This window comes from Struthio camelus, chromosome 1, assembly GCF_040807025.1.
Source record: "Struthio camelus isolate bStrCam1 chromosome 1, bStrCam1.hap1, whole genome shotgun sequence".
NCBI lineage: Eukaryota > Metazoa > Chordata > Aves > Struthioniformes > Struthionidae > Struthio > Struthio camelus.
Window position 1 is genome coordinate 153851178 of NC_090942.1, and position 144179 is coordinate 153995356.

Genomic DNA, 144179 nt, shown 5'->3' on the forward strand with positions numbered 1-144179 from the left:
GTAAAGAAGAGGTAAGAAGGTATTGCAAGGAAGTCTCCGTCTGGTGAGGGTAGTCTTCTTTAAAGGCAGCTAATCCTTAGACCCAAAGCTACACGCAGTTGCTACTACTGTGGGATTTTTCATTTAGCTGTGACTGTGTCATTAATTGATATGAAGTACAAATCATTTTCCACTGCACTACGAAATCAACATAACCACCAAAAATCAAGTCACTATCTTACTGGATTTCAGCTCTGAGTGCGAAATTCAGCTCATAGCTGAATCACCGCTACAGCTGGGAAGAAAAAGTTCTCCCATCCCACTAGGACAGCACATTCCAGTATATCTCCCAGCTACATCAAGATGAGATAATGACATCTAGAAGCTTTCAAAAAAAAGGGGGAAGCAATACTGTGACGGTTAAGGTGTTGCCCCAGCTGTGTAGGAGCTCTCATTTCATGCCAGCCAGCCTCCTGCATCACAGGTTGTCACACGTTGTTGCCTCAGCCAGTAGGGTCTAGAGTACTTTCCTCCTTTGGATAGCTCTCTGTTTTTAGAAATAGGTAAAACAGAGGGAAGAGGGACTTGCATCTGAGCGCCTTGCACCCCTGGTAGCTGTTGTCCCAGTATTTATTTAATTATCTCCAAAAAGGGCTATAAAGAGAGACTTACAGCTAGATCCATGAAGGCCTAGGCATAGCACTGCACATGATTTTTAAGCACTAAATTGCAGAAGGTACTCCAGACACTAGAGTCTGACATCTTTTAAACATTTTGTAGGGAAAGGTAGAAACCTCAGAGCAGGAGCCAAAATGGCTGGACAGGGAAAGGCTCAAGAAGAAGGACTGCTCTCCTGTGTATATCTGAAGTGAAACCTCATTTTAGCAATTCAGCCCCTTGGCCAGCTTAGGACTTCCAAAGTGGCATCCTATCCCAAGGGGGAAGCTAACAAACAATCAAAGAAATTACTAGACCCAGTTCTTGTTGTCTGCACGCTATTAGTCGCGGTAGTGATGCTGACAAGTAAAGCTTTATGTAACGGCCTAGTGGGTTAGGTGGTGGTGTCATGCGCAAGGACATCCCAGGTGAGCTCTGTCTTCAGTTCGAGGAGAGCCAGGCTTGTCACTGCCACCTCACAGGGACATTCTCTAGCCCCAGTGCTCTGGATATGGGTGCTACATTTCTGGTGGAGGCATGCCACACTTTAAGAAACAATTCAGGGTTTATTGATGTGGAGAAAACAAGAGAGGTACCTTTTTTTCTTGTTTCCTTTTTTTGATATGTAGGTTGAGCAGTTACTTGGGAGAAAGTCATCCTACAAGCCAAGGCATGTTTCCTAATATTGCTTATATATGTCAGGCAGATTAATGTTTATATAGACTATGTTAATGGCTCTGATCCTTCTCGGTTTGCGTGCCTCTGCATCAATGACTTCTGCATGCTTTTCAAGCAGTCCTGTGAGATGGTCGTTTCCCAAAATTATCTCCAGTATGCACTCCTGCAACAGTTCTTCAAAAAAGCAAAGGTTGGGACTGACAACTCCATGGGATGGGAAGCAATCTCCCTTTTCTCTGGTTAAATGTTACCACATAAAAAGCACAGCAAAGAAACCCATTACTCAATATCGTACCTACTTGAGGCTCCTGAAGGTGTGATTAATTAGGTGTGATTAATTAAACTGCAAGTCATGACCTCCTTTTTTTCTTGTCACGTTACGTATAAACAAGGGGACACTCAGTGAAGTTAAATGTCATAGGATAGTAAATACAGAGGCAATAAAAATAAATGGGTTGTGCTGGATGTGGTCAGCCTATGGGATTTGCTGCTACAGGTGACGATCTGAAAAACAGGGCTCCTTGTTTGGGAAGAGTAGTTGTTAATGCTACTACCAGAATTAATGGGACTAAACCTGTATTACTAGGAATTCTGTGTATACTGGGAATAAAGGATAGAGTCTTGCTCAGCTATAAAGTAGGAGCAAATGGTCCACATGCTGAGAAGTCAGGAAGGACTGTTGTTCTCTATGGACAGCAGCACGATACTGTTAGCTTGATCTATTACTTGCTGTTCTGTGGTTTGGCTGTTTGTTTATTTGTCTGGCTTTCTTCTACCTCTGGAAAATACTGTACTGGCTCTCTCTGCTGACTGCATGACCAGGCTAGGGCAGCAGGTGTAGTGTTCTTTCTCTCTGACCTTTATACTAAAATTGATTAACAATAATTCTTTGCAGAAAAGATTGAAAATAAGATGTGGACATTCATATCTAATGAACTTCAGTTACCAAAGTGAAAACTAGCTACCTTTGGCAATGTAACTGAGCCCCTTCTTAGCAAAATCCGAGTAACCAGCCCTTGAAATGATAAAGTGATGCTCTGATGCCACAGATCAGAGGCTGAAGAACCTCCTGTTGCTCTAATTTTTTTTTTTTTATCTGTCACATTATCACTTTCTTTGGACCTTCTCTCTCTGGCTGTAGCAGGACGCTCTGGCTAGTATTTATGCAGTCAGAAATGGTGTAAGGTAGAGTTAGAGCCTGCACAGTCCTATCAACAACTCAGAATTATTATGTTTGCATATTTCAGTCTTTGTAAAGAAAGGAGTCCATTCATAATCTAATTGTTTTCGTTTATTATCAAGTTTGCCATTTTACAGAATAGTTCCTTGGAAAGTATCTACATTATTTTGTTCTCACTTCCTAATAAAAGCTCTTATTTAAAAGAACCTTTCTTTTCAGTTATGAAAATACTTTCAGGATCCCATTAAGCCCAAAAAAGATTAAGAGTTATTTTTGCTTTTTATTTGTGACAATACAGATCAAACGTACCTATGAGGGAGTAATTACTATGTTCATATTTTTCATAGAGAACAAGCTTGTTAACTATGCATGTGAGGAGATGAAGCGAGCAAAAACAGAGGTGTGAAGAGCTTTGCTGCCACTATTTTCTGCGACGCTGTATTAGCCCGATCTGCTCCCAATTTAGGATCGAAGAGTGAATAGGTAGGTAAGACAGACACCATTATTCTACAGACAAGGGGCCATTCAAATAAAATAAAGAAATAGAAAAAAATAGGTATGCAAATACATTCTTTGAAAATAAGCTTCATTTGTACTTCTTTTAAATTCAGATCTTTACATAGGAACATTATTGCAGACAGGTCCAAACAGTAAAGTCCTTGATCTTATCAACTACTGCTTCAGTCTTTCCATTTTCCCATTGAAGTTACTCATGTGAAAGAAACCTCTCCATTGTAAGGGTTGAAGGTTCACCTTCTGTCCTTAATTTTTATACTTAAACTGGATTTGGGTATTTGAATGTTCAAGTAAATTGCAGCATCTTTCAGAGTTGTACGCTTTGAATTTATAAGCCCTTTTGTTGATTGCAGAGTTAATAGATACCATCACTTTTGTTTAACCATGGAAGTGCTGATTTTAAATTACTTGAAGTTGTAATTATTGTGATAATAACTCTGTGCTGCCTCCATAACATTTCACATGGAGAAGTTACATCAGTGTAAAGCACTTGGGATAGCTGGCAAAAATGAATAGCTCTCTCTCCATGTGTTTGTGGTATATTGGAAATGGAGACGCCAGGACCTGTTACAGAGGGGACCATCCACTGTTACTGCTTCCCTTCATAGACGTCCAGTGGCCTTCTTTATAGGCATAAGCGCCAACCTGCTTGGTGGTGTAGAGCACTGGTGTCTCAGAGAACATATGGGGAACGTCTGGAAAACCTACTGTATTGTCATTCCTTCATTTACCCAGGGCAAATGAACGTACCTTGAAGCAGAAGTCAGCAAAACGTCTTGCCTTTCTTCCTGCATGGCCCCGCCCACCGAATATAGACAAGAATTTGAATAATCAGTCTGCCTGACATCGAGACATTTTTTTTTCAGCATTAAGTACTGGCATTGAATGCCAGAAGGTGGCCAAAAGAGGGAGTTTTGAAAAGAGCTGGATAAAAACAGAAGACGAATTTACACTTCACAAAAGTTTCTGTTAAAAGAAAAGACACAGAAAGAGACTAAAAAAGGCAAAAGGGAAAGTGAACATAGAAGATGAAAAAAGGCAAAAATCAAACATTAAATATTTTCTTTGACTGAGGCAAGAGGCGGAGATTATATCTGACCAAAAACCCAAATCCTCAAGCTGCAGGTCAGGACTAAGGCCCTCTTGACTTCATTTTCATTTCTGTGTTCTCCATTGAAGGGAGCCAGCCAGTTACTCCCTGTGTATAAAATAATGCATTAAAGTCATTGATAGACTAAGCAGATGATTTGGTTTTATTGCCTCAATACTAATATTTTACTGTAAATATATAAATAGGATATTCACTTATACAAATTCCCAATGTATTTTGTAATAAAACAAGTAATTTTCACGAAAGAATGTTGAACAGTCCTAACCTAACACCATTCAGATAATGAGCTCTATTCAATACTGACACAAATCCCATCCATTAAAAGACAGTCAGTGGTATTACATTTACTTTTACAATTTGAAGGATAACGGCAGAAATACAAGAGATGGAGCAATAAGGACCATGTGGTCCCTCCTCTTCAAGGGTCTCATCCAGAGCCTATTAAGTTAATGTACATACTCCCTTTGATTTTAATAAGCTTAGCATAAGTCAGAAATTACTGAAAATGAATAGCAGAAAAAAAAAAATCACCCTGTTTGTGTTTGGTGGGTTACATCTATATCAAATTTGCAAAAAAGGAAAATAGTAGAAAAAATTAAAATGGATCCAAATACTATCTTTATTTCAGAATTCAAGCCTTTCCTGTTTCCCGCTCCAACATATGTACATGATATCGCTGACATCAAAAGACTTTTTTAAGTCCCTTACTGGAAACATTCCTCTTCCCATCATGGAATACTTCATCCTCCTTTCTTCTTGTAGCTGTTCCTTATAGAGAGCTGTTCCTTATCTTAGGCCAAGCTGCTAAGAATATCAGAGAATATACTCTGGAGTCTACCACCACCTGAGACACCAAAGAAGAATTAAGGATTGCTTGTGTGGGAACTGCTGGGTGGGAAGCAGTAATGGGTCAGAGGAGTGTCTAGCCGAAGCAGAGAGCTTAGGTATGCCTCAGAGACCAGAAGCAATGCCAAATGTTATTTTTACAAGTAAAAATTTCTAAACCATCCTATATTTTTCATCTCTGATTAAAGCAGAGAGATTTTATCCTTACAGTAGAAGTAGAGTAATTCACAGATGAAATCAAGTATGCAAAAGAGCTATAAGATTAGATCCTAATTCCTCTAGTTCCAATTCTAGCAGAAGGTGTGAGAACCCAAGAGGTTGAGAAGCCTTACACCAAGCAACAGTGATAGCTTTCCTCGAGAAACAGATAGTCTAACAGATTCCTTCCTTTCTCTTAGAATCTTACCTTATAAATGCACATTTACAAATTCATGTTAATGTTTGGCGGGATCAGTGCAGGTGAATGATTAATGAGGGTTAGCAGATGGTTAGCTATACAACAATTTACCACTAAGGTAGCCAGCTTTCTCTTCAGAGTAGTGGATTTATTTTCCAGATACTGGTGGATTTCCATTTCACCAAAGGAGAACTGAGGAAAAAAAAAGATGAAGTGATTTACTCAGACAAGTGGAGGCCTGGTGGGACCACATCCCCTGCCCCAATTAGAGGCTGCCCCTTTCCTGCCTGTGATGTGGGAAGAAACATAAACACTCTCAGACACCTGCAAAAGCCTTTCACCTGTTTTTTGTCCTACATGACACAGCCCAGAGGAGGATGTGAGAGTTCCCCACTGGCCCGCAGGGAGCATGATGTAGCTGATGCAATTCCAGGCTCCAGCACACCTGCAAGGCCTCATCGACCTGCCGTTCAGTGCTCTGAAAACTCAGGAATCTATTATCAGTGTGAGCAGGTGCTTATTGATCAGATTACCTACATCTACTTCTTGTGTGTACCTAATTGTAACGGCGCACACATACACACACACACACATACATATAGAGATATATTTTTATATCTATATATGTATATACAGGCATTCACATATGTGTTGTAAGGATGTGTGTATATTAAAGGCTTTACATTTCTTTTGTTTTACAAAACTGCACACAAACAAAAAGAACGGACCTTCTCTGTGAAACGTGAGCTCAGAAACACTCACAAGTGGCCAAGAGCTGCTAAATAATTAATCAATAGAGCAGTGTGGCAGTTTGAAATGTAAATGTGATGGATGAAGGTGTGATGCTTGTCATCAAGCAGAAAATGATGTGACTGGAATGGATAACCCGCAGTACCTGCTGACTGGCAAAAGCTTGGACACAAAGATAAAGTAAAGCCATCAGAAAGCAGCCCCGTCAACCCCTAATTCTTGCCTTTGACCCAGAATTCACTTTCATGTCCCTGTCCCAGAAGAGCTGTTTAAAAAAAAATGATGAAGAGAGATCTTGGGGAGGGAAAGGGGAGAGGAAAAAAACCCATCTGAAGAAATGCTACCTGACAAGGCTGCAGGCTACATTCTTGAGAACACCTTTCTTTTCTTTGTGTTCTCCTTCTTCTGTTAAATAAAAATGCAGCTCCTCTTTTTTCTCTCCTTTCTTCCAAAACTCTCCAGAGCCGTTCCTGCAAGTGGTTCTGTGACTCGGAAGCTGACAACAGCTGCATGCAAAGGAACAAAGAAGGAGAGTGACAATTCAGAGTGCAAGCAGGTGAAAAAGACACCTTTTACTTATCAAACTAGGCTGTAAAAAAATGCTCCTTTTACTCAGCAAGCTAGAAATAGAGGTGATCTAACGAGGCAGTGATCCAAATTCTTTATTTGTGCTGAGATGTAATGCTAACTGAATTTTTAGGTTGACTAGTAGTCTATGACCCCTTCATTCAAGTAAGGAAGCTTTTCTCTGATTTGGAAAGAGGAAAATCCATATAATTACTGTATATATGTGACAGGAAAATGCACGCCATGATGGCAAAGGGTGACAGAAAATGTCCATCAAAAAATTTGTTTTCAGGGTCTTCTTGCATTAGTCATTACATTCTCTCTGTGTGGAAACACAATGGGACTCAACTCGATTCCCTGAATTTGAGAGAAGTGAGCTTTTGTAAAAAAAAAAAAAATTAAGAAAGGTATTTTTAATCCTTTTTTTTTTTTTTTGTCAAAATGCAAGCCTGCAAGTACAATTTAAAAGTTTGATGGCTCTTTTCCCCTGGAAGTGAGACTCCTATTTCTCACCAAGTACCATGTAGCAGGTTCTCTTTTTTGCCTCTTTTGTTATCAAAAACCTATTCTTTTCAGAAGTGAAAAATACGATGGTTTAACGTTAGATTCTAAATTCCTCCGAAGCATACATTAGTAGATAACACCTACTAAAAGTGAAAGCTAAATATAGATATGTAATCATGCACTGGCGCACAAAATTGGTGTTTTCTCATTATTTAGATATAAAATATATATACAAATATTATGTTAAAATCTTCTGGTTTTTTGTTTGTTTGGGTTTTTTATAAAATTGCTATACACGTGTTTACCTCTGTAGTGGCATAAGGAAGCAGCACATCTCCAGAAGGCCAACTGGACAATGTTCTAATTCTCCCTCAACTGAATATTTTCACTGTTTTTTTTATCTTTATATTACTATTATACAAGAGGCTATGAGAAAACATAGAAGTATTTATACAAAAATAAATGTGCCAAACTAAATTTTAAAAGTCAAGAATTAGAGGTTTTGTTAATAGAACTCTAGTTGGCTCAGCTCCATAATAAATGATCAGTTTTTAGTTTGGGACAGGTTACTGGTGTCATTCCATTCAACTGAAACCCTTACTGTAACTTGGCTACGTGGGTAACCTTAAAACAGGGAGCCAACTCTCTAAGTATATAGTGAATAACCACACTACAGGAATATTTCCCATTTAGAATGACAAAACTGTGGGTTACAGGTAATTCAGCTTAAAGTTCCTTTCTGGGGCAAGAAGTTGTTATTTGTTCTTTCATTTTAGGTTATTCTATCAGATCTGTACATTGGAAGCTTTCTTCTAACTTATGCTGCAGCCAAGCAGTGCAATTTTTTTTATATCTTTACCTAGATGGCGTGCATATTCATAAAATTTTTTGGTCCTTTTGCACAGTTTCAGGAATGCAATCTCAGTGTAAACCCTGGAATTTGGAGTGATCTGGTAAATTAGTTTGTGGAACGGAAGAGTGATCATACACCATTTATCTTCTGTATTTCTGGTAAGAGATCTTCATAGACTTGGCCACTGTAAAAAGGAATTTGGCCTATTAGTTCACACAGGGTGGTGCTGACTGTAAACAACTGTTGTATGGTATTAATGTAGCAATATTTATTGCTTCTAGGACTTCCAGTCCCCCATTAGCTGCTGTAGGAGTGGAAAAGCCCCTGTGTTGTCACTAAGCTCACTCAAGACCATTTATGTACATTCAGCCTATGCCTCAGCAATACAAGGAGTTGAGATATGGAAATGTCAAGTCAGGATGCAAGTGTGCAACAGTCATCTCTGCCCTGTGGGAAGGAGACCCATCCGTTCAGGCCAAAGAGTGCTGTGATGCGCTCTGTCCTGTGTTCACTCTGGTTTGCTAGATCTGCGGGACGGTGAGGTCTACTGGCCTCACCGTGGGATCAGTGTTTCACTATGCTAGGTATTGTACAGGTATATTGGCAACTGGCCACTAGTTTCTTATATCATAGAAATATAGAGCCACAGACATAACTGTTTGCTTTTTCCCTCTAAATTTTCCAGGTACATAGAGCAGAGAAACATAAAAAATACAGGAAGATCTAAGAACCTGTATCTTAACTCCAACACTGACGAGGACCAGCCGGCTGCAGAAAAGGAGGAGAGGGCAATTCTGTAGTGGAGTGCCCCAGATTACTCTCCTGTCCTCCAGAAATTTGCAGCTCAGAGACTTCCCAAGCTACAAAAATTCGCCTACTTTGCTGTAGTGATGGTGGATAAAATATGCAGAGATGACTCTCCCGTACCAGCAGGCTTTGTTTCACCCCAACTGTTATGCCAAGCTAGTTGTATATCATCATGAAGAATAACTGCATTTCCCTAGAGTTGATTTCCTATGGCACATTTTACTTAGATACTTTCTCAACACCCTCGCAAATATGCCATAGATCTAAAGCACAATCTCCTTTTCAAAATGAATGGGTCTGATTACAGGCGTATTCATTTTGTAAAAGGTACAAAAGGATACAAATGTGCCTTTCCATCTCATATAATGTCAAAGTAAGACCCTCTTGCCCTTTTATTTCAATCCCCGCAATTTGAAAATAAAAAAAATGACTTGATTATATGTTTTTTACCATTAAGTGTATAATTGCTTTTGTGTTTTGACATTTAATTCCTCTTACCAAAATACATGGTAGGAATTAAAAGTCAAATCTTTTATGTATTTGATGTACAGATCCTTCCACGTATTTCAATGAGAAAAATAGAACAGTGAAACCTTAAAGCAGGTACAGTGAAGCTGTATGAAAATGAAGTCACTTTTTATACTGAAAATCTGACCGTGGCCCCAGTTTTATCCTCCCTTATCTAGGCCAAAGCCTTTTTGAACTCACGAGAAAATCTGGACGAGTCAAAACTGAGCAAGACCTGCAAGACTCGACCTTTAAGCTAGAACTGGGATTATACTGTGCCCAGGACAGGGGCAGATTTTGAGATTACTGTTCAGCCTGTCAATGATTTTTGAAAGCCAGAAGATAGGAGGGCATTCGAGTCTAGGAACTCGAATGTGCTCACCTGGGCATGGAATAGCAGTAGTAAGGAGGTCAGGGACCAGTCAGTGCAGGAGGGGGTGATCCTGGCTGGACGAGGGTGCACAGGAAGGCCCTTGCACTCTGTGAGCTAGTAGAAGATGTGGGCGCATACAAGGGGAGTCAGAGATTGCGTTTGCGTGTTTCATGGTTTTTGTCTCTCCTTCATCTCAGCTTTTCCTATAAAGTTCTTCCTGTTTTATGCTCCGCCCCTCGAAAGTGTAGTCCTAGAGAAAGAAACCAGTACCCATGGTGTTCGCTTCCTTTTTCCTGTCCTTCTTGTACATGTCCTTTTCTTTCTGCTACAGGAGCTTCTCTCCTTCACTATACTGCATTCTTCCTTCTCTTTCTCATACTCTTCCTAGTCTTCCTTTTCTGGTTGTCTACCTCCCTTTCACTACCTGTGCCCTTTAACTGAGTTCTCTCTGACTTCTTTTGTCCCTTAAAAGCAACTCAAATTCTTCATCTGTAGTGTGATTTCCATTCATATTCGTCCATAACCTACATTCTGAGATTTCTTCTGTTCACACCTTCTTCCACTGGTCACTCCACTATGACTTCTTCCTGTCCGGCTGAGGCCTTTAGGCCTTGACCCTACAGCCACTGCTGAGATTATACTGTGCCCTGAGAATCAGATTTATGCAACTTCCCCCTGTCTCCAAATGCTTTCTAGAACTGGAAACAGAGACTAGCCTGCAACTTAGGTGGGTTGAGCTGGGCATGGATGGTTTGAGCAAGGAATGGTAATGGTAAATGAGAACTCAGCTATGTTCTTCCCCACATATTCTGTTATGCCTTCACTATACCTGTTCACAAAAACTGCTGCTCTAGGAGAATACATTTATGGAGAAATACCCATGCCAGGTTTCTACTTTGCCCAAAGTCAGAGACAGTACATTTTCTTTCCTTCATCTCAGGGACAGTGTCTTCAGCAAAGATACAGCACAATACCCAACGTAGCCAAAAAGAGAAATAAAGAGTGCAGGAATCAGGCACAACAGGAAGAAGCAAGGCAGAGAGATGGCTGAGAGTATATCCACACTAGTCATGGGGTCTCTGTATCTCACGGAGCAACTTAGCTTTCTGCAATGAAAGCAGCTCAGATTGCACAGGTGCCTAGTACACGGCTGCTAGAAGTTGTCTCCCTTTGACCCTTGCCTATTTGCACTTTGCAAGGAAACAGTCTGGGCCTGTCCAGTTCAGCCGTGGCTTTCAGGGACGGTCTCCTTCCCCAGCACTTCCCTTCTACCTCACTGCAGGGGTTGTGCACATGCAGTGCACTGATAGGGTTGTGCACATGCAGTGCTTTGCAGGCACATGGTAAGATAATGTTTGCACATGCACATGCACTTTCACAGTTTTTCCCACCATTCTCTGCCTGTGCAAAATCTGCAAATTAAAAATTAAGAGGGAACATAAAGCCCATGATATTAAAGCACATAATAGGCCCCAGCTCTTGCCATCAGGAGAGGTGGGAGGCAGAACTTGCAAGAAAGTGGTGATAATGACATTTGTGCTAAGTGAGCAACTGTGAGTAAAAACAGTAGTAGACTTGTACCTGTGTAGTCCAGTCATTAAAGAAGTCTCTCAATTAAAGGATAAGATCAGGGATCCAGGATATTGGGAATTTGTTCTTGTTGGTAGCTGTTTCACCCAGAAGGTGGGTGCCATTTGACAATCTGTATCTTTGCTCAAGGACTCTATTCTCTGTTTCAGAGTAGTAATCAACTCAAGGAGACATTTCAAGGTTAAAAACTTTTTTTTTCCTTAATTATTATGCAATTTTGAAATGAGGAGATGCAAGAGAGGTACAAATTATTGCTTTCCTCCAGCTCAGGGTGACCAAAGTCTTCAATGGGTCACCTTGGATGTTATAGTTCTTCAGAATACACTTTCCACACAGATAAGAATATTAATTAATGCTACTCATATGGGTTTTTGTGTTCTCACAGATTACGTAACGGCTTTGGGGTCATTCATGCTGCCCTTTTAATTTTTTTTTTTATGGCAGTAATGTCAAACAACTACAGAATTTACTGCTGCTTAGCTTGAAAGGGAGTTGTTATTCAGAATGTAGAACTTGGAGGAAAGTTTTAGTTCAGCTGGAAGCTTTATGGGGCAGATTTCATCCGTGGTGCAGAAGTAAATGTCAGCTCCCTTGAGATTTTGAAACTTGATGTGTGTTCAGCCCCAGAAATCAGGTGATGAACCAGAACTTCAGGCTCCCGGAAACCAAACTCTTTGTGATTCTGAAAGGTTGGGTTGGTTTGTTGTTCTTTTTTTTTTCATTTTTTGCCTTTTTCTTTAATTTTGATATATGATGTTTTGTTCTGCAGTGAGTTTTAACGCATGTCGCTGTGGAACAATTTCAATTGTTGAAAACAACAACAAAAAGCAATATTTCAATATTTCTCAAGAAAAGGCTTCAAAGGTTTCAGATCTTCTTAAAATGTTTCTGCTTTATTTTGACGTGGCATAAAAGTTTTGTATGCATTCTCGCATCCGCTATTGTGACAGCTGTATTTAATGAGTGCAAAATGATCAGAAAAACATCCTTTACTGTGGGTTGCCATTGCCAGCACATGACAGGAGAGAGGCAGTATTGTAATAAGAGAAGCGATGAAGTAGCGTACTACTGCTGATGAGGTATTTCTAACTTCAATGTCTGGGTATGCCTTTTGAAAATAATGCATTGGTCACATTACCTGACAGGTTCATCAGGTTTTGTTTCCCAGTACATTTTGAAATAAAATTTTGCATCCTTAGCATCAGGTCATGAAGGTTGGTTGTGACATAGTATTTGTGGATAACGCGCTCAGTTTCCCTGAGGTGAAGAAGAAAAGATCCTTGTCTACAAATGCAGGCCTTCCTACAAAACTAATGCTAAGCATGAAAAGCAGATCCATAGATATGCTAGAAATGAAACCTCACACACTAGATTTGCTTTCTATTGTATATGCATATTTAATATCAGAGTATTTTAATGAAAATTGGAGACACTATATAAATAAATCTAAATGGATTTGAAAGGCAGGATATTTCTTTTTTCAAAGCTTTGTCATTCCTAACTTCCTCTGGTGACTGCTAGCTTATCATGTCTTTGTACAGGAGATCTAAGTATTTCATTCTCTCTTGTGTCTCCATATGGTACCATTTCCCAGATAGTCTTCCTTTGGTCACAAGATGACAGTGAGAATGGATTGTCAGACTGGACCACTATGACAATTTACTCTGGGGGAGAAAATCCTGTGGGTGCTTAGAAGCTTTGCAGTACGTTATATTTGATTAACTTATCCTTCTACTGACAAATAATTAGGTCAGCAATTAATTTTAAAATGCAAATGTGCTACTGGCCTTCATGTTTTAAGAAATTCCCTTTGTCTTCAGTTTTCACTTGTACTAAAGTCTTAATGGATTTAGCTGGGTGAAGAAACAAAATTATGTTTTCTAATGCTTTATTTACTAGGTTGAGTTGGACTTTTTTAGCAAATATTGACTGCAAATGTTTGTTCAGGAATGATCATGTGTGATGGAATTTAACAGAATGAGAAAGCAGCAGAGCAGTCCAGAACCATTCGTTTTGAAATATTTTTTTTTTCACACTTCCACTGCAAATTATTTATATCTTCTTGGATTAGAAACAGAAAGGCATACCAGAGGGTGAGGAGCAGATCGTGGTAGCAAAGTCATTAGTACTTGCCTAAGTAGTGTAGGAAACCAGGGTATATCAGAAAGAAAAACACGCTTAATATTACTACAACTGTGGCTCAGAGAAACCTATCTAGCAGGCTATCTCAGGGACTTTATTATTAAACAAACACAGATTAAAGGCTCAGCCCTTCCCAAGAGAAGCTCATAGGAGTTTTCTGTTGACTTTAAGGGAGTGAGACCTCTAAGTCTGTTTTCTATGATTAAAATCATGCATTTTTTTACAAAATATTCAAAATATGCAGTCGTAAATAAACCCAGCCAGCTAGCCTGATATAAACTCTGAATGAACTTATGTAGGTGAAGAACTTAAATTAGAATTTTCTAATGATTTATTTATTTGATTGACTCAAATCAAAAAGCAGACCATCTACTCTAGAATTGGATGAGGTTTTTTTCTTATAAATTTTTATTGACCCTAAAATGAAGTTTTACACTGATCATAACCATCTACATTTTAATGCTGAACTATGCAAACAGATTTGGCTGAAATAATGACAAAGCAAATAGAAACTCAAAGTATTTCATTTCTGCTTTTTAATTTTTTTGTGCGAGAAGATATTTTTACATCCCTTTAGCCTAAATTATAAATGCTAACAATTATATGAAAAAAAACCCCAAAAAATGAAACTAAAAATCGTATTTTTAGGGGGTTTTCATTTTGGAAAGAAAAACAACTGGAGAGTTGCACGGGGGTCAAAGTAATCTGTCTCACCTACGCAGACAAAGCTCAGTTTCCAATCATCCCTGAAGGATTAAGGCCAGGATGCTCTTGCCATCTTAAAGCAGAGTCTAAAGAATTTTCTAGTTTCATGAGTAAGAGAAAGAGAGCAACACAAGACACAAGTTTTATTTTGAACAAGGGAGGACCTCCTTCTTTCTCCCCAGAGCTGCAGAAGAGAAAATCACAAATGTAACTGCTTTCTAAGTAGGTGGTGCTGCCAGGAGCTCTGCACACAGGAGTATTTCTCATTATATTCAGGAAATGAGCATACTGCTCAGGTGAGTGCTGGTATGGGCCCTCTTAAATCCTCATCTGGTCTGGAGCACTGTGTCTCAAGGAAGATATGGCTGACTTGGAGACTGTGTGAAGAAGAGGAAAAGGAATGATCAGAGGTCTTGCAAACATAACCTGCAAGAAAAGCTGAACTGGGGTGTTTTCATCTAAAGAAGAAGAGAATGAAAGTAGACATGAACAAAGACTTCCAATTTGAAAAAGCCTTCTGCAAAGAGGAAGGGAAGAGTTTGTATTCCAGGGCTACAGTGAATGACAGAAGGTAGCAGGTCGACATTGCAATGAGGGAAATTCCGGGTAGACATTAGAAGAATCTTTCTGATGGTCAAGACATATAAGCTATGGAAGAGATTATGTGTGGAGGGCTTGGAGTCCCCCTCACTGGAGGCCTCTGAGAACAGGTTAAACAAACTAGGATCCAGAATGACATAAGTACAGTCTCTGGCCAAAAGCAATCCCATAGCAGGTCTTGTATTGATCTTTTGTTGACTCACTTTCCTGATGATATAAAATACAATTCTAAGTTAATCTGAGGTAAAAAACATACTATGAGTATGCATGTGTGCAGCCGTTGTTAGGGACAAGAGCAATTGCAGATGTAGTTCATTTGCAGAAGCAGGACAACCTGACAATTGTAAGAGAGTGGTCTGCGTTTCCAAAGGTAAGCCCATTAAAATTGAAAAAAAAAAGTGATTAATAAAAGCTTTTAGTGACCAGTAAGCTGGCACTAAATACTGTACATGAAAGGAAGTCAACATGTCTAAACTTAACCAGGAAAGCTGAGGGTTATTCAGCAGCTCTTGGGATCAGAGTCACGATAACTGTGACCAAGCAGAGCCAAAGCACAAGAGGTACAAAGCAAAGAAAACTCAGATTCTGACCCAGTACTGATGTAATGCCAACTTGATAAAGATACACAAAAAACAGTGGGAATAATGCAGGTTTAAGTGGGAATGATTATTTCTTCCAGGTAGTAGCTGTTTGTTACATGAAAAAGTAAATAAAATTCATATTAATAGAGCACTTCACTTTTAAATTAAAAAAAAAAAAAGAACTAATAAATTTTGCATAGGTCATATTGTTTTTCTTTAAAATATAAATCTTTCAGATCTGAATGATCTCTGGGGGAGTCTACAAAAGTGTTAAAGTACATACTAAGCTACAAGGAATTTTAAAATATTGTCACACTCTAAAATTAGGACATTTCAAGATATTTTATTAATGTATTTGTATCTATTTGCACTGAAACAACAGCACTAAATATTCTAGCTGCTTTATAAAACTCTTCTGCTAGTTTCACTTCCCTTGGCTGCTTGTGTGCTATAGTTCTCTCTTCGTCTAAAACAGGGAGCGATGCATCCAGCCTCACACGCTCTGTCTTTCTCTCTCTCGTTCTCTGTCATCCTCAGGAACCAAGAGATTTTCCTTATCCTATAAAGTGGTGACTGGGGGTTGCCTTGTGGGATCAGAAGGGCATTTCCCTCAGGAGTGCAAGGCAGTGGAGTAGGCCTGGTGAATATTTGTTCTTCCTGTCATCCATTTTGAAGGGCATAATCCCAAGGAAATCAGTGGGAGTTTTAATAAGGATGTTGGAGACCAGACATGCCTACGTATGTAAAGGTGATTAAAAAATGATTCTGCTAAAACGCTCCTGGAAATCTGGGAGTTTTATCTGAAGGAGAAACTGAAATAAAATGTTTTTCAGAAAAATTCGATCACTGATCTTAGCCTTTCCTTATGGCTGAAATGGCATTCAACAGATGACTGCAAATGCTTGTGTTCAACTCCAGGTAAGCCCATTTTGCTAAATCCTCCCCAGTGCTGTCATTTGGGTCTCAACTGTTATTCTGAAGTTGGCCGAGCTCTTTCCTTATGTACTTTCAACTCCAGTTAGCTTCAGTAAGTGCTAATCCTGTGTAAATAAAGACAGCGGTAGGACAACTGTCTTTTAAACAACTGGAATTTACAAAACTCTCCAAATGAAAATGATTGGATGAACTTTACAGAAATGTAAATTTTTTAACTTTGTGCTCAGATGAAGGTTTCTTCTGCTCTTTCACTCAGTTTAGCAAGGTAAAAGGCCTCCATTTTGTATAGCATAGCAAAAAGGCAGACTGTTCAGTGTCATCTCCAAGCAGGCACCTCATCCACCCCTGTGCAGCAGCCTCACAATCTTTATTTGGTGTCTCCCAATCGGTCAGGCCCTGAGCATACGGCATCCCTTTGTTTCAGGATCTAAATTTCCGAAACAAGGAAGCACACACAGACTCCAAAAGACTCGCATCTTTCAGAACACGCCCTTAGCAGCATGAGGAGGAGAAGGATAGCCGATCACTCTTGAAAAGGCCCTTCAGCACTCCAAAAACCCCACTATGAGGGTCATAACCACTTGTTGGTATCAGCATCACTTTTAGAGCTACCACCGAAGATGCCGAAGAACAACAGAGAGAAGAAAGATGCCTTAAGTCAGATGGGACGTATTGCATTGTTGAGGAATAGTATAACCACACACAAAAACCGAAGCCAGTGCAGAAACAAGAATGACGTGGAAGCAGAGGGGAATTCATTACCTGGAATTCATGCACATTAGTCTGGGCAAGGTGGAGTGGGGAGCAGTTTCCCCCCTCCCTCAGAAAACAAATATTGTACCGTCTTCATCCTCATGCCAAGCAAATAGGAAACCTTGGGAGCGATTACCTTCGTGCTGCTCTCTCCTTTACTGCCTGAGCCAGCCACCCATGACCACTCAGCCAGTTAAAGAATCCCAACTGGCAAAAGGAAAAAAAAAAACCAACAAACCCCACACTCCCCAGCTGCAGGCATCGTGGAAAAGTGCCTCAGGCCCCACACGTGTGACTTCACAGCAAAACCTAGAGCCAGCCCTGAGGGGTCTAGCACAGAGAGCAAAGTAATGTGGCTGTGATTACGATGTGTGTAAATTATAACCCCTCTTGTTTTAAGAAGGGAGGTTATCTAGCGAGCCTGTTCGGCACTTCTTTTAACTGTAATGTATTGAATAAAGATCGTCTGCAGACGATGCTGTATTTCTCTATCTAGTCTGTGTCACTTAAAGCTTTTTATGCTAGACCAGTTTTTAAAACTTCAATTTAAACCAAGATGAAAGGTCCTTAAACAGTAAATAGCATATTATATCAAAAACAAATAGATTAAAAAGTGAACATCCATAGCCAGTATATTTCTTTCCAGAAGAGTTTCGCTTTCTGCGCTAGCTAAAAGTGTAAGACTGGCAGATCTGGGCCAGAGGTTTGTAATGGGCCTTTTACTTTTTTTCTTCCCTCTCCAGTGATAAATAATCAGTTTTAGAGAATTGATAAAAAGAGACAAGAATGAAAAGTGAGTATGACACATTTATGAGACGGATTTTTCATCTGTTTCTTAAATATAGCACCTTTATTTCAGATCATATTTAAAAAAAAAGACGAGAGAACCACCCAATTTATGTTGTGCTGCTGTAGTGAATACGTATGAATATATGGAGCATAGCCCGGGAGAGCAAAAAAATTCACCAAAAATTTCCTGACAAGTTGAGAAAGTTATGTTATCATTCAAGAGTCATTTATTTAAAAGAGAAAAATAAAAAACAGGCCACATGACTAGAGGCAGCAGAGGATGAAAACACATTGTTTCCAGACAAACCCCCATCAAAGACATATGACTGCAGATTCTGAAGTCAGAACATCTTCATATTTTAAATTTCCACGAGCACTTTCTAGAAAAGCTGGAGTTTTGCTAGATGATTGGCTACGTGCTTTCCACTACTGATTGATAACGAGAAGTTGCATTAGCAGTATTTTTACCCCATCGTTCCGCTAAAGCAAATGGAGTTGAGGATTTGTTACTTGATCTAACGGCAATAGCTTTCCAATAGACATGCACAGAATCATTGATTAGTTTGTCCTCTCCTTGTTTGCATTGGAACACTGTTCAATTTACACCAATTAAAGAATGCTTGGTTTGTGTATTGAAGAATAATTAAGGGATGGAATCCCCTATAGGCTACTAAAAATGACGTCTGACTGGAATGGTGATTACAGCATGAAGGCAGCATTAGTATTTAAATAGTTTGACTGCTATATAAAATCATTACAGCATCTCACCATGAAAAAGAACGTTAGTTAATTTTGCCTATAACAAAATTATTTGTATATATTTGTCTGGTCACTTTAAGCAAATTTGACAAGGCTAATCTTAAAGCAAGTGTTCTGCGTTTGGCAGAAGGAGCAGATAGAGCACTATTTAAAGTAATCATCATGCTAGAAATATATAAATGCTTCCACCCAAATACAAACATGCACAAATGAATAGCTGAGCTTTGTCAGAGACATTCAAATCAAGTTTAAACATAAAAATCAGTTGTGGAAATGGAAAATCCAAGGGTAACTAGCATGTTAATTATAAAACAATCAAAGCCTCACAAACTGTAATGGTCACCACCGTGGTTCTCCAGCTTTTAACATCTTTTCCAGTACTGCCTGGAACGAGGCATCACGGGAAACTAATGGGCAAATAGTTCTCCCCTATGAAACAGCCCAAAAAAATAAAAAAACTAAAAAGTCAGTAGCCTATCACATTCATGCAGTACTTCCTTAGACGAGCTTTTTCTGTGGATTATAAGGTGGGAGAGAGATTCTTTTTTTGAAAAAAATATTTGATGGGAGAAAGCTTTTCCTCCTTTATTTAGCTTACCCCAGTGCGTATTAAATTCTATCTCCTAACATTAGATTATAGTATCTATAGTACTGATCTATCCAAAACATGACGGTAGCATTACTGTAACATAAACTGCTTGAGGCCATTCCTGTAACATATTTACCTTTCCATAGCCTACTTAAATACGGTGTGCTTGTTTTACTAAACTTGTGCTTGTTTTACTAAACTTAGATGCTGTAGTATATTTTATACGATCATCCGCCTGCTTCAAGACCTCACATTGCAGCTACTATCCTTCCTATGAGAATTTATGCAGTTCCGCTTGAAGGTTGTCAACACTCTCTTTAATTCATTAAAGGGTTCTCTGTGAAGGAACATAAGACTTTTCCATTTAAGCCTCTAAGAGGAATGAGAGTTATTAGCATGTCTACATTGTGCAGTGCACGACTGGGTTGCTAGCTATGATGCCCAAGCTAGCTCCAAAGGAGGTGATACATCTACACAGCGCAACATAGCCTTATTTGTGTAGCCCAGCATCCAGGTGCCTCTACAGTGCCTCTTAGCAGATGAGACTGGCCTGTGCACCATATTGCTCTCAGGACTGTTTCTGGTTCGGCAGGGAGCTAACAGATATATTCGCTGCCTCATATTCCACCATATGGCTGCACCCTGTAGTTAGGCTTGGGACAGGACACTTCACTGGAAAATGCAACCAGGGCCTTTCCTTGCATTTGGTTTCAACATTTAAAAAGTCTTCTGTTCTGGCTTTTGTTTTCATTTTGCACAAATAGTCCCTGATTCTGTACCGGACCGCCTGTTGGGATCTCCCACTATAATCTGCCTGACTAGACCTTGGCCTTTCAGGAGTTAGACTAACTCTTCCTTTCAATGAATAATCTTCTTTTGCAGCAAGGCAGATATAAGGGTGTATTCTCCCCTCCACCCACAAGAAGAATGTCCATTAATTTCAATAGGAACTCTCCATGCAGAAAAGGGAGAACTGTGCCCTGGGGAACATTCATGGAAGATTAATGGTGAGGAGAGAAAAGTGATACAGTACAGGCAGAACAAAATCAGAACCCACCACACAAATAAAACCAGACAAGGGTTCATTTTTTAAAAGTCAGTCAGAACGGCAGGAAGGCTTTGAAAAAATCAGGGCTGTTTCAGTGCACTTTTGCATACATTGGCTTTCAGGAGACATGAATAGAAACCTAACAGTAACTCTTTTTTCATACCTCCTTTCACAGGTCTCACTGGCAAAGAAGGATTTAGCACTTAATTCCTGTACTTTTATGTGGCAAATTAGGAATTTGCACCTTAAAAGGAAATTGCTTTTCAAACTCCCATAAATTTGGGATTTTATTTTTTTTAATGGTGGAAAACATTCCCTACCTTCATCCCAACACATAATAAATAGCACTCTCCATTAGTTCTCCTCAGAAAGGTGTAGGGAAGTAGATCTGGCCAAAGAGAGGTGTTTATCATTCCTTCTGAGGAGAGGCTAAGAGCCTGTAGCGTGTCCTTAACCGTTTCATATCCTTAGCCCTTTTCAGTTCAAACTCGCACATTGCTCTCTTAATCCAACCCAAGTGCCTGCTGAGCAAAATATTTTACTTGAGGCTTGGGTCATCTCGTGAAGATGGACCCACCAGCACTGAAAAGCCCAGATCAAAATTGCAACATAAAAAGAGTGGGACTGTGTTTTATTTTTCATGTTAATATAAACTAAAAGACCCTACACTATTTTTGACCTCCTTTCAGATAATGACTGGTTGGTGTGTGACTGCAATGAGATAGTTGAAAGATGGGGAAGGGGACTGACACTGTGAGAGTGTGCAGAGGACCACAGTAGCAGATGCTCCAGGAGGAAGGACTGAAGGTATGGCTGCTTCTGCTGTATGAAGTACTAGTATATAGGTGCTTCCCTGGCAGGTTTGATGGCAAGGTGGTAACCCATTGAAGTGGGACAAAGGACATGATTACCGCACACCTAAAATGCTTTTCTTAGCCAAGACAAGGCAAGACGGAGAGAAAACCCTTCCAGAAAAGAAGCATACCGTCCCATAACATGACAATGCCCTAGCAACCATAACTGTCAGCAAAACACCCCCTCATTCAGGCTGTCGACACCCCAGGGAAGATAAGCTTACAAAAAGGTTAGTACACATCCTAACATGATTTATTTTTGAGTTATTTTTGGCCCGATTTCTTCCTCTCTGTACTTCTTAGTGTAGCAAAAGGCCAGAGGCAGGTGTCTGGATGGCACCGTTTTTCTTTTAATTTATTTAATCTATGAAGCAACATGAAAAACAATGAGCAGGGAGCATGCTCTGGATTTGCCTATGTATAGTGACTCCAACACTAACATGTGAATTTAGTAAAGTGAGACTCTGTGGAGTGGAGATAAATTACAACAGCAATTGAAGTTGAATGTGATATAGAAATCCAACCAACAGAAGAGTGTCTGGAAACAATTATTCAGAAAGCTGCTGACCTTATATTTCTTTAAAGAGTTAAACATTTGGATTGGTTAACTGGCAGCCGCAATGGCATATGCTCTAATCTTTGATCCATAGCTGAATTTGCAACTCTTTGTATGAGAAGCAGATCACATAGATTTGCATATTTTTAAGGATCTATAGGGAGAAAAGGAAGAACAAAAATAGGCCTTCCAAGAATCCACATTGAGATCACACAAAGTGTCATGGGTGCCCCCAAGTATATGAATGTTCAGAGCCACTTGCAAGACTCACAGATTTTATAAATGGCCCTGAACTGTGACATTCACATCTGAAGTTTAATCAGAATTCCTCCTGGAACAGACAATTGCAAATCAAGAGTTTTCTTCATAATATCTTGCATACCTTTACAAAGATATGAATATCTGTCATTAAAATCTCACTTTCACATCCAAATTTTTGCCAGAACATTCCTAAAATCTGAAAGGGTTCATAGCTAATAGATAAATTTAAAAAATGTTTTGTAACTAAACGATAAAGTGTTATCCACATTCAAATGCACAAGCAAGTAATAAATTTCTGCTAAGCTCTTGGCATGATTCTAGCCTTGGCCAAATTTTCCAGTCTCTATGAAAATTCTACAGACACAAGACAACTATGAGTTGCCCCACTGGTGAACTGTGAATGCAGGCTGAATTCTAACCACAATTAAGTTTGTCCATGTTCAAGGTTCATTTTTTACATATATCTATATTCAACACTCTCTCTACCCACTTAAAGGTGTCTAATAATCACTCATTTTGGATCAGCTATAGTGCCTATGTCAAGGGAGATTTCCTCTACTTGATAGTATTCTCCAGAAAAGTAGCTCCTACTGATGGAACTTAGTATCATATTTTGTACTGTGAATTGAAGAGGTATTCATCCCTGCCAATGTTATCAACCGGGGGACATTATAGCAAAATATTTACTCAATTTGAAAGGAACCTCCATCATTTTACAGTAAGCTTTCTGTCCTAATTCGCCTGCACAACACTTTTTGATATCCATAAAGATCATAATAGTGCTTATTTGGCTTTGCCTTAGGGATACCGCCTATACATCTCAAATGAAAGTATTATTGCATGGATTACTGCTTGGGACTATGCACAGATATGTGCAAAAAAAGACAGTACAAAGAAGGCAGTCTCCAAAAAACGTTCAGTCTAGCTTTTCTTTAGGTCCATGCGCTAGTCAAATGAGAGCATGGAGGAGCGTTAGATAAGGTAAAACTAAAAGCTTGATTGACACAGGAGGCAGTGTTTCCAGGTACCATGTGCCTTGCACTGTGGGCTGGCAACATTTTGTAAAGTCCTGGCAAAAGTCTCATGAAGAGGAGAGGAAGGTGAATCATATTCCTGCATAAAGCATAGTGAGAAGATGAGGTGGTGCAATGGTATTCAGAAAGCTTCTTTGGAAAACGATCAGACAATTGACAGATGAACCAGAACCCAAGGCAGAAACAGTGGCTTCAGCATCTTAAAGAGGGAAGGGAGCAATAGAAAAGAGAATAGTACACAGCCTTAGGCAGAAAATTAGCTAGTGCTGCAGAGTTTTTAAGAAGGGACCAACCTGAGTCGTTACAGAGTGCGCATTCCACAGTATAAGCAAACCCCAAAAAATAAAAAGCCAAGGCTAAGCTTGCTGCATTTCGCAGGTTGCCAACAGCAGTAGTGATAAATGCTGCTCCTCTGTCGTCAGCCAGCCCATGCAGCTATGCCTTTTGAAACTCTGGGAGCACAGTGAAAATAAAGGGTCAAGACTTGCCTTGCTTAATGATTAGGAACCTTATCTTTCTTTTATTGACATGAACAAATGCTTTTCCTTCAGTGTCTTGTATACCTTGAGTGTTCCTTCCTAAAGACCTCTGAAAGATTTTCTGACCTCTCAGAAACTTCCTTCTTAGGGGGTTGTGTAGCCTGCTTGTTTTATGTGAAGGCAGGATATAAAAATGGAGAAGCGGATTGCCTTAAGTGCTGTGGAGTATGATTGCAATTGCTTCACTTAGTTATTGCTCACCATATTTTACAAATGCCATATCTATGTATTATATTTGTTCTGGTCATTGAAATCATACTTTCAAACTGATCTGAAAATGTATTGAGATATATTTTATCAATGTAATATTATAACTGTACAAAATTGGTAATATCAGTTAGATGAAATATCTTAAAAGCTGCCTCTCTACAGTCCATTCTCTGTATCTTAACTTCGTGCTGCAGTACAAGGCCATTTGCTGAAATTTTGCTCATGCACTGTTACGTGAGATCCTGGTATATCACTACAAATTGGCAAAATATTGAAATACAAAATGAGAACACCTTCAGGTGATGAAATGAGCCCAAGAAAATCGCATTTCTCTTTACATCACGTAAAGCAGAAAATTTGAAAACTGTTTCAGTGCAAAGAGATTAGGAATGAAAAGATATTTGGAGAAGCTTTGTCATTATCGTGGACTATAGGAAAAGACAAAAAAATTATTTAGAAGCAAAATAATACTAAATTGACTTAAATTAAAGGGGAACCATGAACTAAGTCATTGACAGTGGGATAATGTCACCATAGCTGTTCGGCATAAGGTAATCGCCTATACTGCTGCTGTAAGCAGGAGAAAGAGAGAGAAACTGCACCAGTAAAAGGGAGCTATTTTACTATGGCCACCCAAAATAGTTGAACTGAGTGACATCTGGAGGTGCCACCTGCGGAAGAGAGGGGAGGAAACAGTACCTGAAACTAGATAGGTAACTCTAAGACAGCTAAAGCGGAGGGTAATGAATCCAACGCTGAATGTGAATTCCCAGACTTCAGGAGATGAAGGACCCGATTAATTTCTAGGACTTTTTCAATGACTTCAACATATTTCCGAGGGATGAGTATGCCTGTTGGTATCCTGCTATGGATTTCAGGGACTGGACTTTGATTTGAAACTCTGAAATTGTGGATCTTGAGAAATATTAAGCTTCAACATAGGAAGTTTAGGAAGGTTAGGTTCTTTCATCTGCTCCAAAAAGCCAGTGATAAAGCAGAGCTGTTCTGTGTAACATTTTTCTTCTCCTTCACTTGAAACAAGAAAGTAAGTGAAGTAAGGATACCCCTATCCTTTTTGAAAGCTCGGACAACCCTGATCACGGGACAAATACATTCCTCTTTTGTCAAATCAAGTCGTGGAACCAGTAACAGACACAGTTTCCATATCTGTGGCTTGGGCAATTATAGTTAATGTCTGTCCCATAACCATCCCATATCAAAGGGCAAAGTTGTTTGTCACATATCTCAAATCAGGTACATACATCTTCACTGACTGTAATATAAATTAAACTAGTAACTAACGGTCTGATTTTATAAGCAGACTGAGTAATGGTCAACAAAGGTCAATGAAATAAGTTTTATGTCATAAAGCTCAGTAGTATTTGCAAACACATGCTTTCTGGTTGATGTTATAAAGCTGACCTCTTCTGAAACGTCTGGATTGATACAGCATGTGCTGTCCAGAAAATAAAACAGGGCACAGAGAATATTTGCCCTGTTTCCTGTGTTCTAGTTCTGTACTTTGTGATCGTTAAATATTGGGTTGGTTGTATGGCAGCCTGTATCTTTCTTAAAAAAGAAGAGGCAAGAGAAAAAGTAGAAGTAAAGAACTACAAAAGAAGGAGAGAAAAAGAGAAAGAGAAAGGATTCCTGCATCACTCTGGCTTTCCTTAGTCAAAGGCCCAGGACCAAATGGCTAGTCACTTTGCTGAGGGTCAGGCCATAGACTGGGATATGGGTCACACTCCTCCTGTTTTCACTCAGCTTGCCCCACGCTGCTGTATCCCAGTGGCTTCTTGCCCTAGAGCTACTGAGGAGGGCCAGCTGCTCACATGAAAGTCTTCCTATGGACAATGCCAGTTTATGTCAGTGAGCATTTAGCCCATCTCCTTTTCAATCTGTGACAGATGTACTGGTGGAATAATATTGGGCTTAATAAGCCAGATACCTAAGATCTGATGAGAGTGGCTGCAGCAATATGCGGAAATATCCTTCACTGGAGCAGTAACAGAGCACAAGCTGAGAACCAAGCCTCTCCTGTAGGTAAATATAAAGCTTACACTGGGTTATGCACCAAAACGCCCTACAAATCCCCACAAATCTGTACAAAGTGGATCGGGAGAAGAGTGCAACAAGCTAACAGAGGAGTTAAATGAATCTCTTGCATCATGTCTGCTATTGGGAGTGATGGAGAAATTCCTGTGCCAAAGGCACTTTGCAAAGAAAATCAGAGTGTGGCCTTTATACAGATTGAAGTCTCTAAGGAGGAAGTTGTAGAGTAACTTGAGAAACTCAAGTGCAGTAAATCACCGCAACCGGATGGTGTTCATCTGGGAGTTCTGAGGGGAAATAAAGTGAGAAAAAGCCAAGATACTGACAAGGGGATGCCTTCTTCCCTTAAAAAATGCAGCAGCAAAAGAAGGCTGGAAAGCCCTATTATGTTGCCTGTCTTCAAAAGGAGATGAGGAAAATCCTGGGAATTGCAGGGCTTTGATGTTTACCACAGTTTTAGGGAACCTAAGAATCAAGTTTTGAATAGCAGTTAAAGAGAGAGATTGTTGGACAAGAACGCCCCATGAGGGTGCAATCTCTCAAACTAGTGAGGCTGTTACAAGGGGAAAATGTACCTCTGTCTGATTGGAATAGTTTGCAAAGCCAGTGGAGCAGCCTTCGGAGGGAAAGTAGGATAAGATGAAGTTGTCAGAGGAAGGTGACCATGTGTAAGCGATTCAAACATTCGAAAGATTTTTCAGAGGTCATTTATAAGCAATTGTCATAGAGGACGTTAAGATATAAAACTGAGAAAAATATCCTAAACATGATATGTTCCTGGAACGAATTAAAAAATAAGTTCAGAGGAAGTAAATATGCTAAGCATTTCTCTGTCTAATGGGGGGAAAGGCGAGGACCCACTGGTGGGTACTAGGACTAGTGTCGTAACAAGTAAATGAGTCTGAACGCCAAATCCTAACGCATTCAAATTAGCATATCCAGACTCTACTCCAGATCTGGATCTAAGTTACACATGTGGTTCTCGTCTTAAAAGAGGATAAACCCATTTAAACTCCTTGAGCTGTGAGTTTTGCATACTCCACATCCAAAGCGTACAGCTCCAGCCTACTTGAAAGTTACGCATGAAATACACGAGACGGAGGAGGTGCATGTGTGCACCTACATGCAAAGGAAGCAATGAAATGTAAACTCAAAACAATTTAAAAAGTAGTTCATGGCATAAAGTGCTCTAATGTAGAGATTACATTATGTAAGTATTTGCTCTTGACATTGGCTTGCTGCAGCTGGTTCAAAGGGCGGAGGATTATGAGCAATAGGACAGTGCGAAACTTGCTGACTTGGGAGGCCACTTTCTATAAAACATTTGGATTTGCAACGTTTCATACCATTTCAGTTTCTCTCTCTTTTTTTCAGTTCTTCCAGGCCCATTGCACTGAAAACAAAGCTACTTCTATTTTAACTCACTCATCTCTTTTGAATTTCTTAGATTTTGATAGCTTTCAAAGGAAGTCAGAGGTAGGAATTAGACAAAATACAGAAAGTGGGACATTTCTAACCGGCTTATGTGCTTTTAGTGTTTAAAAAGAAAGCTTTTTTTTAAAGTAAACTGTAGGAGGGCTTGTAAAAATAGATATTTACATTTACATACTGGGACAGATTCTCAGCTGTCGTGAAATAACATTGCTCCATCATCCTGAACAGAGCTAAACCAACCACTGCAGCAGAGACCCTGGCTCTTATGCGTGTACATATATGTTCAAAATATGTTTACTATTCTAGGCTTTTCTGAACGTAGAGAAGTTTATTCTTCTTCCAGGTGCTTTTGTTTGTACACTGAGTTTTAGGAGTTAAAGCTCCTCTATATTTACGTGAGTTAGTCTTCAGGAAGGCAAGGCAAGGAGAAAGCGTGAAGTGCAAGAAGGAGAAAGATACATGCACAAAGGAGCCAGCGTGAACAAACAGTTTTGGAGAAGATGAAGAAGGTGGGGGAGAGAAATAGCAAAAAGAACAATGTCCCACGCAGCCATACAATGATCTAAGGGTACTCGTCCTTGATAGCAACTGAAACCAAGCAATATCTGCATCCACAGCAACAGAGAGTTAAATTGTGACTGAGCAGAGACTGTGACTTTCAGAAAGCACTTCAGATGTTTTCTGCTAGATAGCACAAACAGCTGGAGACTTGCTATTGATAGCAAGGTGGAGAGAAAGCACTTCTGTACTCAGCTGCACTGTTGCTGGAGTCAGGTAACACAGGACACAGAGTACATGTCACATCAGCTAGTGCTAATAGGTGCCAACAGACACCTTCACTCCCTCCCACTCAGTCTGTCTCTGGGTGAAAGTCACGTGAAAATATATGTGGAACAACTGCATAGTAGTACGTGCTCTTGCCCACACTGTAGGATGCTGGTACTGATTCAGACAGTACTGGACTCCAGACACATAATGTACACCAACTAGCCATAATAAATAATAATTACCACAGTAGGGGGCAGCAGCCAGCTGTGGAGGAGAAGTAAGGCCAGCTGCTGGAAGAGATGTAGGCACTGGCTGAGCATGCAGGCTGGGCGCTGAGAAGGGCCAGAGGGACATGGCTGGGAGCCAGTGGCAGCTCACTGCCAAGAAGAGGGAGATAAAAACACAAAAGAGGTTCACCAGCGGGAGCTGCTCCTGGCCACCCTTCAGCAATGGGTAGCCGCCCTGATCCAGGAGGGAAGGCAAACAAGGAGCCGCGCCAGCAGCCCACACTGCTCCCAAGTACCACACTGGAGCTCATACACCCCGCAGCAGTAAGCAAAGGGAGCCCACTGCCACGGAGCAGCCCTGCACACACCCATGCCTTGCGCAGGAGCAACACCTCCTTCTGAAATGTGCACAGACTCATCCTGTTCCCCTTCAGGATGTCCCCAGAGGCACCTTCAGCTGAAGCAGGGTCAATACTTTGGAGAGGGAGTGCAGCTCCTCGGGAGACTGATAGGCACTGAGTGAAGGCTTTTCTACAGCACTCTTATATCCAGGTTTCCTTTATTTCGCTGGGAGACCCGTCCTGACAGTTCTGAAGATCACCAAGTAATTGCATTTTAGCTGTCTAAATTTCTTTAAAAGTCTGGTCCTTAGTGCTTGGAGTCCCCAGATGAAATGTTAAATAGTAAACTGGTAAACTGCAGTTAAACATGCTGCGTGCACTGAATAGTCTGGTGTTACAACTAAAACTTATCATAATTTAAAAATAATTTTCTACCTACCCTGAAAAGTCATTTCTAAGGCCATATAATTTCACTGGCCTCATTTTCATAAAGTTGTCTGTGGCATGCTCCCCACACACTGGCTTGTCAGCAAAGCCAGTAACATCCCAGTGTTGCCTCCTCTCCTTGCCCCATAAGTAATACATACTTACTTCATCGGCACGATATAAAGTTAATTAACTCATGTTTTGTGTAGTAATTACAACGATGTGGTACACCTCACTTGAATTTAGTTTGGTGAAATTTAGCTTTACCTATATTAATGTGTTATCTTCAAACTTGCTTGCCAATTATTTTTCACTTAGTTCAAATGATAAACATTGTTTGAATTTCCTTCCAAAGGAGGAGCCTGCTTATTTTCAGATTCTGTACATATCCACTGAGAAAAGTCACATTGGACAACTAAAGGTTTTTTTCTTTCCTTGCTGTGTCCCTATCTGGCTGAACATAGGGTTTATGAAGTGAATGATGTGTAAGGGAAGTCACTTTCCCTCCACTTTTCAGTGGTGAGGCTCTGTATTTTGTCCTAGTAGAAGCAAAAAGCCAGTTGGCAGATCTCATTTTATGTAGTCCACAGAAGAGCAGAGAATTTCACAGAGGACGATCTCAAACAAATAGGGCATGGTATCTAGGAGAAACGTCCATTTTCTTGCAGATAATAGCCAAGCATGTTCCATGAGTGAGCTCAAACCCAAATCCACGGCTGCTGCCCCTTACTGTGACAATTATTATCTATTACAGCTAGTTGGTGTACATTATGTGTCAGGAGTTCATTGCCATATAGGCAAAGGAGAGCCTATGTGTTGAAACTACATACAGTTCAAATATGAAGAAGCAGATTCTTTCCAAATAACTTTTATCTGAACATCCGACCTTGAGAACCAGCGTCAACTACGTGCTGGCAAACACCAGGATCTGGAAAGAAGTTAAGGTGTTTGCATAGCTCTATTTTGAACTAGCCGTCACTAAGAAAGTCTGCTGGTACTGGTCATAGCATATCGCCTGCCACTGCTGAACCTAGTGGTAATAAGCTGATGGAGCGTATTGAGCTGTACTGCTTTTCGCACGTCTTTGTGGCTCAAATTTTTCCCTGACATAGATATCACAGGTAAGCTTTGAATCTATTTATGCTGTGTCATAATTGATTTCCTTTAATTTGTGTAAATGTCTCTCTATACGTGTTTGTATATATGCATATGCATACATTTATGCACATGTGTACAGTTGGCCGTAACTATTAAATGCAAATATGTATATTGTCACAGCTTATTGCTAAGTTCATCACAGATTCTTGAGAGTACTTGGTTTTATTATACAATAAATCAACCATAGAAAGTTAATACCTTCTTTAGAATGAATAAGGAACACAGGAGTCATCATACCATGTATATTTAATGGTTTGATGGCATCTCTGTGCCCACATGTAAACAAGGAAACATATATTGCATTGGCAGTATAATTATTCCAGCAAGGAACCTCCATCCTATGCTCCTACAAATATGAGGTTCAACAACACGAGATACAAGCATTATGTCATCAGCTGCATATGAATTTCACAGCTTATCTTTCTGATCTTAGGTTACAGAAGTAAACTCCAACAAAAATGCATACCATTGCAAATTTACTGGAACCTTTTTAATTATAACATTAGTCACAATGTCTTAAAGAGGTAGATTGGCCCTTTATTTCTGTATGTATGCATACACTCATGCATATATGTGTGTGTGTGTATGTATGTACGTATATATACATACACACACATATACATATACAGACAAGCACACATAAATACATGCTCATATGCTCATGTATGTGTGTACTATTATATAAACCGTTTTAAGAGATGTCATTATTTTAAAAGGTTGATTCTGAGTACATTAAACTCAAAAACAATGTTCTGTACAGTTGACCAATTTAAAGAAGCCCCTGCTGGTGCACAGAAGAACAAGCTAGCTGATATCATTAAACATCATCAGATGAGGCTGCAGGTAGCTGAAATGTTCCTTAATGAAAATTTAAAGAGAGCAGATTAAAATGATATTCCTCCAACCCAACAGAACACAAAGGTAAAGACATTCAATTACAACCAAGATCTCATTTAGCACTAAGGAAGTGTTGTTTGTTGATCAGAATTTATTGCCTGAAGTGAACAGCTAGGCTTGTGATATGTACATAATTATTTTCTACAATGTACTCTACTAGCATTTAGATACAGTTGCTAGACAAGTCAATGTCTTTAATAATATTAGACAGTGATGCCCATGATCAAGAGTTAGAAAATCTAAACAACAGCAAAAAATCTTTTTAATCTGTGCTATTCTATCTCCTAATATTGTGAAAAGAAATTCATAATGATAGGCATTTATTTTTAAACCATTTGTGTTAACTGTTTTAAAAGGCTACCGTTGACCAACAGAGTAAGTAATACCAAGGAAGTGGTTTGAACAGGATACTCCACTTGTGCATCTATCCAGAATGCTGATGGCTTTCCCATGGGTGCATCAGGAGTGTTTATTAGTAAGAAGAAATTGAAGGTGCTCATGTCTCTGCCAGATCTGTCATTAGTTCAGAGGAAAGCATCACATCTTTGAAATCTCATAACCAAAAAAAGATGCTGACAGGCAGCAGTGTGACAAGAGAAGAGGAAGGATAACCAGGAGACCAAAAGAGCTGATTTATCAGAAAAGATTAAATGAGCTAAACATGTATAGGTTGGTTTAATGATAACTAAAGGAAACATCACAGTAGCATAAAGATACTGAAGGGAAACAACACCAAGGAAGGAAAAGAATTGTAAAGGAGGTTTGCAAAGGGATATAACTAGGTGAAACATGGTGATGTTAAGAAAGGAAAAAAACTTCTGACAACGAGATCCTTTAGGCAGCAAAATCCCTCCCTAGGGACATGGCATCACTTAGGACATTTAATCTAGACACAAAAAACAGCCAAAAATATGCCGTAGGAAATAATCTCACAGCGTCAGGGAGCTGTACTGAATGACCTAAAAGGTACATTGCTAATTTGTGTGCATCTGTTATCTCTGATTTTCCTTGCTTGTATGGCCAACTCATTGTTACACGTGTGTATTTGGTTTTTCTGGGCCCAATCCAACTCATGCTGTAGTCAGCAGAAGTTTGCAACAGGAGCAATAAGACCTCAGTGTCTTTGTCCATATCTTTGCTGTTCTAAAAAGAAAAAAAAAAACCATTCAGCAAGAACTATGAATGTATATTATAAAACAATTAAACCAGATCAGCCTCTTAGCATTGCCTGACTATTTAAACCTGTGTTTATCCTTAGAGATATTCAGGAAAACATGCATTTGCTTTCATATAGCTGAGCTAAAATGTTTGCTAAGAAAGAAACTAGCAGTTCATCTAAAAATAGCTTCTTATGAAAAACTGCTTTGGTCATGGAAGACAATTTTCTGTAATAAACCAAAAAAGATATTGCATAGAAATAGCAGAGCTCTTTTTACTGCTAGAGCAGTAATGCAACTGATGAAAGGAGCTAACAATGAACCCTGAACTCAAATCTGTAGTTTTTGAATGTTATTTTTATCCAGTACTTGAGTGTACACAACCATATGATGCTTCAATTCCAGCTCACTTGCAGGTAGAGAATAACCATTTTGTGGCAACTCAGCGTTACTTGGCCTCCTGAGAGGCATTAACTTCTGCGTAAGTGGGGCGAAACGTTCAGGGGCCAGGGCTGCGCTCTGGTGCTGTCCACGTATCTAGCAGCTGGTATTGTAAATCTTTAGGGCAGTATTTCTTGAAAATACTAAATAGACATTTTGGTAGCTATCACTGAGCCTGTGGCTATACCCCTTCAGGCTGTGGTCTTATCTGCTGTCACAAAATAAGTAGAGTCAGGCAGGGCCAGCACTTGGATTGGTAACTCTAAGGAAAGCCAGAAGCTGCAGAAAGCATCTTTGGCAATAGAATAGATGTAACTTTTTTCCTTGAGCCTTTTCTAATACCCTGATGAAGACGTAATGCCCAGCTGTGACATGAGAGCAAGATCAAGAGCCACATTTTCAAAAAGGTCTTCCCTTGACCTAGTGAGGGTATATGGTACAGTGAACAGAAGACCTCAGAGCGCAGGACTCATGTGCCACTTGCACACATGCGTGACATTGGGAGAACAGCATGAAAATGCATCGCTCCAGCATGTTTCATCACAGAAGGGGTACAGAAGAATGGCATTTTTGACATCTTTAGGGATGATGGCAGCTCCAAACTCAGTATTTAGCTGTGTTTATAATACAACAAGGTACGAAAGTCAAACTTTTGAGGCAAGATCTTGTACACCAACTTGCAGCCTCATGCTTTTTTAACGAAAATATAGAAGGGCTGATAATGAAATCCTTGCCCAATGGTCTACATTGCCAAGAATTTTAAATTGCAAGTTAACCAATTTCTCCTCTAAAGTTCAGACAATAAATAAAATTCTATGTGAAAAATGGAGTCTTTTATTCCTTTGTCAAAATCTGATCAGAGTAAACTACAGATGTTAAAAGGCACTGTAGTTCAAAGAATTAAAAAGAATCTTATGGGGTTTGTACGAAGAAAAGAATTTTAGAGAATAATATGGAAAATATTATAATGCCATTATATAAATCAGTGGCACATCCTCACTTTGAATACTGTCTTCAAATTTGGTCACCTCATCTCTGAAAAAAAGAAAGTAGATATAGAACAGGTCTAGAGAATGGCAATAAAAATGATAAAAGTCAAAAGGATGGGGAATTTCTTGAGAAGAGATAAAGAACACAAGCACCAGCCTCTCTCTCAGGCGAGATTCACCCTCATTGGATCGCAAATCATACCTGAACCCTTTCCATAACCTTGGAACAACCTCTTTTGCTTCAGCTAATCTAGAAGATCCACTTGCCCCCTAGCAGTCCTTGTGATTCTGCTGAAAGCCTTTGGGCCATTGCATGAAGCAGAAGTTGCAGATGCTTTCTTTGGTTCCTCCTACCTTAGAGGACTTTCAGACCATGAGACACTCAGGCACTGGAAGCCAAAATGGCCTATGGACAGTGCGCAGGACCCAGAGCTACAAATGAACGTACCTGTTTTCTTTCACAAACTATATCCCAAACTCATTTTCTGGTCCCAGTCGTAGTAACTTATTTTTTCAGTACCTTTCCTTCCCTCAGTCTTCAGATTAATATTTCAGAAATGCATAGGTGATTCATGCAGGGTATGAATCCCCTGACTTATCTGACATTCTTTCCAGTTAGATCACTCAGCTCTTTTGAAAATGTGTCATCTGTCTATTCAAACAGTCTCAGCCCCGAAGGACTTGCATTGTCTCCCTTGGTTCAAGCAGTGGAGTCCCCCAGGCTTTGTCAGAGCTCTACTTAAGCATGACTGTAATATAAATAACATTCCATCCTCATGATCTTTAAACCTAATTAGCAGCAAAGGAAAAAGGCCCCTTTCCTATCCTGCAAGGTGAAACAAAGAGGTATCAAATTTCAAATGGTTAAGAGGTATTACTTTTCCATACAATGTACAGTTTATTAATGGGACTTGGTGTTACAAAGATAGCACTGAGATAAACAGCATATTTGTAAATGATGAGGCATTTTCAGGCATTAAAGCAAATTGTCACAAAAAGTTCAGATTGAGTGAAGTTCAGTGGCATATATTATGCAGAAGATCAGATTAGATGATGATAATGGTTGCTCCTAGCCTTAGAAAAAAATCTGTGAGAGTTTTATCAGCTGGAATTATGTAATAATTGTAATCATTCCAATAGTTCTTGACATGTGCTAGTCATTAAATGGGGTCAGGATGGCCTCATCCTCCATGCTGCACTGTTCTACAGTCAGGAGTGATGGTTTCCTTTGACATCAGCTGGTATTGGCCTCTGCCCAAAGTCAAGACAACTTACTGGGTTGACCAACACCAGCGATGATTAAGGCATGTTCAGGATGAAGCCCCATTATTCTTGGAGCAAATACAGAGCAGCACTGAACATTGCATACGGGAGGTGAGGGGCTGTCTGACCTACTGAGGAATAACCAGTTTGAGGACAGGTATTGTCCCCTACACTTGGCCTTCAGAGGACCCTGAACAGAGCAGGAAGCTTGTCAAACCTATGGCTCTTCACGACTCTTCCTAGATCTGGGCGAATCCTCATTCCTGGGTCCCTGCACAGGAATCATGGAGGCAGCAGTCTTGTTCCTTACAGCCTCGTTTGCCCCACAGCCCTGTCTGTAGGTCAGGAAAAAGGGAGCAAGATTAATAAGGTCTTGGTCAAACGAGTTTGGAGGAGGGAGATGAAGCCAAAGGCTCTATAGTTTCATACAGTTGCTCTGTGGCAACTAGGTTTACCTTTTAATTAATGTCATAGCACACCCTGAAGCCCCAGCCCCCCATCACCCACACCAGCATCCCTTCAGAGTGTCCCCTGTCCCTGTCAAAACCCACACCCACATCACCCACCCATGGGAACCTGTGAAGATGTAAGCTTCATCCTCATCTGCACATGCCTGAATTGCAAGCTGAACCCCAAAACAGGGCAATGTTCCCCAGGGCTCTCAGGGACAGGTGTAGTTTATGATGCCCCTATTGATCTTTCTACTTCAGATTTCTCAGATGGGAGAAGTGTCCTGGAGATCTTCCATTCATCTCTGTGAAAAATGCCAGCTTATTCTAGTGGTATACGATGGATATCTGGATCATCTCTAAAAGGTCAAAGAGATGGGGAGATGTCACACTAACAAAGTATTGTGAGAATAAAGACCTTTTTTTTCCGTGATTGTACTTACCTGCAACTTCAACTATCTTATAGGGCCTGTAAGAAATGAGGGAGGATGTCTTCTGGGGGATAGCTGTGCTGGAGCCATTTCGGTTAGGGGAAATGATTCAGCCTTGTGGGTTGAAAAAGTTATCTAGCAAAGAAAGAAAGAAAAGAAAGAGAGCAAAATAGATGCTTACATTAGTGTTTTACACTAGCAGTGCATACATTCTTATAAAGACATAGTATATACATAAAGTAAGCACAAAATGCATAGGCATTTGTGATTTCGTTATATTTATAACAGCAACTTAGATTTAATTTTTTTTTTTCTTTTTGGGGCAGAAAGCACAGTGGAACAAACGTCTATTATTCATAAAAATGATTGTCCTGTTCACTTGTATACCTCTGCAATTTATTCTATAACAGCTTTTTACTTCAAAGAAATCACTAGCTAATGACATCTCAAACTTAAAAAAATCCACTTACTCACAACCCTATCCCTGAGGGAATTCCCGTGTGTTATCAAAAATTTTTCCAAAGATCATTAACAGATATTACAAGCCAATTGAAACTGAGTATTTTCTTTGCAAATTACTTTTAACTTTAGAGCTATTGAAAAAAGACATTGAGTGATTTAATTTACTTAATCTATCTACAGATTGCAGCTATGTGCATATTCTGTGATTGCATTTCCAACAAAAAGCATATATAACTATACCTAATAGAGATATTTTTCTAAATTATTGTACCAGATCAGTAAGATCTCTGAAGATATTAATGTTTACTTTTTCATTTAGAAAATTGCACTCAAGAAAGAAATGAGCATCCTTATTCTGTTGCTATCTTAGAAATAATAACACACCATAATGCTTATTTTCCTTGATATTTTAATTAAAACTCCAGTAATCATCACATCTGTATATTCTTTGAGGACATATTTTACTGATTTTTCTGAAAAATCAGTGTCTTTTCACTAGGCTGTGAAACCAATATTTTAGAAAAACCTTACATAGCAATGAGTATGCTGAACAAAATCTTCTGTCTTGTACCAATCCAAAATTGCTAAATGTGGAGAAAGATAATTCAGCAGAGGAAGGCAGGAGAAGGTATCTTATTCTCCACCTTGTTGCCTTAAACTCCTCCCAGTGAACCTTATATGTATCAGCATCACTTTTACAGGAAGTACGGAAAATATTTTCCCCCGTGAATATTTAGCTTGTAGCTTTCTGGCTAGAGTTCCTGCTCTCTTTATAGATAAGCAAAAGGAAAATTGTTAAAGGTCTTGAGATCTTTATTAGTAAAAATTGGGATGATGAAGTTAGGGGACATGCAGCTTGGGATCCTGAGCTTGTAGGTCTACATCCCACCCAAGGTCTCAGTCATCTCCTTTTGTGGATCTGAGCCTAAAGATGGCTATTCAGAGAAAGAACCAGATTTGTCATAGCAACTAGGTGTCTAAACATCTTTTCATATCTGACTTAAGATGGTGGAAAATGTGTATAGAAAGGGTGTATGTTTGCGGGTACTAGTTACTACTTCACGTTTCTCAGATATCCACCTTTCCACTGGCTAGGTCAGAGGCCTGGGACCAGCCTAATGACTCCTGTACCACCCTTACTATTTAAGCCTCACCCTCCTGCTAGTCTCCTTTCTTTGGCTGTAGCAAGTCTCACAGTGAGCAGAAATTTTTTCTTACTGTCCCAAAAAGCGTGAGTTCTGCTAACTTGTGCCAATTTTGAGAAAGTGTCAGAAGCTGGTAAGGGCTGAAGGAATTACTCACTGATCCAACTGAGGTCCAGCTTTATGCTGGGGACTTTGGGTACCCATACTAGTAGGGAGAACAGAAATCTTTACAGACTAAGGTCCCACCAGTTAGCTTGACAGTTCATTCCTTTCCACCATCCTGTGGTGGCAGGTGGGAAAAATAAAGAAGACAGAGTGGCTGCTCCAGCTCAGAATCACGGAGAAAGGAGCATCTGCATGGGTCATTAGCTTGGATTTAACCTGTACTGTACCCAAATAAATGCAAAGAGAGGACGGTACACTGTTCCCCTTCTGTTAAAAATGCAGATTTGACTCCTTCCTGCTCTCCATTTACCCACATGTCCTGCTCAAAACGCTTCTTCAGTCACAGTTCAAACTCCCCATTTACAGCTATAATAGCAGTGCAGGTGCTGGTAGCTGCTACTGAGAAAACCTATTGCCTTTTAGAGTCACTTCTTCTTAGAGGCATCTTCCCCATCCTTTTGTCACATGCATGCAACTCACGTTACAGTGTTAGTTCAGACAGCACACATGTAACACTGGAAAAAACAGAGTCTCAACACATTTACCGGAGGCTTTCGCTTAGCACTAGCAGCCCAATCTCTCATACATACCAGGCTCAAGGATGAGTCAGTTTAGCACTAGTGCTTCCTCCCCCTTTTCCCTTGCTTCCTTCCCCACCAGATTTTAAATAGATGTGTTTGTGTTGCTTGTGCTTTAATAAAACTGAGAGCCCTGAGCCTCAACGTATCCTTCTATGCTGGGCAATAAAGCACAGCACGGCTCGTGCATGGCAGGAGCTGTGCCACAAGTATGCTTCAAACTTGACCTGGAATTTCCACCTGTCGGAGGTGGGAGCGGAGCCATCAGCTGGCAGACTGGCACAGCTCCACTAACTTCGGCAGCACAACACTCATTTACACCAGCTGAGAGACTCCATTGTCACTCAACCCAGGGCATCTCCGCGGAGTCTGATAACACATCTGCTAATTAATGCCAGTCGTGATCATTGGTCAGATCCTCAACTGGGATAAATTGACACAGCTCCATTTAAGTCCGTCACAATTAGTGGCAGCTTAGAGCTGACCTGGTGGTTTTCTTTATAATGTGGATATGCATCTTGTTGAAAGCGAATAAAACTCACCAACTAATTGCATATAAACTACCAAACAATCAGAAAATGAAATGATTGTCAGTAACTCCCAGCCTGGGCCAAATTACAATGATGACAAAGAAGTGATAGCCTCAGACCTGTTAATAGCCCTCTGAGCTATCCATTCCCTTTACAGTAATAATAATTACTAATAATAGACGTGATTCTAGACACAGTCACCTTTTTCTAAGGCAGACCTAATAAGCCTGTCTTTTAAAAAAGAGACTATTGGGAAACTCAAATGTGACTCTATTAACTTGTAAGCATAGTGTTTTATATTTTAACAATGGAATTGATTCAGTTTGTTCCCAGGTTCCGTTTTTTTAAGCCTTATAGGAAACATCAGTAAGTGAAAAGGAACAATCTTAAGAATGTCCTCAGGATTCTTTTCGGCAATTTGTCAAAATTTCATTTCGATCAATACTTCCACTCTGTTAGGTTATATCACCAGTCCTCTCAACCTTAGTAATCAGAGCTAGATAGATAGTTGTAGATATTAAATCTTAACTAGAAGCAAGTAAGGCACTCCCAGAAACAAAGCAAAAGTTTGATAGGTTGTGTCAAAAGGAACTGCTGCTATTATTATAATTTATTATTTGTTAAGCACTGACAATGTGCTCAGTTCTGCTGATTAAGTTCTTCTGAGCAAGTTCTACTCATTAGCTTCTAAGGACAACACACTGTACTACAAAGGAGATATTTGACAGCTATCAAGACTCTCACTTTCAAGGCTCACTTAGCAAAACAATTACATGCCAGTTATGCAGGTTTTATGAAAAAAAGAGAGAAAACGCATAAACTGAGTAAATATCATGACTTTTGTGTTCACTAATTTTCCTTCGCTAGATCTCTCACTTCAGCGCTGCCTGACAGCCTCAAAGTTACACTGAGATTTGAGTAAGATCTAAAGCCTAGTTCTTGTTTATATTCTGTTTTAAGTATCACACTGTTTTAAAGTCAAGCACACAGGCTGTATTGTTTGGATATGTCTTTGAATTTGGGACTCATTGCCTTTGGAGGGCAGAGATGGCTAAACAGGGCCTGCTCAAGAGAAACAAAACTCAAGCAACTTCTGCCTCACCCACACATTTCATTCACACCAGAAAGCAGTTCAGACAGCATTAGCCAGCGTTATCCTCGTGGGTGGTGACTTGACCTCAGAAAGACCTTTACAGGTGCAGAGCCAAAAGGCAGCATCTTTCCTGTCCCTATAGCCTAGGTTCTTCCTAGGCTGCCAGGGCTGCCCTCTGTAGTAAATCAGTTGCTAAGGTCTCTCCACTGTATGTTATAAGCTTATTTTTACAGGGCATCTAGGGGTTGGGACATTGGTTTTGTGCTGGTCTAGAGCCACTATGGCAATGATATTCAGCCAGGAGGCTGGGTAAACTCTGTGGCTGTTTTACATCAATTTTAGTATGTAAAGGAGTCACAAAGAGTTTCTTCACCTTTACTCTCCTAAGGTCATTTGCTTACAGTCTGCCTGCAGGGTGGAAGTTTCTCAAAAGCAGGCATTTGAGGGCAAAATTGTGCGTATGCGGATGTGTGTAAGTGGCAAGGGACTACTTTGAGAACTGCTGGCCATACACTGAAGCATGGGAGGAGAGACTTTGTCCCTGACCCTGGCCAGACAACACCTAGGCTTCTTAACTGCCGGGCTGCCAGAGCTCCAGCTGTGTAGATGTTCTTAGAAGAAAAACTCTCTTTTGTCTGCAGCTATCCTCTAGTTTGCACACTTCCCTAAATCCCGCCAGCACGCTTTTCTCATAACCAACAGAGGGAAGTGAGTTCTTATATAAATCCTTTGTGTAAAGATGAAACTGTGTGCATGTAGAACTACATTTTAGGAGAAATTCTACCTGAAAATAGTCTTTCCAAGTTATCCCAGCAGCATGTCTGAGTTGCCTTTTAAACTGCATCCAAGGCCACCCTCAAGGGCAGAATTAGGCCTCACAGACAGCAGCCTGATGTCTCAGCATACAAGGGGAGAGCATGCGCAGCCTGGAGCAGGAGCAGGGTCAGCGAGGAGGCAGCAGCAAGGGGCAGTAATCTGAGTTGCTCCTTGCAGACAATGTCGGCCGTTGTACTGGTAGAAACTTGTGGGGCAATGCGGGAGCCATGCTGGGGCATGTGAAAAAGGTATTCCTCTACCTAGCTGACGTGGACCTCTCGAGCATCCAGCCCGCCACACAGGTGTGGAATGAGTCTGAATTTTCAGTCAAACACCGTAAGCTAATATGAATTTATTAACAGAGTAAGGGGCAGGAGTTTTGGTTCAGCAAACGCAGGAGTTTTGGTTCAGCAAACGTAGCCTTTCTTTCATAAAGAGTGGAACTCTTGCAATGGAGCAAAGGGAATCAACAAAATGATCCATTGATTATAGTGATATTGAGAAATTATTTTAAAAATATGACTAAAGAAGAAAGTCCTCAAATGGCAATAGAAGAGCAGTTTTTGGATCAAGTTCAAAGTGGCTTGGTGTTTTATAATTTAACAATATAATTACCAGCCAGAAAAATATCCAGGTAATAGGCATAATGAAGTTCCCACCTGTGATACCAAGGAATAGCAGGACTCACTATAACTCACTATGTCTTTGGAAAAGCCTTCCTCTTTCCCTCTTTCTCTCCTTCCCTTCTTCTTTCTCTCTTCTTGTACTCCAGATTTGCTTGAATACTATAAAGCAACAGTTTTATAGCCAGCTTTAATTTTCCCAGAAGGCATAGCTCTTAAAAAGCACAGACTCTTTCACTCTGCACCATAAAAATGGATTCATGTTTAAATGTAATCACCTGAAAGATAGATGAACCAATTCCATTAAAATAAAAACATTCTGTCTTTGCCCATCCTCCAGCAAAGTTTCAGCTAAAGCTAGAATGAAACCCTAATCTAACCTTTAATAAAGTTGAGAAAAATCAACTTCCTTTTATTCCTCTATTCATCTTCTGTCACTGTGATTTTTCTGAATTTCAGTCAAGCCCATGCCCAAGAGCTACACGGCCAAAAAGGGCTGGATTTGCAGTATTACTGGCCCAAATGGAAGCAGGAAATACTAAACATCTTGCGCCTGTACTCATCATGTTTATAGCCCAGCTTTTTCCAGCAAAAGCAGTAAGGATGGTATGGACAAGGTTCAGATGTCCATCCAAGCATATGGGAGTATATCTAGACTAATCCTCCCTTTGAGCTTCATCCAGCACTAAATCACAGCCACACTGTAAAGAGCAATAATGCAATATGCTTGTGGAAAACACGTTGCTCCTCTCTGTTAGGGTGGTGAAAAGTAAACATAACTCATCTTTCTCCTAAAAAAACTCCTGAAGGAATATAACAATATAAAGCATTGCAGAGACTGGAAGTACCAAAAGTCAGGTACCAGCTAAACTTGGCTGCTCCCTGGCAGTATGTCCCCATAAGGTAAATGTACAGGGCAGTCACTGCTGTGGTAGCACCACAGCATAGAGTGCCGTGAAAGAGTAACGTGGCAACTGGTAGCTGCGTGATCAATGTTGGATGGGCTATACAACTCACCTGAGAGGCTGTATTTGAATGGGTAACCCATGCCGTGCTCACAGCACTGCTGCTAGGGGGCTACCAATGCCACCCTATAGCTGCTCTTTGTCCGTGTCATGCTGCAGCCGCTGCTCAGAGATGGTCCCTGAAAGCATCGCTGGGCAAGTCCAGGAGAAGAAGGGGTGCGTGGCCTTATTTTCCCAGCAAGAACACAGGGCACTCTGTTTCAGGGAGGAAAAGGGCTTTGCTTAGCTCATCTGAGTACAAGAGGGCCCTATTGCCGGCGCGAGTCCTGAAGGGTGTGCCATCTGCACTTGTTTGTGTGCACAGGCAGAACGGGCAGTGCAGTGACACCCCGTTCCCGTCCGAGGTGTTGCTGTGCGAGAGGCTGGTATCACAGACCCTGTGGGAAACACTAAAGGCTTTTCAGGCTCGTCCCCATCTCGTGCAAATGGGTTGTGCCCAGTCGCCATCTCTGGCCTCACCTATTGACAGCAAAAGAAAAGAGCTGTCGCTGTAAGACTAGATGTGCGCTAAGTGCTTGAGATGCTCTAGTAGTAGTAACAAGTGTTGACAGTAGCTGTAGTCCTTTATCACTTTTTTCCCTATGCCTGAAGCAAAAAAGAGTTTTTTCTAACAAGTGGAAGCTTGCTCCACAGCCTCCAAACAATGGACTGTGGACTTCAGATATGGGACAGAAAGAAATAGCCTCAGCAGAGCTTGCTGTGGGAGTGCTAATAGGTTAAGGAGATTAGAAAGGGTTGCCAGCTGACAAAATTAGTAAGTAGTTAGGGGTACAAGTTAGGAGAGGGTTTGGCTCACTAAGTGGAGACAGGAAAAATAAAATAGAGCTCACACGTGCATGCACACACACACATGCAGAGCCAACATACAACTTAGGCAAATAGCCTACTGTTTCCACTTATAAAAATCTTCAAATTGGATTTTTCTTGATTGCATTTATTGCCTTTTCCTGATTTAATCAGATTTATCTCATTTCTTTAAAGAATGAAATGAATATATGACTCCATGGAAAGCCCTCTAAAACACCCAGTTCTTAAAAATTATGAACCAGGACCTCAGCTTGTGTAAAATAGCATAGTTATGTTGACTTCTAGAAAGCAGAGCATCTTTGTACCAGCTTAAGATCTGCCCCCATATGCCATTTCTTTAGAACAACTTGTCTTCTCTTTTTTTTTCACAATATGCATCTGGTTTAAGGTGACTTTTCCTTTCCCAGCATATGGAGCTGAATGATTATGACGATTTACATTTATTTTAAATAACAGCCTATTAAATGGAAAAATAAATGCTAATATGTTGATATGGTTTACTTCTGAATGAATTATTGATATGAATGAGTAGCTGCAGCTATCATAATCACTGTTTATTAAATAAATGCTTTTTGAATTAGAGACCCTTGATTAAGAAATCACACTTTTGTCTGAAAATTATTTCCCTGCCACTATCATAAGAAATACCTTACATTATTCTAAACAAAAAGGATTGGTGAAATGATTCTATTTTTTATCTTTTCCTTTGCTCTGTGAACTTGGCAGCGCTTTGTGCATATTCCCTTTCACTGCTTCTCTCCTCTAATCAGTTAAAAGTGAGGCTCTTTCCCCTCTGTTGTTTGTATGGATCTGTCACATAGCACCTAGAGACACAAAAAACATTTTAAATAGAAAAATGTGAAACACAAAAACTAAAGGACAGAGGATCAGATACCTGAAACTCTTCTCAACATTTTCTTTCAAGCTGAGCACGCCTCATATTAATAGTGTCTCTTTAACATAAATAATGATCTAATGAAATAAATATGAAATTGAAAGAATCATAAAAAGAATTTTACATTTAAGAATGCCATCTGTGTAACACTTAGCCTAACAATGAAATCATTTCAGCGCCAAAACAGCTCACTCTGCTTCCAGCATAAGTTACAGAACAGTATAACAGGTTTTGTAGAATGGCATAAAATCTGACTTCAGTTGAAGAATGAACACCTGGGTTCAAATTTGGTTTAGTTCACAAAAGCAATGAATATCACACGTGAGTTTTGAACTGGTCCCTGTTAATTTGTCCCTCTCAAGTCATCCCAAATTTTTCATGCTGCTGCCAATTTTTATCAAAAGAAAATTTAGATATCACAGCAAAAGGTTTTTTTCAGGTCACTGTGAGAGTATGTTGCAACAATTATTAAACTAATTCTTTGCTTTTTCACTACTTAAAACTTGTGGGATTCAATATCAGTTTTGTTAGATTAAGGAACATAAGATTCAGTCTTGAAAAATGAGATGTAATTTAATTGTACCTGTAGCATCAAAAGTTCTACCTATAAAACATCATGACTTAATTCCAGACTTAATGTCAGCCTCAGGATGAGTATCTTAATTCATAGGATTATATGGGCATGCAGTGAGAATATCTGCGTTGCAGGACACCGATGCTGTTTCATGAACTAAATTTGCAAAAACTGAGAAGCCAAGATCATCTTATATAAGTCAGCACAGCTTAGCCATACTGAACACAATAGAGATTGTTTGTTTATACCAGCTGAAGAGAAGGGAACATATTTGTTTTGAGTGAGCTATGTTATAATACATATTGTTTTATATGCCTAGGCCTCATTACACATTGCTAGTCTTCAATATGGATCAGATCCTAAAGCTGCTCTACACACTGAAATAAATGTGAGCTCCACCTACAGAGACTTAGGCCGCATGTCTGTCAATGTCATCTCGAAAAATAAATGTTTAAAAAAGACAAACAACAAAAGCATCTTAGAGACTGTGGAAGATGCTCACGTGTGGTAGATGTCATCCAAGGGGATGCTTAGGAACTACTCGGAGAGACAGAAATCCATATAACAAGACTGGAGAACAGAATGGGTCTGAAAGAAAATAAGAAATAATTAGAAATCACTGAAAAATATAACTTGCACCAGTCAGCTTTGCATTTTAGAAGTCATTCTAAAATAACTGAGTTCTGCTCAAAGGAAATTCTTCCTACACATCAACAATGAGTCTACATTAAAGTCTTCCTGGGCAAAGGTGACTGCAGCCCATATTTTGCTAAAAGATATAATCGTGAGAACATTCACCAAGGAAGAGTTAAAGCCCTGTTTAATAAACAACCTAGAGTGCTGTACGCTATATTCATATAAGGGAGATAGGAGCCAACTGAGAGAGACATTCGAATGCAATCAAAGAGGATCTGAGCCTAACTGAGTGCTCACATGACAGTTGGGATCATTTCGGATCCCTTCCAATGAAGATAAAATAGCATCAAAAGCAAGAAGGCTTTTTTTTCTTTCTTTTAAGGATGAAAACACAACATCATTAGTCAAATTTACTCTGAACTTCCGCCTCCTCACGTTGATTTGTACTCAGGTTGAGTAAACATATCTTTCCATCAAGGTAAATAAATGTAAAAGCCTATCAGTAACTTAATTGCTTAACGAATGATGCAGTGTGGGGTGTAACACTGTTTTTGACTATACTGTTGAAGTTAACGACCTCTCAAAAACACCTATTATACATCTTGGCAGCAAAAAAAAATATTACTATTCCTGCTTTAAAATTTGCTTATAAAATTTCAACCATTCCCCAATCGTTTTTTCCTAGTTTTGAGCAATGAGAAGGGAAATCTCCTAGGGTAATTTTCTAGATGTATCAATATAAAATGGAGTTTATCGGTTTGAGACGCTCTCTTTTGCAGGTCTGTATGCCACTGAGAAATAAAATTTGAGAAAAGAAAGGAGTCGACAGTAAGGTCAGGAGTTGCGCAGGGTACGGAAAATATCTTCGAATAAAGACGGCCACAGTAGCCAATGGCAAAAATTGCACTGGAGCGAGGAGGTTCAGCCCGCAGATGTCAGGCAGGAGTCAATTTCCGCTGCGCAGCGCACACCTAGCCACACCTGGGAACGTGCACTTACTGTCCTCACATGCCTCATGACTTGAGTGGAGAGGACTCACGAGAGAAAGCAGTTGTGCTGGTTAAAATAAAGTAGTTTAATGGAGGTGTAGGCAAAATCCGCTCTCCGGTGAGCAGATAGCAAGAGAGCAATGCCTCACACCTAAGATTGAAACCTGGCTCACGGTGGACAGGCAGACTGTGTGAAGGCCCAGCTGTCTGGCTGACATGAGCAATCAGAAAAGCCACCAGGCAACTGTGAGAGTCCAGGCAACTGAAGCAAAGCAAAATATGAAAAGGCAATGGGTGGGCCCAGCTTTACAGTCTATCAATTGGATAATCACCCTCTTCCAAAGTCATATTCTGTCCTGACCAGTAGATATCCCAGTACATAATCACTACCTGGATGGAGGGACAGGCTTACAAACAGGAATTAATAATAGTAGCTATGAAGAACACTAATAATTTTGGATACACCATTCTGTACTGAACTCCTCAGAGGAAATACCTCAAAGGGTTTTTTTGGGTTAATTATATAGGTCCATATCATCTTTACTCAGCCCATTGCAAAACAAACGTGTGTTCAAAATTGTCCAGAGTTTAGCCAAAATCTCATCCTGCTTTGGTCAGCTAGCCGTGGCAAGAGTGCCACATAGTTAGCTTCAGCTGCTTTCTACAAAATCCTGAAGCTTTCAGAAATGTTCGTTTCTGTTGGCGTCACTCAACAGCTCATTGTTAGGATTTGTCCTCATTGGCATGCATGAACTAAGACTGATGTATCAGGCGATATGGAGTGACAGCCTTCAGCCCAGAAAGTGGATACCTGCTTCACTTAGAGTCCAGGGACTCACACTTGACTCAAAGGATATATGCAAAAATTATCTTTCCTCTTTCATTTGCCTATGTTAAGTACGAGCGTGTTCATCCAAATTAGCAATCAGGCAAGCCACGCATGCAAAAATCTGCATTTGTACAAACTATGCATTTTTTTGGTTACATTCTGATAAAATGCTTGATAAAAGGTGAAAACTCTTTAACAAATCTGTCCCTAGAGAAAAGTAACATTTTTTTATTCCATTTACTGTCAAATGACTTAAAGAAAGTATAGCTGAAAACAGTCCTATATGTTGATTTGTTGCTTTAAATAATGTCACTAACATCCAGATATCAATGTGATGGTGCAAAAAAAAAAGTTCACACTGAGCCTAGATTCAATTACAGACCCAGAAACTGGAATTAAGTCTGATGCTAATGCTTAGTTCATGTTTGTGTGACTGAGAAAGAGAGTATCTGGTTTACTTTGAATTTTCTGTTTAGTGTGGTTAAAACATTGTTTTCAAATCTATCTTAAGTAATATAGCACTGGCAGAAAGAGATTTTTTTTCCTCAACATTTTGTGTGATGTAAAGTAAGCTGCTCAGTGTCTTTTTCCTTGATTCCTAGGTAGTTCTCACAATTCTCATGGAAGAATAGGAGAAACAAATTATGATTGCTTACAATTAGAAACTAAAGTTTCTTCTTTAATTGAAAATTTAAGCTTTTATCCCTCAATACTCATAATCATCTTTTGATCGAATAGATTGAAACAGGTGCATAACAGCAATCAATATACGTGTCCTATCCAGGTCTATACCTTACTCTATATTATCTCATTTGGGTGTTACACATGGTATAGCATGTTCATGTTTAATATGCAAAAATATCATATCATATCAGGGGAACTTAAACCAGCACACATTTGACTACTAATTTCACATAGGGGCTGGGAGTAACTTTTCTCCTAATATGGTGATGGCATAGGCATTATTTAAATGATTCCTGAGCCTTGTAAATATACACCAGATGTATCTTTTGTAAATGTTACATTTTTCAACATCTCAGCATTTGTGAATAGTTGAAAGCTATGCCAGCCATGCTTTAATGGGGCACAAAAGTGTGTTGCATTCAGAGAAATGGCACACCACTGCAACAGTCAAAATTACAAGGGCTGTCAAAAGCCCCTTTTTCATGTTGTTGCTTCACATCAGGTAATACACCGCTCTGCATCGCAAGCTCACACATGTGATTTTCAGCTGATGTTTCCACGCGTGTGTGTACATGGGGATGTGGAGTTGGATGCAGGTTTCCCCTACCGGGGGAAAGAGGAGCCGGAGGGATGCGGAGCGCAGGCTCCCGCCAAGGGGCTTCACCAACGGGCGACAGGAGCAATGCATCTGCCTTCCTGGGGCCAGGCATAAGCAAAGCGCACCTTTCCCACTACTATTCCCGTCATATGACGCTACAATATGTTTGCCTGTGCCTCTGGCTCCTGCTGCTTGGTCGCCCCTTGTGACAGTAGCATCAGGCTGGAGATAGCTCAGCTATCAATAAGCGACCCCTCCTGGAGTGTGTAGGGTGAATTAATTGTTTTAAGAAATAACCGCTTCATGGTCTTTTCTGGATATGATGGGTCGTGGGAAAAGTTGTTCCATACTTCCTACCTCCCTTCACTTGAGCCTCCCATTCCCTTCTGCCTGGTAGAAATGTCAGTCTCCCTGTTAGCATCAGTCAGTAAAAAGGAAGCATCAGAAAAGAAATCATTGCAACATAATGCACTTTTCTCCTCGGTGGGCTTTGCATCCCAGCTGTGCCACAAATATGAGGGAAGGTCTCCAAAGTATTGCATGTTTACTATTATATGAACGGTAGAGTGTTTTTTTTCTCTATGAATTTCATGCTAGAGTTACGCCTTTCAGTCCAGCAAATCAGCTCGAAATCAGAGCTAGGTGACACAGGACAAAAAATTTAGAGGGACGGGACTAGATGTAATGCCCCACTACAAGTATTATTTCCAAGTTTACAGGCTTGCAAATTAAAATGTCCCTGGATCTCCGCCATGAAAAGAATCATTCAAAATCAGGGGAAGAGGTCTGGGCATCTGTTAGAAGCATCTAATATATACCAAATGTGTATGCTGAGCTTTTTAGATATATGCATCACTGAAATGTAGCCTACAAATAATGTAAAAGCAGAAATATTTTAATTGTATTTTTCCATTTGATATTCAAATGAAAAAAGTATATCTTATTAAACACAACACTTGGCTTTGCTATTTTAATAAAAAATAAGTTGTTGAGGAAAAGAAAAGCAAAACTACTGATTCCTTTCCTTATGATGATCAAATGAGCCTTTCATGTTTGTATCTTATACTTCACTTTTTAGCATTTTGAGGCAAATAGCAGATATCAAAACTTAGTAAATAATCAAAGACTTATTCAGTTTTTCCAAACTGTCATGCTGCTTATCTTGTAATAACTGATCTCTTAGGTAGCATAAGCTATTTAATTGCTACTGAAGATTATTTGAATGAAAAAAGAGACGACATTCTCCCTTACCCCTCAAAAAGACAAAACTATATTCTTCAAAAAGACACATGACGACAGATAGATTCTGATCTCTTATATACATGCACAAGAGCAGTAGCTAATTTTACAAGATTTGATAGGAACTGCATAGCTGAGATTACACCCTGTCCTACTGACTGCACATTCCACAAGGAAAATGGCTTAATTTGGAAATAAATTTTATTGCTGATAAGTCTAGCCTCTGTGGTCTTTGAGTATTAGAATAACCAAATTTATCAAATTATTTTAAAAAGCAGCTAGGTAGGCACAGCCACTATATTTTAAAGGGACTTTTTACAGTGTTGGCAAAGTGTGTATTCATATATCCCCCCTGACATGATAGACTGTAATGGCTTCGGTCTGTCATGTCAACCATCTGCATATTAAACAGTCCCTAAGTACACATTGACACAGCAGACCCTAATAGCTCTGAAGCCGTAACAATCTATTGAGTCAATAATATGCATGTTAAAGAGCATCTCATATACTTCCATCAATATCTTTTATCTTTTATTTAATTTGTTTCTTCTTTTTATATGTATATTCAGAGCTAAGGTTTTAAGAACCTTTATCCTTAACATGCTGCCACAGATGTGAAGCGTGCAGCACAGAGAGGCATACACAGTAGCAAAATCCTTCCCTAATATCTGGGGCAGATCTTATAACTATGGCAGTAATATTTTTACACAGGCAACACACCTTCTTCCTCCTCTTCCAGATAAGGTAAAAATATCCCCTCCATTCTGCTGGACCTGATCCGATGTCCATGAAAACCATAGGAAATACTACTGATGATTTCACAGGCTTTGGATGAAGCCCCGTGTGATGCTACTCATTCCTATTACACATTTCCTTCTAATTAAATGAAATAGGTCACAAGGGGAAAATGAAACAAAAGATAAATGTATTTACTTACAGTAATATCAATCCCAAAAAAGACAATCAGAAACAAGAGAAAAGATAATACAAAATATACCATCTCTTCATTAACTTGAAATTACATCTGGTGCTATAGTCTTAAATCATGCCTGTGTGATCTGGAGATATTTTATACTATGAAACAAGGAAACTCTTACTTAAACATAAGAAAATGGTGACGTAGTTTCCTTTTTCTGAACAACTACAGAGAAAAATCTTAATTTGCTGTTCCTCAACTTTACGTCATAGTAACACGTACGTTCTTCTCACGCTCTAATCACAGAGCTTTCCTGCCTTTCTGTGCTTTCAGTAATCATCCCATTTTGGCTCACGCTTTTAAAAGATGAGCCTAAAGTGCAGTTTATGTTTCAAAAAGACAGAACCAGGAGCAGTAAGCCACTTGACCCTATCAGCTGATCTTGCCAGCCTGAATTTCCCTCATCTTTCCACTAATTTGACCTTGATGTGTCTTTGAAGCAGATATGGATTTACCCCAGTACATCTTTGATTAACTTCCACACCAATGGGATCAGAAATGTGTTATTCTTTCTGTTCCTTTCCAAAAGCGCACAGCCCAGTCCCTCTCTGCCTTGCCCCATTTCGGGTCCCTGTGCACATCAGACCAGATCACATTCAGCTTCGTCACAGTGTTCCCTAACCGTAGCCTGCCCTGCTGTTCATGGACACGCCAAGAGCTGTTGCCATCCACCTTTTGCAAATACCTCAGCAACTTTCTTGTGGTAACCAAGGCAGGAAGAAACCCTTCAACAGAGCAGCAGGAAGTTGATCAGGCTCTGCATGTGCCCTGGGGTCTGCTCCACCGCAGGGCTGCTCCTCAGAGCCCCTGAGTAACACGACCACTTGATCCTACGTGCCACTGTGTGGGTCAGAACAGGACTGTCTGAATTAGGGGAGCACAATGCTTGCACAGCCACAGTGTGCAGTACTGAAGCTTACCCGCTGAAGAGCTAACAAGTAGAACTAGTTTTGGGCAGAAGATATTTTTTCTAAGTGCATAAAGTTATCGCAAATATCAAAGCAAATGAACAAAAACTGAAGGATAGGTGCCATAAAAAAGATAAAAGCAAAAGTCATTGAAAGCCCTGCTGTCTACATTCCCAGTGTTTTCTTTAGCTGAGGGAGTCAGGTGGTTTGTAGAAGGGCTTGTTCCTGAGGAAAATGGTTCATTTCCAGCTCCTTTGCATGATGATGCAAGTCATCACTGAAGCACAGGCCAAAGTGCATTCCTCTGGCTGCAGCTGGCAGCATTATAGGCACAGCCATGCCCGTTTCAGGAAAAAGTATCCTCCCTGGATTTACTGCAAGAGCGCTCCCTTGCTATTCAAACTAGTCAGCCATGGTACCTGCAGGATAAACGTGCCGAAAAGGGTTTAAGTCTCCTGGCAGCCCAACAGCCAGGACCAGTCCATCCCTGGGGAAAGTAAAAATGTCACACATCAAGGATATAGCTGGTGTGAATCACGTATAAGGTATCTACCTGCTCATTTGGCTATTTGCGCTGAGCTAGCCATGTAGGCTTCCCTTTACTTACCAGAGCTAACAGGCAACAGAAAAGACAGGAGAAGGAGGGCTGCAAGCCATACAGCCAGAGAGAGAGTCCTTTAATCCAAATCCTCTGCGCTGAGGATGACTGGATCAGGTAGCGCTCACTCAGGCCTCTAAGCACTGCCAGGAATTGCTCCACTGATTTATGAGGAAAGGCCACCCAGTGCTACCCGACATTAGAGCAGTTGAGATCTATCATGAGGCGAGAGAAGGTGCATCAGCCTCAGTCAGCAAGTGAGCTTGGTATGTGGAGGCAATGAGGAGAGGGTGACTGAAAGAAGCGTAGTGCTGTACGCGGGGTGCTCCGTGTCCCCTTAACAACCTCCTTGTGCGAGCTGCAAGCACACAAAGAGTGAAGATTTCCCATGCCTGGAAGGCAACGGAGACAGGTGGGGTCTTGGAGCATCCCTTTCTCTTTAGATGGTTTTGCTTCCTCCTCCCTCACCCTTCCTGTGCAAGGCAGTACTACATTGGGTTGCGCCTAAGCCCACCTAAAACTGGACTGATCCAGGACCACCAAAATCAATGGAAAGATTCCAGGTAACTTCAGTGAAGAAGGCTCGGTATCCTCAGGCAAATGTGGGAGAGAGAAATTTGGGAAGGGCTATGATTTCGCTGTCTGTGTGCATAGGATGTCTCCTTTCCCACATGGAGGAACGTTGGCCACCCTTCCCACTTTTTTGATTCTCAGTGTTCAACACTGCACCTGGAGTTATCTCCCATTTACCAGTGAGCTGATTTAAGTGTCTGACTCAGTCACATATGTTTGGCTCACTTATCCAGAGTAAGATTTGGCCTACTAGCTGTGAAAACAGCTTATATCACATGTGCTGCAAAGCCTAGCCAGAACAGGCTGAATAAAGGATGAAGTTTAATCATGGAAATGTTGACCTACAAATAGAGAACAAAATGTTAAACCACATGGTATAGGGTGCTGCACGCCCCAAATATCAAGGAGAGGAAAGAAGAATTGAACACATTTGGAAAGTAAAGCTTACTGTTTGGGGTTTTTTCTTTTTCTTTCTACAGATTCTGAGAGCCAGACCCACACTGTTCCCGCTCACGATGACACCCTGGCATCTGAAGAACAACATGACACCCACCACAAAATGCTGCTGTTGGCTGGCTCTGTCTTAAGCGGCGAGGTTTCGTGAGGGAGGTGAGGCTGCCAGAGGAACGCAAGTGGGGGTGTCACAGCGAGTGGGGCTGGGCGATCAGCCGTGGCTCTGGTCTACGGGACCTGTAGAAAACCCAAGAGAGGTAAACATGACAGCTATGAGTGCCCCTTTCATCCTGCTTCCTTGAAAACAATCTGTGGGCTACCTCTAATAGCTGGGGGGGGGGGGTGGTTCTTTGTAATTATTTTCACACTACCTTTCATCTGGAATTTTCTCACCTTTGTGGGTTTCACACAAAGAAGGGTAGTTTTTTTGGCAGAGAATCTATTTCCATTTTTAATCACAGCCATCACACAAACGGTTCATCTCACAGGATGTGAAAACTTTCTCATAGGCTTTTTTTAACATGTTTTGGTGGGTTGAAAAAGACAAAGAATTTCTAAATGAATAGTTGTCTTGCTTTCAGTAACTTACATGCTTTGTCCTTAGGTACACTGCATTTTAGGCGAGTGTAGTTAACAGCAGCCCGCCAGACCTTAGTGACTGACAACTGTTTCTTTACAGGGTTTCTATGTGCCAAGGAGCTGGACAGTAATATCCATTTGGTATTCATGGAAAGTACTTGCAGAACAATAACGACAATAATTGCTTCTGATTCTTGTGTTTACAACACTGCCAAAGTATCATTAGAGCCTTATTTATAGATAATAATGCTTATTAATCACACATATTTGAATTTTGGAATGTATTAGATTAATATTCTTTTGTAACTTGGTTCTGTACTAATGCTATGAAAAGCACTTTCTGAATGCAGCTCACTGGGAGCGCTTGCCTTAGAAAAGTAAAATCACCCAAACCATCTGCAGGTGAGGGACAAAGGGCGTACCTCTTCCTTAGCAGGCAAACACGGGAACAGTAAACTCAATTCCCCAAAGCAGCTCCTTTGCACTAAAACCAGGGACAGACTCCTGAGAAAATACTGTGAAAGGTGTGACTGTAATATCATTCTTTAGCTAGCTTTTCGATGGCCTATCAAATGGTATGCTTTTTACTGCTTTAAAAAGAAACCACTTTGGGGAGTGAGAAAGAGGTCCATCTACCATCTCACTCTACCCTCTGGGCAAGTTTTGCCTGGACCTTAGGACTCACGAACGTTTAAGTGGTTGGGTAATGAGAAATATAGTGCAAAAATCACTGCTAATTTTGGTTATTAAATAATTCCAGCTTTTCAATAGCAACGTCTGCTGCGATTCAATAACATGATAGAACGAAAATGGATTTTTAAAAATGACAGTTACAACAAGCAAAAATGTCACCCAAATCTAAATATCAACTGCCATATATTCATATTCTCCTTTGTCTCTGTGTAGCCCATTACAATGCTGAAAAAACACCAAAGCAACTGCAGTACCAAACTCTCCAATTTTTGGTGTGTGGCCAGCTCCATAAATTTGCATTTAAACAAATAAAATCCAGAACACTGTAGTATGGTTTTTTTTTTCCGAGATGGTTCTTCAAGCAAATTTAAAGAGGCTCTGTCAGTTTAGAGAACACATTTCTGTCTCCTTTTTTTTCTTTTTGCCCACTGCTGATGTAACGTGACTACTACAAACACTATAAATTAGAGATACTTTTTGGGGGGATTTTATTCTGTGTATTTTATTTCGTGCTTTTGATAGCACTTTCTGTGTAGTCAGTATAACCTGTTCTTCAGTGTCACAGTCCCCCGTTGTCTCTAGGGATCTTTTACAGAGCCACAGTGGCAGAAAAAGAAATAATTAAAATGTAGAAGCCTTAAATTGTGAAGAGCACTTGTGGCTTGCTGCAACTCCCCCAAACTGCACGTAGCTCATATATTTTAACTGATTGAACCTAAAAGTGGTAGCGCCCCTTTAAAAAGCGTCTCACCTATTAATACTCTAGCTTGGTTTTCTGATTGTATCTATAAAATGTGAGTATTGAGGTTTTTTAGGTGTTTCAAACCTATCAAGACCAGCTGGTGCAGAGCACAGCCCAATCACTTCTTGGTGAAGCACAAGTTTTTTTAAAAAACACTAGAAAGCTGGTCAGAGATGAGATCAAACAGCAAAGTTCAGGCTACGATTCGGAAAGGAGCCCTACCCTTGCCAGGTTCGGCCAGCAAAGAGCTTTTCCCGGGAGCACAACAAAGAAGGGCACTGCTCGCACCCAGGGGCACGAGCGTCCGCCGGGGAAGTCACTCAGTGTTTGCCCTGATTTAATGGAAGGAGGATCGGCCTCATTGTTTAACCCACAATTTGTAGACAAAGAAATTATAATCCAGGATAAGAGTGCCGGGTGTTTGCAGACAAGGCTTTGGATTGGGCCCGTTTCCCATTTTCTGCTCAACAACACCCAGCCAAAATTGATCAAAAAATTGATCATGCTGTCCTGACGGGGCTCTGACCGATAATTAGTCGTTTGTTTAGGTTCTCCTGATTCTAGTGTACCAAATGAGATTCCATAAAGTTAGTTACACGCTACATGATTCATCACCGTAGAGGAGTATATGACATATTCTCTTCCTTGCTGTTAGCTATTGGCTGTTGCTCAGAAACTTTAGACTATTTTTTTTAGCTTTCAGTGTATCACAATCTAGAAAACTTTCCCTCTAACAGGCCTTTAAAATTTGTGTCTTATTATTTCCTAATTTTAGGAAATAATATGTGGAAATGTTTAGCACTAAGATCCTGATGTGGGAAAGTCAAAATATTAGCATTTGAAATCATAATTCACCCTATGCAGATTCCACTCTTCTTATTTTCGTAATTGAGTAATGAACAATAATTTCTAATATTGATGTCTTTTTTGGGGTGGTTGCAGTTTAATCATTTCTCCTAACTCTCCGAAGGAAAAGGCAAAACAAACGGCTATCACATGGGAAAAGGTAGGTTTGTGGTTTATATCCGTAGCACTGATGCTAAAGCTATATAAAGATAAAAACAGAAATTTCCAGTGATAGCATTTTATCAGTTTTTTCTGTTACAGACACTGTAACTCAGGTTTCTATATCCCATCTGACTTTCTAAAGAAAAGTGGCTACTTTTTTGAAAATATTGAGTTTTCACAGTTCTCACTGAAGTCAAAGGCAACTGTTAATGCTCAATGCCTTTGAAAAATAGGTCCTTTCCCTGCAGTATATATCCCCTTCCTGTGCATATATAGAGATTCGTGAACTGCCAGTTTGACAATGCTATCCTTCTGCACAAAATACGCAGCTGAACGTACAAACACTGCTCACGTATCTCAGCAAGTTTAGCCTACGAGCAAGAATATACAAGATTGGTTCTCAAGTAAATCCCAAGCAAAAAAACAGTAAAATCACCTTCCTGAAGTTAAGATAGGTTACTTTTTGGAGTTTGTAGATATGGGAAATGAAAACTAAGATGGAAAAGTTTTGTTCCTTAACAGTATCTGTGGTCTCGAAACATTAAAAGTGAACATTCAGCTGAAAAAGACCTAAACATGGAGAGAGAGAGACAGAGAGAGAGAATTCAAAAGCATTTTTTTGTTGTATCATTTTATTTGCTATATTTCTCAATAGAACAATATTATTCTGTTTGTATTTAGTATTGGTTTTATTGTCAAACAGTAATTCTTTCTGCTATCAAATTGCATGATTATTGTGTATTTATCCCTCCAGATACGTAACGTGAACATTTCTCTTCCTTATTTTTATATCATTTATAGCTATTAAAATTTTGAATTTGTAGTTTCACATCATCTTCATAGAGCTGCAAGACACAAGCAGGAATAAAAATAAAAACATACCTTCTCATCAAGTATTCTACTAACCAAAAGGAGAAAAATTAATCTTTGTATATTTCTAAATAGCCCTGTAGGAGTCATACACTTTTACTATGTGCTATATATTATATGGTTTCTTCCTCTGTTATGACACATCTGATTACCTTAAAAAAAAAACTTTCAAAAATGTTAAGGCACAAACCTTTGTATGGAGTACTTTTAGTATGCTTTTTATTCTGACAAGATTAATAATTATCCTATAAGCATGACATAGTGTTTTAAAATGTTGTTTCCGGAATGAGTTAGCATCGTGCATATGGGTATACATGTGGAAAGAAGGTTATTTCACGGCAGAGAAACTTATATTTAAACAAATAAAGGTAAAATGGCAAAACTGTTTAAAAAGGCAAAGTTTTTTTATTCCCCCATCACAGCTATTTTGAAATTAAAATATCAATAGCAAGTTTCAGAGCGGGACTGGACATTTATACAGAAAACAAGAGCCACTAAAATTAATCGGAAGTGATTTGGGAAAATGTATCTAGTGCATGCCTCAGGACTTTGGGCAAAAGTGGTCAGAAAGAGCTCTGCTGTGCAGAAGACAGCGAGCGTGTTACCCCTCGGTCACCCGCTTTTGCCTTCTTGTGCGGTATCTGCGACGAGCTACTGGTAGGAACCAGACTAGAGACCACACAGACTTTTGGTCTGCTTCTACAAGACAAATCCTAAGCACTTATAGTCCCAGTGAGAACTTTCGTACTTCCCAGAAGGTGTCATTTCCCTTTTAACTAAGCTCGTACACCTCCAGTGCTTTCCACTAGTGCACTTTTTATACCTAACTGTTGAAAAAACCCGGCCATACCTATCCTTCCTTCAAGTAAGATTACACTGGCCTGGTTCACTGAAGCCAGAGACAGTGTTGCCAGATTAAAGTGAGCAGGATATATCCTTTAGGCCACTTAGGCATAAGTGCAAGGACAGTATGGCTCTCGGACTTTATTCCAGAAGAATTCACTTTGATGTCAAAAAAAGCCAAAAATAGTCCTTCACTTTATATTAGGTTCCCATGGAGTTGCACCAGAGAGAAGACTGAGGGCCACATCCTGCTCGTTTCAGTCAGATAAAACTCCAGGTGGCTTCAACGAGCAGGACAAGCGGGGTTTGACCCAACTGAAGGAAGAAATGGTTTGGCTTCCTGAAGCTGAGATACTTGTGCTCATTTGCACTGTAGCAGTGAAATGCTGGAGCCAATAGACCTTACAGTAAGGAAAGCACTGAGGGTTACACCTTCTTCTCACTAAAACCAATGGCAAAACAATTGGTGAGAGCACAATTTGCCCCTGAGCTGATGTGCAGAATTCAATCCTGCCACTCTTTCCACTAACTTTTCTTGCAAGAGCAATTGTTAAATAACACAGTGCTAAAGGCCATAGGGCTCACTTCTTACAACACCAAGCTGAATTGTTTAAACTCCCATTTTAAATCTAAAACATTATTGCATTACTCGACTTCTTACTTCTTACAAATGTCCCATTGTGGTATGGTTTCACTATGTATAAAAGCATAGGCAAATATTATTGACCATATCAGTTCATTGCATCTTATTAATCAGCTACTTAAAAACGCTTTCCTTTCAGTGCAGTAAAAAATAAAACACGTTCTCTTTTTGTCCTTTCTCAAACTAAATTAATGTGCCATAATGATTGTATTTCATGTGCAAAATAACAATATGCTTATATACCTGACTTTACCTCTTTAGTGAATTGCTTCATTTGTAAAATGTTGCATATAAAATTAGAATCTAAAATGAATTGCTTGGTTTTTTTTTCTTGGTATGAAGCATTGCTTAAGTTCACAGCAATTTTAAATATGATACATTTAAAATATTAATTTTCCCCATATATTATTCACCGACTTTCAGGTTTCATCTCAAGTTAGTGGCACTTTATATTTCAAAGGAAGAACTGTTTCTTCTTTTTAGTACTAATGTTCTTTTAATTCACTTTGTAATATCACTCCAGTTCAGACAAACGAAATTGCACTAAATTGCTTATGCCAAGAATCATGCTAAAGTTGTTGACATTATATAAAATTCCATTTTCCATTACTATTTTATGTTTCCAGCTCAGCATCATATTTTTTAGGTATAATTCATAGCCCTGTGTAGTTAGTTTTAGAAGGCTAAACATATGCACAAATATTTTTGTGCTGAGATGGGGGTGTATGTGGGTATTTACCATAAAGTCTATAACTTATGTGAGTCTTACAAAAAATTAAATGCAAACTCACAGTGAACTACCTTTATAGATTTTTCTTTATGAATATTTTTATTGTGTGTAGTTTTCTCTTCCAATATGTTTCATCACACACACATATACATATACATGCACATACACACACACATACAGCTGTGAAAAATATATTTATGTGCATGTAGATATACTTGCAATGTCCCATAAACATATAACACATACAGTACAATGTGTGTAATTCATGTACTCATTTTTATATATAAATAAAATTAATTATATATATATATAAGTAAAATATGTAAAGGTATGCCTTAAAGGAGCTTTGATGGCCTGAATGTCTTCTACACTTTCAAAGAACTGGATGCTGGATACAAAACAGAATCTTTTTACATGACCACGTATCTTTTATATTCTTTACATAAAGTCCACATGGCTACATAACTACTTCCAGAGATAGCGACTGAAATTATACCTGGACAGGCTGAAAATTTTTAATGAATAAAACAGCATATAATCCTATGAACTGCCTTTTGGGGGGCAAAATAATTACAGGGTGCTGGAGTAAATGTAGCAAACAGCAGTAAAATCACCTGTAAATAAACATATAAAGCTATAAATACACCTCAGTATTTGTGTAGTCAACTGTCTCTGACTGTCATCAAAATCAAGTACTCAGGAGTTAGCAATCCAACTCCAAGGAAGGCAGTTTAATGCACTTATATTAATATAAGATCTGTACCTTAAACTTTATGTTTGCAGCATTGCTAATGATGTAGTCTCCTTTTTAAATGCTTAATATTTATTCCCTTTGCAATTTAGAAATTAAGATTTTCTTCTTAAAATCAGATCCAACTCTTCAAAAAAATGCAAAATAGCTGATGCAAAACCCTGTCATTTGTGGACACAATGAAATTACACGGAGAGGAGCGAATAACGGGAGAGTGTCCTGATCATAAGCAGAAGAGAATGCCCTGTTCCTATACATTCTTCAAATGCCAGGATTTTGAAATCTGAATTAGACCTCAAATGCAAATTAACCTCCGGCGTAGGAAGGAAAAAAAAAAAATCACAGAGACCTACCAAGTCAAATGCTCCTTTTTCTGCCTATCTCGTCCACAATGTTAAAATAGGCTAAACAAAACAAGTGCACATCAAGATAGAGCCAATTAAGGGAAAGAAAGCGGAGAGGGGAGGGTGGGGAGGAAGCCACCTTGCTGAACACATGGGGAGTGGGAGCGCATTATCCCACGATGATACATACCTGCCTTGTGAGTGTGTTCAAAGGAAGACAACTGGGGTAACATGTAACCAGCTTTGATTTTTGTGATCCGGTGGCACCCGGGATGCGGGGCGGGGGAGAAGGGCCTGGCCAAGCGAGGGGGGATAAAAGGAGTGTGCGTGTGTGGGGGGGGGGGGGTGACATGTCAAACGGGGGTGCCAAACGGAATGCAAATTAATTTTTTTTTTTTTTAGGTGAAGGGTGGGGGAAAGGAAAAGCGGCATCGTCAGCCGAGGGGTAAAGAGGTGCGCGGCCGTGCGCGCTGCACACGCGGCGGGGATGGAAGCGGGGGGGAGCCCTGTCGGGGGGGGGGGGCACCGCTGCGCTGGGCGCGGAGCGGGGCGCGGAGCCGGGCGGCTGCCGCGCTGCGTCGGCGGCGGGCAGGGGCGGGCGGGGCGCGGGGGCTGCCTGCGTGGGGGTGTGTGTGTGTGTGTGTGCGTGGGTGCGTGCGTGGGTGCGGGGCCGCCCCCTCTCCCCCTCATTGCCTCCCTCGCCCCCCCCTCCCGCACCACCGCTGCCCCCAGCCCGGCCCGCACTGGCCGCCCTCTCCCCCACCTCCTTGCCCCCCTCCCCGGGCTGCCTCACCGCTCCCGGCGGCTCCCCGCTCGCAAATGGAGACCGGCAACTCGCACCAGGGCTCGCCAGCATCCCACGGTCCTGAGGAAGGAGTTTGGGGCGGCGGGGGGGGGGGGGGCGGGGGAGCGCCGGAGCCGGGGAAGGGGGGGGGGGTTGTTTAAGAGTGACGGTGAGGCGAGGAGGAGGAGGAGGAAGGAGGAAGGCTGGGAAGAAGGAGGTGGGGGGAGATGGAGCTCCTGAAATGGAGCCAGCCCAAACGGGAGAGGATGCTGGAGTAGGGGCTGCGTCATTTCGGGGCTCAGCCCCCCCCCCACACACACACTTCCCATCTGCAGGCGGGTGCAGCTCCCTGCCAGGCAGGGCAGCCTCCCCGCGGCCGGGGCCGCCCCACGCAAGCCCACGGGGACGGGGAAGGGCAGGAAAGCCCCACGCGAGGCGAAAGGATCAGGCACTTCGGGTCTGCATAGCAGTGCCGGGCGCAGGGCACGCGTGGGCGGCCGCCCACGGTCCTCCGTCCCCAGCGCGGCCGCAGGGCAGGACCGGCCGCGCGTGGGAGCCCCGGCGGGACAGGCTCCCACGACGGGGGGGTGCGAAGGGGTGCGGCGGCCGGGCAGGCTCCCCGGACGGCGAGGGAGGGCAGGGTAGGAGGAATGATCGGCATTTATCACTGCAGGGGAAACTCGCAGCCTTTCAAAGAGTCTCAGCTGGTTGAGTGCGAATGCCTTCTGCCCCTTTCACATTTTGAAGCGCATTGGTCTTTTAGGGGGAGGGGACGCAATTTTTTTTTTCTTAGTGCTGGACAGTAGGTCTCTTTGAGCCTACTGTAATGTCCTACAGCTGCAATTATAAACAAACTTTCCTTCTGCAGAGAGGAAGTAGCTGAGACTGAGACTCTGAAGTTAGCAAGTTGCCAGCGGCCACCCCAGGCCTTCGCTGACCCCAGGCGAGGCCTGGTGCGGAGGGGCTGTGGATACAGCACGCTGCACTTCCAAGGCAGAATAACCAGCCTGGGAAACTTTTCCCTTCTTTCACCTTCGCCCCTTGATCCCAGGCAGCTTTCCTCTGAAACTCATCCCCTCCAAGGCTCTCTAAACTCAGCTTCAAGCTTTCACGTCCATGTATTTTTCGTATTTCCCCACGACCCGCATGGTGTTAGCATTAAAAAGCAAAGTTGATCTTAGAGGGAATCCCAGGCGCTGTCGCAGTGGCTCATGGTGCGCACCAGTAAAAAAGAGAGAAAACAAAGTCTCCCAGCAAGGTTACAGCACCAGTACTGGCACATAACCATGCACATGTGCCCTCTCCCCACCTTGTGCAGCACCCGCCACAGCACAGGTGGGATATCCCAAGTCCTTATAATATCAGCCATAGTCATTATTGTCATGTGTATACAGCTTTTAGCTTATCCTGTGACTCAGTACATTTATAAATACACACGCACACACATATATTCAATAGCAGTGGGCCTGTTAAACTGGACAGTGATTTCTCTACCACAGAAACATGTATACATGCATAGAGTGATGATACCTAGAGGTGTTTGGGGATGGAGATGCATAATATCGTATAAATTTGAAGTTTTTATCAGGCAGAGCAGATTACTTTAAGCGTTCAATTTCTCAGCGATCCAATTTTATTAGGATTTACTATCATTTGTGCTGAGCGTCCCTGGGGAAATAATGCTTTGATTAATGTAATCCTGGGCTGGGATCCGCCACATGCCCCTCTCCCAGGAGAAGGGCCCTATTTGACAAACAAAAACAGAGCAGCAACTATTGCAATCTGCACTCACCTTTAGAAAGCGCAGACACATACACACATACACGCATATGCACGCACACAAAATATAACCACCTCCTCCCCCTACCCCCAAAGACAAAAGCAGCATCTCAAAACAATGTGCACTCTTATTCATTTGCACACAATGCCTCTGATTCAGTGTGGGCCGCACAGTCCAGCCCTCATCTGCACAGAGCCAGCCCAAAAAGGATACTGCTCTGTTCCCCACTGAGAAGCTGAAGCATCCCTGGGAAGCTCAATGCCTCTCTGTATTTCAGGCTCTCCTTGGTCTCCCAACATTTCTACCTCTTTGTTTCCCACTGCAGGCCTTGCTGCAAACTGATTTCAAGTCTACTCAGTCAATCCACCAAAGCCAGGGGCCCGAGAAGCTTTGTTACTGCGAGAGGCTCGGTGGCCCATACCTGAAAGTATCTACCTCTCAACGCAGGGCCCTGGTAAGTGAATCACAACCAGGCACTCCGCTCAGTCCAGAAAGGGAAAAGGGAGTGGGGAACCCAGGAAACAGCCTGAAACATGAAGTGTTGTACATGAATTTTTAAATGAAAGGAAAAAAGGAAAGAAACTATTCCTCTGCCTTTGGGCGTAGATTTTTTTTTTTTTTTGATCAGCTTTGTTCCACTCCCACCCCACTTTCTGGTTGTGTCAAAGGCTGGCAGGAACAATAGCGTTTAAACAGGTCTGGAGGAATAAACATACCGAGATTAGAGACCAACACGCTTTCCCTTTCTTTACACCACTAGGTGAACTGCCCGGTATATTCCCCTCCCTCCTCCTCCTCTTCCTCTCCTCTCCCCCCAAAACGAAACCCATCAGCAGCAGCTGAAATGGTAGTTTATTGTTTTATTTTCTCCCCTGCCACGGCAAAGCAGGTCCCATTGCCCCTGAGGAGGACATCCAGTGACAAAGGAAGGTCCTGACTGCGCTTTGGCCACTTTATTCGAAGTCTGGATTAATAAATCCAGGAGATGGAGGAGGGGAGGGAGCTCCCGCCCGGAGATGAGGAGGGATGCGATTCGCACCGGGGTTTTCAATAAGATGCTACTCTCTCGCTCGTGTTTACCCAGTGACCCCAGTACGGTGACTCAGCGATTACAGTGCATTGGGTGTCTGCATGGGGGGGGGAGCTTTTCCCCCCCTTCCTCCTTTTTTTTTTCCTGATGAAAAACGATGCAATTACATTTCTGCATGCTGATCTGAGAGTTCAAATAACACGTCTTAAACGCGTTATCAGGCGCTTGTTAAAGGAGGAAAGGGGGAGGAAAGAGAAGAGGGGGAAAAATCTAGATGTACGTGTGTGTGTGTGTGTGCCTGCCTGCCTGCCTGTGTGTGTGTACATGCATATATATGTATATACATATGTACTTGTATATGGATGCATACATATTTGAATGAAAGCCTGCTAGATCGACTGTTGTTCGGCCTGAATCCATGCACCGAGACAGATGAGGGATGAGGCTCCGTTTAAAACAACAACAACCACACGGAAGGAAGAAGAAGAGGCGCAAACCACTCCGGGGAAAAGTTCCCTAGACGCCGTCTCCCCATTTTCCGAGCGCAACCTGACTTTCCCATCCGGCCTTGATCCGGTTTCCCCGCTTCCCCCCCACCACCCCCACCTCCTTCCCCGGCATAAATTCGCATTTTACATCTGCGTTGCCAGCAGTGGCCCCGCCGCCGGGCACACCGCCTGGGCGGGTGCGCGCCGGGGCCCTGGGGCGCGGCGGCGGCTCGCTCCGCGCCCGCGGAAGCGGCGCGGGGCTGCCCGGGGCGGCGGGAGCGCGGCGCGCTCCCCGCGCGGCTCCGGCCGCCGCCTCGGTCGTCCTCCTTCCCGCCCCCCCCCACCCCCCCACCCCGCTCCGACTCCGGCGGGCAGCAGGACGTTTCTGAAGAAGTCGGATCGCGGGGCTGGATTTAGAGAGGGGAGGAGGGAATAAACGCGAGGACACGATGAATAATATTAACTTTTGACTGTAAGAGTCATGATAGAGTTGAGGGAAGCTGCGGGGGAATATGTCATTTAATCCCAGGGCTACTGAAGTCCCTTTTTATCAAACACCGGGATGCGGGAATTATACTGCTGTAAAAGCGGCTGAGTGCTTAAAAGTATCCAGCATCAGGAAAATAGAGAGGTTGGAGGAACCGGTGTAAAATGAACACACGTGCAAACTAACCACACGACCATGAAAACCCCAAGCGGAATAAATAAATATAAATGTATGTGCGTTTAAAAAATGCACAGTAAAACTATAGCTGCTGCATTGGCGAGGGGAGAACAGACAGCGTGTGCATGTTTGTGTGCAATGCCAAAAAGAGCAGCCTTAAGGTTGACCTACTGCAATCTGCACTGAGCTCCTCAGACAATAGACAAGTTCAAATGTCAAAAAATCTAATAATAAAAAAACAGAGCTGCCAAACTGCACGAACTGTTTTCTGGTGTACCACAATTATTCACCCTCTTATCCACTAAGAGACTGCCAGTCCTTATGTGCGTAAAAGAAAATCTATGTAATGCATATGGATCTTTCTTTTTTTTTTTTGGCACATGTGAAACGCTATTGAGATGGCAAGCACGCAAATCAGAATGATATCATGTCTAATAAAAGCGGGGCTAAGGTTTTCACAGTCTTTTTAAAAGACTCTAACTTGTAAATCCCCTTTTTATGTTGCTACATGCACATTATTCTTATAAATAAAAATCTACATGTTCAAGGAGCTGGACTGTAACTAAATATCCCTATGATTTTAACGTTGGTGGGAGCATTAGGTTTCTATCATATGTAATGTGTCTACGTTGAGCTCAAGTCAACAGATAGATTGTTCCATTCATTTGGCAACTTTCATTACAGTACGTGTGAGGTGAACCCTAAGCACAACACGTTGGGTAATATCGGAATTATGCACCTGGGAAAGAAAATACCTCTATTTTAAACCTATCTTGGTTTGCATGTACAGTTCTGTATTATTGTTCTAATGTATTACAGAACCCGAAATGCTTTGTTATGCTCAAAGCAATAAATAAGGTTGAGAGCGAAGCCTTCATAGTAAAAGGTATGGATAAATGATCAGCGTGCCTATCATGTTTATCGTTATTATTGTAAGCCTTTAAAAGCAATATGTATATTTTCCTATTTTCTCCAGATTGGTTAGTGCAATAATCCTAGCGCAGCTATCAACATGGTCATAAGAACTATGAACTACAGTATGGGTAAGCTTGAAAAACATAGAGCAAATCACGTTAGCCAAGAATGCTACTACATATCTGGAACCCAGTCAACTTAACATTTTCAGCTGACTGCTATGTTATGCAGGAATATGTTTTACATATAGCATACTGTATACGGAATATGTCTTTATGTTTAGCATTTTAATCTGTAAACGCTAATTAGGCAGTTGGTCTCCACGGTTATATTAGTAGATACCTAATCATTTCCCACTATACGTAAATGAATACTAAATACAGTAAACATCCACTTTATTTTCCCTACCTCTGTGACAATATCGTTTTTACATCCATTTCACAAAGGCGTCCATTCTGACAAAGTAGACGTTTATTAGGAGGGAGAAAAAAATGTTCTGTGTAGCACTGTTACGATTATCGTGCCACTTCAGGCATAAATCTGATAGTCATATACGAATGGTATTTTTTCAAAGGCAGCAAGGAAAGTAAGTTCTTGCCGAATTAACTTGTTGCTTGTTTTAGCGTTAGCTTTTCTATTTCCTTTTGTTCCCCCCGAAGTCTACTGCATACAGCTAACGCAGGTATAAGACAGAGGAGCCAGACGACTAACTGTTATTTTGTTTAAAATATAATGCAAGTTACATTTGGAGGACGGGGAGTGGAGGAGAAGGCAGAGGAAATCTGGGGGCAAATACACTGTTTCACAAAACCGGGATACTGAAGATTACTTTAAGCGAAAAAAAGGCACGCTCGGATGTGAGGGCAATGTTTGCTAAACTACGGCAAATCTACACTAAGTGACCACGTTCCTGATGAGAATTGCACTCTGGAAATGTGTTTTACTAGTCTGGAATATTGCTATTGCTTATTTCGCCAAATGCAGTAGGTGGAAAGTTTTGTTCATGTAAATATCTCAATCATTTTCTCGCACGATCAACACACACTGAGCTTTAACTCCGTTTTCAAATAAAGACGCACAAACATTTTTGATGAAAAGGAGAGAAAAGTCTATATTCCTGTAGGTCATTTTCTCTCCTTGTTCACTTTTTTTTTTTTTTTTTTTTGCGCTAGCTTTTTGAAGCAGGGAGAGAGTTCATCTTGCCAGGGTCTATCATATTTATGGGCTGTGTGATTTCCAGGGCTCCAATTGGTCTTTCCTTTATGGAGGCAAGGAATAAAACTTTCCCAGTCGCACGGAAACTGCTGGGGCTCCAGCGCGGGGGAGTAAAGTGGCTTCAAGCCCCTGCTGGGACCGCCGCGCTGCGACCCCGCTGCCGCTTTCGCCCCCCGAGGGCTCCCGGGGGCTTCCCCGTACAGGTGCTTTAGCTGATGCTGCAGCCCCTGAGTGGCTGTGCCCAGTCCGTGCAGACGGGGTGGGGGGGAAGAAAAAGCAGCCGTGCTTACCAGTAATATCACACAAAAAAAAGAAAAAAAAAAAAAACTAAATTCCTCCCTCATGTCCCTCCTGTAACCACCTAGGAAGGGAAATTGCTAAAAGAAGTGGGCGCCCGGGCTTATGGGCTGGCACTACGTGTGTTTGCAAAGGGACAGAAAGCTGATCCTGAGCTAAGTTGCTGTCTCCGTCGATGTTGTTGGTTTTAGTTCCGTTTAAAACCTGCAAGTGTCCCGGACGGCGACAACTTCTGCCCGGATCGCTCCCGGTGAGGGCAGGGCGGGGACGCGGGGGCGAGCCTGGCGCTGGCTTTACCAGTCGCTTTCGCAGATAGAGAAGTCAGTGAGGGGAGGGAGTGGCCAGCTTGTTTAAAAAAAGAAAAAAGAAGGAAAAAAACCCCAAAAAGTAAGCTACTACTTTTCCAGGTTTAATACGGCGATTAAATATTAAATGATCTAAAAAGCCCCGAGTCGTTTTATTGCATCTCCAGAGGCTTAAGCGCCTTATTTGGACAAAAAGCCGTGTGGCACCTCAGGTTACCCTGCACCGTCGTGCCCGTGCCTGTGTTTTAATTAGCTGATTTCCCTCCCGTGCAGGCCTCGGGTCCGTTGGCGGCTTTACACCACCCGGGAAACTTTGGGGGGCCGCCTCTGAACTCCCCTGCCCCTCTCCCCCGGCCCGCCCCTCCCCGAGTTTCGGGACTCCCCTCGGCTCGGGTCCTTTCCACCCCCATATACACCCCCCCCCGCCCCACGGGGGTGCACGGCGGTTCGGGCGCGGCGGGTGCCGGCGGGGCAGGGGGCGGCCGAGCCCGCGGGCGCGCCCGCTCCGCGCCCCGTCCCGCGCCGCTCCGCGCCCCGTCCCACTCCGCGCCGCGCCGCGCCGCGCCGCCAAGGGCACCACGGCGCCCCCTGCCGCCCGCCCGCGCCCTGGCGGAGCGCTCCGAAAGTTTATTCTGTTCAGCAAGCCGTAGCGTATAAAATTAACGACAGCCAATAAAATTAGCTTATATGTTTCAACTGCAAAAGTCCACAACAAAATAAAGCTAGTTTTAGTGAAGCTAAGAGGCTCTGGTTTGGCTCCGTTCTCTTTGGCTGAACTAGGGTCCTTTTATCTAAAGCCCAGTGCACAAACATATAGCTTAATGTGACTAGTGTTCTTCCTTTTATTTCTTTCTCTATGGCAACCAATATGTTCTGCTCAGAAATGTTCCCCCATCAAGGAAACAAATGATCTTGAGGGAGCAGCTCTATACGGCATCTGTTCCAATGGAGCACACAGAGTTAACCCCAGTCAAAAGAGACGCTGGGCACGTCAACAAGAAGTGGAAAATGAGCGATTCTTCTCCCCCCAAATTGAAACCTATACCTCCCTAGTTTTACAAGCCATTTTATTGATTCGACTATCGACCGTTTCCAAAGAAGTAACTAATTCTAGGAAATTACAGTGATCACGAGCTATCGTGTGTCCGAAAGAGCAGCAACAGAGGGAAAAAAGAATATGCAAATAACGCAGCAAAATTAAAATAAATGAAAGTCATGTAATGGGATATTTAAGCCTCGGTGAAGTTTTCAGGAGCGGTATCTGGCCTACTAATTTCATCCTACATTATTTATCACATTATTTATCACACTGACCCAAACGCTATAAAAAGAGTTTCAGACCATTAGCCTATACCTCTCAATTAGACGGAATTCAGGGAGAGTGGACCCAGAGACCAGAAAGACTGTCAGGAGAGAGACACAAAGTGAAATCTGGTCTGTAATCCTCAAGCCCCAACCTCCTTTGAGAATAAAATGAAGGGATGTCCTGGTTAGTTTTGATTGATTATACTCTTTCTGATGGACTTTCACTACAGAGCTCTGGATGTTGTGCTTAACCGTCTGTTCCCTAGTTACAACATTAACCCTCTGCGTGCACCGCCGCTCCGCACCTTCCTCTGCCTCCCCCCCCCCCCCCCCCCGCCCCGCGCCGGTCCCTTCCGCACCGGCGGTGCCAGCAGGTGCCCGGGTCACCCCGGCCCGGCCTGGCCCGGCCCGGCCCCGGCTCCGGCCCCGGCTCCGGACCCCCTGAGCCCGCTGCACCCGCCGTGCCCCCTCCCCGCCCGCCTGCTGAAGAAACGCTTGAAAACAGTCCGTATCTCTGCCTCTGCCCTCCTTTAAAAATCTGTAATATTTTCGAGAGCTTTCCTTTTTCCTTCCCCCCCCCAGCCCCCGCCACGAGTCCTAGTGTTACAATAATTAACAGTGCCCAGAAAAGTGAAGTAGTAACCAGAAAGACTTTCCAGCACTGAAGAATTGCTTTGCTGCCTTGAGCTTTGGAATGAATCCATGCTTTTTATGTAATATTTCATTAAGGTGTTTTTTGTTGCTGGTGGGATTTTTTTTCCTTTTCCTTTCCCTTTTTTTAAGCTTGTTTCCTTCCAGACAGTTGCCATGGGTTTCCCTGTCTTGTCCTAAGCTTTTGAAAACATATATTCAGAAGACTTTAAAGAAAACAAAAGTAGATAAAAAATGTAAAACACTTACCGATCATACTTCCAGGATTTAGAGATTTTTTTTAATTTTGGATTTTAATAAGGTGACAGGGGGGAAAAATCATGTTCTCAACTCCAGCGAAACGATCCATGTTAAGATTTTCCTTTGCACTGACTCCACTAAGCCCCGCTCTCCACTAGTCTATTATTTTCACCAAAATATATGAAAATTTATGCAAATGAAAATCAGCACTAACTGTTCTCCCCTTGTTATACTTTGGATTTTTTTCCAGACAAAACAATCACACTCTGCAAGGGAGGGGGTGGGAAGAGTTGGGGAACTAAGTTTTTTTTTTTTTTAATAAAAGACATTACTCCAGCTCGAGCTTTATTTTTTGTTGTTGCTGTTATGAGGGTGTACATTTTTTATTGGGGGGGGGGATTTCTTCCCCCCTTCCTTTTTTTTTTTTTTTATTAAGAAAGTAGATCTGTTTGCAGAGGCGCTATCACGTTTCATCAGGCCACCTGAGACGGCTTTTGAAAGCGTGTACTGTGAAATTCATAGCAGTAATTTAGACAAAATCCTCACTGTATATTAATGAAAGACGGCCCCATGGCACCGTTCCTATCCTCCCCATTCAGTGTAAACAAAACCACGAGACTCACTCGGTTTTTGAGCCTGATCCAAGCAAAATCGGCTGGAAAGGAAAACATGGGGTTCTGGCACTGACTATTCAAACGTCTGCACCTGGAGATCTCAGATTTATTCAATGAAATCTGTGTTAGATCTTTTATATATAAAAAAGAAACCTTTGGAGGACGCATGGGAACAAAAAAAAATCGTTATGTTTAGGGTTTAGTTACCATTGCCCTTCAGATCTGTATACTTCACATTAATGGTTTTTCTAAACCCACCTAAGACGGTATCTTTTACCGTGCAAGCCAGAGCTGGACAGGGTCCTAAATAAATCCTGCCAGGCTGCCGTTAATGCTCGGAGCCCGCCAGCGCTGCCCGCTGGCCCCGGGCGCGCCGTCCGCGCTGCGAGCGGGATGCGGCTCGCTGCGTCCCGGGGCGACATGATTCCCTGGCAGCGGCGGGCAGAGGGGTGGGCAGGCAGAGGCGGGCTGCGACGCTCCGCATTTTACCGTAAACATCATGCCTTTCCCTCTCCACGGGCACACGCACCGCCTGAGCGGCGCATTATGGAAACGCGTGCGGGGTGGCATGCGTGGACGGCGCGCCACGGACGCAATCATTAGCAGCGCTGTGTCCCCTCAATGTCCGAATTGTGTTATTTCGCTGGAAATCCCCGAGGAGTGTTCAATTTGCCCTTGTTTTTGTTGCCACTTTCTCTTTTTTCTTGGTTCACTGAGGTTGCCTGTGTGCAGCATTTCCGCTTGGTCGCATCTCTCCCTCTCTCTCCCTCGCCTTCCCCCGCCCCCCTTAACTCTTTCCGCTGGACGAGAAATAATAAAACGTTTCATGCGATGGGGCCGGCTTCCTGCGAGAGACCACAGCTCGTCGCAGGGCAAACACGGCTCGCGGCTCCCCTCTGCCTCCCCCGCCGACGGGGCGGCCCCGACGGCGCTGCGCCGCGCCGCGCTGCGCGGCGCTGGGGCGGGCCGTGCCGGCCGCGAGGGGCCCGGGCGCCCCCGGGGTGCGGAGCGGGCAGACAAAGGGAGGACGGGGCGGGCGGGCGGACGGACGGACGGACGGGGACCGGCCCCGAGGGCTGGGAGCCTCCGGGGCAAACCGAGGCGGGCGGGGGAGAAACCCCGGTGCCGGCGGGGGTGTGCAGCCGGGGAGGGGGAAGGAGGTGTGTGTGTGCGCGCAACGAAAAATAAAAAGTGCAGTCTCCACCCCCTCCCCCTTCGGGTGTTATTGTTGTTATTATTGTTATCCCCCCCCCCCCCCCCGCCGCTCGCCCGGTGCCCAAGTTGCAGCGCGCCGGGATAACTCCGAGATTTATGCGCCGGGCGTGAAGAGTTAAGACGTGAGGGGAGGAGGGACGGGACGGAGGAGGAGGGGGGGGGGGAGACGGCCATCTCCGACGCCACTTTGCCTAAATTAAAAAGCAGCCAATCGGAACGGCCGGAAGGGGGGCCGCGCGGCGGGAGCCGGCGATTGCGGCGCTGCCCGTCACGGCGCGGGCAGCCAATGGGCGGCGGCGGCGGCGGCGCGGGGCTTCCTCGTGGCGGGGGCCGGGGGTGGTGGCGGTGCGCGGCGGCGGCGGCGGCGGGCAGACGGCGGCCGGCCCCGCGCGGCGAGGGAGGGAGGGCGGGACGGCGGCGCGGGCGGGCGCGGGCGCGGGCGGGTGGGCGCGGGCACGGCCCGGGCGCGGGAGGCGGGGAGAAGCCGAGCGGCGGGACTCCGGCACCGCCAGTGCGCACTGCGAGCCCGGCAGCCCAACTTCCCCGCTGGAGTGAGTGTATAAAGGATACCATATATGCACACACACATACACACACCTCTCCAACCAAGGCACTCCTCCTCCACCTCCTCCCTCAACCAACTGCTGGAATTAAAATAAAAAGCAAAACAAACACCAAAAAAAAGAGAGAGAGAGAGAGAGAGAGAGAGAGCGAGAGCCAGAGAGAAACAATTCGCGAGGTAACGAGAAATTTCAACTTTTTGCTTTTTTTTCCGACTTTTTTTTTTTTTTCCAACCGCCTAAAGGAAAGGTAGGGAGAAAAAATGTCTTATCCAGACTGTGACTCTAGCAAGAAGGCTCCGGCAGGACTCTTGTTTCAAAGGGGACAAAGTGCTCCAGCAACAGCACAACTTTGAGAAATGCATCATCACCACCATCACCACCATCATCATCACAGGAAGTTTTCTTAGGACGCCGGCAAAACTTGCAAATAAAAGAGCAAAAGGAGACCAAGGAGCCGAGGAGAGAGAAAGAGAGAGAGAGAGAGAGAAACGGAAAATATACCCACACACAAAGCCTTAAAGGACGAAGAAAAGGAAAAGTTTCGCTCGGAGAGGGGAAGGCTGTGAGGTGGAGATGTACTCCTAGGGGAGCGGAGGGGAGAAGGACCGGGGGCTTTTTGATCCCCCCCCCTCTTTTTCGCTTTTTAGCCTTTGTTTGGTTTCCTCCCTGCGAGCAGCAAACTCGGGCGAGAAGGCGGCGGAGGAAGGAACCACAGGGGAAAAAAAAATGTATTAATTTCTTTTCTTCTCGAGAAAGAAAGAAAAAAAAAAGGCAAGGCAAAGGAAGGAAAAGCGGGCGCCGAGGACCGGCAGCGAGCCCGGCCGCGGAGCGGAGCGGAGGACAGCGCGCCGCGCAGCGCTAGCAGGTGAAGCCCGCGCCCGGCGCCCGGCGGCGAGGCTGGGAAGGCGGCGGCGGCGGCGGCGGCGGCGGCGCGGGCGGCGGCGGCCCCGGCAGCGGCGGCCCCGGCAGCGCCGGGCAAGGGCGCTCGCGGCGGCGCGGCGGCCCCGGCGGCGGCGGGGGCGAGCGGCGGGCGGCGGGCGCGGGATGGCCGCGGCCACCTCTAACCCTTACCTCCCCGGCAACGGCATCCTCTCGGCCGGCTCCATCGTCCACTCGGACTCGGGCGGCCCCGGCGGCGGCGGCGGCGGCGGCGGCGGCGGCATGCAGCCGGGCAGCGTGGCCGTCACCTCGGTGGCGGGCGGCTACCGCGGCGACCCGGCGGCCAAGATGGTCCAGAGCGACTTCATGCCGGGCGCCATGGCCGCCAGCAACGGCGGCCATATGCTGAGCCATGCCCACCAGTGGGTGACAGCCCTGCCCCACGCCGCCGCCGCCGCCGCCGCCGCCGCCGCCGCCGCCGCCGAGGCCGGCTCGCCCTGGTCCGGCAGCCCCGTGGGCATGACGGGCAGCCCCCAGCAGCCGCCGCCGCCGCCCGACGTCAAGGGCAGCGGCGGGCGCGACGACCTGCACTCGGGCACGGCGCTGCACCACCGGCCGCCCCACCTGGGCCCCCCGCACCAGGGGCACCCGGCGGCCTGGGGGGCCACCACGGCCGCCCACCTGCCCTCCATGGCCGGCGGGCAGCAGCAGCAGCAGTCGCTCATCTACTCGCAGCCCGGGGGCTTCACGGTGAACGGCATGCTGAGCCCCCCCCCCGGCGGGCAGAGCCTGGTGCACCCGGGGCTGGTGCGCGGCGACACGCCGGAGCTGGGCGAGCACCCCGGCCACCACCACCACCACCACCACCAGCACCCGCACCACCCGCCGCACCACGGCGCCGTCAACAGCCACGACCCGCACTCGGACGAGGACACGCCGACCTCCGACGACCTGGAGCAGTTCGCCAAGCAGTTCAAGCAGCGGCGGATAAAGCTGGGCTTCACCCAGGCCGACGTGGGCTTGGCCCTGGGCACCCTCTACGGCAACGTCTTCTCGCAGACCACCATCTGCCGCTTCGAGGCCCTGCAGCTCAGCTTCAAGAACATGTGCAAGCTGAAGCCTTTGTTGAACAAGTGGCTGGAGGAAGCCGACTCCTCCACGGGCAGCCCCACCAGCATCGACAAGATCGCCGCCCAGGGCAGGAAGAGGAAGAAGAGGACCTCTATCGAGGTGAGTGTCAAGGGGGCCTTGGAGAGCCACTTTCTGAAATGCCCCAAGCCCTCCGCCCAGGAGATTACGAACCTAGCGGACAGCCTGCAGCTGGAGAAGGAGGTGGTCAGGGTTTGGTTTTGCAATCGGAGGCAGAAAGAGAAAAGGATGACCCCCCCGGGGATCCAGCAGCAGACCCCCGACGATGTCTACTCCCAGGTCGGCACCGTGAACTCCGACACGCCGCCCCCTCACCACGGACTGCAGACCAGCGTGCAGTGAGAGGCGCGGCAGTGGGGGGGGGGGCAGCGGGGCCGGCGGGGTCAGCGGGGCCGGCACCGCCACCGGCACCGGCACCGGCACCGGCACCGCCGCGCACACGCTCGCGCTCACACACACACACACACACACACACCCTCACACTACACACACACGCGCGCACACACACACACACACAAACACACACACACACACGAGATCCAGGCTCGTTCAGACTGCTTGTGTTTATATATATATGGATAGACGCGTGCATCTATATATATATAAGAGCGATACCGATAGGGAGCGGTGGAGAAGGGCGATCCGAGCGATAGCGTTGAATACTGTGTTGGGGAAACGGGGTGGAGATGCGTAATGCACCAAAACTGCAGATGTGTCGGGGGGTTGTTTGTGGGAAGAAGGGGGTGGCCGGGTGTTTTTGTTTCTGGTTTTGTTTTTTTTTTAATTTTATTTCCTTTTTTTTTTTTATTCTCCGAATTAGCCCCCTCTTGCAGCGGTGAACAGCACTGATGTCTGCACCTCTTCTCTCCCCTCCTCCCCCTGCGCTCTCCCCCCTATCCCCAGAAGGGCTCTGTTCTATGAATCACGGAAACTTTTTTCTCCTTTCCCTCTCTCTCTCTTTCTCTCTCTCTTCTCTCTCTTTCTCTCTGTCTCTCTCTGTCTCTCTCTCTCTCTCTCTCTGTTTTTTTTTTTGAATGGGAGCAATCCAAAAGAAAAAAAAAGGGAAGCAGAAGCAAAATAATCTGGTTAATCACAGGGTGCCTGCTGCATTCCAGCACCCTGTTTTCTTGGCCAAACCACACAATTTTGGTGCAAGGTAGACATCCACTCTGAAAACATGCATATCTGTATATCTCTGTATTCTACAAAAAGAAAAGGGCCACTTTTTTTCCCAGGAAAAAAAAAAATATGCACACAGCACTAAAAACAAGCAGACTGCATAGGAAGGCAAATACATATATATATATTTATCTATATATATAGGTATAGCTATAGAGCAAAAATATGGAAATAAAAGCCCGCACACCGAAAGCTGACCCTGAGGAGAAAGGGGGGAGGGACAGACACCGGGGAGGGGGGGAGAAGGAGAGGTTGTTGGTCCCTAAAGTTCGAGCTCTGTAGAAGGACTTTGCATGAATTAAAGGAACCAGCGAGAAAAAGGGAAATAATTTAGGGCTGTCAAAGTCCTGCTCCTGACGGCTGCCAATCATCATGGAAGAGTCATAAAAATCCACTGCTAATATTTTTTTTATTAATATTTTTATTTTTTATTTCTGGACTGATTCAGATAAAGGGATTTAGAAGGACTGAGCATCTGCAGCTGCACTTATCTGAACTTCTCCTCTCCTAAATCCGTTGCCAACTTTGATTGAATGGGTGCTGTGGATGTGATTATATAATACTGCCATTTCCAAGCAGTGTTTTTGGTAGGTTTTAATAAACAGACTTTTCAAAAAGACGGCAATATAGAATTGTTAGATCCGTTGTTGATCTAAAAAAAATTTGCTTTATATTTTCATTAAATGACTTCTTTTAATATTTTATTCAGAATACCTATGAACTGCTGCAAAACGGTAATTTATTTTTTCCCCAGATCTTGTATTACGTGTTTTTTTCAGACGAGCACAAATCAAAATGAAATGAAATATGGACAGTTGTTAGGTAATAAGGGTATCTTTTGATGTGATAATTTGATTGTAATTTAATTTGAGTAGTGATTCCGTAAGAGCTGATTGAGAAAATAAATTTGTTAGAATGAAATAGTCTGTGTCTGATGCATAAACACTGTGTCGAAAAAGTTCTCTGAAGGAAATATTGCAAATACTGAAGTGATAGAATTAATGAAGTACGACCTGCTTTCTGTACACCACTTGTGGTCCCTGGAAATGCAGCGGTCCAGTATTCATGCTGTTACCTTCTTAGCACAAAGCTCACTCTCTATCAATCCGTATCCAGAGCAAATTTCCATAGCCTTTTTCATCAATACAGGGACCCTGTGTCATGGGAAAGTAAGACAAGATTAGAGATGATAAAAGGCCACATTCTCCGAGAAAGTGTTGTATCATTTTAATTTAGGATTGTGCTCCAGTGCAGGAGATGTCTGAGCGTATCAACTGATAATTAATGGCCGATACTGAAAGCAGTGATGTTTCAAAAAGTTCAGTCTTGTTTTCGCTCTTTTCAAACCACGGATTGGGGGGAACTATAAATTATTTTGACGCATTTTATGTCTGTATAAATATTTGTATTTAATTTATCTTTATAATTTAAGGAGAAGGTACTTTTTTTCCCTAAAGGTTATATAGAAATATTACTTTCCGCATCCTACGTACGGTCCGCATAGTTCACCGTTTCTGTTGGCTGTTGTTGCTGTTGCTATCGTTGTTGTTTTAGGCTTTTTTCTGTGGGGTGTGAAGTGGTGTAGCATAGTTTTTCCTTCACTCTGCAATAGTGCTGCCATACCTTCTTTGCAAACAAATGTGTGTGTTAGTAATGTCGAAGATGCCAATAGATGCACTAGCTAGGCTGTCATATTTTATCTGCTAAATTTATTGCAATATACAGACGAGTGAATGACCGTTTCAACTCTCTTCATTTTGAACAGGGGACGTTGTGGGAACTAGATAGCTGCATCTAACGCCTCGAACCGCCCCCACTAATAGTGTACTGGAGAATAAGATTTTCGTTTATTATCCATCTAGTCCGTGGCTCCTTCCTCATCCTCCTCTCCCTCCCCCCCCCCCCGGCATTCCCCACCCCCCTTCTTGCTTCTCTATGTAATATTGACGCAGGGGTTAAAAACCCAGAAAACTGCTGTAGAAACAACAAACATTTCTTCCTTTCAGATAGGTCTTGTGTCACTTTCATAAATCAAACCCACCCGGATAGCCGTGTACGGGGATGCATTATTTTAGCGCCAGATTGTAGTAAATATCACCGTCGTTTTGATTTGTGAAATCCGAAAGGCCAGGCTAACACGGAAGAAGGGGGAAGGAAAAAAAAAGAGGAGGAAAAAGAGAAAGAAAAAGAAAACCCGCGAGGGTAAAAGGCGTTATATCTTTTGTTCGTTCTAAGCAAAAGCTTCTCGCTAATTTTGCAGTTTGGAAGGGGAAAGGCTTCATCGATTTGGCTGCATGCAGGAGAAATCGGAGAATGGACTTCCAGGTTGGAAGCAGTGGGTTTGTTTTTATGTGGTGGATACTATTAACACGTGAGGTGGAATCCTATTTTTCACACATGAAGGGCAGTGGTTTATTAGACATGGAGAAGGTCTATTTAAATTTCTTAGTGGTATTTGGTTACTGGATTTGGATGGCAACAAAGAGCTAACATTAGGCTTCACACTGTTTTCTATTAAACGGCAACCTTTGCGGTTTTCTGTGTCAGAAAAGCTGTTTTTTAGGCTAGATGAGTAACATTTGGTTGTAGAGACCTGCAAAATGTGCCCATTCCGTGTACTTATTATGCACAAAAAGTGAGGCCATGGTCGCTCCCCCTCCTCCCCGAGAAATTGAATCCTTTGAATGTATTTAGGAATTTCAGGGTTGTGAGTCTATGAGATAACAAGAGGTAGATAACAATTGAGAGGTTTTGCGTTAAGGGTAATATTGTTACACGTGTAAATAATGAAAATATTGTTATATATCGCCAGATCTCTTAATGAATTTAGTAATTGTATTCATTTATAATATCAGTGTTCTGTGCTTGGTAACTGAGTCGGCACCATTTTCCTTATTCTTTTTTTTTTTTTTTTTTTTTTTCCTACCTAAAGGAAAGCCAAATGTTTTACGAAGTTATGTTTGGTCAGTCTGGGTAATCCCGAGATGTGATTATTTATAGTTTACATTTTCATATCCTGCGGTCCTCTACTACGCCCTAGTCTTCTCACTCACATCCCATCCTTCCTCCGTCTAGTCTGTATACAATAAATCATTTTCAGGTGTATTTAAAATAGTCATCTCACTCCTGTTGATCCGCATATTTTCCGGAATCTAGCAAAGAGTTCTACCTTGGTTTATAAACACAGCGGTTCATATCTGAAGTGATCTTTAAAAAATCCTTATGCTTTAATGTAGTGACTCGTGTTTGCACATTACAATGCTCATAACTTGTTTTGTATGAATGGTTTTAAATGGAACGTTTAGAGAATAATTGGTTCTAATATGAAATGCAGTATATACTATTGATAATTTTATCAATAAGTGTAATATTTTAAATAATTTTAACAATTAAATTTGTTTTTTTAAATTATATATTTGTAAAATATTTATCCTGTTGAAAGCAACAATATATTGTTGTATTTATTCGTTTATTTTTGTAATAAATGATCAACATCTTCAAGCTAAAGAAAAATCGATACTTCTATATATTTATACAGATATACCTTTTTAAAGCGCAGAGATATTTGTTCTAATTTGCATGTAAATACCAAAATGCATTTGTAACTGACAGGCTTCAGGACAAAACTGTAGGCATGAGCTTCTTCGCCACATGTAGTTTAGTTTGCTTAAGTTCCAGGGTAATTAATCAAACTCTAAAAGGGAAGCAACAAGTACTGGCCTTGGATGCAGGCTTGGAATGAGTGATTTAGGGCTAGGGAGCGATTTTGATAAGACCAGGAATATGGATATTGGAAGGAAATTGGTCTTCTGTAGCCAGACGGATGGATGAAATGAACGGAGGAGATACGTGTGGATAGTTACCCCATAAATATTTTCAGTTGCAGTTTGAACTAATTGAATGGGTGCAGTCTTCAATAGGAGGTTTGAAAAAAGGAGAAAGAAAGGAAGCGAGCGACCCCGTGGTATCAATGACACAGCAGTAGGGAGCTTTTTTTTTTTTTTTTTTTTTTTTGGCTGACAGTCTTTGGCGAGACAAAAAGCTAAGGGGTTAACCCCGAGCGGGGGCCGAGCTGCCGCCGCTCCCGTCCTGCCCGGTGCCAAAGGAGCAGCGAGGGCCGCGGGGGCGGCCGCCGGGGCCGCGCCGTCGGGGCGGCCGCCGGGGCGCGGGGCCGCGGCCCGCTGCGCGGGGGCTGCGGGCGGCAGCGGCGGCGGCGCCCCCGGGGGCCGCTGGGCGGGCAAGCGGGGTCCCGCCGCCTTTCCCCCGCCTGCGCCGTCGGGGCGCCGCTCGGCAGCCGTCGCGGGGGCAGGCGGCGGAGCGCCGGCGGCTCGTCCCGGGGCCGCCCGGTGGGGACGCGCTCCCCGGCGTTGCAGGCGCGGCCGCCGGGCCGGGGCCGGTACCGGGGGGGGGCGCCCCCGCGTCGCCCCCCCCTCCCTCCCTCGGCCGCACCGCGCCGCGGGGAGCGGGCCCCGGGCCGGGCGCGGCGGCGGGAGCCGGCGGGCGGGCGGCCCGGCGGGGAGCCGCGGGCGGGCGGCGCGGCTCGGCGGCGGCAGCTGCTGCGGGTCCCACAAGTTGTTTTCCTCGTGGCGACCATTCAGCAAAACGCACGATCCTTTCTCAAAGATTTAAATTTCGCGGATGAATTACCATACAGCGGTTGCTTAGCAACTAAATTCAAGCCGGGCTAAGAATATGCAAGCTTTTTGTATTCTCATTAATAAAAATGCCACTCTGACACAGCAACCTGACTTTGGATCACTGCAACTTCTGTAAAAGCCATAGGAGAATACAAACCGGCTCCTCCATTTAATTACAGATCAGAGTGGCTTGAAATGTGATGTTTTCTTAATCTATCTTCCTAAAAGCGATGTAAAAAATAACGGCTTTTCAAGAGCAGTGGAAAACTACTTTTTTAATGGAGCTGTCTCCTGGTGCTACTGATAGCTGTAAAGCGAAACCTTTTTGAGACACGTTCAAGTATCGTTCCCCCCCTCCATTTTCAGCTGGCGGAAATCAAAAAAACATTAAGACATTCGGAGCCATAGGAAAAAAATTAATCTGCAGCCGACCAGCACGAAAGAAAGGCGGACCTCACTGCAGAAAGAGACGGGAACAAATTAGAAACTCCAAGGTGCAGCCCCAGCCAGGCTTAAACTCATGATCCCCTGTGCAGCTTGGTCTAAAGTAGGAGCCTCTTGCGCTGAAACGCTCGGCGCAAAGGGAGTGGGTCCTTCGGCTGGGAAGGGCAGGAGAGACTCCTTTAGGGACACCTTGTTGAATGTTTGTCTCCAAAATTTATTTCCACTCCTGCTAACATTTACTTTATGTCGCTGTTAAAACTGTGGAGATAAGATCTTGGCATTAGATTCTGGCATCATATACCCTGTCTTGTATATATGAGAGAATGACCTCATTGTAGGAGGATTGTGTATGTGGATAGGCTTATTTATACATAGGCAATACACCTACATATATATCTATATATAAAGATGTGTGTGTGTATGTGTGTGTGTGTGTGCAGTTTTTATATATATATACATATATATGTGTGTGTGTGTGTGTGTATGTGCGCACATGCGTGTGTGTGTGTGTATGTATATGTGCCTTCAGCAGTATCAAAAACTCTCCTGCCAATCCTCAAGTCTCCAGGCAGGGATGACTTACACTGCAGCGTTTTGGAGGAAGGGTGGCCTCTCTCTGAAGGGCAGGATGGCGCAGGCTGGAGCGGTTAGGCACGGTAGTCAGCATAGGTTGCTATTATTAATAGTTGGAGCTGTCTTTTTCTGTGTGCTATTGTGTGCCTTCAGCTCCCTCGCGGGAAAGGCTGGCTTTGGGACGGGGGCACTGGCTACAGGGGCCGTTGTTTGTTTTTATTGTTGGCTAGGGGTTTTGTTGTGGTGCTTTTTAAGCAGCAAACAGTTAAATCCAAACTTTCTTCTTCCCCCCCTTTTTTGCTTTTTTTATCCCCCCCCCCCCACCCTGAAAGAGCTAAAATTAAACATGAAGTTTAAAAACCCAAGCCACGTTAAGTTGAATAAGTTGATTGGGTTCGGGAATGTGATTTTCCAATGGGGTAAGGGCAGGGGAACTTGGAGTTGTGTCCGAGTTGCGCAGGTCATTGAGGAATCAGAGGGTTGTCCCCCTCCCTCTGCCCCCTCCTTCTCCCTTTCTCTTTTAAGGTTTTCTTTTTTCCTTGAAAGAGGGAAGATGGCTTGAAGAAGGGGTGGTCATGGGGGGATAGACATTCTCAAAACGTGGGTTTGTGATGGAGGGAGCTCTCTCTCTCTCTCTCTCACCAGGATTTACTCTCTACTCTCTTTAAAATGTAGCGCAGCAGACAAAAAAATCCCATGCAACAAATACCTAGGGAAGAAAGGCACTGACGTGAGAACCTGTGAAGACTACAGTCCCCCTGAAACTCACCCAAAGCTTTAGCAGAGTGTTTTGCTTCTCTTCCCAACGGTTACAGGATGAGTATCACAAGGCTACAGCATAAATAATCACATTCCCTTCCATTTTGCATCTCTCTCTCTCTCTCTAGCAGAGCTGAGATTAAAAGCCAGAATCTGAACACAGCCCTTACAGAGCAGTAGAGCTGTGCCAGTACATATGTTTCCTACTCACATGTTGAAAACTGTACCTTCAAACATAGGCTTGTTTTTGATAGCTTGCATTTCTTTAACTACAAGGGAAAAACGCTAAACATAACTTTTCTGAATTGTTCCTATTGCGCATCTCGGTTCGGCGAAAAGACAGCGTTGCATCAGCTTGATACCTTCAACACAAACAGAGAAGGTTTAGCAAGACAATCTCACTGACAAGATGGGCATATCAGAGCAGAGATCTTTATTTTAGACTTGGGATAGATCAAACCATTTGACACCAGTACTGAACGCCATGAAGTATTTGGTTTAGGAACAAACTTTCATTCATAGTAGTATGAAGTGGATTTCCGCTCCTTGATACCAGATGTCTGGTCACTCCAATATTCCCCATGCTGCCTTTCTTGTAAGGCACATCCTCTTGTAAGAGGAGGATTTCTACCTACAGGAAAGGTGGTTTCAGGTCAGATGGTTGTGCCATGCTCTCCAAAGTCCAGATACAGTGCACCAGCAGCATTATTTCTTCCTCAAAGGGAACCTAGGGTGGGAAGGGTAAAAATGCATTAGAAAGGGGGAAACAGCTCTGTGGCTTGTGAACCCTATTGGTAGTAGGCCTGGTCTTAAAGACAACATCAAGGCACCAAGATATGTGGTGAAATGACAGAGACAGACGCTATTTCTTCCTGAGGTCCATGTTGAGTGTAGAAAGCCAAATGACTGTTGACTGTGTCTTGCGTCCGGGGCCATCCTTTCAAATTGAAATGAATTGATTTAAAAAAGCGGGAACTGGCTAATGGGGAACCGCATGGCTGCTATATTTATGTGCATAAAACCGAAATTTAAACAACTTGAGGCAGTGTGGGATGTATAAACGTTTTATATATAGTAACCTTTTTGTTATTAGTTTTGGAAATGCTTGGTGATACTTCCCTGCCAGCGCTCCATAGAGCTGACTATACAGCATTCAGTGTGCGCTGCAGTGGAGCAGGAACTGTTTGCTCAACAACTCCAGGCTCCATTTCCAACTGGAGTACTAATGCACGCTCCGAGCCAGCCGCCTACCCAGGTAGCCTTATGTATGTAGACCACTTCACCAAGCAGGAAGCTGAGATATGAAAAGTAAGTGCGTGGTGGTGGTGGTGGTGATGGGGATTGGAGGGGCTTCTCCTTGTTTCTTTATCCCCCTCACCCTATGTGAATGCTAGTGAAAGCCAGAGGAGTAGGGACATCTGAAGTTGAGTTTTGGCACGTCTTTCCACCTCCTCTCCAAGTTTGAGACATTCCCAATATTTACTAAGTACAAAAGAAATGAGAACTGCTGGACATTGACCATTATTACATCCCTTCTCTGACAGAAAATGGGTCCAGAAAAGCAGAGCTGAAACTAATCTTTGTAAAGGGGAAAAATGAAGGGGTGAAGAATTGTGTTGGAGCTACATACATTTCTTTCGTCCTCTAGATCTCTCATTCAAAATAGGGGCCCATCTACCCGAATGGGACTTTTCTCAAAGGAATCTAATTCCTATTTGCTCCAGAGTCCACACTAAAGCCAGAGAAGGAATGTAAGGTGTGAGGCTCTCCATTTGTTTCTCTCTCTCTCCCCCTCTCTCTCTCACACACACATGCACACATGCACTTCCTCCTCTTCCTGAAAGAATAAAATATCCTCTCCTCGGTTCTGCTGCCCTATCTATTTTATGCAGATCCATACTCAAATGTGTACAAAAATTCTTAGTTCAGTTTGCTGAAATCGCCTAGATTGTCGAGAAAATTAAACTAAACAAGGAGCTGTGTGAAATGTTGAACTTTAAATACCAACCACTACCTCGAGAAGAAGAAAATGAGTCAATAAACGCTCAGGTTTCTGCTACATTTAGATTATCGTAATTAAAAGAATTATTTTGTTAGTTTTTTTTTTTTTAAGGTGGCGAGAATTCCCTCCTGCTCTAATCGAGTGTATTTGAAAATAATGCTGTTTCCCTCCCTTTTGATTTTGAACTAAAGGATAGGGTTACAGCGTCTTCCGTAAGCGTTAACGATGGATATGGTCATGCTTAATGAATGGTACCTGTATGTCTGTGAACACCAGGCGACATCACAGCATCATTCTCTGTAGCCCAGAAGGGGCATGATTTACTTGAAGAACAAGGGATGCTGGGCTTGGGGTTGATGCCGTTGTTGTTCTGTTTTTTTTTTTTTTTTTTAATTGTCCTGCCGATTCTGTCAAGTCAATATTAATGCCATAGAACACGGCTGAGGCCAGAGCTGAGTGAGTCCCGTCATTAACAATAGCATAAACAAAGGAAGGGGACCAGTTACCTTGACATTAGATGCCCGCTTTGTTCCGGAGCCTCCAACTGCATCCCGAAGCCCATACAAGGAAGTATTGCCTACGGGAATGGATAATCCACTCCAGCTATTGTCCCAAATCCCCTGGAAAACAAAACAAAACAACCAAAACAAAGCTGACAACACCCCCCCCCCCCCCGCTCCGTACGGAGGCTGCGAATGGTTTCATCCCCTCCTGCATCTCCCTACATCGCTACTATTATTATTATCATTTACCTGCCTCCCTCACAAGCACTCACTGCTTTAGCCCAGCGCTGCTCCCCTAGTCGCGCTGAAAGGTTGATGCCCTTAAGCCCCGAGCACCACAGGTCACCCCGGCTCCTTCCTTCCCCGCTTGCAGGGAGAAAAGGGGAGGGGGGAGAAGCCCTCTGCCCTGCGAGGGCAGGGATGGGGGCCTGCGCTGAGCAGCCCGGCTGGTGCCCGGGCACCGACCCCCAGGGCGGGCGGTGGGGTGCCGCCGGGGTTGCGCACCCCAGAGCGCGTGTGGGCGGGCAGGCTGCGCAGCTGGCTCCCCGCGTATCCGCCGCCCGCGACGTGACCGCAATTAGGGCAGCGCAAAGCCTCCTCCGGAGGGGCTAATCGCGGCCGCCTTGCGCGGGGGCGCCGCGCCGCGCCTGCCCCTTCCCACGGCGGGGGCAGCGCCGCCTTGGACGGGGCGGCGGGAGGCCTGCGGCGGAGCCCTGCAGGCGGCCTTCCTGCGGGCTGAGCCCTGTCCTCCCCTTCAATAAATGAGCAAACAGAAGGGATTCACTCCTCCTCCCCCCTCGCCATCCCTCCTCACGCACCCCGGGGCAGCCGCACGGCCTGGCCCAGGAGCAGCGTGACCTCCCCACGCACCGCGTGGGCAGGCCCCTGGCGGCCGGTGCAGCCCGCGGCTCTCCGCCGCTCCTCGCGAGGAGGAGTGTGCGTGTGTGTGTGTGTGTGTGTGTGTGTGTGTGTGTGTGTGTGCAGGCGGTCACCTCTATTGTGCTTCCCGCTCGGCTCTTGCCGGGCGGTTTTCCCGTCGGAGGGGCCACCTTGCACCACCCTCCGTCCCTGCTCGGGCTCCCCGGCAGACCCCTCTGCAGTCCCTCCATTTCGCAAAAAAGCCCCGAGCAGCACCCCTCGTGCTACTCCCGGCCGAAGGAGCCTGCATGGTTTGGGAGCGCGTCTTTCCTCTTCCCCCTTCCCAAAAATAGAAGCTCCCCGCGTTCATTCCTGCTTTCCTCTTCTCCCGCAGCCCAATGTGAGCGGCTGGCCACAGAGGGACGGATGGGAGCGGTTGTCCCGCCCGCCCCAAAGTTTGCGGGGAGCTGGTGTGACCCCTTCCCTTCCCGGCACAAAAGAGGAGCCAGGCGAAAGCTCAGCAGCTCCGCAGCGGGGCTCGCCCCGGCTCCAGCCCCGGCCCCGGCCCCGCTCACGGGCCAGCTTTTGTTCACAGTTGAAGCCCCGGGAAGCCCGTGCCTTTGCCCGGCTCCCTAGGAGAAGATGAAGGAGACCTGGTGGCGTAGCCCGAGGTAGACGGGGGCCTTCGGAGACGGATGCATCGACCCCAGATGCAGCCAAATGCAGCCTCGCAACGTGTGTGTTGAGGGGGGAGAGAGGGGAGCGAAGGAGGTGTTTTGAACCTAAAGTCCTTGCTTCACATGCTAAGAGGTTCCTCATCTAACGGTGCCGAACGATACTGAGCTTGCAGAGAGGGCGGTAGAAAAGAACCTGGAAATGATTGGAAATTTCAAAGCGCTGAAAATAGCACCGAGAAATCCGGAGGATCCGCTCGCTACCAGTTCTTGTGCTTCGGCTGTGTGCGTTAAGAGCAGCTTTCCCCGGAGCTGCTTGGGGGCAGGAGCAAGCGGGTGCCCCGAAGGCAGCCCTGGCTGCCGCTGGGGGGGAGCCCGGCCCGCGGGAGGGCTGCGGCCGCGGGCCGGGGACACGGGCTGCAGCCGCCTCGGCGCACCTGCAACTCCCAGACCCCCGGGCTGCGAGCTCCTGGCTCAATCACTTGCAAAACCACGGCTGACCCCGCCGAGGCGGCCCAAAGGCCGCTCGCCGCCGTGCCCCCGCGGGAGCCGCGGCCGCCGGGCGGGGGGCGAGCCCCTCCGTGTGGAGCGGCCAGGAGCCGAGCTGTAGGTTTGCAGCTGCATGCAAATCCCCGGCAATAATCTCATGCGTTTGTGCTGTCCCGGCGACAAAGTGCCTCCACAAACGCGAGCGCATTTTTTCTTTCGCCCACACCTAGGTTCCCTCAGCCGTAGGAAACAAATGAAAATAGGGAGGGAGGGGGAGAAAGTTGGTTAAAACGCACGTTTCTTCAAATATAGACTGCTTTTGTGATAGACGAAAGCCTGGGATTTGTTTTCTGCACCCCTGCGAGAACATCACCGCTACCCCCTCCAGCTGGAGAAAACGATTCCACGCGTGATGAGCAGAAAAGAGGTGCCTCACCTACCCGGCCTCCCGCTGGCACCTTATTTGTTCCGTTTCCACGAGAAAAATGCATCTCTTCCCTAAATTTTCATAGAATTACAGCTGTATTCGATATGGGGGGAGGGAGATAATTTTACACGCTATCTTCTCTTGCAGGTAAAAGTTTTTTTGTTTGTCTGCTTGTTTTACTCCTTCTCTCCAAGAAAGGCCTCTTCGCACATATAGGGGAAGGGGTTGTTTGGTTTTTTACTTGCCCGTTTTGAGCAAATGCAGAGTCAATGGGAAGAGGGAAAAAAAGAAAAGAAAAGAAAAGAGGGAGAATCTCTGAGAAAGAGCCGAAGTAGCAGAAAAGAAAAAAAATCAAACCGCAAAAAAAAAAAAAAACCCTAACAACCCAATTCCAGAGAGCATGGGAGGGAGTTTAGTTTCTCAATTGCCATTTTGCAGACCGCCAAAAAAATAATTAAAAAAAATCATATCGAAGGGAGTGGGGGGGGTGGGAGAGAGTTTTGTTTTTACGAAGCGTAAGTCGCTAAGGGCAAGCGATCCTTTGTGACACCTCGTGTGCCCTGGGGAAGGCTTGGGCGCAGGGGAGGAGGGGCGGGCACCCCCAGAGTCGCAGGCAGAGGAGGGGGCGCTGCCCGGGTGCCACGGCACCCACGCCTGCCCCGGCCCGGCAAAGAAACCGGAGTTTCAGCCTAGTGAAACTCGCCGCTCTCCCTCCCGGCTTCACCGCATCCCTAACTTTGGCAGCGGGGGAGGGGGGGGGGTCGTTATTTGTAAGGAAAAACCCGTTCCGCTGGCAGGAGAGGGGCAGCCGGGCGAGGCGCCCTGCCCGCCGGCTCCCACGGGGCTTGCGGCCCCGGAGCTCCTGGCCCGTCCCCCTCTTCCCCCCGTGCCAAAGTGCCTATTCCCCCCGCTCTGGGGTCGCATACAAGCAGGCCGTACACATCGCCCCGTCCACCTGAGCCACGGCCTGTTGTGGCGCTTGCATTTCACCCCTCGGAAGGGGGCTATTTCCCGGCAGCTGCCTTGACAGGCACAAACGGGCCGCCCCGCGCTCACCTGGCAGAGCTGCGCCCCCCCCCTCCGCAGCCCCCCAGCCTCCCTCCGGCCCCGGGGGTGCTTGCCGAGAGTTTCCCAAAGCGGTTGCAGTTGCGCCCTGCCCCGCTCCCTCCCCGCGGCCCGGCGGCCGCCGGCTGCGCCCGGGCCGGACCCGCGCGGCCAGGGACCTCGGCGCCCTTCATTTTTCGGCTTGCTTCCTGTTTTTCCCTTGTCTTTGGCCCTGCTGCAGCCGGCTGCCCCCTCTCTCCACCCTGGCATGCACGGAGCTAGCCCAGCTGCTGTTTGTTCCCTCCACAGGCTTTTTTTTTTTTTTTCTCCTCTCCTTCTTCTCTTCCCCTCCCCTCTTCCCCAAACACTCCTGGGCATGGGCTGCAGCCAGGGCCCTCTAGAGAGGGATCAGCGCTATTCAGGCCGGGCTGCAAAGCACACTCTAGCCTCGCTGCCCACTGATGCCTCCTTGTCTCCGCGGAGCGAACAAAAGCCCCGGACCAAACCGGCCAAGCAAACACAACACAACAAGCCCACGCCCGCTGCCCTCTTCACAATGCCAAATCCGGAGGGAAATCTCCTCTGGGACTCCACTCCAAAGCCTGGGAGCCCCTAATCTGTGCAGCTTTCGCCACGAGAAACAGGAGTTTGTCACTGCGGTTGCCCCTCGCACCTTTGTGTAACCTGACACGGGCACCGGGACAAAGTTGCGCCGGTTTCTGCAGCCGGGCGATAAACCCCTGGGCAGGGCAAGGGCCGCGGGGCCGCGGGTCGAGAAGGGCACCCCTGCAGCACCCCCCCCCCCCCCACACAGACCCTCCTCTCCTCTTTCTTTGAAACTGTGCTTAAAACAGCAGCTGAAACACAATTAATTGTAACTGATTAACATGGATTAGTTTGGCCTCCAAAGCACTTTAAGTCAATTCAGCAGCCATAATAATAATTAATTCATTAATAAGTACTACTGGTGCTTCATCACTAAAGCCAGGGAAAGTTTCCCTGAGAAGTACAGGTGGCAGCGAGTGTTAAAACGAAAACATTTGCATGCAACTTTTTAACCAGAAGGGAAAGCACTTTCGTTATATTTGGAGACATGTGTCTCACACATTTCCCCCTTTTTTTGTAAACTATGTAAGAATAAACATTACAGCTCTGGGCTTTTAATTTCTCCAGATGGAATCATAAAGTACCTAGTAGATTTTTTTCTATACTATACAATTGAGGACACATGTCTGCTTTTCCCAATGAGGACCGAGAAGCAACTTAATTTGAAGGCATAACTACTGAACCACATTTTGAATAACACGCTCGAACAAGTTAACTTTAAAAGGCAGGAAACCGCTAAAGAGCGCAGCCGCGGCAAGTTCCTCCTTCCCACTTGCTCTACAGGGGAAGACTGCCCGTCCGACCTTCGCCTATCCTTTGCCATTTTAGATTACCCAGGTAAGTACGCAGGCACAGAGGTGGGAGCACGCCCAGCCGCTCTCCCTGCGCGCTCGGCTCCTCGTGAGACTCCTCGATCACCCCCCCAGCCCAGGCGCTGCTCCACACCGTCTCCCGGACGTGGCGGACGCGCCCTCGGAGGAGGCACGGGGCGGGTGGGGGGGGGGAGGAATGGGAACTTTCTCCTCCTGCCCCCCCTGGCTGAAAGAAGCGGTTCACTTACCCTCGCGGCGCTCCTCTCCGCTCCTTACACACCCACACTCACACACCCAGCAAAGCGCTCTCGGGGAGGGGGAAAAAAGCGGGAGAGACCCGAAACCCACTTTTTCGCTACCTTTCAGAAACACGCGTGTTGACGGGCTCGGGAGCCCCCACCCTGGGCGGGGGGGGAAATTAAAAAGAGAAGTGCTAGAACAAGAATTGCTGCCCCAAACTGTGTTATCAGTTTTGTTATGGGAATGAACGAAATAGCCTCCTCATCTCCCTAACTGAGATTCAGCATCGTCCCCCCTTCCAACCTCCCCCCACCCCCTCCGGTTCTGACTTACATGTGTTTAGCGCAATGGCAAGGGGCTCCCCACTAGAGCCATTGCAGAGGGTGCGTTATAGCGTGGATGATTTACTCCACTACCATTCAGGTCCTGCATGTGAGCCTCCAGCCCCGCGTCATCTGGGCGCTGCAGACAAACAGCGTTAAATATGCATAAGGAACAGTTCATTTTCTTAAAGGAGAACTTACCCGGCGAGAAAGTTCACAGCCAAATAGCAGGCACGAGGACGTGCGGGCTTTTGAGTTTTCATGCGGACAGCCCTCATCCTTCCCTAAGGTGCTCGCACACACGCTCAGCAACAGGGCTGGGGACACCCGGCTGCCTTTCGGCTCGGGGCTGAGCAGCAGGGAAGTCATGGAAAGTCGGCCACTAGCTTTTCAGTTGCGTTTCGGTGTATCAGTGTTTTCCCTGAGCAGGACCTTCCCGTGCCCCCGTTTTCTCGGCCGGGATGGCCAAGGGGCAGAGCAGTGCGTGCCGCCGGAGCCTTTCCCGCTCACCTAGGGGAATCACACTTGGGCAGCTCTCCTCTGCCGTCACTGAATTTGCCGTTGGCAAACTTGAGTTTTCACATCACCCGGCCCTAAAATGGGAAAAAAACGCGGGACTCCAAAAAAAAAAAACAAAAGAAAAAGAAAAAAAGTGTAGGGGGGGAAATCAGCGAAACAATCAAACAACAAAGCCCAGACAGACCGTGCAGATTGCCCGAGCACCTTTTTGGAAGGGAAGAGTAACGGGGGGGGGGGGGGGGGGATGCAGACGGCTTTCACCGAGGTCCCCTTTGGGAGCCGGCCTGCGGACACCCCCCCCCCCGGCGCAGACACCTCCCCCGGGACGGCAGCGCGGCGCCCCCGAGCAGGCCGGAGCCGGGCGGCGCCCCTCGCTCGCCGCTGCCGAGGGGCCGCGCTTGGCCCGGCGCTTCCCCGGGGCCGAGCCCCGACGGGCGCTGCGGGCGGCGGCCCGGCCCGGTCCAGCCCGGCCCGGTCCCGCCGCCGCCGGGGCGCGCTCCCCGCCGGGCGCCCCGCGGCAGCCGCCGTCGGGCCGCTTCCCCCTGCTCGGGGGTAGTTTCTCCCCATTTCGGGCAAAAAGAAGGGCGCTTTTTTATTCTTCTTCTTCTTCTTTTTTTTTTTTTTACACGTGGTTGTAAAGTCTGTAGCGCCATCTAACGGGAGGCGCAGGCCTCTCGGCTCCGCTCCGCCGAGCGCAGGGCGCCGCGGCGGGCGGTGCGGTGCGGTGCGGCCCGGCCCGGCTCGGTCCGCTCCGCGGGGCGCGCAGCGGCACAGCCCGCACCCCCGGCCCTTCCTTCTCGCAAACCACCGCGTCGCTCGGGACTTGGGCGGGGGGGGGGGGGACTTTATTCTTTTTTTTTCTTTCCCTCTCTTTTTTTTTTTTTTTTGAACATCCCCCTCAGGAGGACAGAGAGGCAAAGCGGGCGCGGAGCTACGGGCGCGCTGACCTGTTTTAACGCCGCCGCTGGCAGGGGGTGGGAAGCACGTCCCACACCGCTGCCCTGGCACCCAGCAGGTACCGCAGGGCCGCCCGCACCGCCTCCCCCCCCTCCTCGGCGAGGTTTGAGCCGGGCGCGGAGGGGCGCGGAGGGGAGCCCGGGCCCTGGGGGAGGGCAGCGCAGCCGGGCGCCGTCGCTCTTCCTTCCCAAATGGTTCCCAGCGCGGCCTGGGCCCTGGCGGGGAGGAGGTACCCGTGGCAGCAGGCAGGGCGTTAATCCTCTACGCAAAATCTGCCCAAGGGCCACCCGGGTGTTTTGTACCCTGGCTGCTGGGGGCTTTAGCCCTCCGGAGACTCTATAAGCTGCTTCCCCCCCCCTCCCCCCCCCCCCCCCCCCGTTGCAGCTGGTGGAGCGGCTCCTTCAGGGGTGGAGTGAGGAGGAAAAAAAAGGAATGAACAAATCCCAGCTAAGCCAGACAGAAGACGGGGTGGCCTCAGCTGGGACCGTTTGACTCATGTCCCTTTTCTGGGAGGTCGGAGAGGGCTCCTGCAGGTTACGTTATCTTACAACATGCCCCCCCCCCCCATTTCTGCTGCTGCTTTGGCACCCCAGGAATCTCTGCGCTCCCAAAGTGTTGGAGCATATGCTAATTTTTAAGGTTAAATCATGACGTGCCAAGGCGTTGCGGCCATGCCTGTGTTTACAGCCACACTTATTTTTGGCACAAGTGAGTTGCCCAGATTAGGAGCCTACTTATTCCAGGCCTTTGTCATAGGCAATAGAAAGAAACAGAAACACCTCCATGACGCAGTTCAGCTCACGTCAGATCTGAACCAGTCTCTACAGGGGTCTGCCTCCACAGCTCTTCTCAGCTCCAGGTGTCTCAAGCTAGAATCAGGTATACTGGCATTTCTGCTAAACTAGCGTAGAGGCTTTTCATTAGCTTTGAAGTTTACCTTCGCTCTGCTTCTGTGTCTTTGCTGCAGACACAGATCAAGAGCTACATTTTCAATAACACATACCAGTTCTGCCGTGTCTACGTATGTCTTCCGTACATACATGTTGGCAGGAAGTCCCAAAGAAGTGCAGAAATCTTCCTGTCTATGCCATAAAGCACAAAACGTTAGTGTAGCCTTGGCTAGCAACAACTGTATTTGCATCAGCAACTCAAACTGTTTTTATTTTTCAGTCCAGGCTGTCCAAAGCACTTGGACTTCACTGCCATCTATGCAAAATCTTACATACATTTATATGGCCAGGTTACATTTGCCAAAGTGATTTTGACAGATTAGATACCTGAGTCCCACTGATGTCCATTGACTCCTAAGTTTACAGCCACTAAGGTGTTTAAGGTCCAGCCCAAGCAGTGTTTAGGCTACTAATCTCTATGTGAGATCTTGACTTCCTCCAGACACCAGTAGGGAGATAAAGGCCTAAATAAGATAAATCCAAATCCTTTGCTGTATGTGACCCTTTGTCTTAAGGTCCATATTAAAACACTGAATATCTAAACGCCTTTTTATTTTGATTTAACATCTGAAACGTCTTCGATGCGACCTGCGCCATTGTGAAATGGGATTCATCCGCTTAGTTTGCCTAGGTCTTCTGAACAGAAGAAAGTATTGAAAAATCTAGACCGTGAAATTCAACTTCCAAGTCTCCTAACAGCTAGAAGCAGACTTTTAAAGTGTTCTCTACTGCTTTATCATATGGAGCAAAAACTTCCTACCCATCAGAAATAATATAAAGTGTGAGGTGGCCAGTGGTCCCTGCTGACTGTGCTGCGCCATAGGCCACTACATAAAGCAGACAATTAAGCATCAGTAACCACTGCCGGATCAATCCTCCTTTGCGTGGTCAAACTGTATTGTTTTTGCACTGTCAGAAGTGAAGGTGTGATTCAGAATCCCCATCCTGTGTAATTGAGCACTAAGAGCTAAAAATAACATCCTCACAGTTATTCCATCATCAAAACAAGGCTTGTAAATACAACTGAAATGAAATAGGACACTGTCAATAAACAGCCTTTATAGACAAAACATTTGAAACACTAATGTGTACATCCTGTGACAGGAATAGATTTTCCTGCTCCGGACTGTGAATGCATATCTTCCTTCCGTGATTGGGAGGAAGAGCAATTTCTGTCTACACTGAAATAAAAATATATTTTCAGGGTATGGACAATAAAGCAGTCAACTTCTGATGGGCAGATTGGGCTGTCTCAAAGTAGGCACGGAAAAACAGATACACTCCGGTTTATTAGCTGCCTATGAAAATGTAGGCCACAGCAGTTTATCACTACATCCAATGAAGGAGTTACCTGTCTAAAAAGTTAGCTGTCTCAGTATTTAACTTTCAAACACCTTGCCTTCAGATTGGGATCCGCAATGTTGTGTTTAGCGCAAGGGCTCCCTGTGCTGTGAACGGGGAAGGTGTGTACAGACAAATCTTTTGTGCCTTGTCCAAAGCCATACTTTTTATCCTTGAAGGACAGCAAAAGCAGAGAAGCCCAGGCTTGTGGTTACATTGAGAAATGTCACCTTTTGGTTTTAAATTAAGAAAGGAAAAATGTTTCCCCCGCTTTTATATGGAGAATGATGGAAGGGCAGCTACCCCGATGTCTTTTCAATGGAGCATTCCTCATGCTTGTTACTGCTTGCCTCCACCCCACAAAGAGAGCGAGTCCACAGGGACGGCAGATGGCATGGTTTGTTGTCACAGCTTCCAGTTTAGGAAAGGTCCCCCAGCACTGGTGAGGGAGAAATACTTGTAGCTGTGCAGTAGCAGATATTCATTTGTTTCCATCAGATGGGATATAAAGATTGCAATCTGACCTAAAATATGACACCTATTTTCTTTTACTCTACAATCTAGAGTACCTTGGCATTGAAAGAAGCTAAGCTTTGGCTTTGAAATCCTTTGTGCTGTGAGTTTTCTCATACTTGAAAGGGGAGTACAGCTCCTTGAGGTAACTGAAGGCAATGCATTTCTCAGGTCATTCCCAGGAGGGCTGCAGGCAGGATCAGCTGTGGAAAGTCAAAGGTACCTTTTGCTGTGAAACCCATGGGAGTTAGCCCATCCAAAGCTTTTGATCCTGAACCTGCTGAAGTTGTGGTGAGAAGTTTCTGTTCTACCAAAGTCATTTTGCTGAGCCATGGGTGAATAACGTGATGGATCCCTTTGGTTTTTTTCCTGGGAGTTAGTTCTGATTAGACTGAAAAAATAAAATCTGTCAGCTTTTCTCATTGTTCTTCCTTTCCTGGTGCAGAAAGATATGGGATGATATGGAAGATATCACCCTTTTGGTGATATTGTATCTTTGGGTCCTTCTAGTAAAGCAAGAAACATATGAATTCCTTTATCAAATATGTACCGAAATGTAGCAGCTTCATCCACATCCACATGAAGGCATTTAATTAAAATGAGTTCTGGGGAATGCTGGGGAATGAATAGGCTCAGTGGGTGCCTGGTCCCTCTCTTAATTCATGACCCCTTCATGCAGATGCCAGTGTTTTGACTTGGCTGACTACCTTTACTATTCAGGTTTAAAACTTTTGGCGCATGTGTTCTGTTTCCTCAGGGCCCTCTAATCTTTAATTTTTACCATAGAAAAACCTTAATGATTTCAAGGTTCCACCTTGCTACCAATATGGTTTGAATCAGATACACTGCACAGCGACTATTTTGATTTTGAAAAAGAACAACCTTCTGGTTTTATTTCTGCAGGTATGAATAAAAATCAGAGAGATCCTGTATTTAGAGCTTGCCTACTCTTGCTAGCAGACAGCATGTGCACTATGATATGGATCAGTGGTACAACATGTTTTCATTCATTAGAAACAGCCTAGACATTAAAAACAGCCTGCTGAAGAATCATATTCATTTAGTAATCATGTAATTTCACAATCAAGAGGTTACTATCCCCTTTTTCCCCCCATTTAGGAGTGCCCATTTATGGAGAACATGTGATACCAATAAGTTCATGATACCTTTCTCTTAAAGCCTCGCCTGCATTTCAGATGTGGCTTTAGCAGTTCGGTTATCAGATCCACCACTGAGTGCAGATGGGATTTATTTTCACTAACTTTAGCCGCATACTGGTTAAGAGTGTAGGCTAAGCCTGGGCTCCCTCTGTATTCAGTGGAGAAAGACGGAGGGCAATTCATGCCATCTGAGGCTACTGAAGGGAAGGATGAGTAACTTTCTGAAGTTTCCTGTGTCACTCTGTTGGTTATAGATTATAGGCAACTAGCTTAGTTACAGCACACCTAACTAGATGGCTGAAGTTGGGGTGGATGGATCCTGTCCTGCCTCTCTGTAGGTAGTGCAAGCAAGGACAAGCTGCACTCAGTACTGTGTCAGGACTCAGGACTAGTCAGGATGAGCTGTCATTGCACAATGTGACTGCATTTTGCCCTTACCAAGCAAAATCTCTTGTTTGGGCTCACTTTAAAAAACGGGCTCTGCACTTATGTTGTAGCCAGTGGCAAAACACTCAGGAAACATGATCCAAGCCCCCAGCTCGTCTGATCAACTTATAGCCGTGAAAAATGAAACACAGTGTTACTTTGGCATCCCTTAACTTGCCGTCTAGGCTGTGGCACTTCTCAGTGGCAGGGGTTCTTCTTCCAGTTTTTCTTCATGACATGGTGATTAGGACCCTCCCTTTTATTTGAAGTTTCTGCATAATCATATGAGCCTAGGAGCCAGGCATTAAAGGAAGTGCCAAGCAGCATGAGACTGGTCATAAACACAAAATAAAGAACTCCAAAACCCCAAATGAAACCTGGCAGAAATGAATATAGGAATACTTCCTCATGTTTTTGCCTTGTGGTGAAATACAGCCCTTTACCCAGGGCTGGCATGCACAGCTTGTACAGAATTGAATTTACACCATAGTAAACTCTCAAACTTTTTTTTTCTTTTTCACCTAGTGTGTGAGACCCCATGAACTGGGGCACATGAAGGCAAGGGAGCTGCTGTTCTGGGCTGCGGCAGAAGAGGTGCACATACGCCAAAGCCTTATCTTGTGTTTTACTGCAAGGGTTCATGTGTCAGCTAGAGCCCGTTGGTGGGTGGGATCAGTCACACTTAGCCTGGGAGGTCAGCAACCAAGGAGCGTATGCAGCATTGGGCTGAGACAGTACGTGTTGCCAGAGCCACAGCGCGAGATGGGGGCCAAACACGTGAGTCTCACAAGCAGACCGTGACACAGGGAATGTCTGATTCTCAGCGATTGAAGAAGCAGAAAAACCAAGCACCAGTTTCTTGAAAAGAATGTATCTCGGAGAGCCTCTTACCTCTGTGCTTCATTGAAAATTTCACTCCGAGGACATTTCTGGAGAAACAGGAGAAGCAGATGGACTTCATGGACAGAGGAGAAAATATCCACCCACTCAGCTATACAAACTCCATATATATTATCCCAATGACGCCAATGGGTAATTTCGTGTTGCCTCTTGCAGGAGCATGCCCAAGCCCTTAGCTCTGCAAGAAGGTTCAGCTTCAGACTGGCAAAAGGCAACACAGCATACATTTAAGATGGTATTAAATGACCCTCCTAGGCCACTTCATTTTCACTTTCAATGTGTGTGGCTGGCAGGCAAGTACCGAATGAGGCTTGTTCTGTGTGTAGGATGTAGCCAGCCTGCATATTTCAGATGGTAAAGTTCAGCTGGGCATTCAGTCACATCTGAGAAATATAATGTTTTAAATTTTATATGATAATCCATTTTCTTCCCCTTTCACCACTCAAGTTAGTGAATATTGCTCAAACTTGAAATGAAAAGTTTTCTGCAAGATTGGATCTTTCTGTTTCAGTCCTCGTTTGGCAGACCAGCAAAAGTTTGGAATTGAGAACCAGCTAAAAGATTTATTGCACACTGAAGGAGACCTGCAGTCTCCTCTCATCACACAAACCTCTCCCTTTACTCTGTCCCACAGAGATCCAGCCACAGGTATGCCCTCACGACTGGAAGAAACTTCTTTGACTAGCAAGACCTCCTCTCCTCAGAAACACCATAGATTTGCTTTCACCATTGTGTCAGCTTCATCTTAAATGCTGTTAGATTCTTGACGCTTGCTGTCCCCGTAGCAAGACTGATGGCTCTAACAGTTAGGAAATATCTTCTGATTTGCAGCCTAACTGTGTTTGTGGCTAACTCATATCTTCTCAGTCCTCATTCTGTGCAGCTTATGAGGATAAGTTATTCAGCCCTCTTCTTGTTTCCTCTGGTCATGTTAGCCATGTTTCTGCACAGTGGTTCCAGCTGAAATCGAACTTTGCTGAATATGGGTGTTCAGAGCTGCACACAAGGTCTTATCAGGATGTTATGCTAAAGCGTTAACACTTTCCTATTTCTGTCCCATTGGATTTTAGTTACCTGTTTTGAAGGCTGGGTCACACTGGAGCATGAGAGTCACGTCGGAGAGTGTGACCAAGTCTTTCTGCTCACTTACAAGCTTAGAGCAATTAGTGGAAATTTTATTGTTTAGTCCTGACTTTGCATTTAATATTTCTGAATCTTGACCTGTTTCCAGGGTCTTTTAGTTCCTTCTCTGTGATATCGCTTTCATTCTCTGCATTAGCAATACCTCTCAACTTTGTGCCGTCAAAAATGTCACAGCACGTTCCTAATATTTATGTCATGACAATTTATGAAAATATTAAACAAGACCAGTTCCAGTACTTACTTGGAGCAGTTCCCCTAATTACTTCTTTCTAGCCTTGTAGTGCCTTTTCCAGTGGTGTCTGTGTGCTATGTGCCAGATCCTTATTATAAATACAGGGCTCCAACTTAACAAATAATTTCTCCTGTGGTAGCATGTCAAGTGCTTTAGTGAAATCCAAATAGACAGTATTTACTCTCTTTTCTCTGTCTGGGATATCATCTTGCCCAAGAAAGCTTAGATGGACTTTGGTGGATCTTTCTTGTTACATTTTATCCCGCTTCCTTTTTTGCACCTGGTCTTTCTTTTAAAAGGTAACATCTAATGTACTGTTACCTTTCTTGAAGTGTTTATTCAGCAAAGCTTTCTCTTTTGCCTGTTACGTGGATTCCTGAAACTTTTAGTGGCTCAGACCCATAGAAATTCCAGGCCTTTCTCACATTTTAATGCCAGAACTCTGCAATTCATCTGACTTTACTAATCAATTCCCTGAGTTTACCAAACTTTGCCCTTTCAAAATGTAAAATCTTATTAACAGACTCATTTATTTGTTCCATTTAATTAGGAAGTGTCAGTCCCTGACCACTTGAGCTAAGGTCATTTTTTGCTGCAATCATCAGTTACCAAAAGCACGTCTCAAACAGCATCACTTTTTACTGGTTCTGTGAAAATGTCATTACGAAATTTGCTGACTATTACATCCAGAAATATCTGAATTTTATCATCATTAGTAGCATTTGTTCTTCGATCTCTATTTGGGAAGCTAAAAATTCCCATGAATGACACAAACCCAACAAAACTTTTATCTCTAAGGGCATTACTGGTGACTTCACCCTAACCGGAACCAGCTCAGGAGGCTCGCACTTTCCAAGTTGATTCTCTTTTACCATCTTTCCCCAAAGGGATTTTTAACTGGAACAAATTCTGCTTTTTCCATGCTATCCCTTCTGCACACTCTTCTTCGTTGTTTCATATCATTGATGTGCAGTTCTCTGCCACCACCTTCACCTTTATCTCTTCCTTTCTGAATAATGCATATGGTTTGAGACCAATGTTCCATCCGTGATTGTTATTCCGTTGTGTTACCAATACCTCTATACCTGTCCTGTTTAATGCTCTGTCAGCTTAGTTCACGGTCTTCCCTTTTTTGGTGCATATATTGTTGTTAAATATTTCTACACCCACACCACAGCTTCGTAAGACCTGTTCCTGATGCTCACTGTATCGCCCACTTGGAAGCAGTTGCCATCACTGTTTGCACTTTCTTTCTTCTTATTCCCCATCTTTCTGATCACTGAAATTTCTTTTTCTGTTGGCATATCCTCATGTACCTAGTTTTTCTCCTCTGGTGTTCTATGGGTTTGTGGAGATTACTGAAGTCTCTGTCGCTGTACCCTTCATTTCTCAGTTCAAAGCTCTGCTTATCAGTTCTGCCAGACCTGCTTCCAGAAGGCTATTCCACAGTTGCTCAGGTGGAGTCTGGCCTTCAAAAAGGGTCTTCATTCAGTAAATACATCCCAATGGTCAAACACTGCCAGTCCTTTAGCTATCTGTTGACCTTCCTCAAAGCATATTTTTATTTTGGCTGAGTTTTTATTTCCTATAGCATTAGGAAGTGCTGGACCCTAGCACTCTTTTAAAATGAGTAGTATTAAAGAAGGCTCAAAAATATGTATCAATAGGAGAATTAAAAAATAATAATGACATCTGCCCCAAATCTCCAGTAATAAGGTTCTAAAAACAACGTCCCTCATGCAAGCAGCCAGCCCAGAGAGACAACTGAGATGCAACTGGGACCAGCGGTGAATAGTCTGTTCCCTCCTCAGGATTTCTTGTCTACGCAGAGAGTTTTGCCATCCTTGCTGTGTCAGTCAGAAGCATGAAAACAATTGCCTGAGGTAGACAAAACAATATAAGGGAAAAGAAAGGCTTTTTGCTGGTATATTATTTTGTTCATCAAAATGGTTCCACTGAGGTGGCTTTGTGGGTATTATATTAGTGCAGCTCTGCTGGCAAGCTGTTTCACATATAGTAAACATGGTCTAATGGAAGAGCAGAAAGCAGGGACTACATCGTGTCTGTTCTGCTTTATAGGGTCGATTCAGCGTTGATGGATTAAGGAGTGCACTAATATTGGATAGAAATGGATGTGCTGTGAGAAAGGGCAGGAACAGTTCATGCTGAATTAAAAAGGCTACAGTGGATGCCTTTATGAATGTCCTCTGCTCACAGAACTTCCTCAAGTGTCAGGGAACATTTCAAGTCCTTGTGGGCTTGGGCTCAGCACAAGCTCAGCAGCCATTTCGAGCAAACTAATACTTTGCTCATGTTGTGCTATAAAAAACACCTGGAATACAAGTGACTTCAGGACAATTGCAAACGTGAGAAAACAGCGGATTTGATTGTAGGTGAACCTAAAGAAGTGTGGTGGTGACTTGACTTGTGTAGATGAAATGCATGCAAGTTGTTTTCTTTTTTTCTTTCTTTCTTTCTTAAAAGGCTTATATTTCTGTGGAATGCGAGATGACACGGTTCATCTAAACCCACAGTAAAATTTGATTAAATGAAGTGCAGAAATGTATTGGCACTACAAACGGCTTTGTATTGTAATGAATTCAGAACTGATGAGTGAATTAGAAAAAAAAAAAGGTATTTCTGGAAACACCAGCCCGTTTTTAATGCAACAATGTTTGTTAGTTAGAATATCACTTATGGAGTCAAAACACTATAATTTTGTAGATGATCACCATCATGAGCATTTACTATAAATATCAAATAAAGTTCTGTGAAGAAACAGCCCCTTGGTGTATATCTCTCTGGATTATGCCTCTAGATTTACCAGTAAAGTAGGTGAGAGGAAGTGCTGGCTAGCCATTGAAAACAGGATTAGGAGTGGGGGTAGATAGCTTCTACATCTGCTTCAGCTATGTGCACTTAAGGAAAGTGATTTCAACTATTTGTCTCATTTTCAGTATAAATTGGAAATGTGCTAACATTTGTCTGTCCTTCTGGGCACTCTAAGGATTCTGACAAATCTACAGTACTTGGACGTAGGTGTAAAGCACGTGGGTGTAGAGCACATTTATCAAATAACTACGACTGGCAGAGCAATGGACCTGGAAAGATGTGAAGAAGGCTGGCCATTAACCACATTCATGCCTACTCTCTGTATGTGCTCTGGCACTACCCCTCTTAAGTCTGTTTGAGGGGCATGTTACAGCCAGGGATTTTGCTCCCAGTGCTGCAGCTTGTGGGATATCCAACCAAGCAGCTGATATGCAGGTCTTCTTTCCTCCCATCTGCTGAAGGGAGGGCGGCTCCAGTCTGCTTCCCCTCCGTTCCCCTCTCTGCTTTCGGCCGCTCTGCAGTCAGCAAAAGAGCAAGCGCTCATTTGGGTAGGGAATCTCCCAAAGCTTGAAATCAGAGACAGATCCTCTCTTTCTTTCACTCAGGATTAGGCATGCCCCTGCAGCTTGGTGGAGCCCATTTCCTAGGGATGACCCCTGAAATTTCTGGTTGTAGCATTTCATTCTTCTTCATTTTTGTGTCGCTAGGTGGAACACCAGCTCTTCTACCTTCTACCACCGCTTCTACCTTTAAAGGTTGTGGTGAAGAACCCTAGAAGAAATAACCCAACTAGCCATATGAAATACAAAGAGATCACCTCTGGCTCAGCCTGTTCTTGAGCTTCAAATCATTAGAGATTGGGAGAGTGTATCATGGAACAACAGTTGCATTTTTTGGTTTTATATTTTTCCCTAAATATCTGCTATTAGTCACCATCACAGGCAAGAGTCTAGAGGGATCTTGATATGATCTAGTGTGACCATTCTTATATTTTGATGTTATGTTCTGATAATTTGGCCTTAGACAGCTTCAGAAAGCCAGGAAGTGGTTAATGTCTGGGTAATAGGGCATGGACCAAACATTGTTGTCGAAGCCCATCCATTAATATTTTGGAATAAGCACATCATAAAAATGATGAAGAATCCACCCTTCAGCTTGGCTGTTTGCAGCAAATATAAAGGTATTAAACTAAACAATGGCTTGTACTCATCTGGCTCTCCAGATGTTTTCTATGACTCTTATTTTCTATCAATCAGTTAACCACGGCTTTTGCTTTCCTTAGCAACGTATTTCCAAATCACAATCAAAGAAACTAACGGCAAATAATGAGGCTAGATTGTGTTTGATTGCTGCTAGCTGCTCATGGGAAAGGAAACTGCAAGAAGCACTGCCAATCCTTCACACTGGCAGGCTGGCCAGGAACGCTTCCAGCTCCCCTGACTGCCCCCACAAACGTGCTCCATGCCAAAGGGGTTCTGCAGCGGCCGCGGCCGACTGGGAGACCCTGTGGCTGGGGATGGAATGAAACATGCCGCCGATCGTGTGTACGGGTTGGAGATACAGAATAATTTATTCCTCTTTCCACTCAGCCCTTTATTACAGCCTCCCCAACTTGCTCATAGGCACAGCAGGCTGCAGTCATTCGGAGTTTAGCAACGGGTGTTTTCAGCCTACCTTCATAAGGAAGCTCAGCTCATACAATTGCACTGTGTGTATGTGCTTGTGTGCATGTTTGTTTAATAAGTTTTGAACCTATTGGCCAATTTTAGCTAAACCTGGCAGGAAGGGAGAGGTTTCAAAGGTGATAGTACGTTTTTGTGAAAATAGAAAGCAGAGTAGTTTTCCTACTGATGGAAAGGCTGCAGCCCACACTCAGTTCTCATTTGACACAGAGAGAATCCACCTGGGAGAGAGACTGGATGTATGTAAAGGAAAGCTTCAGTCAGCGCTTATACCTTATTAGATAGCAGGGAATCCACTCCATAGCCAAGGCTTCTCTCCCATATGGATTCCTTAGTGTTTGATAAGGGCTGAAATCACAGTGCAGCAATAGTATAATTCATTTAAAATGTCAGTCAGCCATGAAGCGCTAACTCCATTGGAAACTAGGCTTCTGGAATAATTCTGGTATTCATGGAATACTTGTTCCCTCATAGACTGCAAAGCTCCAGGAGGAATTATGGGTATTTCTCCATTGCTTCCAGTCTCCAAGCTAGCTTTTTTGGAGCTCTCTGCCTAGCATTACATTGGGTCTTTTTAGTGCCTACTGCCTCTGGAGATTTCGGAGAGGAAAGATATACTCCACTTCTTTCCTCAGACTTGGGCTCATCAGGCGTGACTTGTCTGAAGAACCTGCTTCACAAAAGAGCTCCCTGTTCCATTTTAGGCGTTGGGAAAAAAAATAAAAAGCCAGATTTCTCAATGGCTTCCTAGCCAGAAAGAATTACTGCTACTGAGCACTTGTAGGAAAAATCTCTATTTAGAAGTGTAAATGATAATGGAATCTTCCTGGAAATCTGGATCCACTGCAGCCTTTCAGTGCTCAAAAATATGGACTTCATCGCTTTTGAAAAACTTAGCTTTAAATGAGCAAAATCAGAAGTGACTTTTCAAAAGCCTCCTGCCTCCAGCCCCCTTAATTCCCAGGTAGCATTGAAAATAGTTGTAGTATTGATGTCAAGTATCATGCTCAAACTAGGGGGGGAAAAAAGACACTTTTCAGTTGGCTGAATTCTCAGGTTTCCTCTAGATACTATTTTAATAACAGACTCATTAGGAAATTCCCCAATTATTTGTATTGTGTTCCCACGTTAGAAGGCAGAATGTTATTTCTTAATTTCAATATTATTATTGAATAGGGATACCTATTCCCTGCAGAATGAACAGATTATGCTGGTCCACTCAGGGATCAGCATTATTTCTGGCTGTTACATTTCCCTGCAAATGAATGCTAATATCATGACAGGTATTTGACAGCGGTATTAAAAAAGAAAAGAGATACATCAAGTCATTCGATTAGCGATAGAGAGGGAGAGGGAGATCAGCACATGGAAACATCCATCCAAGAGAATCCCATGTAAAGTGGAACAACTCTGATGCCTGATCTTGGCGGAATTTAAGTCAATGGCAGATTTGCCTCAGATCTGAACGGGCGCAGGGCCACAGCAACAAAGAAAGCAAAATTTATTTTCCATATAGCTACACAGTGTCATTTGACTTCAGTAAGTGTTACAGATACATCCCAGGAGTTAGAATCTGGCTCTGTTAAAAGTCAGGGTTGCAAGAGATGGTAACCGCGATTGTAGGCAGGACAGATCAGATATTATACGGAGCAAGAAGGAAATACAAACCTCGCAGAATTAACATATATTGTCACATTGTATTAAGGTTTTCTGTAGGGCTAGATCAGATTAAATGCATTGAATCCCAGTCATCTTACAGCATATGAAAATATTGTCATGGATAGAATTTTTCATTAGTGAATAAAATGCAGAATAATGAACAGTAGACAAAAAAGAGAGAAGATGTAAAGCCAATCAAAGGAAGGGCAGATGTTTAAAAAGTCTTTTGCTATTCAGGATTGTGATCCAACAAAAGCAATTATGTTTCTGCTTTCTCAATTTCAAAACAGCAGAAAAGAGCTTTGAGGTTTTTCCAGTGCTTATGGCCTATCTCCACACCGTTAACTGAACAGAAGGTACCATAATACCAAACATAGCCAAAGGCAACTGATTCCATGCAAAGCTTATAATTTGGGACATCCAGTGAGTTAAAGGGGATCATAATCACGAAGGAGAAATATATATATATATAAAAATATATATATATGTTCAAAAATTGCCAAAGAAATCTATAAGAAGCCTAATTAAATTCTGTTATAAATCTGGAAAAGGAATCATAAAAACAAAACTAAATCAGTGCCTACAGGTGGAAATTATACTTGGTAACTGCCCTCTGAACTCATGAAAAAGATCATGTCTGGAATTTTGTCAAGGAATGACTGGCACGTGGTTGCAGAAAAAAACAATGGTCTGTCTTGGCAAAGCGTTGAATATTATTTTTGATCAAAAATGCATTGTGTTATTTTTGAATGGATAAATATCTGAGATGTAATTATAAATACAGTGGACCACGTTGCACCCTCAGTATCCCTAGCCATGCATCTCAGCAAAGGTCAGAGAGGCCAAATATATGAATATTCAGTGAAAGCAGAATACCTATGGCCCAACGTGCACAGAACAGAGAGGAATGAAAATCTACAAAGATTCAGTGTCATTCATTCTACACTATCAGAAAACCATTTTCTTACAGTACTCTTCCTATATTACCTGATGCATAAGGCCTGATGTAGAAAGATGCTGTTTTCTGCTCAGACTGGATGTACTGTGTCATCATAAAAATGGAGAAGGTCACATTCTGCCCTTTGTAGTAGTCATACAACTTTTTAACATTGTGTGATTGAAAGGGGTATACAGTCAGACATAATGACATGCAGTCATAGGATAAAAAGCTGTTGAAATCATCAGAACTTTTGCCATGGAGTTTAGTGGGGCTGAGATTTTGCCCACAGGGTTTGGCTGCTCTTTCTCTGACTCGTGTTCTTGTGTCCTATTCAGACAACACAGGCTGCTTCCTACTTCCTCTGCTCCCCCAGCTAGGGAGCAGGAAGCACAAAGCGTCACTTCTGCAGGTGAGCAGGCAGAATTTCTTTAAGATAGCATGTGATGAACCTTGGCACAATCCCAGACAGTCTTTTATGTGCCTAAAACGCTGCTTAGGCAAAAGGTAAATGTATACTGCAGGTCACACAGAAAATCCGGTAAGTCTTGATTAGGCATCTCCCAGGCATGATGCTGGGTGGGACTTCTTAGATATTCAACACAGTCCTTCTGTACATGTCCAGCTAGTCCTACCCCGAGCCAGCTCAGTCCTATCCAGAGTCAGCTCAAGTGAAAGGCAGTGCAGCCCTCCTGCAGGGACAGGAGCTGGGGCCTGCTTTTCCCAGCTGCAGAAAGGAGTAAGGTGTAAGGAAGGCCAGGACAGGGTGTGGGCCAGGATGGAGAAGGTTCAGGAGAGCAAGACTCTTGGTCCTGCCAGGGAAATAAAGAAACAGAGGCAGCACTTGCTACTCCAAACCCTAGACTTCCGCCTCATTTTCCAGAGCTTTGGCCTAGCCAAAGCAGTGCTCATGTTTTTGCAGCAGGAGGCTGCAAAAGTAACAGCCTACTTGTCTTCCATCTGGAACTGGCCCTGCCATAGGGCTGCACCATGTTCCTATTTCCTTTCCCAAACTTGGCACTTCCTGCCTCGTACCCCACTGGTAGGCTTCTTGGTACTTCGTGGTACCCATGAGGCTTGTCCAGAAGGTGCACAGGAGCAGGATTTAGGTTTGTTTTGGATTTTGATAGCAACTGAGAATTCTCCGTGCTTATTTTCTGGGGCACGTGAGTACTAACTGGAAACTTCTGAACCTGAAGCTGTGTAGCTGCATTAGCTCGGGATCTCTGCAGTAAAGCAACTCCCCAGCTGCCTTGGAGCAAGGACAAAACAGGCTCACCTCCGTCTGCAAAAGACCATGTTAGCATTGTCTTGCACACCCTTGGTTTCAGCATTCTCAGCCACTTCCATTCAAAAGAGACAACTGCTTTTGTGCAATTGACTGGCAGAAGGAGTACTTTGGAAGTTAGATGTTTTCAGTTCTTTTCAGCTTGAGGTATGGTTTGCAAGTCCCCATCTTTGCCATTGAGAGAGAAGAGGTAGCAGGGGAGATGACCACATGGCACTTTGCACTGAAGCTAGCCACAGTGGATTCAAGAGGTCAGGAGTGATGGAGCTAAACAGAGCACAAGTAAGCTACAGCTTTTGCATTGCATGTAGACGTGCGTGGACTGAAACCAGGAGTTTGGAGCTTCCCATTCTCAGCGGGAGCGCTCAGTACCCCAGTACCCTTTCCACACCCTCTGGCTCCATGAATCATGCTTTCTGGGCTGCACAGTGGCCCAGCTTCTATGCAAGAATTAGAAGCACCCCCTCATCACTATTCCCACTGCCACCTAAATTCTTCTGATGAGATCCTCTTCTCTATATGTCTGTAGAGTCTACTGAGATAGATCTGGAGCTCTGCTTCTGAGGTGTACACTCAATACGCTATTTAGCAAAAAGGGATGGTATCACCACGAGCTCCATCCCAAGAAAAACAGTGATGAGCCACCTGTGTCCAAATGCATGAGTTAGGTAGCTAATTATAGGACAGTCCAGTTCAGAATGCTGCTTTCAAAGATGCGCTTTACTGCAGCTCTGATGGAGAGCAACACTTCCCTCTTTGGGATTTCCTATTAGCTTAGATGGCACTTAGCTTGCCGTGTTCATTTTTAGCGTATGTTTACATTTGTGGGCAGACATGCCCATCCCCTCCATGATCCAGGCTAAATGAATATAGGGCATTCTAGTCCAGGAGATAAGGCTGGTTGACTTAAGTCCTGTGCCGTAATTATATGGTTATATAGCTGCTGGACCGGAGCTGGTTACCATACATGACAAGAGCTGGCATATATCTCTCTGCACCCACTTATATATGGCTGCTTTCTAAGTACTAGCTTTCCTCAGTCAATGTGTAGGGAGTTTAAGCATTATTTGCCTGCACATTTCACCCATACTTGAACCCAAGTTTGTGATCTAACTCAGCAATTTATGCATGGCTGATCTCTAAAGCCAGGATACACACTCTCTACCCGGGATCTTCAAACTCTCTTAGGTCAATGGAGAGCCAATCGGGGTGGACACAGTAAGACCCTGTCGAGGACCATCTATTAGCACCAGCAAAGTGAAAGCAGTTGCTTAGACTAACCTTTGCCTGGGTTATAAAGGGATATTATAACAGCCATATAGCCAGTGTCCTGTGTTCTGGAAAGCCAGGCTGTCTGTGTGGCTCTCTGCCATGCTTCATTGCTTCCCTTCCCATCTTACGACTACAGCAGCCTTGGCAACTGCCCTGCTTCCTCTCCCTTGGTGCAACAAAATTCAGATTTTGGGCTGCTGCGAGACACCTCTAGGCCTGTCCCACATGCACTGTGCTGTGCCCTCCTGCTGCTGAATGTGCAAGTCATACAGAAGCTCAGGCTGAGAGACAGAAGCCAATATCTGAATGGTGCTGTTAAGAAACCAATACCATGAAATGGCATCTCAGCCTCCCTCTCAGCACTTAGTTGCCACCTCATTGCTGAGACGGGCTGACTGTGTGGGTGCTCTGTCCCTGCTTCACTCCAGGGGAAAGCGCAACCCCCTTCACCACCAGCTTGTCTGACTTTGTGCTGAAAAGGAGGAGAGTGCTCCTGCTATCAGATGGAAGCATAACAGAAGAGCACCAATTGAGAAGTGGTTTAAAAAGCCATCCCTTACCAGTTGGCACTTCCCAACTGAGATACATGCCTGAGTGTGTGCCATTTTGATCCTAGCATCGAAGGGGGTCACAAAGCTCATCAGGCCAAATCCATAGGCAAACATCCAGTGCACACAGAGCTTTAGGTGTCTTTCTCAGCACTGTGAATTTTGATTCAAGAGTGAGTGCCTCCCTCCAGGTATTACATAGCTGGGCATGACAGCACTGAGGACTGCTATTAGAGAAGCTCTTCTGACTACTGCTGGTCAGGATTAAGATGTGGCCGCACTCAGCTGTCTCCAGAAGTTTGTCCTCATTTTCCCTTCTCCCAGAGGTTACTGCCCAGTTGTGCATTTTAACTCTTTATCTGATTGCTCCTTGACAACTACTTTCATAAAGTGATTCTGGTTAAAAGAGAAGAGCTTTTGGAGCTGGTCTCTTGCACATAGCTCCTTGCAGCATCCCAGCAAATTTACAAGAGGAGCACAGGCTGCAGCTCAAAGGGGCATGAAGAGCTGCAAGGGAGCCTGTTGCAGCTTTGTGTTTCTGGGCTTCATGTTGTACTTTAATGGGCTAGTTACAGCCTCCATGAGGGCCTCTCAGAAGGGAGAATAGGGAAAATGCAAAAATACCTCAATTGCACCCCTACTCTGCCCCCACTAGACTCCTCAAAATAGGTTGTGTGGGAACAGATGGCAAAGGAATTGGCTCTGTCAGCTTTGTACTAGCTAGGAACTCTCTCGTGCCAAGGGAATCCTCAAGTGGGGAGATTCGGCAGCTCTCCAGCTCTTCCAAAGTGGGTCAGAATGATTTAAGAATCTGGCCCTTTGTGTCCTCGTTTCCTCTGTAAATCCACTCAAATACAGGGGATGATGGAATGGTGAGAAGGCAGAGAATAACATTTCAAAGAGGATCAAAATATGTCATTTTAGCTTTTGTATGCATAAACATGCATAATATGACATTTTGTTTAGACAGTTATTTAAAAAGAAACTTACAATCTTTTTAATTAAAACGAATGCAAAGGAATAGGCTATAAATATGAACACAGGAAGGTAGGAGTTGACAGCATACAGCCTTCCAGACAATCTTCTTTCAGTTGTTATGGAGTATAATAAAATTTTGTTTCCCTTTGCAATTTTTCCATAATGTTTATGTTTGTTTTAGGTAACAGATTAACTGTAGGTGACATTTTTTTTTCATATATCATGTCATGTGTCGGAAGCCCTCACTTTAACAGCTAGCGTGGGAACAGTGAATGAGAGTACAGGCGAAAAGAGAAAGAGAGAGAGATGGCCGTGCAGGAGGAGAACGCCCAAATTGTGGATGTGATAGTGCCTACACTTATACTGGCATTATTATTAAGATGCTGCTGGCTCCAAGTCTCAATACGTTACCTTACCTCTGCCATTCCCCCTCCGCGTACTTTGCTGTACCTCGGCTGTCTGTCTGCCTAACTCGCAAAACGCTAAACAAGTTCTGATATTTACCTGTTTATGATTAAATTGCAAAATGATCTGTTTAGCTCAGTTCTAAATTAAGGTCTGCATTAAATGTCACAGCATTTATCTTTCATAAAATGAGACAGCAAGGACACTAATTTCCTCGGTATTCAATCACTGCCCCGTGCCACTGGAGAGCAGCCTGGGAAGGAGCGTGCCCACCGTTCACAGCTCGCTGACAGCGCCGAGACGGAATCATAAAAGTCAATTAATCATTAAAAGCTGTTACCAGCCCGTATTGAACCAGTCTGGCACCAAATGTTAATCAGCCCCCTATCAATACAGTAAATTCCTGCAAATTGGGGCGGTCGATAGCGCCGAGGCCCCAGCAGATCGATGGGAGGGCGCGAGGCCTCCCCGCCGGGCCCCGCCAACATGGCTGCCAGGCGGCCCTGCACCTGTCCCACCAGGCCCCGCGCGCCGCCGTTGCCACGGTGACCGCATGTCACCCCCCCCCCCCAACCGGTCCCCTCGGCCCCCTTCGAGGAGAGGTGGAAACCGATGCATCACTGCCTTTGATGGATTTGTCAATAATACTTAGCAGGGGAAGCGGCCGGGATGGGGGTTGCGGGGCCGGGGTGGGGGGGGGTGCGGGCAGGCGGGCGGGCGGGCAGGCGGCTCCCCTGGCGCTGGCAGGGCCGCGGTCCCTGAGCGCCGCGGGGCGGTTTAATTGCTCGAGACGCTGCCGTGTGCCGCTGCATATATCTGCGGGGGCTAAAGCGGCGGCTGGAAGGGCGGCTGGCGGCGGCCTCGGGAAACGGCCGCGGCCCGGGGCGGCCGGCGCAGTGTGCCATTAACCCGGGCAGCCGGTATGGAAGGAATAACCGGGAGCTCCTCGGTTGAAGGATTTCTTCTCTCTGTAATACGTTACTCATGAACGGCTCTGGAGTTGTGTATTAATCCCCCCGGGGGCACGCTCGCCCAGCGCGGTGCGCTCAGACGTCGGCTCCACGCGGCTGAGGGGCGGCCGTAAAATGGCGCCAGTGCAGCTGGGGCCGCCGGTTACCTCGTTGGCGTCGGAGCGGGTGGGGAGAGGGGAAGGAGAGCTCCGCTCTGGCGCCCGCACAACGCTTTTCCCCGCGTCACTCCTCTTATGAGAGACTTCAGACTTCCTTGCTTTTCCCACTGTTCAGTCTGCAACACCAACAGCTTCAGGTGGGCTGTGGTGAGGACTCAGGTTACGTCCTTGTCCCTCCTCGCCCCTGGGGCCATGATGCCTCCCCCACAGACCTGCCTGCCCCACTGGAGCGCCCAGTCCGGGGGAAAGCAGCCTACTGGGAGAAACCACCCAAAAAAGGGCGCCGGGGCATGAGGAAGCTGGGCCGGGACTCTGCAAAAGCCAACGTACCCCCGATGGAGTATGTGTTTTCTAGCCGGCGGAGACAAGCCCTCCGGCACAGAAGTGAGCGTCACAGGAGGGACTCGGTCCCCTGAGGCTGTCGCTGCAGTACCCCCGCGGCCGCTTCTCCGGGGAGGGCAGAGACGCGCGCCTCCCCTCTGCAGGGCTGCCAAAGGCAGAGCCGAGCCCAATCCATTTATCTCTTCTTACTGTTATTAAATCTGACCTGCAGTGCAGGGGGGGGATAGAGTTTTTTAGGATTGCAGGATATTAAGAAGCCTCTTTAGAGATGAAAGCAACGCTGGATGCTGTTACTCCAGGGAAGGATTGTGTTCCACCAGTTTCATTGTCATTTAACATAAAACATAAAGGTTAACGCTGAATAAAATAATACCCATGTTGATTATTTTAATAGTCTCAAAGTATAACTTTTTCCCAGGACTGCAGTTACCTAACCCATGTGCTGTACATGTGCCGGCAGTATTTTGTACTTTTCCACACTACTGATACGATGGTTCCATTAAGTTCAGCACTGAGAAGCTATTGTGCGCGTCTCTCGTACAATCGTTCCACATCCTACGGAAAATGGAAAATATACTGATCCAAAGACATGCTAATTCCCAAGGCTTGTACATTTTAAAAGATTAATAAAAAAGTCCATCTTATTATTATCTGAGTTATAGGAAACATCAAAATAAATTAGGAACCCTACTGCAAAGAAATCCCCTATTCAACATATTGAGACAGGATGATGTTATGAGTGTTCAGACAAAGGTAATACAGTACCTCTACTTAATTGCCCTGACACCTTGCTCAGTTCCTCCAGCTACACTCTGAGTGCTAAAAAAACCCCCTCTCATTGTTATTAATTGTATTCCTTTTTAAATGTAATGTCATATCGCTGCGGGCTGAGCTAATGAAACATACCCATATTACCAAAATAGGCATATTTCTTTTTGTACAACACATTCTATCAAAACCGTCTGCTAAAGACATTGTGTTAAAGACCTTTCATAGAGCAATATAAAGAATATCTCAGCTACTCCAACATTTCTATTACATGATTATTAAAATGCCCAGGAGGACTAAACAATATAGTGTGGATCCAGTTATCATATAAGACTTTAGAAATATTGTTAATTCTTGCCACTGATTTATGTTAATACTAATGCTAGATTACATGCTATGGCTACTAAACAGCCACTGCATACCAATTCACACAAAGACAGTCTCTCTCCACTCTAGGGGAACTGCGCTCCTCTCTTATAATGAGAATCTGAATTATTTATCTCTCTTTATCCTACAGTAGTTCACTTGACCACACTCACTTTTTTTTTTCTGTTTTTACTGCACATCAATGCATGTAAACATGACACAATAACAAGCACTATATTCATATACTTCAGCCTCTTTAAATCACATGAAATTAGAGGATGGAAGAAAAATAACTGCACAGCGTTGACCAGGCAAACGGTATGAGATTGCCTAAATGCAGAAATGACACCCACCCTTCCACTGCCCCCCCCCCGAAAGTTGTCTTCAGTATATTTTAAACACAGGCCCAGGGCCCAGTATAAATCATACATAAGCTGAGCATAAAGAAGACTTCCTTGCTGATGGTTTGTGAGTTTGAGCTGGTGACATGCTTGGGCAGCTTGGAGAATGGCCTACATCCACAAAAGAGCAGCACCTGCTCTTAGGTGCCTGACTGCCTTTCACAGCTCTAGCTGGGAGTAAGGAACTACACAGCGCATGCACAGAGTTAGCTACCTCTGGCTGGGACGCTGGGCAAAAATAGCAACATTGCGATAGCAACAACTCCCAGTTCATGTAAGAAAGTTCATATAAGAAAGCAGTGTTCAGTTTCATCTTTGTCCTAATCAAAGGTAGGGGTGTGACCAAAGCTCTTTTAGGTCAGAGGTGAGTACTGCATCCACTAAGTTACAGGCAGTCTGTGGCAGGCCTGTTGAAGTACTTTTAGCTTGTCTGTAACACTTGTTCTTCAGTCAGTAGTGCTGGATTTACGTGTTATTTGGCAGAATGCATTTGGTCCCCTTCACAAGTGGCACAGTCACACATGAGTTGAACTCGCTATGTGATATTTGTATGTTGCAGCCACACTGGCTACTGTCTCAAATTGCGCTTTGGCTGGCCTTTGCTCGTCAGACAACACTGTAGGAATCCAGCCCAGGTGAATTAATTCTGAAGATCCCTGGGGAGAGCTCCCTGAGGAGAGATGGTTCTTCTGTTTTCACAGTAAAGAAGCTGACACTCCAACTAGGACACGACTGCAGCAGAATATGAATGTCACTGGTAGGATACCAGCGTACCTCACCACTGCTTCCATGTCTTTTGCAAGTAGCATTGACAAATAGGATGTTCTCAGTCATGGCAGTGTCCTGCAAGTGGCAATGCAGATGCTTGCAGGTTCCCATTCCATACTGCCCTCTGACCTAGGCTCCAAGCAGAGTTAGAAGGACACCGTTCATGACTGCACATGTTGCTTGCCATCCTCACTGCTGATCAGCTGTGGAATGAAGAAAGATAGCATTCATGGAAATCTGAGCTTACATCTTAGCTGATGAGGAAGATGACTAGCCTGATTCCCAGTAAATGCTGAGAAGGGGGTTACAAAAGGTTATTTGGAAACTGACAGCCCAATTACATATGCCAAACAATTTAGTGGGGGAATGATGAAAATCAGAAAGACTGTTTGCAAGGTGACACCTGCCATTTGGAAGACTCTTGTGCTGTGCTACCTGTAGGTATTGGATGCACAACACTTGGGCTCTATCAGCGCGACTAGAGGACCTATATCCCCATTTTCTGTCTTATTGACCTCTTTCAGTTACACAAACATTGAAAGGCATATTTTTCTGTCACGCGTTTAGCTGTTGCTGTTTACTGCATTGTTTCACTGACATTGCCACCAGCTAACAGGATATACCATTTCTAGTTTTCCACAGCTTTTGCTCATCTAAGGTTTTGCAGGTATCTCAATTTGTCCTGACAGCTGAGCCTATCGAAACTATTCAACAGAATGATCATGCCATCCACCACCTGTGTTATTTTAGTGAACCTTCTCTGCCATTTTCAGGCACGAACTAGAGTACTTCAGTTATCACCAGACAAACTGTGGAACGGAAGTAGATGGGTTTTTTTGCTAAGAACAGGATGGTGGTCCTTCTCTGTCAGGCTTCAGACTATGTCCGTACAACATCTGCAAGGGCAAGGGAGAGCAGATGTGAGAAGTTTGGAGAAGACTGCAGTGGAGTCACACCCTGTGAAAGCACATTCAATTACTCACCAGAGCCAGAAGCTGAGAGGGCTGCCCACCTGTTCTGTGCTGAAGCCCTGGCCACCACTGGAAATGCTGTGTCACTGTGAGTTTGTTGCTTTGAAAGTCATAAACTTTCACTGTCCGAAGGACTTGATCCCAACATCTACTTTCTTGTCTTCATCCTTACTAGCCTCACCACGACCTGCACCTGCACATAGCAGGTATCACTACATTATTATCCCAGAAAGGCAATGGAAGAGGAAATGTTGAAGAAGGGAAAGCATGGGACTTATTGCAAGTAGTGTCCAGGGGAAAAAGAAGAAGGGAAGAGGAAGAAGAAGGGGAAAAAAAGAGCAGAGGCTTCATTTAAAGGGGTTGATTAGGCAGAATTATTTCTGGATCAGTGTGACTGTGTGGTCATACTGAGGTGGGTATATGTATGTCATGTCAAAAGCCAGGGTTGTTGCAAGGGCTTGAATCTCAACAGGAACTCTTGTGAGCTCTAAAATACTTTCTTCACTGTCCCAGCAGCCTTTGCTGCTGGTGACAACAGAGGGGACCTCAGAGGCCAACTATGTGAAATTTGAAGGAACTGGGGACACTGTTGGACTCTGCTGATCACCCACACTAGCTTTGTCTTCACTTCTCCTTCCTGCATCAGGCTTGCTTTGCACGCTCCATCATCATCCACGTTTGCTTGGCAAGGTAGCTGAATTCTAGCTGATAACATGCAGAGTCCCAAGGCTGGAAGAGCGGGGAGCAGGACAATTCTGTCAGAAGTGGGGGTAAGAGCGAGGAGGGATGGAGGGACAGAAGTGCTTGGGAAGACCATCGTGTTGGATGGTGTGAGGCTGATCCACCACACCTGGCCAACGAAATCTCTCCTTGCTTTTAACCAAGGAAGTTACACTTCACTGCTGTTACTGATATCGTGCCTCAAAGGTGGACGCTCTGAAATCCAATTAATCATAGTAATTAGTCAAGTGTAGTGAAATACCTCAAAGATGGTATTTCAATTCAGCAAGACAGAAGATCAGATTTTCCATGATGTAAATTAGGCTAACTGCAATGCCTTCAGTGTTGCTGTACTGATTTATATTATCTGACTTACAAGTTTTGGTTATGATGGTTACTGTGAAAAACCATTTTTCTTTAGGGAAGTAGAAGTCTGAAGACAGGACTCTTAACCTTTGTTATGCCAATTTAAATCTGAAGTAATTCTACTGAGTTTGGTGGAGTTACGCCGGATTTACAAAGTAAGAAATGAGGTCAGAACTGAGTCATAAAATAAGGTGCCATTAGCGTCTATAAGAATTGGTGATTTACCTCGTAATACTTAAAACCACTGGTATTTTAGTCAGATAGAAAAAAGCAATCTCAGCATCCAATTTAACAAAGTCTAATTTCAGAGATTGAAACCCAGTTCTCATAATCTGAGTGATTTTAGATACCTACAGGAATATCAAAACACGATTGCCCTGAAACTCAATCTTCTTCTTTTTAATTTAAGAAAGAATCCTATTTTAGCCACCTGAGAATCTGAAAAATACTCTAAGTATTTGATACTCAGAAGAACTTTTAACAGATAAATTATGACAAGAGACAAAAGCTACCATCAATAGTAAAGCAAATTTAAAATAAAACTAAAGCTGCTCTAATAGATCAGAAAAAATAGCTAATCAATCCAGATCTTCAAATCCTTCCTTCAAGCCAAAAATAAACTTATTGCAGGAACTAATTTAAGTTATAAAAAATCAGGACTAGATCTTCAGCTGACGCAAATCAGCATAGCTCCACTGATTTGAATGGAGCTCTACCAACACAGGTTAGCTGAGAATCTGACTCTCAATTACTTTGTAATTTTTTCCCCTAATCAACAAACGACATATCATTTTTAAGTTAACATCTATCTTAAGCCCCCTTATTCTCCAAATATAACCTGCTATTTCTTTTATAACAAGTCTGCACTGAAAACAATTTTAGGGGGAACACAGTTCATTAAGAAATCACTTTTTAAAATCAAATTGCATAACTTTGACAGAGTGAGTGTTTTATGCTATACACAACACCACCTCCTCTTGGCTTTAAAGGAAGAACGGGACAACGGTAAAAGATTAATCGCACTCTGGCATAATTTCTCCTGTGTCATTCCGGCTAACACACATAGGAGTTCACATGCAGCCACATACACTAGATTGCTCGAAAGGCTTGCGTTGGAAAAGTTTTGCTCTTTTTCCATTTTTAAGGTGCGTTTACCCTCAAGAGTATTGTATTGAAAAAGTAGAGGAAGTGGAATATTACCGAGCTAAAAAGACTACCCTGATAATAGAACTCCTCCTCTCCCTCCTGACAAAATCTGAAATATGCAGATCATCCTTTCACAGGGACTTGGAGCATCAAAGCAGTGCAGGCTCCAGACTGACCCTGTGGAGAGTCGCGCTTCCATGGGGCGATGAATGGAGCAGACCGTGAGTCCTCAAGTAGTGATCCGGTGCCAGGACTGGTGTCCTGGGCGCTGCTGGCACAGCTGTTTGCGCAGCTAAAGGGTGAACCAGATGGAGGGAAGCAAGAAATGTTTTTCCCACCAGATCAATTCCCTGAGCTACTGCATGGCCACATAGAGACCTGGCTATGCTAAGCATTTGCGGTGAGGTGGAGCTGGAAATGAGTGGCTGTAGGGCTGGAGGGTCAAGAGCTACCTAAGGCCATTTAAAGAAGACCAAATTTGTCACCAAATATCAAGCCACACAATCTGCTACACAATCTGCCACACCACACCACACTAAACTTTCAAGAGCAATTCTACAGCCTGAATTACAGACAAGATGCAAACAGGAAGCACAGACAAATGGTGGAGGACTGCTGTACTATGCCAATCCAATTAAGCAGTCAGGCCCATCGGTAAAATTGTCTGGAAGGAAAACAGCTTTGTGCCCTTCCTGAGCACAGCACAAAAAGAACTGGGAATACTGTGGGGCTTGAAGGAGACTTAAGCCAACCAACAAATTGCAGTATGCTGGTTGCACTGATTTCTGTCCCCTTGGTCCCCTTGGTTTTTACAGCTGCAGAGGTCCCTGAATCACTTTCTAATAACTTTCTACTAAATGCTATGAAAATGAAACCCGTGTAGTTTTTCTCTTGTCAATAGTGAAGCCTTTAAAAATTGGGAATCCAGAGATGCAATTTTATTTGTGTTGTATTCTTTTCTGCTTGTGTATTTTATGATCATAACAACACTAAAGGAAGGATAGAATGTTATTTATCTATTAACTGTCAGGCTGCCATTCTGCACATGAAATGGCTTCCCTGCCATGGCAAAATAAAAAGTACTAGCAAATATTTAATGCATTACAATAATCAGAAAAGTCTGGAATGGTCTCTCATTCATTAACCTTAATCATATCAACCTGTTCACATACATTAGCGTTTCAAATGCCAAAAGCCTGCTGGGAACCTATCCTTTTGCCAGCTGGTATGAACTATATTCTCCCATGATTCCTTCCTGTATCACAAGCAATGAAACAGCATCCACAGGGGTTTGACAAAAAACATGGAAGCCAGCAAACGCATATGGAAGTTTCTGAGAACAAACACACAGTGTGTATTCATCTATTTTCCAGCTGACATTGAGATAAAAAAGCGAATGTACCCTGTAAGATCACGCTTATCTAGGACAATATTATACTATATTATATTATATTACTGTTCAGAGAAAGCATGCGCATGCATACTTCCAGTTTTCACCAGGGAGAGCAGTTAACAGTCAGTCTGAATACACTGAGTGAGCCACAAAGATTGGTAAGAAATATTCAAATGTTCTCAAATGTTTTCAAATGCTACCAAATGTTCATCACCTCTTAATGAAGTTATGTGCTTTGCTATACAGTGGTATCAGCTTTTTTCTACTGAAAGCAGAAGGAAACACAGCGCAGTGGAGTAGAGGATGAGCCAGAGTCGGGCACAGATTTATGCCCACTGATGGCCTCTATGAGTGCCAAGGGGCAGTTGCTGGGGAGAAGGGAAGGGGGCGTGCTGTCACTGTCTGGCTCCATACACGTGCTCCAAGACATATGGTGCAGTCACAATCACCTTGTTGCACACCTTTCCTTCCCTCAGTTGAAATGTCTTGTTACTGAAAACACAGTGATTTCTACATTAAGAACATTCTCACAAAGCATAATATTGGCAAGATAATTGGGATGCCACACAATATTACTAGAGCATTGCACTGTATCTTAGTCATTGTAACTTAGGTTAAATTTAAAGTCACATGCTTAATTATTTTCTTCCTCTTATCCTTCTAATCTTGCCTCTTTTTGCCTTATCCCTTGATTTCGTTCTTGACCAGTACACCGGCAGCTATTTTCCTGCTATTGCTGCTTTTTCCTCAGGTAGATGAAGTGAACTATCTCTTAGAGCTGACTTCTGTAAACTGTATCCTTTTAGTAATGAATTCTTCACATTGTCTCAGGGGCTGCACACACAATTAAGAACAATATGAAATTTAATTAACACAGGATAATAATAAGGGTATGAATGTTACAGTGAACTATAAGTGAAAACAGGCCCCCACAGTAAGCCATGAGGGAACTGGAGAGAAAGCCAGCTGCTAACATTCAGGCCCCAGACACCCAAGTGTGATTTCAGCACCTGGCCTCAAATATCATGGCACTGGAAGAGAAGAAAAGATGATTACCAAGTCATTAGGACCCAAAGGCTACAGAACATTATAGATCAGTGCTGAAGTTGGGAGTTGTACCGGGAAGTGGTGATGGTGATGGAGGGAGCAGACGCTGCCCTGGGCTCTGAGCGCCCTGATCGTGTGCATCCTGCCTTGGGCATCCCACACACTTAAACAAGTGCGCTCTCATGCAAGGCACCAGGGTCACGTCCAGGGGACACTATTCAGAGGTGCCCCCATGATAGTCACTATAACGATTTAAGAGAGACCATCTCTCTAGACAGAATGCAGGAGGAAGAGGGAGTCAGGTATAATTTTTACACCTCAAAGTTCACTTCTGGTCACCTAAGTTGTATCTAGCTTGCCAGGCAATATATGTCTATATCCACAATGTACCCTGCAGTCCTGAATCACCCCAGACATTTTTGGGATACCTTAAGACTACAAAATAAGTACCGTTAAGTAGTGCAAGTTGTATATCGAAACAAGAAGCTGTTAACGAAGAAAAAAAAAGTATTTAAACACAGAAAGGAAAAAAATAAGGGACTGCAGGCTGTATTTCCATTAGAGGAAAACACTCACTTGCTACGTTTCAGATAAATCTCCATTACAAATCTAAGCTCAAAAGTAGTCATCTGAAGTGCGGTTAAAGTATTTCCACCCCCTTGCTTCTTCTGCCTTTCCCCCCCTCTCCCGAAGGGACCGATACAGCCCTGCCAATTCACACTGGCTGAGAAATGGGCTCCTGTTCCTTTGACTCAAGTCGTGTGTGTGTGTGTGTCTTCTCATTTGAGTTCTCCCATTCTGTTTTTCACAGAAGCTGAAATCTGCTTTTTGGCGGGGGGGGGGAGAAGTGGGGAAGCTCATTAGCAATTTGTTTAGAATTTGAATGTCAGCGTAGTCACTCATGTCTAAGTGACTGAAAAATGTATGTGAGTCCTCTGACTTCCAGCAAGCGATCCAGTGTTCTAACAGCAGAATAAACAATATAATTACTGTGTGTATGAAGACATATTGGTCTCTGTATAATGAGATATTCAAATCTGCTCTACTTGAATCAGATCACATAGATATATTAAACACACATGGCGAAAGAATTCAGTGTAAGGGTAACCATGTGTTCTGCCAAGTCTTTCTATGCATGAATGGGCTGCCAGGGCACCATAGGCTACAGACAAAGTACAGGAGAGCTGTGTTCAGAGGTAGGGAAATGAGGTTGCTAAGGTATTTCCTCTTCATTCCCTTTAACATGTGAGTGTCTCCCATTTCTCTTCCCCTTTCACAGGCTGGTGCACCTCAAAAGCAATTCCACCAGAACTTACTGTAACATTCCTGTATCATAGTTTCTTGGTATGGTTTATTACTATGTATTTATAGCACCCAAGAGTGAGCTAGGTGCCTTAGAGGGGTAGCAATTGCGAAGGCTATTCTCAGTTTCAGTTGTAGAATTGTTTTCACAAGTTCACAACATTTTGAAAAATATGCCTCCTTTTCCAGGCTCACTTGCAGCTATTTTCAAACTGAGGTGCCTGAACTTCCTGGCTTGCTGCAGCATGTGTGTTCTTGATAGGTGCTGAGGATTGATTGACATCTCAGAAATCCAAGGTTTGGGCCCCTTGCTGTGCCTGAGATCATATACTACTATATATGATCAGTAGCAACCATTGTCATAGCATAATATGTCAATTTTTTGGCAGTGTTATTTCAACATCCAGATACTATGAAAAACATGGTAAGATGAAAACAGTAGCTGTTTTGCTTACTTGTAGAATTGTCTAAACGTGGATACCATAGCAGATTGAGTTACATCCAGCTGCCAAAACAGACACAGAGAAGGTTTCTGTGGGTCAAAAGAAAGGTATGAGTGCCAAAGCCTGCCATTCCTTGGGTGGCTGAGCTGCTGCAGAGACCTCAGTGTGACTGATCAGAAAAACACACAAGAATCACAGCCATGATTTCAATCCTTATCACTCATGAGTGAGTGCACACTTATACGGCCAAGCTTCTCCGCTGAGAGTGCTGGCAGTGATTTTAAAGGAAACTTTCGCTTGGTTTTTGTTCCCAGGGCACATGTGACATATACAATGTACTAAACACTCTTCTTTGGGTAAGGCTGCCCAGATGCCTGTTGGCATCAGCATTTTAAAAGGATGCTTCTCTTTTCCATGTGTTGGAGGAGTCAAAATTTCAGGGTGGCAGGAGCAAGTTGGGAAGGCAGGAAGATCTCAGTCCTAGTTCCTCCCTTGGGTGCCACTGCAGCTGTGTTCTGCAGAGCATTTACTAAGATGAGGACAGCAAGTTCACAAGGAAAATAAATTTTGGGGAAAAAGCACCATTTTGTGTGGTTGCCAGTGATACAAAGTTGGGAGGAGATTTACCAGGAGAAATTTGGCCAAGTTTAGGAAGGCAGAAGTCACTATTTGGAAGAGGAAAGGAGGAGGAGACCTATCTATCTCTCCAGGGAACCACAGTTGCAAGAAGGAAAGGCGTCAAAGAGCTGCAGTTACCAGCTCCTATATTTCAGAAGCTTCTGGGGTGACTAGGGAAGGGGAGAAGGGGGAGAAAATATTTAATGGGAGCTACATACGCACAGCTACTCTTAGAATAACGCTTGGACTTTGTATTTTATTTCAGTTAGAGATGGACTGTAGAGTTTATTTTTGCAGAATCAGTGAGGTAAGGCTGAAGTTTCAGAAAAGCTTTAGAGAAACGTTCTTGTCTTATTCTGTTTTATGTAGCCTTTTCAGGTTTATGTGAGGTTCCAGTTCTGAGCCAGGATTCAAATATTAAGCTCAGTTTTTAATTCATGTGTAAATTAGTAGCTCAAACCTATAGAACTAGAATATTGCAAAATCCTTTTTCAGAGCATTATTCTAATGTTAAGATCAACTAGAACCCTATATTGCAACTTCAGAGGGAGGAAGACCTACCCTATGTTTTAGTGTGAAAAAATTCATATTCTGGCTTTTTAAAAGCCACTGTAGTAACACGTGGTAGAGAAGCCAGTACAATGGTAGTTTTCTTCTTCCCAAAGCATGAGGTTGCCTTTTAGTTTCACCAAATCTATCTCTGAAGGGTGTGGAAAATCAAAAAGAGATGGATAAGCAGATAGTTAAGCTGGATAGATATATTGACTTCATCAGACAGTCTTTGTCTGTTTAAAAACTCCCTTTCAACATTATGACAGTCAGTTCATATCCTTACCCTGTGGAAGTGGTTAGCTTTTAATTCATTCAAGAGATGCTATCAGAAAAGAGGGAGGTATTTTTTACAACCCCAAACCCGAAATAATACTGCTAAACAATACATAATTCATATTTCTTCAGAAATCTGAATGTGGTCAGAAATAAATAGCAGCACAGACATTTAAGAACTATTCTCATTGAAAAACTTAATTAATTGGCGTTACCCACAAAATATTTCTTTGAAGGGGGGAGGCAGTATTGCTTTAATTACAAGTAAATGTTCTCAAAATCACACAGCTCGTAAGTTTTGCAGGCTAGACAGTGATTATGCATCGATACACTAATCTATCACCTTCATTATTTTAGTCATCAGGGTGTGATCATTAAACTTTGGAGTGCAATCCAGACAACAAACCAGACATATCTTATGCTTCCATTCTTTCCAGAGCGGTTTGTTTTAAAAGAAAAATTTTGCATTGATGATGCAAATTTCAATGCCTTTGTTTCAGATGAAGACAGTAAATTAAAGTAAATTCTTCTTTGCATGCTCTCAGACAATGACAACGCAAAGGAGGTTCTCATGAGCACATGATGGCATGGCGGGGTCAGAACCCTCCATCTTCCTGCTGCCACCACCCAATGTCTTTGTGGACAGGAGATTTTGCTTTTTCAGCTTTGCTTAGATTGTCTGGTGAGCATACCAGAGATCAAGGTCTGGAGAACAAGCAGTTCGACCACCTCATTGCTCTCCTAGTTTTGGGCACCGCAACAGCGATAATGCTCACACTGGACATCTTTAAATGGTCTGCCACTGTAAACAGAGAATAACCAAACTTCCTCCCAACTCCAGAATGCAGGGAGCCTTAAACCATTAATATTTGTAAAGCTTAATAATTGAATTAAGATGAGAGTAGCTACCTAACCACAATTTATTATTAGTAGTACTATTATTGTTACTAGAGGAACACAGAGCTGAGTTTGCTATTAATTGAGGCACCACTCATCCCAGTCTTTAGTCATCCCTGCTCGAGATAGCACATAAGCACCCATGTAAATCAAAGTTAAGCAGAGGATTAAGTGCTGTCCTGTATAAAGATGGCTTAAGTACATGTTTCGTGAGTTAGAGCATAAGCTGTTATTTTACTACTGTCTCTGCAGTACTGCTTTTTCTACCTCATTAAAATGAGAGAATGCTTGCATAAATTCCTCATATTGACACACAAGACTATGCCTGTCTCCCTGAGAATTTGGAGACTTCTTTCCTTTTCCCCCAAATTAATAAGTGCTGTCACCTGCATCGCTAAACATCAATTCACTACTTACCACTAACAAGACCTCCACGTAATGTAGCTAACAGTAGTATTTCAAAAATAGAGCTCTCCTGTTTCCACCATGTCTGACAAGAATACATTAGAGGCACCTGTCCCTGGCACCAGTATTTTATTTTCTCTTTTTTTATGTGGCAAGTAAGAAATTTAAAGCATTGAAATTTTCCTTGAAAGGAAAGCAAATGTGAACACAGTAATCTCTTTTCCCATCCTGCAGCCTATCTTCCAATCTTCTCTATCCCTAGGGAAATTTTAAAAAGTAAGTAAACATCAGAAACAAATCCATTTGGGTAAAAAGCTAAAATTATCTTTTCCATAATAATTTTTATTTAAAAACCACGAGGTAGTAGGAAACTTTTTAATTACATTTGGAACTATGAGACTGACTCTGTGCTCACCGAAGTCAATGGCATAGACACTATATTTATTAGTAGTATTAAAACAAGTCCATCATATCTGTTGTCCATGTCAAGACCGATACCAATGGGGAAAATGGAAACTCAGGATTGGTAAAATCTGAATATTCCCCACCTCAAAGGATGTAACTCAGCACAATATGTTAGTGTACCCTTCATGTGAAGTGCAAGAGTAGTTCTGTAAACTGTAGGATGGGCTCTGTCAGTCCTAACTTCAGACATTTGTCCTGTATATGCCTGTACCTGAGGATCCCTTGGATCACTTCAACATCAACGGAGAAAAATAGGTGTTTTAGAGATCCAATTTATCTGGTCAAATATGAATGTCAAGTTTAGGAAATGATGAATAGGGAATGAGAAATGCCTATTTCTCTATACTGACTTCAAAAGGAGCCTAAAATGAGGTAAACATCTCAGATGGAAACATCTGCTTTTAGTTAGATGAATCCTACCCCAGGATTCTGGGTGCTCAGATGCATCCTCAAACTTAACATGTCAGCTCAGCTTCTCGTACTAAGCTCTACCTTTGCCAAGTAGCATTATTTTTATTTGGATGTCTTCGGTTAGCAAACAGCTCATTTGTACTTTTACCCCTGTGCCAATGATACTGTATGCTGACTTAAAGTATTTACATGGCAGGAGTGTCACTCCTGTTTATGTCTGTTTGTGAATTCTTTTCAGTTTTCCCTCAGATCTGAGCAGTGGATTTGAACAAACTTAGAAATGGATTTAATGCTAGATCAGACTCAGCGCAGCTTCCATTAAAAATGTCTGAAAGATACAGACCAATGAGGGAGCTGGGCTGACTCTCATAAATGTGCTACCAGGAAACCAGCCAAGACAACGGTGTAAATCAGTAATATTAGTTTAACTTCAGTCAAATCCATTGAAAGTAGTTGAGAACGCAGGTTTAAAATTGTTTTCTTTTTTATTCACTTGAGAAATTAAATATGCAATAGGAAAGAGGGGAATACTCAAACTCACATTCATATTTTTTTCCGCAGAATTTTTTTAGCATTGCTGTCACATGAAGAAACAGAAAATGTTGCCTCATTTTCCTTACGATTTATATGAGATTTAAAGTAAGGTCTCAGGAAGGAAAAGTCTTGCGCAGTGTTCATTCTCAGCCCAACCTTATGTTCAAATAATAATGGTCCATTTTTAAAAAGAAAAAGCAAAATAAACTGAATAATAACACCTTCTGAAAAGCCTGTTTAACACTTGCTGGAATTGTTTACCCAGATTTGATTCTCTTTCCTTATATATGTTTCTACTCAGCTTTTTAGTTGGATTTCCATACACCTGGCTTTCAAGCACCTGGCTGTCCTAAGATGCTGCTCAAATCTCACAGGACTGGCTCTAATAAATCTTTATAACTTAAATGTATAACAGAGTGATCCCAGTCTGAGGTTTCTTCTTTGCCTCTTTTCTTGAATAAGAATCTAAATGCTGTTTGAAGAAGTTGCCTTTTTTAATGAGTTCACTTTATAAATAGTAATGTTTTATCCATTTACTTATACCTACTGAGTTAGTCATCTTTTCACTACTCCATCTGCTTCTAGATCAAGTAGTAATAAGAAATAAAGCCGCTCTATGGATCCGATTTTCCAAACACTTACCTCACTGTACACCAAAAGTAACTCCCCTATAGTCATTAGGTCTGGTTTCTCTCATAGTTCACTCTTGCCCAGCTTCCATAAAATAAGGGCAGAAGCGGGAGCTGGGCTGGGCAGCTCCTTGTCCCTCTTAGGTTGCTCTACATGGTGCCAGCCCTAAGGGCTCTTAAAGGACACGATGGCACTGAGGCACACCCAGGGCACCCAAGTTGCTCGGCATGATCCTCCTTTTTGCCCTAGCCCATCAAGACGTCTTCTAGAAGACAGCTAGGAAAAAGGGGACAGCAAACAGCAGTGATGCTGCTGAGAGATTTTTACACCAGCCAGTGACACAGGTGAGAGGGGATATTTGGGGTCAGTCTGTGCCCTTTGCAATGTCTCTTTCCACAGACCTGCATAGTGTTACCATCCTCTGGAATTACACTGGCGGAAAATGGAATCAAGTGTAAGGAGTCTTAAGCCTTATGAGAGGTCATTTTTTAACCTATGTCAGTGTTTTACAGTTATATTAAGTCTCACTGTGAAGAAATAAACACTGCACATTGAAATTCACACTCTGATGTTCCATAATCTTTTGTGTTCACAGTTGTTAAAGAAAGCAGGTTGAGTCTTCACAGAAATGTTAGTTTGTTGGGAAAAAAAAAGCCCCAGTGAAGAGACACTTTGATTATAATTAAAAACTTTTCAGTTGATTTAACAGTTCACTTTAGGCATTTTGTGAGCTGTGAAAATAGCAGTTCTTTTAAGATAATGAACATTGTATGATTGCTAATGAAATCCACATATGCGCATATATATACACATATATATGTGTGTGTGTGTGTAGTCCTTGCACTGTGCATTTAACCATCTACATACATATAGGCTGCTCTTAGGTTTATTTAAAAAGAAATCAAATGGGAGGGAAAGCACATTTTTCAAATGTGGCTCTAATTGTCTTTTGTGCTTGTACTATAGATCATTACCGACTGTTTACAAACCTTGCTTGGAACGGCTTTACAGCAACAGAGAGGGTAACATATCTTCATTGTTTATAAAATGACAGCTCCTAATGGACCATATTAGCTTTAACACAAACTATTAAATCCTTTTCATTAAATTATTCTGCGCTCTATTTTGGAATCTTGTTAGCTCTGGGAAGTAGGTGCAAACTCCTAAGGAAACATGAGCACACATTGAGACTATTATAGATAATGTTTATTAAATAAGCCTCTGAGGATGTTTTTCTTGGGTTGCTCTCAAGCATTTTGAAGGAGTCATGTTCCATGTTTGAGGTCCCATGTTTCTTCCTCTTAAACTATGAGCAGCTGTAGCACATGACCTACTTCTGTAGAACCCTGTAATGATTTCCTTCCTTCAGTGGCTTCAGGAGTCCCTCTTCTGCCCTGTGAAAAAAGGGACAAATATTTTAATCCAAGCAAAATGCTAAAGCAGGTTTTGTTGGTTTCAGGGAAGAAACTCAATACAGCTACATCACTGAGTGTAGGCCTCAAATTGGAACCATCTGGTCCGCAGAAGCACCATGAGATCTTTGGGGAAGGCATGGATATTTTTGCCTTGGGCTGTAACTCATACACCTGCAGAAAGGGTAGACATGTTGGCAGACAAACTGGACTCATACAGGAATACAAGTCTTCTCTCATAGCGCTGTGGCAGTGCTTGAGTGTGGAAATTACACTGACATGTTTAATAAATGTAATCACTGTGCTGCATGTTCTCTGGATGGTAAATATTCAGCTACATTCTCACTTAAGTTAATTCAGACAGGTCTGCACTCCAAGACCCATGTCTTTCAGTCCTTCTCATACAGACAGCCCCTTTGAAGGCAAAATAAGGACAAGGGAAGGCAGACAGTAAGCACAGAAACATGTATTACATCTTAAGGCTGCCTCTTGCAGGAGGTAGCCTCATGTGATATTCATGTGAACTGGATGAGACTGAGAAGACATTCTAGTTGGCTACAAATACTACGACTCTTTGGGAACACATACAGGTAGAAGAACGCAGGTGTCAGTGTGACCCAAAATAATCTGCCCACCTCAGTAGGAGGTTTGTAAAATATCTAAACTGGATGCAGAAAGAGAGGCCACACGCAGACTCTGAAGGCCGTGACTCGAGAAACTGTCAGAAAGAGGCAGTGTCCTAGCCCAGCCAGAAAATGAAAACGCACAGCACAGAAGTGGGAGGACATGTATCCTTCAACTGGAAAGTTAGTCAGCAATTAGGATCACAGGTTTTCACGGACCTCTGCACAGTGCCCAGTTTTCTGTCTGCAGTCTGGCAGAGGGCAGAGCAAAAGACCAGAGTTTGACATTTGCACTTTTGTGATCTGTAGTTGCAAATGCTATTTCGCACCTGCAAATTTGTGTCCTGACCCTACAGGCATTCTTCAGACAAAACTCCCAGTGGTCCCTGGGGGCTAAAAGGTTAAGTCCCGCACAGTTGGACATCAATGCTGTGTTATTCTCCTTCGAGTGACATAATGTACACAGCCTTCCAGGTAGAATTTCTAATGCTAGGTTAGAAAACGTTGCTATTCAAATCTTGAGGCGGATAAACTGAAAGAGAATAGGTTTTCCCCAGCCCTCTCCTTCCACCTGTAAGTCACACTGCATCACTCTTTCCTCTGGGAAAGTTTACACCCTGAATCCATACTTTCGCATAGTTCTGAGGAAATCAAAAGAGAACATTTTGGCCCAACTCTTCTTTCAGTGTACTCTGCATTGCTAGCATCCAGAGTCATGTACGTGAGCTATCCCTGCATTGAGCCAGAGAATAAGAGAAATATCATTAACACAGAGCACGCACGAGATAGCAATCCAGTCCTTTGAGATGTGGCATTCTGAGGACTGCTGGCTCTTGTTGTCTTCTCTTTAGGAGGTGCTGAAGTGTTTTCAGAGCCAGCTGCTCAAGGCAACTTTGGATTCATTTCACTGAGAGTTGGACTGGGCCTTGCAGGGATAAAAGAGGCCTACATATGGTTTGTAAAAAATCAAATGCAAGGTCTCCAGCTCTCCTCTCCCATATCCATCCGTAAATCAGAAGCAGCTCCACAGAAGCTGACAGAACTGTCCCAGTGAAAAAATGGATGAAAGAGCAGAATTAGAATGTTCTTTCTGAGATCTATAGAGATAGGATGGAGATTTTGTAGACGGTAAAAATAAATATAATAGGAAAACAGGTGGAGCTATCTTAAAGGACCGCCTTCTGAAAGGGACTCCTTTGCTCCCATCTTAACTCCAGTTGGAATTTGGGAAAAAATCTTACTTTATGTACTGACACATAAAAGCAATGAATACAGTAGGCGTTGCTGGACACAGCTTCCTTCTGAAATCATATTTCGTTGCTTTTGCTTTGAACCATACCTTTGTTCACCTCACGTTGCAGGAATTCCTCAGTACTGTCCATGCAGCCAAGATAGCTTTGCCTAATACACAGCTCTAACAGTTTCCAGCACTCTTTCAGCAACACGATGAGAGTTAATGAGGCTCAACGCACTTCCTACCAAACTTTATAGGAGAACCCCCTTGAGTGAGAGCAGGAAATCCATCCTATTAGAATTACAATGTGGTCTCAGTTCCTCAACTAGAAACTGAAAAAAATATTGATATTTTGCAAAATATCAAACACCAAATGTGAGGGTTCCCCAGCCAAATTTCCCTTTGGTTCAAAGGGGCAATTTTTCATTCCACTGTGGTTTTGATTTCCGAAATAATTGGTTAGATACTTCAAGAATATTGAAAATTTCCTGAAGCCAGATTCTGCTACTCCTATTTATGCAGAGTGTGCATAGGCACTCCCACTGATGCTAGAGAAGAAGTGCTATTCATGATAAGGAAGGGTGGGCAGAATCAGTGTCTTCCTAAAAGCCTTCTGAAAGACAGGGAAAATCAAAAGGGCCCAGGTTCAGCAAGTGCATTTTGACAAATAACTAAGCAGCCTTGTGATCCACGCCAGAACACTAGGGAGGCTGACTATAATCTTTCTGAATGCCTTTAACAAACAGAAATTCCTCCATTACATTCTGGAAATAACTACAAGAACGGAAATCTTTATAAGGGGAAAGCGAATGCAGCTGTGAACCTGGGAGGCCAGGTAAGAGGATATGTAAACACGAAAGGAGAAAAATAGTTTACCTCAGCAAGTTTTCCAGTGATCTATCTCTTCCCACTCTCCCTACATCAATCCCAGGGGTGATGGTCCTCACAGCACACTTTTCCAGACACACAGCAAGCCTGATGCATAGGTTGCCGTAGCAGGCAGCAGCAAGCCAAATGTCTACTTCCAGATGTGCCCCCCAGCTGCTGCGAAGCTGCTTCCCTCTCCCACAGTCCGTGATCGCAGGTTAGCAAACTTTACTGAGGTACTGAGTAAATAAGATTCAACCAAATCCGAATTCTCCCTTAGCTCTGTCCCTGTTCTGGCTTCTAGCAGACGTTATGTTTCACTGCACCATCTGTCCCCCCGGGGTACACACAGGGGTCTTCCTTCAGTGGAAACCAGGGTTTGGGACAGCAGAAGCAGAGAGAGGTTTGCATACAGGTCCCATCCCTGCACACAGTCAGGATGTGGCCAGGACACGCATCCAAATCCAGAAGCCGGTAAGCACTCTGGGGCCCCACGATTTAGATGTAGTGCAAGTGCCACTAGAGGAATTATGCGTATGCAGTTTACAGAAACAGAGCTTTTTATGAGATACTTTTCCCTTTCCATCAGTAAAGGCAATAGAGAGCTCTTTCTCCTCTGGAGCGTCAGGCCGTGGAGTTCATTCTGAAATGCATGCAGTCTTTCGAGATTGACAGAGTTCCAGCTATTGATTTTTTTTGACTTGTTCATAAGTTAATATTTACCATAAACATCTTGATGAGAAAATACAAAAAAAAAAAAAAAAGGCATTCTCAAAACAGCAGAAGCTGGGGAGATAATGAACCAGACACAACTTTAAACAGGATATTTTAAAAAGCATTAAACCTTCCTTCCTTTTTTATAATTAGTGGCAAAAAGAGAATATGAAAAAACCAGAAGGGCGATAAGCTGCTTTATATTGCCGAGTTCATTACTGTGATTATTTTGGGAGAGAAGACATTTTTCTCTTAATTCATGAGCCAGGAACGAGCTCTTTGGAGACTGTATTAAAAAGATCTCCTTAAAATGATTGTGAAAAGATGACTTTGCAAGAAAATTCAGTCAAATTCAGATGCCCAAAAAGCTTCAGTTCAGTCAGATAAATTTCAGTGACCCTTATCAAAACACAGCAAGGATCGAGAAAAGTGGTGCCAGCTTACAACGATGGCCAGACCGCGCTCTCCCTTTGGCATAAACACAAAGCAATTCCACTTGCAGATACATCAGATTTACATTTGTGAACGGAGGGCATAATGTCAGGCCCTAAATTTAAGACCCACTCCAGAAATTCATATTCATTCCTAAGCATGCTGAATGGGGCTGGAGCTTTGCCAGAGCAGGGACAAAGTGCCTGCCGAGAACAAACACTCCCATTGAGGCTGAGGAAATGCTGGCCCCAGTGAGAGATGCAGGATACGTCCCTGAGTCAGAACTTCACACTTGGGCCTGTCCAACTTGGCACCTGCTGAAAAGAGAGCTCCTTTCCTGTTTAATTATTCGCTGAGGTCTAAAGCTCCGACGATCTGGGCTCGGCACTGGTTGTGTCGAGGGCTGTCGGAGCTGAACGCTTCCAGGAGGCTCACTTTTTAATAGAGATAACATAGGAAACAGAAAACGCAGACTTTCCTACAATCGGAAGACAAGAGGTTTAGCTGTGACAAATGGCTTTGTTGCGGTAACCGTGCCGGTTGCCAGCGGCTGTTAATTTGGGGAATTTGCTCGGCCCCTTTCAGCTTGTGGAAACCAATGGGCAGACTTGCTGAATAAGGCACTGTTTCCGAAAGAAGACTAGCTGGTCTCCCTGGTAGGATCCTGGTAGGCTCGTTTGTCACAGCGCTGCCCTGGAAATGGCAGCAAACGTAACTCTCCTTCTTCCCTTCTTGCCCCCCAGCCCCGTACTGGGGAAAGCTGCTGACAAGTTCACTGACAGCGAGGGCAAAGCATGAAAGAAAACACACAACCGAAAGAAAAACGAAACGCACATGGCAAGGAATAATATTTCATTTGTGCGGTAGCAGCCCTGCACTAACAGTGTAAATAAAGCAGGTTACTGAGACATGAATATACCACTGTTTATAAATACTAGCCCTTCTGCCCAGAGACGTGCGTGAGGAGAGCTGGACACTCGTGAGGTCACCGCGCTACATTTTATGATTTACATAAATCATGTCAACACCGCGAGCAGGAACGGCTGGCGAACAGAGCTGCATAAAGTAAGCCATTCAACCTCTTGTTGCAAGTCTTAAAACAGGTAGAAACTGTTAATGGGCCCACCAAATCTCTTAAAATGCACAAGGGATGAGGGATAATCTCGCTAGAGAAGCAATGCATACACCCACTCTACGCATCTTAGCTGAAAGCGGCTTTCACAGCTCCTGAGGAATAGAAAACAACTCAAAAGTGGGCACTGGTGAAGCTGGGGAACTAAAATTGTTATTAATATTCACCTGGACAGAAGGCAGCGTGTCCCGCTGAGGAACTGCTCTTATGAAGAAAACGCCTGAGCCACCTGATAAAGTTGGAGAAAACATAAAATCATTGCTGTGTATTGGACCATTGCTCTTGTTATTTATCAAAGTGCCTGGAAAATTCTAAATTTTTGCCAGAGGCTTCAATATTCTCTTATTGAACAGAAGCCCCTCGGTACATTTGCCTTGTATTTGAGCGTCTGTGGCTGGACAGGAAAGCAGAGCCGGGACAGATGTAGGAGACAGATGCAGAACGTTCTGCGAGTTTTCTTTTCACTCCTTGGAAGCTCCATGGCTTGCCTAATTTGGATCAAGGCGGAATAGTGATAAAAGGCTAAAGCTGCAGCTAAGGATAAAAGTGGCAGAGACAAACAGTTTTCCTTTTCCTTGCCGCTTAGCAGCAATATATCACTAAGCGATTGTCCTAATTTGGAGGACAGTAGTCCCTTTTGATCTCATTTGCCCAGCTCCAGAGAAAGATGATGCCATTGGGGTGGGTGCCTGAAACACTAAGGATCTGGCTCACAATCTTTAACTCCGCCCAAATTTCAGCTTAATAACATGTAATTATGTAAAGTAATTGTAAAAATTACAATTACACATGAATCATGTATAATTATGCAGGAGAAATGTAAAAAATATAAAAGCATTACAAAATCTTTATGATACATTGGTAATATATGGACATATATTATTCACTACTCTTAAATGTAAATTGATTTAGAAATATTACTTGGACCATAAATCAATTGTGTTCTGTGTGGTTCCTGTTGATCTACAGCTGTGACACGTTCTCAGGGAAAAACAGATGTAAATATTAGAGAAAATTGGGAAGTGTTCTGGGAAATGTTTTTCACTGAAAAATGTGGATTTGTCAAAATCAAAGCCTCAGGGAGGAGATTTTTTTTTTTTTTTATGAATATGCCATATTCCAAATTCAGTTGCAAAATGTTTTTTAAGTGATCAGAATCTCCTGTTACTTTCAAAAGAATTTTTAGGCTGAAGGTAAGTTTCTGTTTAGAAATCTGAGTAGATTTACAGTAAAAAAGTCAAAATAAAAATATTTAAGGAAAAGCATTTCAAAGCTTACCAAACACTGCCTTTTCAAACTTAATTTCTTTTTAAACTAATTTAAATGGCTGTATTTTATTCTTTACCTAAAAAATTCTCAAGATTTTCACTTTTGGGGTCAATCTCAGATATGAAAAATTCTTTCAATCATGCAAAATACTATAAACTCAGAAAACCATTTCCTTTCACCTCTGCTCAGTAATTTAGAAAAATGCATTTTCAGCTGGTTGTAGAAAGATATTACACGCTCCAATGTCTTCTCCAGAGAAGCTTCACCAAGCCAGAAGGAGAGGATGTCAGTCCTTCAGCTCAGCCTCAAGTCCTCTCCACCTCCTTGCCAGCCTTATCATCTCTGCCCTGCTTCCCCAATCTATGTTTGGGCCCTAGGGAAAGCTTTTTCCTGAAGGATAAATGAGGAGGGTGCTCTAGGGTTGGTGCCTGCTGTCTCTATAGAGAGACGGCCAATGTGCTGGGGTACCTCCCTTGCCCAGGGGGTGACCTCTGCATTTTAGCCAGGCCAAGGTCACAGCTCAGAGGAGCAGGTACTTGCTACATGCCTCTTCTTACTGGAAAAGAAGCCTTGAATAAAAAACAGAAGATTTGTTTTGATACTGTTCCTTCCTGACGGTGACTTCTTTTCAGGGGCAATTAAATGCTAAGTATCGGTCTGTTAAATTTAGTGGCAATTTCAGTTGTAGGCGGCATCAAGTCAAGGACAATTTCAATTTCAGGGCAGCTTTTATTTCATGTTTTGAAACTGTGAGTGCTTTCTATTCAAGATCAGCTTTTGTTTGAAATAATGTAGCTTGCTTCTCCATGGCTCTGATCCTGCAGTCTCATCTATGCAGAATGGACCTCACTCTCAGACAGAATCCGACGGAGGATCAGGGGCTGGCGAGCCCCAAGCACAGATCGAGACTTTCTGTGCATGTCTGTGTCAATGTGGGGAGGGTTACTAGAATCTGCCTTTTTCTCCCTTAAAGCCCCCGAACCCACAACCTCTGGTGAGACCCTTCAAGAGAAGAGTCAGGGACAAGATTCAATTTTGGATTCAGGTCTGGTTCAGAGCTTCCCCAGCTTGCAGAGATGTTTTATTCAGGCACACCATTCAATTCATGTGAGAATGTGTGTGCATGTATACATGCCTGCATACCTGTACTTAATTTCTCTACAGGAAAGAGCTTCCCCGAACTTCCTTCCTTAAGACTCAGGTTTTATATTACCAGGTAAATTTCCTTTAAGCTTTATTTGCATGGAGCAAGAGTGACATTCTGTGGCCAGTTGGATTTATGGCAGGTCTTTCTTTTTTTTGCTCTTTCCATAAATACCTCAGGGTATAAAATATGCTCTAATAATCTTTTGTTTTGTTTGTGGCTTCTACCATGTTTTGTGAGAAACAAAAATAGAGAAGTTCTCAAACACATTTATGTGGTATAAAATCCTTAGGGACTGCTTTACAAGGAATTTCTTAAAAATTCTGATGTCTATGTACTGATTATTATTTTATGAGAGTAATGCTTGATTGTAATGTAAGTAACCAGAAGTATGAAAAGAATACAATACGTTCTTTAGGCTCTGCTTATCTGGCTCAGCCTATTGCACTTGGAAGGAATGAGGAATCCATGTTCCAAAACTCCATAAAAAATAAAGCAGAGTGCTGTTTAAAACAAAGCAGAGGGCTTTTTAGGCACTTATGTGCTCCAGATATTACACCAGTGACACTAAATTGAACTCATTTAGTTGTAAACACGATATTACACTTGACAGTTTCCAGTGGTAAAACACCAGACAGTCCATGCTCAGGAGAAAAGAAACAACATGCAAGGAGCAAAGCTAGTCACAAGAGTATCCACAAAAGGGCCAACGGAGGGAAGAAAACCCAGCATTTGTCAGTGGGTTAGAGTCATAACTCAGCCCAGACACACATGGTACCAAAAGCAACCTGCCCAGTTTAAACAATAGAGAGCAGGCACTGGAGTTTATGTTGTTCCTCTGTTTATTAAAAACGGATGGGAGCACTTGACAGAAAAATCAAACTTCTGGTCATGGCTCATTAATCTCTGTTGTATCTGTCAGATATGTGTGTCTAGAGTTTCAACAAGGCTCTAGAATTGAGATTACTGCTGAGCTCTGTTGTTTTCTCTAATTTTGAATGAGGAGAAATGCTGCCAATCACCTTAAGTGAGAGAGGAACACAGGGCCATTTTGGTAGCCCTTTGCAATGGGCATCTCCTTACTCCGTGTTTTGGGTCTAATCTCAGAGGCAGTGAGCACCTCTTTCCCCTCCTCATTACAACCTGAGCTATGGCTGGTTGCCCCCTCCCTCTACTCTGAAAATTAGATTCATCACTTGCAATCAAAGCCCAGCCCTGTTGGCGATAAGGTGATTACAAGGGTGACCTGAGGTGGTGGTGGATGCTGCTTCTTTCCTGGATTCTGCTCTCGCATACAAAAGTGTTAATCGTGTTAATCTATTGAAGAGAGTGGAGCTACTCCAGTGTAAAACCAGCATAAGTGATGGGCTCAGCAGGCCTAGAGTGGGCTCAGCAGGACTGAGATGAATATGGTATGAAACAATTAGCTGCAGATGGTATAGGAATCTCGTTTTCTGGAAATACAGATTTTGCCTGGAGATCTTTCTATATATATTGGATTTGTCAAACTGATAATGACTCGAACATTTGGAGAGATAGGATAACCCACCGCAGGGCCAGATGCAGCTGTGATGGGGAGGAGGGAGGAGGTGTTTTTTAGCCCCAAAACACAGCCATATCCCCATCATGTAGCCATGTCAACCCACGGTAACGGGAGGAGGGCTGAGACACTGAGCAGAGCAGTGCAGAGGAACTTGCCTACTGCTTTCCCTTATTCTATTACTTTCCTTATTCGCTTTGGGCATTGCTCATTTCATTCTCACATTCTTTTTTCCTTTCTTTTCTTTCTTTTTTAATTATCAGTGATGCTGTTTCCAGTGCTAGCAAAACTGTCAGTCACTTCGAGGACTAGGCACAAGGTTTAACTGCTGCTTCACTTGATTTCAAAACACAGGCAGTTGTGTGTGGAGATTTCCAGCTCAGTCAGCCAAAGGACAGACCGGGGAATCCTTTTAATCCTGATACTGTTAGCATGAGTTCTTTTTCAGATGTGAACAGTGAACTCATACAGCACAAATATAGACACAGACAGAAAAATAACAAAGGAAATCTGATGTTTTACAATTTCAGATATACCACAGACAGACAGTCTGACCCTCAGTACTCACAAACTATAAATGGAAATAGTGGGATTCTGTAAAATGCGTGTTTGCCAGCTCTGTTCTCAGTGAAACACATGGAGTTTTCCTCTAGGGTATGTCTCTCCTGCCTGCCAAAGTCTGTCCTCAAGATCAGTCTTACCCGCTGTGCCAATTGCAGGCTTGCAGGCATGGCTGGAGCATGGCTCTTTAGATCATATGGAAAACCCTATTCCCGAAGATGCCCAGAAAGTTAGTAATGGCATGCCTGGAGAGCCTACTTGGGCAACATTCAGCTGGACCAGGAGTGAACAGTAGGCAAATGACAAAAAGCAGAGTTTACCCTTCTCACTGCTGCAGATCCTTTTCCAAGAAGCATAGGTACAGTCCTTTACTTCAACTGCAGCAAAACTCGCCCACGCTGAGCCCTTCACGAAGACCATTTTGAAGACTCGATTTATGAAATTTGACCTATTAAGAAACAGAATGCTCTGTTAGATCTTAATGGACAGGGTGAATCCAGCTGCCTGCTAATGTACCTGCAATGTGGCGGACTCTTAATCCTAAAAGAAAATTCCCATTGTCATAATGTTAGCTTCTAATGCTTAGAATATTTTTCCAATGGGGTTTTAGGAATCTGGATTATTAGGCGTTTTGATCTGTTCATTCTTGCAGACATGTGAGCAGGTATACTAGGTGGTATAACTTGCTGTTGCTCCAGGAAAGCCTGTGCAGATATGTATATTTGCAGCATATCTGACTGAAGCTTTTCTGTATTTAATGCTTAATTTTTTTTTTCAATAAAGCATAAGTGAGGTAGGAGACATTTTCAACAGTCATATCAAAACTTAAACCCGGATCCTTTAAGCTATTCAAGTACTTATACCTTCGTGGAAGTGTTTAAGACACCTCAGGAGGTTAGACTAGTAACTTCCTCTGGAATCTGCCCAGTTTCCCCTCAGTTGTTATGTTGTTCCTTTGTCATTTAAATACTGAGATGACAGGCACCTAAGGCATGCAACAGCTGGATGATAGCCATAAGCTAAAGATAGGTATTTGAACAGTGTGGGACAGAGAATCATCCTGAGCAGAGTGACAATTCAGGAATAGGCCATGTGGCCCTCCTAGGCATCTTCTGACCACTAACAGCCCTGGAATGAAATTGTGAGGTAGTAGGTGCTGTCAGGGGCATTGAGGGTATGAAATTTCTTATGCTGATACACAGGGCACAGCGCAGGAAACATCTCCAGGCAGGTCAGTTTTGGGGGCCTCAGCTGTGACAGTGACCCTCTCAAGAGAGAGCAACGCAAATCAGCTTGGACCTAACTGGAAGTAGAGAAGGGCCCCTGACACCAACCTCCCGGAAAAACCAGTTTGTTTGGCTGAAGCAAAGGGTAGGACATTTTTAATGCACCCGGTGAGGGAGCTGAACTCTATCCTTGAGAAGCTGGATGCAAGTGCTGCCAGACAGGCAAAAGATGAGCATGCTCTTTGGGCTGTAGCACTTTCTAACTTTGCGCACCAGTCAAGCAAAGCCATAAACCACGAGCCCAGGATCTGTTCTATTCTTCTGTCATTTTGGGTGCTAGTTTCTTTTCCAGGAGACGTAGAGAAACCTGAGGCTACAGACCTGCTTCAACTCTGCTCCCGTTACTAGCAGAGCTGGATACAGGAGACCTTGGAGTCCCTTACTGTATTGTATGGCAGCAGCACTCCTTTTTGTCTCTGAAAGGCTCGGTATTTCCTTGGAGAAGAGCCAGGAACTTCTCCAGGGCAATGTCATTTGGTTCTGCCTTGTACCGTGAACACCATTTTTAAGCAGCCACTGTATCCTTTGCCTTCCTGGTTGCCTTTCTGCTCTCTTTTACTGGTAGTTTTTTCACATGCATCTGCTACTTGAGCAAAATAAAATGCTGCTTTCAAGTATGTAAATATGCAAAATAAATTTCTAGTAGTGTATTGGGCAGGTTAGTGGGAAATAAATACAAATGTTTTTATGCTTAGCAAACAGTAAGGCTGGTGATGTTATCTGCTTTGAACTGCAAAACCAGAAAGTACTATAAAACCTGTTGTTATGTGAGACAATTTGCCACTCAATAAAAAATCTTTTGTGAAAGGAAAGCCAAAAAACCAATGATATTATATTCAATTATACTAAAACTGCAACCTTTCTCTCTAGAACTCTGCTTCTACCATTAGCCACACAAAGCCCTTCTTCTTATGGCAGAATATATCAACTGCAAGTCTCCAGTTAACTCATGTGTGAAATGTGCTTGATACCAAATGAATGGATGATCATAAAAACAGTGTTCTTTTTCCTGGAAACACAAACCATTGGTGATACATATTGCTTCTGTTTTCAGCCAAAGACTACAGTACCAGATGGCTAACACAACCGTAACAGCTAGCTGCATCTGGATTAAAAAGTTTGGATGGTGTGAGCTAATCTTTAAAAAATGCCAGAAATCTTTTATCTCTTTAAATCATGTTACTGCTCTATATATTTCCTACTCTGGCCATCCTGGCACTGCTCAAACATGCCTTACACATGTTCATTAAGCATCATTAAACTGAACAAAAGACTAGTAACTATCTATGTTAAGTCAGAGGTCAGCTTTTGGGACATGATCCAAGATCCGCTGAAGGCAATGGAAGATGACTCACTAATTTCTGTGGCCTTTGAACTAGGAGTCTAGTGGTTATTTCCCTTTGTCCACATCTGTTACAGCTTGAGACAAAACTCATGGTCGTTACGGAAAAGGACAGAGAGGACAACTTCTTTGGACAAAATTTGTACTTTTCATACTTAGATGTACTTTTTCCAATGAGAGCAAAGATGTTTTGGTAACAATGTTTGTCTAGGTATATAACCTGAATACTGAACAGACAGAGAAGAAATATAATTCTATATGATTATGAGACCCCTGAAATAACAATTTTTAGGGAGGGCCTGGACTTAGCTACAGATGCTTTTGGCAAGAGCTTTGAGAAAGATAGCATTTTGATTTTGTCAATAGGACGAACAAGATCTGCGGATGATGGATTAGGTACAGACTTACAGAGGACATTGTTATTTCTCTCTACAAAATGTGCCAGGCTACTAAATATTTTGAATGTTAACATTAGGGTTAGTTTTGCTTTTTGCTCACCTCTCATTTTCTTCCCTGTAGTGGCAGCAGTTTGGCTTAAAAATTCCACAATTCCCAACCCCATAATCTTTGCCACAGTGTCTCAGACGCTCTATGGGAAAAATCTTGCAATTACCTAGTTAGGAATTACTCAGTGTTTTGTAATGTTAAAATGCCACAAATATTTAAGTATTTTTGATGAAGGCACATTTTTAACATTGTGTGACTCACATAACTGGGATGGAAAAGAGAAAAGCCTTGCAATGACCTATGATGCTTCTTGAACGTTGGTTATCTTAATGAGGTCAATAGTGACATTTGTCTTGAAAGCCATCCAGTAAGCAGGAAAGCTCTTGTACAGTATTCCTCACAGATGGTGAAACCTGTCAGCAATTTTATTGTTAGGTACTGAATGACTCTGCAGCTGTACGGGCATACCTGCTGGAACACTGCCTGAGTGATACAATAAACACGTGTCAAAAAACCCCAAACGTTGTTGGTGGGTTTCTTTGTTTAATCTTCCTTCAGCAAACAAAGAGCGACTTGGCTTCAAAATAATGGGAGGGAGGTAGAGAAATAAGGGGAGAGGGTACTACTGAAAGATTCAGTTAAAGTCTATTCTTCTCTGGTATTTCTCAGGGGTCAACGGTTTCAAGTACAACAGGCTTGATTCACTGTTTGGATGAAGCAGATGGGGCAGACTACCAGGCAACTGGTTCCAAATAAAAGCTGCGCAGGGCAGCTTTAACTTTTCTCGCATACGAAAGGGCCATTATAATAGCGAGAAAGTGGGACCTGACCCTGCTCAGCCTTCGCTTCCATCTGCTCCCAGGAATTCTTTGTACAGCAGTTTGTGTCAGCTGGGCCACCTGAACTGTCCCTCGTTTCCTCTGTCCGCAGCCTCGAGATCCAGTGCAGGACCTGGCAAACAGTCTTTCCACATCCGATTGCCTCGGGCTCCAGTTGTCTCATAGACTAGCTGAAGTCTGCATTTTACTGCAAGACTTTACTACGTGAGGTGCTGCACCAACAAACCACAGAGGAGATGACAGTCTAAGCATGCAATTAGAGACATCAGTGGAAATAGGCATCGGCATAGGTATTGACGAGAAAAAAAAAAAAAAGAAACATTGAAGTAGTATTGTTCAGCATCATGGCCAGGAGCTTTGGTGAACCAGTCACCTAACTGTTGCCATGTGTCTTACAAGCATCACAGCACTTTTAAGGAAGAGAATGAGACAAGTTTGTAGACATCTACCAGGAGCTCTTTTCAAGGGAAAGCTTGAGAAAAAGAGTGAAAGTGCTTATTTGGAAAAGTGATAAGCAGCCAGTAAAAGTTGTTTCCTGGGGCAATTAGAGGCAGAAGTCACAATCATGCTAGTGATGATGGATCAAGAAGGAATAGACAGCGAAGTCCCAGGAAAATGGAAACAAGCAGTTTACATCTGTTGCAATACAGGAGCCAAAATAGGAACCTGTAGAGAAAAGTAAAAAGATATAGCCAAGCTGCAGTCTAAAAGATTTTTTTTCCAGTAGCAGTCAAAATAGATTTGAGTGGCACTTAGCTTTAGATGCTTTGACTGTAGTGCTTGCATAACCATTATTCAAACCTCCTTTCCCTTCTCAAACCTTGTACAGACTCAGAGAAATCCTTAGTGACCTGATAGAAGAGACCGGGGAATTAAAACCCTACAGACAGTCACTTTTTATTGAAGTTTCTAGCATCAATATTCTCAGAGCATCACTGTAAGGCTATAGAGGTGCCTGACAGTGTAAGCTATGCCATGTATTGAATGGATTCTACTTTTTTTTTTTTTACCTTTTCTAGATTTTTACAGACCCTGACTTTGCGTTACCAGAGACTATGTTGTCCCCCGAACTTTCCCAGAGTCTGAGCTTTGAGTGTGCATAGCCATAACAACATGAAGATCTGGTATCGTAAAGACTTGTATCTCATGCATAGGAAAGTGTGAACACATTCTTTCATGTCTCTTTGGGCATGTATGTTTATTAGACAGATAGAGTGACAGACAAATAGATAAAAATAATCATTACACCCATCATATGTCCAAGACATATCAGTGTGTGTAGTTAAAAGTTGTCTGTATTTGAATACTAAAATTAATTTTTTTTATTTGGTGATTCACAACTTTTTCAGTTCTTTCACACCAGCATTTGTTCGTCTATTTAATGAGTCTCTGAACAAGCACAGCACAACTGCCTTTCTTGTGTCCAACACCTACTATTGCCTTTGCTTTCAGCTGTGAAGTTTCCTAGATACTGAAACAGATCTTTCTGCACAGGCTCATAAGTATTCATATATCACAAGCGAGGGAGTTAGTTCCCTCATATTTCAGTGCTCTACTAATCTAGAAGAAAACTACACTTACCTAAGTCCAAGGGGATTTTAATCTGTGACTACTTCTTTTTGTTTCTATGGGAGTTATATACTAATCAGACTATAGAAATTCATCCCAAGTGCAGAAAAGAATGCAGTATATATGGGGCTAAAAAAGAGAACAATCACGGAGGAGTCTGATTCTGTAGGCCAGTGACAACAGGAATCCCATGAACTGCTAAAATAGGCATTGCTCCTGTTCTCTGCCCTACCCTTGCTCTTTATCCTCGGTATAAAATTCCTAAACAGTCCTTGGATTGCTGTGATGAAACTTTGCCTATACATTCAATTCTAACTTAGAAACTTTGACTGGGTCATAAAGTATGTGTGCATGTATAACAGATAATATACTACACAAAGCAAGAGAGAAACAAATTGCAAAAGGTACTAGTTCTGCAATATGGTCCTATAACCATATCACCCCCAAAATCTTAACTTCGGAATTTCCTGATGTAATTTTAACTCTACAGTCTTAACATTGTGCTAAAAGACTTCTTTGTACACTGCCCAGGGTGGGGTCAGCAAGAGTAGCAGGAACTGAAACATGGACTTCTGGGTTCAGTAACTTGAACCTCTGCAGCCTGACACTAAAGATGCCAGTCAGCTATCTCAAAAGCTGCAACCACTGTGATCCATTCAGAAGCAGAAGAGAGAGACACATTCTGTGCCAGCATGGGTCACATTAACATACTGTTTCATTGTCTGCTGTTAACTACTCACATCCCTATTTTCATAGCAGAAAAGGAACACCAATAGGCCTGAAGGAAGGCAGATTTTAAGTGTTCCTGGACTCAGACTAAAATAATGATAATTATTTGGGTCTTAAGACACATACGCATACACAGGGGGTGTGAGAGAGAAAAAGAAATATACCTAGCACTGGCATTAAGGAGAGAAAAACAGTGTCTGCTTTGACGGTTAGTATTTGGTGCCCTCTTCTGCACCCATCCGTATTTTTAAAGTTCTTTAGAATCATAGAAGAGCATCTGTCTGTCATCCATTTTTATATAGCTGTGCTTTGCTGTTAGGGGCAAGAGGTCATCCTAGCAGATGTCCGCCATAGTGGTGATGAGAAATGTAGAATCCTTTTCAGGTGAGAGGAATCGGTTTGTTGTATCACTGAGAATAAAAGGCTGTGAATAGAAATTAAAAAACATTTAACTGAGATTTCATTTATGACACCTAAATTATTATACTAATAAAAGTAAATTGTATTTTGATTGTGACTGAATCAGAAACATACCATATATATAAGGTATATAATCAGTTTAATCACATGCTGATCCCAGGACAATTTCATCCCAACATGTTATGAAATTACAAATAACATAGAGTGCATGCTATTCTTCATAGTAATTTAAATGTCACTTTGCTAAATGAGCTTGAAGACAGATTTGCACTCCTTGAATGCAGAATCATTCCAATATTAATTTCTATTTTTCCATTATTGAAAGATAACTTTATGCTAGAATTTCAAATACTTATATCCAAAATGTTCACTAATTCCGCTCTCAGCTTTTGACTTTCAGTAGTAACAAATTGAACTGGAAGGCTTGCTAACTATCTATCTTCATTGTTTTACCTTGAACTTTACTTTATCTGCAGATGCACAAGGCACTGCAAATATCTTAAAGCAGTTCTATGCCAGTCTGCCACAGCCTGGGCAGCTCTTGTTTCCTTCAGGAATATTCATTCATTTTGAGGAGGGATGATATAGAGGTTATCGTTGTGCCAGCTCACAGCTCCTCCACTGAGAACTGAAGAGCCCAATATTTAAGTCATAGATGTTGTTATGAACAAGACAAAACTCAGTTTCCTGTACATCAGTCCACCAAGCCCCTGACCCAGGGGAGGGTTGCTCAGAAACATCATCTGAGCGAGAAGCAGAAGGCTTGTGAGGTCTGGTTTTGCTCTCCCAGGTATGCAACTGTTCCTGCTTATTGCTGGTTGAGTTCAAGAGAAGAAATCCATCTGACGTTTTAAAATTTCCTTTCTTGGATACACAGGTTTGAGCAGCTGCTGCTAACCTCCCCTACAGTTTTGAAGACAGTTTGTTTTCAGTCAAGCTAAACCTTAGTGCCAAAACTGTCAAACTTGGGTGACTACATTCCACATAGAGCCATCAAAGCAATTGGCCTCATTTTTGAGGAAGAAAAGCATTCAGAGTTTGCATCAGCTCAGCACCTCCAAAACTCAGGTCATTCATTTAAGTGAGCAAATGTACATTTTGATTCCCAAATATATATTCTCATTTGAAAAAGATGACTAGTGCTTTTCATTTCCTTCAATAAT

At 43.5% G+C, this 144179-nt stretch overlaps 2 protein-coding genes and 1 long non-coding RNA gene across 12 annotated transcripts in view; 2 read left to right on the top strand and 1 right to left on the bottom strand.

Annotated features, from left to right (window-relative positions):
- The window catches only part of LOC104143367 (uncharacterized), a 417508-nt gene extending 401417 nt beyond the window's left edge, over window positions 1-16091 (top strand). The window contains exons 14-17 of the mRNA XM_068925206.1: window positions 2842-2977; window positions 6577-6670; window positions 8091-8196; window positions 15881-16091. The gene's annotated coding sequence lies outside the window, so the exon portion shown is untranslated. The remainder of the gene's footprint in view (window positions 1-2841; window positions 2978-6576; window positions 6671-8090; window positions 8197-15880) is intronic.
- A 14502-nt stretch (window positions 16092-30593) lies between these two features.
- On the bottom strand, window positions 30594-69916 carry LOC104143365 (uncharacterized). 10 transcript variants are annotated; one of them, XR_693899.2, is made up of 8 exons: window positions 69787-69916; window positions 53001-53137; window positions 44920-45005; window positions 42134-42336; window positions 35717-35839; window positions 35438-35632; window positions 35042-35159; window positions 30594-32117 (listed from the first exon to the last, which is right to left on the bottom strand). It is a non-coding gene; the product is annotated as an uncharacterized lncRNA (long non-coding RNA). The 10 variants fall into 10 exon arrangements; XR_011137382.1 differs by lacking the exon at window positions 69787-69916 and adding an exon at window positions 60897-60986; XR_011137380.1 differs by lacking the exon at window positions 69787-69916 and adding exons at window positions 41192-41278; window positions 60897-60986 and having other exon boundaries at window positions 30594-35159.
- Window positions 69917-73213: 3297 nt separating this feature from the next.
- Window positions 73214-74550, top strand: POU3F3 (POU class 3 homeobox 3). The gene has a single exon (XM_009673834.2). The coding sequence runs from the start codon at window positions 73214-73216 to the stop codon at window positions 74537-74539; it is 1326 nt and encodes a 441-aa protein (XP_009672129.2). The 3' UTR covers window positions 74540-74550.
- Window positions 74551-144179: the final 69629 nt, after the last annotated feature.

What these genes read in the sequence shown, in the direction of transcription:
- POU3F3 (XM_009673834.2), top strand. Translation starts at nt 73,214, where the DNA reads ATGGCCGCGGCCACCTCTAACCCTTACCTCCCCGGCAACGGCATCCTC.